Genomic DNA, 144,179 nt, shown 5'->3' with positions numbered 1-144,179 from the left:
TGCAAGATTAATTATACATAAATATCACTGTGATAGGTATGGGTTTGTTTAGATTCGTTTCATACGGGAATTAAGAAGGTATATGTACATTTAGATATCAAAGATAATAATCAAACAACATTATAATATAATGCTTTGGATAAATACATAAAATAAATAAACATGGCCACAAAATATCCCAGTGGAATGATACCATCTGTCGGGTGCTCTGAAACAAACAGTTAAAACGCAAACGTAAACCCACAGTAATTATCAGTTTTATCAACTCCCCATTTGTGATAAGAATGTTTTGATACCTATGACGATCAGTGCAAGGCGCCGTGCAGTGAAAGTCCTTCTAATGTTTTGACTTGCATTTAATTATGTTTACTAGCTGATTTGATAGATTTTGTTATATAAAAAGAAATATTCATACTGTTTTAATTCGTACTTTTTCAGAAAACTTACAAAAAAAAAACCTGCTTGGTCAAGTGATTCACGAATTTAGCGCTTAGTAACATATTTAGCTGTGTGGCTACGGCAGAATAGAATATAGCTACCCTCTCTCTTCCCGTGGGTGTCTTAAGAGGGGATTAAGGAATAGACGGCCCCGGGGTGTTGACGGATGACTTGTCCTAAAATCCTTGGCGAGATTCTTTAACGCTATTATTCACCGAGGTTCCACGCCGGAGGCGGAATCCAGGAGTTGGTGTTGTTTTTTTTTAAGAGAGGTGCTAATTTTCACTTGAAGAATTACAGACCGATTTGTTTTTTGGGCCGCATCTATAAGTTGTTTCGAGGGTCGTTACAAATCGTCTCGCCATAAGACTCGACACACTCCAACCAGGAACAGGCTGAGTTTCGAACTGGCTACAGCAGTGTAGAACACATTCATACTGTTCCGCAGATTGTACAAAAGTCTGAAAAATATATCTAGTAATCAGTCAGTGTGTGTGGCTTGTATGGACTACGAGAAAACCTTCGACTCTGTAGACCTGGGTTGTCCTGGATTCATTGCAGAGATGTCATATCCACTGGCGATATATTGAGGCGCTGAGGTGTATGTACAATGCAGCGACAATGACTGTCTATATCCAAGATCACCACCCAAGACCCATTTTCTTTTGTCACGGGGTAAGACAGGGGGATGTAATATCACTGAAACTGTTAACCAAGTCTGTCGTCCGCATTGAACGGTCCCAAGTTCGGGAGGGTGCACCTCGTTCGAGTGCGCCTTCTGAGGTGCTTTGCACCATGGTGGGCCCGCAAGGGCAAGCGCCGATGGGGTTTGCGGCAGCATGCTATAGCGTCCCTGCGACCCCGCCACATAGGCGCATCGGCGGAACACAAGCGGCGGTTTTCATTCAAGATGAGTCTGAATCCTCTCTGTTCCGCGCCAGAGGGTGTCAATGAGGATTTTCCCCACACTAAAAAAAGGCCAAAAAAATTACGAGAAGAAAAATATATATAATTTATTATACTGACTATGGCTAAATACCCCAATGACAGGTACTAATATAATAAATAAGGCAGTGTTATTATAAGTTTAGAGGAAATAGTTTAAAAAAACAATACTATACGTTTTACTTAATCGTTTTTTGATGGAATGTTCTCAGAATTACACAAACTCTATATATGTTCGTTATCAAGTTTCCCGTGGTGTGTTTGTCAACTTTATTGTCAAAGTGATACTATGGCGAATTCTCTGACAAGAAGCTAAAATGGTGACTAAACTTTTCCAGAGCTGCTTTGGAGATCAATTTGTCAACAGTTTCTTATTCCAGTTGATTTGATCTCTTCACTGCCAGACTATATCCATTTCATGGTTTCACATACATGACCGCAATGAATGAACGAATGTAATAATAAATATTTTCATCTGATATTGCAATAAATACATTTTTAAAGATTAAATAGGTCTGGCTACCGTTTTAATACAGATGTTACAGTGTATATGTATACAGGTACCGGTATATAAAGGTAGGTATTACAGATACCTGTTGGATACAGATAACAGCTGTGTTTCGAGGCTTAAGTAACAATATGTTTAAACTAAAATGCATCGCTTACACACATACAAACGTGTTTGTATACTTAGCGCGTATAAATATACACAATGCATACTCTAATATCTGAACGAAATTACTGTGTCGATTTTAGCAAAAATTCTAGTAGGTACTCAATTAACTGAACTAACTAGAACTAAAAGATTGTACCTTTTCACAATTATTATTTTTAGTTGAAATGAAAGTCGTTATGTAACCAAGTAATTAATTTACTTCAACACACTTAAAATTCCGACCACCTTCATCACACCTTGAACAGAAATGTACCTCTCTCAATAAATTATTCAGATGCTATTACAAGTTATAATTTAGTTTGGAACGTACAAATCTTTAACGACGAAGTAGTTACAGTGAATTTTAGTTGTAAGATGAGGGTAGTTATATCTGATATGTCGTGCCCAGAAGGGTTTCGTCACGACGCGACGCTCAGTCACGTTTGACACGAAACTCACAAAAATTATATGGGAATATAATGATATTTACGAACGTTTCGTATTCTTTTTATGTCAAAATTCTATTCGTAAATGTGAATAATAACAATCAAACCATATTGTTTCGTTGTCAAAAGATATGTATAAACATTTTTGAATATCATATTAAAAATTGACGGACTATAGACGGCGCCACGGTTCGCTTAAACCGAATATAAAAATCATCAAATCAAAAATCTAGCGGTTACATTGTTCCAAAGCTTAATTGGCTAGAGCGCCGACACGGTCAATCGGAGACGCGGGTTCGAACCCCGCTGGAGCGGTCAATTTTTGATATGATATTCAAAAATGTTTAGAATTCCTAATGTGTGGGTAACACAAAAATAAAATCGTAGATATTAAAAGATATGTCTTTTATATAAACGTACACATATGTTTTCCTTATTTTTCCTTTAAAAATCTATTTTACAAAAATTACTCTAAATGAAAATAAAAGCTGTTAAAATATTTCGAAATAAATAAATTTGTAGGGCGTACCCAAAATAATGCTAACAGTGGGAAATCCCGATTCTTGTTTTAGATATATATTTTATTACAGTCACATTCGCGAGGCTTTTACTAAATCTAAGTCAAACGATCTCTAAGCGACGAGTTTATTGGAGGACAATATAAGCTCCTTTTCTCTACCAGAATTTCAAAGACGGCGAAATATCTGTTTTTTTCCCGATTTCTTAAATCATATTTTACAAAGGCATCTTGCGAGAAATTATACATTAAACTTGAGACGAGTACGGACAATGGGCAAATTGGAAACATTGTGATGGCGGATTAATTAACTTATTACTTTATAATATTAAAAAATCCGAAATTTGTGATTGTTGTCATTGATTTCAAGCAACTTCAAATAAAAAGGTTTTAAATTCGTGTAAATACAATTTAATGTGATTTACCCGACTACTTAATGTGGTTAACTTCAAAATAAGAGGAGGTTACTTAATTCGACCGTATATATATATTATGTATGTTATGTAAATCGAGGGAAACCCTCGAAAATCCGCATAAATTTTTACTGGGTGTACCGATTTTGATGATTTTTAATTTAATTTTGGTCACATTTAAATTTCATCGAGACCTGATTACAACTTTTGGAGTACTTGACTATTTTTTTGTCTACCTACGTTGTATTGCTTGTCGATGTAATTGAAGTCGGTTTTTTTCGTTTGCCAGTCAACACAATTATAGCAAGTATCTTTTAATTCGACATTATTTGTTGGAGACACAGTATCTTGATCAAAATGTGCTTAGTAACGTAACCTAAGTTTATGAGGATTCTTTGTTTTCACAGCGGGGGTAGTGTTGACAATGTGCTTGTGATGCTACCGATGTTGCAGGCGTCCGCGTACATAGGCTATGGTAACTGGTAGCTATTAGGCGATTAGTTTACCATCCTAGTGGTAGAGAAAAAAATCTTTAGTTAATACTCTTTATTGTATAACATTCAAATACGTAAAAAAAGTTAGTATAAATACGTACAAAGGCGCTCTTGTCGCTAAGAGTGATTTTTCCAGACAACCTTTGGGTATAGAACAGTGCGCAAAAAAAAAGCGGTAGAGTCTAGAATATATCGGTAGGTCTTCAAAAATGCTATTGAGGTTTCTAATACCATTTTTTTCTAAACTGAATAGTTTGCGCGAGAGACATTTCCAAAGTGGTAAAATGTGTGTGGCCTCTATAACTTCTAAAATAAGAAAATGATAAAACTAAAAAAAAAAAATTGATGTATATGATATATGATACCATGCAAACTTGCACACTATTATTAAATTAAACATCGATCAAAGTTACAACGAACTACAAGAACTTTTATATTGTTACTTGCTGCTATGGAATGCTCCATGGGTAAATCCAATTCGCACTTGGCCGCTTTTTATACCATTAAACGGTCGTCGGTCAGCAGCTGTTTCGGATTTCCCTGAAATGGAGACTACGCTGATCCGTATCTGTTCTCAATACGAACACTATCTCTTCACTTCGATTATTCTGATTAAATATTGCCCTAAGCCCTTTACCGATAAACTGTAGATGTATGCTGATAGACTGAAAGTTATGACGAAAGTTACTCGTCACCAGTTTGTCTGTTATCGTGTTCGGGAACATTTTACCGAACGTTTCGAAAAACAGTTTTTGCCGTCAGTGATGGTTGTTATCACTTATCTTTGTGCCTAATTTACTATATAAAATAACAAGAAAATGGGCATAACTTTGTTTATAGAATTTTTTAACTAACTTTTAAGAAAAGGAGGATCTTCTCAATTCGATTGTAATTTTTTATGTATGTTACTTTAGAACTTTTGACTAGGTGAACTGATTTAGTGATTTTTGTTTTAATCAAAAGGTCGTGCGTGTCAATGGTTCCATTTAAATTTAATTGAGATTGAACAATTACTTTTCGAGTTACATGTGATAATGCGTATTTGCTTGACTATTTTTATTTTATTTTATTTAGATCGAGATACAATGAGTACTTTTTTGTAATCTTTGATGACGCTAACTTAACGTAATGCTATTAATCTAAAATCGATTAAAAGTTACAAATATCGTAGAAGACCGATTACAAATAAATTTAATCATAATACATTTATAATCTATATCTGTGTAATAAAACTGAATCACTAAATGTGTTGTTAAGCACAAACCTCGAACACGGCTGGATCGATTCAGGTACTTTTTATTAAAATTTTCCAACGCTTTGTATAAGGTTAAAATTAGAAAGTTTCAGTAAACTTATAAATGATTTAAACTTCACGTTATAACAGTTCACAAGACAAAACAAAGTCTGGCGGCTCAGCTAGTTTATAACACAACTGTAACTAATTTCATTTTCTACGAAGAGCAGAAGCCATTAGGAAAAAACGAATGTGCTTTAGACCATACGACTCAAGTAAATTTTTTTTAGCAATAGGCGTACACAATAGGCCTTCATTGTGTCTTAGGATATACGAAATGTAACTGGCTATGAGAGAGAGAGAGAGAAAGAAAATATGTGCTCACACCCCTCTCTCTTGCTCCGTTCGCCTCGCCCGATCACAGTTTTCGCAACGCTCTCGTCACGTGTTTACCAGCTTACTCCCCAAGGTAAGCGTTCGTAGAGAAGTTTTACTTCAAAAACTTTCGTAGAACACTCTATATTTTAATGAAATGAAAATTAAAAGGCACCAAAATGTATACACAGTTATAATAATTCATTACAGTGTCGTCCCATTTAATTTATTCGGTTTTGTTCATAATGAGTTATGTTAAAGATGATGACTTCAAATTTTCAAGGTTTGCGGTTTCTTAGTTCGAAATTACAGACATCATAGCTCTCCAAGTCTGAATATCTCGAAATTTAGAATGCACAGAAAATTTTAACATATGACTTATAATGGAACACCCTTTTCGAATGTTATCGCGCTTTCGCGGATGACCTGCCCCTCCCCCCCGTAACCATGGTTGCTGTAAAGTAGCCGAATCGTCGGGCATTTAATCTATACATATAATAAAATGTAGGAAAGTCAAAACTGTACATTAAATTTTTTTTTAAAAGAATAACTTGGGGTGTGATCTACAATCGATACCGAAGCCAAAAATATGGCTTTTAGAATTTTTGTCTGTTTGTCTGTTTGTCTGTATGTATGTCCGGGATAAACTCAAAAAGTACTACATGGATTTACTTCAAATTTGGCATGAATATTATTAAGAAGTCGGGTCAACATATAGGCTACATATTATCACGCTATCACCTACGGGGAACGAGCAGTGAACCTTTATTTCTTCAACGCATTCTGTAACAACGCGTAATCTAACGACGTATATTTGAATGTTGTTGTCATTATGTTTATAATAACCATACTTCACACTATAAATATCACGCAATATAAGTAACTTAGGCCGATAAACATAACTAAATAAATATAAGTATTATCAAGACAATTTTAAAGCATCGCCATGTATTATTTTTTTTAGCCATATATATTCATTATTTTCTCCATCTGCTTCAGTCACAACTTCTAACTTAATTCAGCAGAATCACCATAAAGTCATTTATTCAAAGCAGGCTGAAACAGTACTTTTTGAAGATCAATTTTACAAAAGATAGTCTCCCTCTGTTACTGGACTTTCTGTAGATATAAAATGTAAAGAAGAAACAGGTAAATGAATGTTATTTTAAAAGGTATAGTCGTAGGTATTTTTGGTTCTGTATAGCGTTCACGCAGACGACGTCGCGGGCAGCAGCTAGTAAACTTAATAAACCACGATAAAATCCGCGTAAAACAACAACAAATGCCTCATCTTAAGATAGCGTTCGGATTTCACCTTAGAGTTTTAATGAACAGAAAACTTTCCGTATATGGTTGGTTCGCAAACCATATGGTAATTGCTAAGGCAGTCGTGAATACAGCTAATATTAAATATAGATAGTAAATATTGGTAATAGTATTTTGTCGCAAACGAAAAACAATTGACTTCAATTACATCGACAAGTAATACAATAGAGGTAGTCGGTAAAACAGTCATTCAAAAACGAATTATTAGGGATAACTCAAAAAGTAATGTTCAGACCTCGATCGAATTTCAATGAGACTACATGGCAAGCATCAGCTTTCGAATAAAAAAGAATAATCAAAAATAGTATAAAATACAGCCAGTTAAAAAGTATGAGGTAACGCATTAAAAAATACTGTCGGATGGAGAATCTCATCCATTTTTTAAGCTGGTACAAAAAGTCCAAAAAAAAAACAAATTAAAAAACAATGTCATTACACCTTTGTGCGACCTCGCGACGTAACTATCAAGAATATTATCGATGAGAACAACATTACAAACAATAACAGATTTTATATATATTGGAGAAACAGTTGTCTTCAAGGCCCTCGGAAAAGTAGATACTCGACAATCAGGGAAGATTGTTTCGAATGGAACTGTAACTTCGACTGTCGAAGTTATTATCTAAACAAGCACTTGGTCTTGTAGGAAGGCCTCTGTCATAAGTTATGATTTTAATGTGAAGGCCTAAATGCAGTAGCTATACAAAAAAAATTATGACTACAGTCGAGCGCATTGCCTAAGTACCACTACTTGAACTTGAAGCTTAAGGTGTCCAACTTTTCTCTTGGTACGTTTTTAAATTTATATATTTTACAATTAGCGCTGATTAAGAATACATGTTAAATGTCAACATGTTACTAAACATGTTATCGTTAATGTAAAAAAAAACAACGGTAAACTCTTTATTGTAAAATGAAAAATTTATACACATACCTCATTGATTTGAATTTACATACTATGGATGTTTTGTGATATTACGAAATACTTTATTGAAGGAGAGCGTGTGAAAAGTTTAGTGGCAGGGTTTGATCGTAGTATGAAGCGTCACTGTAACTGTATTTAGAGTGATCGTCCAGATATAGATTAAAAAAATATTATAAAAAATATTCGTAGTATTTATTTTTTTATTATTACATTATTATACCCACATATTAGGGAATTCTAATTTTTTTTTTTTTAATATCATATCAAAAATCAACCGTCAGTCAGTCGGAGATGCAGGTTCGAGCCACGCTGGCACGGTCGGTTTTTTAATATGATATAAAAAAATGTTTTTTTAATAAATATGTAATGTAATTTAATTAGTTATCTTTGGACAAGAGCATTAGAATAAAGTGTATACAATACATACTCGTCAAATAAATATTGAGCAACATTTTTCGTACTCTTGTATAGGATAAAGAAAAAAAAAAAACTTGTATAAAATAAAAGGAAATTAATATTATCTAATATTATCTATGATATTTAATATTATCTATGATATTTAATATTATCTATGATATGAATGTATGGCGTAATTCTAAGGAATATTTTATTCACGAAAATATTTAAGTTCGAAAAAAGAATATAGATCACGAATGTTTGTTTATATCCCGAATAAGCTTTTTGCTTGCCTTTTTTTAACGAATATTGTCACCGTCTTTCTATGTACGGGTATATGCGTTAGAGCGTCACGTCAAAGACAAATTGGGATGCAATTGACAAAACGACATGTATCGAGCGTGCGAAGCGACATAGCAGTTTACGATATTACATGCATACGGAATTCCCAATTTATAGTGTTGAAAATAACACAATTTTAATCAAAATCAAAATCAAATATTTTCAGATAGGCCCCATGAGCACTTTCGGATCGTCAAATCTAATGTGTTTATTTTATTTAAAATAATATTAAGTTATAGTTTACTGGATTTTATAACCAATATATAACCATAGTATTTGATTAGTTTATACGAATATGTATTTCAATATAAATACTACTTCTATGAAGTTAGTTACTACTCACGTCGTATTTAAATCTATACATTACACGTGGCTAAAATAAAAGTTTGTTCGTTTGCACGAAACTGAGACTATGGCTAACACTATTTATTTTTTTCTTACTGGACGTAACTAAAGGAGACACTTTTTTCTTTTAGAAGAATTGTGGTTTAAAATGGACTCAAAATAATGAAATATCTGGGCTGGATGGGACTGCTGCCAAACCGCGTGATCTCCGTCATACGTACCTACGCGGTCTCATTCTTTTGTCATCATTTTTTTGGGTTTTCTAAAAATATCTTTACAATTGTATTTCATTTTCTGGACATCATATATTACGACATTTTATTTATTATAATTTTATAGAAATTTAAGTACAGTAAATTTAAATTGAGTTCGTATTTCTCCTCAAACAAATATATTTATAACTAGCAGACCCGGCAGACGTTGTCTTGCCCGGAAAACAACTACCAAATTTGATAGCTTACATACCGGTAGCAGCGCCACCTAACGGGTCCAATTGAGATAAAAACTAACATATCTTCCAAGTTATATAAAATTACAGATGCTTACAAAATTTGATAAAAATTGATTCAGTAGTTTCAGAGCTACATACAGATAGCAGCGCCACCTACCGAGTACAATTGAGATAAAAACGACCATAACTTCCAAGTCCTAAATTATAGATGCGTACAAAATTTGATAAAAATTGGTTTAGTAGTTTCGGAGTTACATACCAATAGCAGCGTCACCTATCGGGTCCAATTAATATAAAAACTACCCTATCTCCTAAGTTGGACCAAATTACAAATGATTATAAAATTTGATAAAAATTGGTTCAGTAGTTTCGGAGTTACACACATTTAAAATTTTCATTGTTAACGCCCACCCCCGTAATCCTTATTGGGCATGAGTTATCCTATAATCCGCTCATCGATCATTTCTACATCACATATAGGAGATTCGTACCAAATTTGGAGTCGATAGTTTAAAAACGGGAATTTTCCATTGTTGACGCCCCCGCAACAATATAATAGTTAATGTGAAATAGCTAATTAATACCATTTTTACTGTATGTAAATTGAATTAAAATGCCGTCTACAAATAAGATCAATTTAATCATTAATAACTTACGTAAAATGCGCCCTTAATATATTATTTAACATGAACTTTGTTGAATAGCAGTAAAGTTCAAATTGACTCTACAATTTAGTTAGAAAACGTTTGTATGGGAAAAAGAAAAGGGCTGGTTTTAGGGTTTTCACGTTAATCATTCAAATTTTATCGCCGTAAAAACCATCCTTGGACTTCACACTTTAAAAAAAGAATTGGTAAAATCGGTCCAGGCGTTGTTGAGTTATACGCTTACGAACACATTTTACGATTCATTTTTATATGTAAGAATATAAATATTTCGGTTTTTTTTATAAAGTTTTGACTGCTATAAAACATATATTCTTATTTACTAGCAGTGCTTGTGGAGTCGACTACATATAAATTATTAAGAACCATCAGCGTCATCTGCTACGATGGTATCGCTCTTCAAACTTTTGTACTTTTCGCTACAATAAATCGCAAACTGATATTTTGACTCTATTAGTCTATATTGTTTTTACTTAATCATCGGTTCAGCTTAATACCGTCCACCGCTGGACATAGGCCTCTACAAGTTCGCACAACCGTGGAGCATTCTTATAGCTTTAATTGTTATATCGCTTCAGCCTGTAATATCCCACTACCGGGCATAGGCCTCTTTCTTTCCCCATGTAGGAGAAGGATCAGAGCTTAATCCACCACGCTGCTCCAATGCGGGTTGGAGTGTGTTTGTTGTTCACTCATGTGTTTTGCCCATAGTCACCATGCTGGGCAGGCAGATTGGTGACCGCAGGGCTAGCTTTGTCGCACCAAAGACGCTGCTGCCCGTCTTCGGCCAGTGTATTTCAAAGCCAGCAGTTGGATGGTTATCCCGCCATCAGTCGGCTTTTCCAGTTACAAGGTGGTAGTGGAACTGTGTTATCCCTTAGTCGCCTCTTAAGACACCTACGGGAAGAGAAGGGGTGGCTAAATTCTTAATGTCATAACCGACGACCACACACGACGATATTAAATGTTATTTTATACGACGTTGTTACATGTTTTTAAATGTTACTTGAAATTATTATCAACATCGTAATGGAAAATATAAAAATTTAAATCATAATGATACTTTTAATAGACTGAAGCGATTTTGACGAGTAAAGACTAGATAGTAATTTTCCTCAGTCCTTGAGTATGCTTTATAATTTGAATGCTCATTTGTCCACCAATATCAAAATATTTTGGAAAATTATAGAAATGTAATATGGATTCGATTTTCGTCTAAAAGTTATGAAAAAAAAACACGAGCATAAAATTTAGTAGCAGTTTTATTATATTTATAAGTAGATAAATAGAAAGACATTATATCCACAGCCACGAGTGTATTTTTAATTCATTTTTCATTTAATATTTCACTTAAATACGAAAGCATACTCGTACAAATTCATAGAAAGAATAAAAAAAACTTTAATTTTAACTAATGGAAATAAGATAAGATTTTGAACATCTAATAGTGCACGCCTCCTAGTTGTAATAAAGTATAAAGTTTTCCACCCTTAAAAATAAATTTATAGCTTGGGTTTCGTATAGTTTTAGTTACTAGCTCAAAGATAATTTTAAAAAAATATGGTCATAAATTTAAGAATTTTTCAGTCTCAACAAACTAAAAACACAAATTTAAAAAGCAGCTTATTTCATCAAGGGGTTATTGTGTTATTATGCAATCATTTGTATATCCAAAAAATTGACGTCCAACATAATATTTATTTAATCGATTCTTTTTAGTATGATGATATTCCAAAAAGATTTCGAACGATAATTAATTTATAGTTGGATGTATATTCTGGATTAAATTGTGTAGCATATTTTTATTCGCGTCAAGATTATATTAATTACAAATATATGTGAGTTTAATGGCGATGTATTTCATGTAAGATATGATTAAATTTATGATAAAACTTAGTTTTATAAATGAGTAACTGCGTAGTTTCTTCTCTACAAAATCTACGTTCCGAATCGGTAGTACCTTCGCTTTAAATAAATAATTCAATAATATATTATATATCATCACTTGAGCCCATAGCGGTCCACTGCTGGACATGGCCGCCACAAGTTTACGCCAAAAATGGCGTGTAATCATATGTGTTACCCATAGTCACCATGCAGGGTTGGTGACTGCAGGGCTGGCTTTGTCGCACCGATGATGCTGCTGCATTATATACATAATTTGTAAAATGACGATTCAAAAGTTTTTTGACGCCTCCTTCAATAAAGTAATTTTGATTTAGATTACAAATAAATATGACATACTTGCTTAAATGAGAATATAATTGTGGTTATAAAAATGTAAAATTCAAAGCACCGATGCTTAAGGTGTTAGAATTCTGAGCTCAATGCTTGCAAAGGAATAAGCCCGAAAGTACGCGTGAACAAATACAAGAGGCGATAACGAGGCTTACGCCTGCCTCTTCCACCTGCCTCCGGAGAGGATCTGACTACTTTAGCGAGAAAAGCCACGGAATCTGTGCTTTGTTTTTCGAATAACTTTGAAAAAAGGCCGTAGTATGTCGTGTTAGGCTTAATACCGGCTCTAATAATAATTTTAAATAATGAAGAATATTATTGCGAACATTACTATCATAAACATTGTTATTATTTAAAAACTTATTATTATAAGCTTGTTTCTATTATTCTATCACTCAACGGATATTCAAATTTATTCTAAGTTTATGAATATAATGAAATTTACTAACAGTAATGTAATCATAGATACCGGATAATCAATCTCCTCACTCAAGGTAGGGAAATCAAATCCGTCTGCAGGCAGCATAGTAGCAGGGTGGATTAAGCTATAATCTTTTTTCTATATGGACAGCACGACTCTGTCCAAAAGTAGATCTTTTAGAAGCTACTTCAATTTAGTTCAGAGAATGTAATATACCTTTAATTTTTTTTTGTATACTTTCTTTAACGTTTTAAATTTTCAAAACTTTCATCATTATCAGTGTCAGTAACAAGGTTTCATTTGCAATACTTACTCCGTATGCTCCGCTCCGCTTATACGCTTCTGCCTGTAATATCCCACTGCTGGGAATAGGCCTCTTCCCCATGCTTAATTCACCACGCTGCTCCAATAAGGGTTGGCGATATATTCCCTACTATGAGTAACGATCGCTATCAGGTTTACAGGATAACAACCGGAAAGGACGACTTAACGCGCTCTCCGAAGCACGGTAGGGAGACGCACAAGGACTGTACAAGCACCCAGACCACGGCAAACATCTGTATGGTCAATACAAATGTTTGTCATGTGCGGGGATCGAACCCGCAACCGCTAGCGCAACAGCCACAAACTAGTACTGTGGCCGTTGCGCCAACGCCGTATGCAATGCATAGTGTTTTTTAATTAAATATGCTATAAGTTTTATTATGAAATTCTGTACATTGAAATCATGTTAAACACTCAATACTACATGCGGAGAGACAGTATTTCCTTAAGGGATGTGAACCGCGCTCGGGGCACGTCCTCAACTTCCGTCGGCGACCTCTAAAACGGAGTACGTTTTGGCCTAACTAAATAGATTAGGCAAACTAGGCGAACTTACTTCGAAACGGGAAGCGGTGAACCGCAGATCTGAATGTACTTATTTCTAAACGCTTAAAACGTTACATAAGTTTTAAGAGATATGTTACTTTTATCATATACAACAGTTATTATATTATATCCAATTATAAGAAGATATAAGATAAAACAAAAATTTACGTTTACGTAATCAAAAGCTTTATAAATTAATTTCTATGTATACTTTTTGAATAAACGGAACAAATATCCTTATTTTTTTTTTTCATTATTTTAGATACGAGCATATTGGGTAATAAAGACGTTAAACTGAATTTACAAGTCTTGGTAAAGTTGTATCTCGACTACGGTGGATAATTTGTATTTGAATCTCAGAAAATATCTCACTGCTGAAAACCTAAGCCTGCAATAATTTGATTATAACATATAATTATATCCTTCAAATTATTAACCTTTATATATATGTATATTTATATAATTATATTATACAGTTAAAATATCTGTAGTTTATGAAAGTATCAATAGAATATAATACAAGGTGAACGCAAAACACTTTACACTAAATTGTTATGCTTGTTTTTCCTTTGCTTGCTTGTCGGGTTTTTTGTTTATTTAATAATTAATTTTTATTGCTATTATTTTTATCTTTGCAATGTTTTACGTTTATCGCAAGTCTGAAGGTATAATATTATTATTCAATTAGTAAGTCTCGAACTAAGAAACATTTAAGTAATTACTAAGTAAATTGAAATCTCATTTTATGTTTCCGTAGTTTTGGTAATAGACACATTAGCACCATTTTACACGTGTAATGCCAATAGTTTATTAATTTTCGAATGAAAACAGTACAAAAAAGAGATACATATTGTCTTATCTTAATATCTATGCACACAAGTCCATGAATAATAGACAGTCAATCTGGTCTCGGAAAAAGGTTCGGGAGTTATTATTGTGCCATGTAAGTTTCTTCCTTTTTTATCCACCTTCAAATATAGGTGGTTCTCAATTCGATTGTATTTTTATATGTGTTAACTCATAAATTTTTACTCGATAGACCAATTCCAATTTTATTCATTTTTTTTAAATCGGGAGCTGGTGCTTGTCATGTCATTTAAATTTAATCAAGATAATTATACATTACTAGCTGTGCCTGCGACTTCGTCCGCGTGGAATTCAACAAAAAAGTTATTGTTAGAAAAGTCTAGTTTTGCGCGAAATTTGTCATTTCGTTTATACTCAGCCTTGCACTATCTAGGCCAGTTGCTGATAATGCTTTATCGGTATCGATATCTAAAAGCCAGGCAATCATGTTTACAAGAAAACGTGCAACACCCATTTTTGGTTTGATGTATGAGGGGTCAGTGCATTAACCTTGTAGATAAAGCCATTTTTTTTAATCATTCTCGATAGCAAACTGAACGGATTGTCTCATATAGAGTATATCACAAAAAATGTGAAAAATCCCTCAATGCCCTAAGAGCTGTGTCCGGTATTTAGTGGGGTGCGCACCCCAATACCTTAAAATTTATTTATAATGCCATATTCCGAAGTGAGAAGTGTATTGATCTTCCTTTACGAATTAAAAGAATATTTCTATGTGACTGCTTTGTCATCAAGTAAAGTCACAATGATTACGGTCTTTTTGGGTTAGATCCCCTATGCAAATCCATTGCTAAAAAACTAAATAAAACCCAATAATATTCTTTACGCATACCACGTTGACTTTTTGCTTTTTTTTCAATTCGTTCTATTTTAATTAGTTTGCCAAACAAGTTTCACTTCTGACATGTGTACTTTGTACGCACGCAATTTTTTTTATTGGAAATTCCCTCCTTTTTCAGAATCCTTTTTTGAAATTTCTTAAATATTAATAGTTTATGAAATATTGGCAAAGGCGAAATAACAATTTTTTTCATCTTAAATTATTTATAACTTTTGCAATTTTTTATGCGCTCATCACGCTTTTGGCAGCTTTTTCTAGGCAACATTCCGGATCTAATGAGCTCACTCATTCAACAACAAGTCTAATTGGATCACTCATGTGACATTGGCGAAATCGACAGTACTTCTCTGACACAGCTAAAAGCCATTAAACTTAAGCTTTAATTAATTAATAATTTGTCGATTAGTCAATCTGTCGTATGGTATATGTGCCAAATCCAATTTATGCGTTTCATTATGTAACTATCTAGATATTGTGACTTACTCGTATCTACAACCGATTACTCTCTTTGATGAAGTGTATATAAATTTTTTTCGTAATTTATGACGAATTTCGATAAAATATGCATCAGAGTTGAATGCTCCGAATTCAGAATGGGATTAAAACTGGGAATTTTTTTATTTCAGTCTTTTCAATCTGAATGCATTTCAATATAACGATAAAAAATAAACCAAAATAGCGCTCTCTTTTAATCGTTTAAAATATTATTACGCTAAAATTACTTCATCGATATGAATTATTATATGGATTAATATAATACCATGAAAAAGTTTTAATGTAATGCCTGCAGATCCGAGACTCTCCAATTAAAGCGGCTGAAGGCTCCCGCAGTGGTTTATGTCGGTATTGCACCCCTAAGTGCTGAAGCCGACATACGGTCTAGGACTGCCTTCCCGGGTATCCTGGATATCACCCATAAATGGGTTCCCCTGCGATACCAAAAAAAATCTAAGCCTTTTTTGCACAAAGAAGGTACGTCCAGATTTTTGATTAGGTTAAAACTAAACGTGGGTGTTCAAAAAACTGATATTGATTGATTTATTTATTCAGCTGTAGCGTCCCAGTGCTTGGCATTGCACTCTTTTTACGGTTGTACATTTCGGATTGGAGGAAATATTCCTTTCATTTGAGGAACAATCGCCAGCAGATGTTTATGATATTAACCGGAACCGGCAGCTTTACGTGCTCTTTGAGACACGGTGGGGAGGCCCACATGGACTCCCAGAATAGTAATACTTTACAAATACAAATATAGTGAGCCCCTCCTTTCCCATTTTATTAGTGGGAATACCGCGGTGCGGTAAACACAAGCATTCGTGGGTCTCACATGCATTATAACACCAGAGCGGTTGTTAATATAATTATTAATAAATATTATAAATTTTTGCTGTTGTATTAATGAATTTATAGTGTTAATGAGGAAAACTTTTTATTAATTCCTGTGTTTTAGGTAAAAACCGGCTGGCATATATAAATTTTTTAAATAAATGTACGTATGAATAACACATCAAGAAGGAATCAAGCTCCTAGCCTCTGGAACAGAAATAGGTTACTGTGAACTACAATATTGGGCTACTCATATTTTGTTCCTAAAATAAATTATCAAGACTTCTTAAAAATAAAGGTCGAAAGAAGAATGGAAAATCGTGTTTTGGTACTTTTATTTACTAGTTACAAAGGTAATTAATCCCAAGAAACACATTTAATTTATTACTATTTACTGGTATTAATTACATGATAAGTCATGAAATACAAGTAAATTAGTAAACAAGTCACTCCTAAAACTATCTTTAACACACACACACACACACACACACACACACACACACACACACACACACACACACACACTCACTCACGCACGCGCACACACACACACACACACCCATACACACACACACACTCTCGAATTGAGCCCACAACTCGTACAGCAGAAAGCAGAGCCACTGCAAACTGCACCACTGGGCTAGTGAAAAGTGTGACTATGCGTGTGTGTGTGTGTGCCTAAATATGGCGGAAAATAAAAAGTTCTATGGACAATTAGGGTAAAAGAGACGCCCTACAGATTAATTCTAATTAAAATTTGAAAGTTTGCAATGAATACATCTTAAACAGTCATAAAACATTATCTACGTATTGTATATATTTTATACTTGTTTTCCAAATGAAATAATACTGGTGAACCGATTTCTTCAGTATATTAAGTAAAGTGAACCTAGTTTTATTATCGTGATGTGTGGTAAGTAGTCTTCTTCTTAATAAAACTCAATGCATCAAAAGATGCTTATCTAAAAATGAATTAATAAAAATTTGCATTATAATATTAATAGTAGAAACATGAAATTTCATGAAGACACACACACGCGTGCGCATACGCGCGCACACACACACACACACACACACACATATCACAAAGTTTTATCTGTTCTCAATCAATTAGACCAACTTGACATTATAAACATATTCTGACTACCTGTCCTCGTACTAATACTGAGCTATAGACCTGTGACCGGACGAACATAACGTAAACAAAAAAAAAAATCGAATTTGGCGGAAAATTTCGGCAATTATGCGCGTACAAGTATTTCGATGATTCATTTTTATTTATATAAATTACCATTATTTCGTTCAGTAGTCACATTCATCTTTGAGATTGTTATTGTTTGGATTTGCTTCATGTTATTTTATTTCATTTTTTTTTTTTTACCTTTTGTCATTTTATTTTACAATATGAAATGAACAAAAAATTAAAATATTTATTAATACTGTTACCTATCGAATAAGAAAAAACAAAATAATATAAAATAACATAAATGCATATTATCAATATATATCCTATCACATTTGTTAAAAATCTTTCTCAGTCTCAATATGGAGTACACAACTTGTGTAATTTTATATACCATTATCGAACAGTTCTTAATCCATACATATCTATAGTTTTTATCTTGAGCTTATCCTTTGTTTTGCGAAGAAGCATTTTAGTGGATCTAGTTAGGTAGTTATTAAAGTTTATACGATTGCTGTTACCCACAAAACCTATATCACTACATATACTAACATATTATGTTTTTTTTCTCTTAAATTTGCAAAAAAGTCATCTTTTTACATCGACATAAAAAGCGAATAACGGTTGGTCTAGGTTTTTTCGAATCGTTATTCTTAGGACTAATTCTGGTGACAAAATCAATGTCCATTTTGGCATAAGTGTTAATATTTGCGGCCTTGGAAATGTTGCTAATAATATTCAGTAAGTTTTCATTCCTTGCTTCTGGAACTCCAATAATCTCGATGTTCGAACGACGTGACCATTGTTTACTAAATGAATTGTTCAATAAATGATTACCATAACCTAAAAAGGAGACGTTTACTTTGCGCAGTCGCAAACTTGGATTTACACTTCTGATTGTAGACACAATCATTGTGGTCTTACAAAAACCTATAACTAAAATACCAACGAAGTCTAATTTTGCAATTATATAAATGATAACGCTAGTCTGATGATGAAGATATGTGACCGAAGGAATTTTAAACATATCGGGCATTAAAATAACGTGAACCCTTTTAAACCGACTTTTAAAAATGAGGAAGTTACTCAATTCGACCTTATTTTTTTTATGTCACTAGGTTGGCAAACAAGCGTACGGCTCACCTGATGGTAAGCGATTACCGTAGCTTATAGACCTGCAACACCAGAAGCATCGCAAGCGCGTTGCCGACCCAATCCCCAATCCCCCCAGGAGCTCTGGTCACCTTACTCACCAACAGGAACACAATACTGCTTGAAAACAGTCTACTTACTTTGTATTACTTGTCGATGTAATTTTTTTTCGTTCAAAAACAATTATTTTATTTTTAGTTACGTTAGATGTTGTATCGCTAGTGATTATGCAAATAATATATGACATAAACATTTCTTTTAATTTCGAATTAGTAAAAATACTTAAAGTTGAACCTTATTTCAGGGTTATTACTTAATATTACATTTTCTAGCTTCGCTTTTTATTCCGTGCACTACACTCATACATTTATTTAGTCTGAGGTACTCGCACTAAGTGTATTGTACAAAATAAAATCTTTAAAATTTGTAACATTCAAGCTAACAACAACTAGCTGTATTAATTCTAGCTTTTATCTCGGCTTTAAGCGTAACACTTTAGACTATAAGCCCTTCCATTAACAAGGAGTTCCGCCTTAGTTTTTTTATGAATGTTTTTAATTTTATTAAACATTTGCAAACTAAAGTATTATATTAATAATTTTTGAAGCTATAACTGAGGTTATGATTTTTTTTCAATTAAAAGTAAATATAATCACTTTTTAGAATATTGCAAAATAGTATTTTTAATGCCCTACAAATAACGACTTTCACTAGAATGAAATACTATTTAAAAATACATCACTGACAGTAATTAATCAGACCGAAAGTAAAGATCGTACCAGCGGTCGTTAGCGCAACTCCTAGTAACCTACAGTTGAACACAACACTTTTACACGTATATAAAATATATTCTATGACGACCGATCTGGTGTAGTGGTATCTGTGTCGTGTATGCGCCTGGACGGAATACAACATAGTATTTGGTCAAATATTTGGCCAGCAATAGGTTGTTACAGGATGAATCAATCAACCAATCAGGCATATAAGATATCTAATAAATAACATCCACTATATATCGAAGTGCTGAGATGCATGTACGACGTAGAAATAATGACCAAGAACAGAGAACAAGGCCCATTTTTCTTCGGTGTGGGGTAAGACAGGAAGATGTAATATCTCCGAAGCTGTTTACCACTGCGTTAGAGGATGTCTTTAAGACCTTGGACCCGGGGAGATGAGGCATTAACGTCGAAGGCGAATACATTTCTCACCTTCATTTCACTGACGATATCGTCATCTTTGCGGACACGTCGGAGAAGCTGGTCAAATGCTGCGCGGCCTAAACGAGTCCTCCAGATGAGTTTTTCTTGGTATGAATTTGGACAAAAGAAAAGTTATATTTAGCTACCAAGTCATACCGAGCCCGGTATTGGTCGATGGTACCCTTCTCGAAGTTGTTCAGGATTATATCTACTTAGCCCCACCATTCAACTGGGCAAACAACTTCCAGAAGGAATCTAATAAGAAGATTCTGTTGTGCTGGGTGGTGCTTAGCACGATTCGTCGACATTAATGAGGGGATTAGTCAACAAGTTTAAAGTCGCTCAACGTGAAATGGATGGGCTATGATTGAGGTCTCTCTCAAAGATATGATTAGAAATGAGACTATCTGCGAGAGAATGAAAGTATTCGACAAAAACCCACAGAATTAGCAAGTTAAAGTGGTCCTGGAGTGGAGACCACATCGTGGCAAACGCAATGTAGGACGCCCTTCGGCCCGCTGGATGATCAAATATTACGATTGCCGGTGGTGGCTGTATGAATATTGCGGAAAATCGGGGTGTTTGGCGCAAACTTGGAAAGGGTTATGTCCATCAGTGGACAGCGATAGGCTAAAGTGATGAAATACTACTTAATTTTTTTACAATAAAATCGAAAAATAATCAGTAAATATAAGAGGAAAAATATATAAACGGAGAGGATAAATTAATTAACTTCGAATTGAGTATTTCAATAGTCATTTTTTTAAATAATCTAATCCGTCGCATATTATTGCACGATACAAATCTTAAAGGTTGCTTCAAAGACAAGGAAAGTCAAATTAAATAATGCTATTATCAATCACTAAATTTAAAATTAATTTGTTATTACATTCGTTTTATATTATGAAAAATGCAAATTTTGGATAGTTGTTTGTAATTCGATCACGCCGAAATGGCTGACAGGACCATATACATATTTACGAGTACACAAATATGCATAATATGGCATAAACATAGATTATTTGTATCTAAAAATAGTGTGGCGTTCACGTACGACAGGTCTCCACGCGAACAAAATCGCGGGCAATAGCTAGTGATTTATATAAATATTGCCCGTGATGTACGATGCACATATGTATTAAATGATCCTTTCATTATCAGGTTGTCTGGAAGAGATTGCTTTTTAGCAATAAGATCGCCTGGTTGTACAATTTGTTATTATAATTGCTTGTAAGTTTAATTTTGTTCTTTATTTAAATGTGAAATAATGTATATTATTATTATTAAATGTACGATTACGATTATGTAATTTTAAATGAACAAATTAAATCAAGTTGTACTCTTTGCTAAGGCGAATCGATAAAAGTATATTAAAGTACCTTGACAATAATTTAATAAATGCTCGACCAAACAAATGATCGATTATTTTTTTATTTAAATGAATATTTAATTTAACAGTTCCGGTAAGTAACTCAAACTGCAAAAATGAATATGCAAAACGCTATCTTTATTTGTCGCCTTGATGCCCTGTTTAGTTCATTAATTAAATGGTGTAAAAATATTGCTACCGTAGTGATAAAATGACACGACCCGTCCATCCTAAAAGTTGAACCGGAAAAATATGGTTTTCATGGTAGAAGATTAATTACATCTTATTATGATTTGCTTTGTTGAGAAATAAGATATGGGATGTTTATTAATATCCAATATTTACGTTTAAGTTTAAAACAATACATGTATAATAAGTATACGAGTCGAGTTACACGTCGATTTACACGCACAATTAAATTTTTCATAGCTTATTTTTATATGAATTATTATTTTTTATAGCTTTAGTTTGTAAAAATTAATTTCGTCTTTACAATATCTATATTTAATACTACAGTTATTGCAGTTTGGGATTTTAAATTGATTGGCTACAATACGATAAAATTTTCAAGTGTATTTCGAAGAAAAAAACATGTATAAAAACTTGCTCTTGTATATCTAGGAAATATGCTGTATATACAAGTTTTGTGAAATGTGTGAAATGAAGATACATAATATTATTTTAAAATTCGATGAAATAGATAAGAATTTTACTGGATAAGTCGTGTAAAACGAAATTTATATAAGTAAACAAATTATAATCATAACCTCATAATCTATATATATTTTTGAATATCATATTAAAAATTGACGGACTATAGACGGCGCCACGGTTCGCTTAAACCGAATATAAAAATCATCATATCAAAAATTTCGATCTAGCGGGTACATCGTTCCATAGCTTAATTGGCTAGAGCGCCGACACGGTCAATCGGAGACGCGGGTTCGAACCTCGCTGGAGCGGTCAATTTTTGATATGATATTCAATAATGTTTAGAATTCCTAATGTGTGGGTAACACAAAAATAAAATCGTAGATATTAAAAGATATGTCTTTTATATAAACGTACACATATGTTTTCCTTATTAAATTTATTATATTTCCTTTAATAATCTATTTTATAAAATTACTCTAAATGAAAATAAAAGCTGTTGAAAATATTTCGATGTTCGAAATAAATAAATTTGTAGGTCGAACCCACAATAATGCTAACGGTGGGAAATCCCGATTCTTGTTTTAGATATATATTTTATTACAGTCACATTCGCGAGGCTTTTACTAAATCTACGTCAAACGATCTCTAAGCGACGAGTTTATTGGAGGACAATATAAATTTGCTCCTTTTCTCTACCAGAATTTCAAAGACGGCGAAATATCTGTCTTTTACCGATTTCTTAAATCATATTTTACAAGGGCACGTTGCGAAAAATTATACATCAAACTTGAGACGAGTACGGACAATGGGCAAATTGGAAACATTGTGGTGGCGGATTAATTAACTTATTACTTTATAATATTGAAAAATCCGAAATTTGTAATTGTTGTCATTGATTTCAAGCAACTTCAAATAAAAAGGTTTTAAATTCGTGTAAATACAATTTAATGTGATTTACCCGACCACTTAATGTGGTTAACCGACTTCAAAATAAGATATATATATATATATATATATATGTATGTTATGTAAATCGAGGGAAACCCTCGAAAATCCGCATAAATTTTTACTGGGTGTACCGATTTTGATGATTTTTAATTTAATCTTGGTCACATTTAAATTTCATCCAGACCTGATTACAACTTTTGGAGTACTTGACTATTTTTTCGTCTACCTACGTTGTATTAACTTGTCGATGTAATTGAAGTCGGTTTTTACTCGTTTGCCAGTAAACACAATTATAGCAAGTATCTTTTAATTCGACATTATTTGTTGGAGAAATTAGTAACGTAACCTACGAGTAAGTTTATGAGGATTCTTTGTTTTCACAGCGGGGGTAGTGTTGACAATGTGCTTGTGATGCTACTGATGTTGCAGGCGTCCGCGTACATAGGCTACGGTAACTGCTAGCTATTAGGTGATTAGTTTGTAGTTAGGTGTTGTTAGTATAGAAAAAAATCTTTAGGTAATACTCTTTATTGTATAACATTCAAATACGTAAAAAAAGTTAGTATAAATACGTACAAAGGCGCTCTTGTCACTAAGAGCGATTTTCTCCAGATAACTTTTGGGTATAGAACAGTGCGCAAAAAAAGCGGTAGAGTCTAGAATATATCGGTAGGTCTTCAAAAATGATATTGAGGTTTCTAATACCATTTTTTTCTAAACTGAATAGTTTGCGCGAGAGACATTTCCAAAGTGCTAAAATGTGTGTCCTATAACTTCTAAAATAAGAAAATGATAAAACTAAAAAAAAATATTTGATGTATATGATACCATGCAAACTTTCAAACTATTATTAAAACATCGATCAAAGTTACAACGAACTACAAGAACTTATATATTATGTTACTTGCTGCTATGGAATGCTTCATGGGTAAGTCCAATTCGCACTTGGCCGTTTTTTATCATTTAGGACTGGCGTACGTGTTTTATAAGCAGCACCGCACCGCAAAGCACCGCACCGCGCCCCACTGCACCGCACCTCACCGCACCGCACCACACATCACCGCACCGCACCGCACCGCACCGCACCGCACCGAAACGCAACACCCCGCACCGCACCGCTCTGCACCACACTGCACCGCACCGCACCGCACCGAATTGTAGTGCACCGGACAACACCGGACCGCACCTTTTTTTTTGTTATCGCAGGGGAACCCATTTATGGGTGATATCCAGGACGCCCGGGTAGGCAGTCCTAGACCGTATGTCGGCTTCAACACTTGGGGGTGCACTTCCGACCAAACCCCTGCGGGAGCCTTCAGCCGCTTTAATTGGAGGGTCCCGGATCTGCAGGCAACAGGATCCTTCCAGCGAAAAGGCCAGACTTCTCCTCCATGGGGACTGTCCGGCTCACCTCTGAACAATCCCGACGATGCCATGTCTAGCAGGACCGGGTTCCCATCCCGGCCCGACACGAGCACAGGGGCGTTACTGTAGGTGCATTAAGTAGCGCCTCCTACGCACCCTCGTTCGTCGCCTGCGGACGGAGGCCTCGTCGGTGGCCTCCTCTCTCATCCGCTCGTCGTTCACCTTTTGGAACATTACTGTCTCGCAGAAGGAGACCATCGCCGTCCAGGACTCGTCATCGCCGAGCATCGCGGTGATGATGCTCGGCAGTGACAAGTCTCCTCCGAGGAAAATATCTGTTGCTTTTGTTAACAAATTTTGGTTTAAAATTTATGATATAAGCCCTAAAATGCATATTACAGTTACAATAGCTTAAACGTTAATGTATTAAATAATTGTGTTTGTTCGCAAACGAAAAAAAAAACCGACTTCATCGACGAGTAATAACAACGTAGATCGACGAAAAAATAGTTAAGTAACTACGCTTTATCAAAGATTACTCAAAAAGTAGTTATCAGATCTCGATAAAATTTATATGTGACCACATGATAAACATCAGCTTTCGATTAAATTAAAAATTATCAAAATCGGTACATCCAATAGAAAGTTATGCAGAATAATACAACGTAGGTCGACGAAAAAAGCGTCAAGTAAAAACGCATTATTAGATATAACTCGAAAAGTGATGTTAAATCTCAAATAAATTTAAATGGGACCAATTGAAACACACAACCTTTCGATTAAAAAAAAGTCGAAATCGGTCCACCCGGTCAAAAGTTCTGATGTAACATACATAAAAAAATACAGTCGAATTGAGAACCTCCTCCTTTTTTGGAAGTCGGTTAAAAATATTTCTTTTCTCCACCAACCAGCAATGTAGCACAATGGTGATTTAAGCTCTGAATTTTGGCCGAAACGGAGTATATGCTCGGAAGTGGAAATTTTTTATACAACTAGGTTGGCAAATAATTGTGTTTGCTCGCAAACGAAAAAAAAACCGACTTCAATTACATCGACGAGTAATACAAAGTAGATCGACGCAAAAATAGTCAAGTAACTACGCGTTATCAAAGATTACTCAAAAAGTAGTTATCAGATCTCGATAAAATTTATATGTGACCACATGATAAACATCAGCTTTCGATTAAATTAAAAATTATCAAAATCGATACACCCAGTAAAAAGTAATTGCGGATTTTCGCGAGTTTCCCTCGATTTCTCTGGGATTTCATCATCAGATCCTGGTTTCCTTATCATGGTACCAAACTAGGGATATCCCCTTTCCAACAAAAAAAGAATTATCAAAATCGGTACATTCAGTAGAAAGTTATGCAGTATAATACAACGTAGGTCGACGAAAAAAGCGTCAAGTAAAAACGCATTATTAGATATAACTCGAAAAGTAGTTGTTAGATCTCAAATAAATTTAAATGGGACCAATTGGCACACACCACCTTTCGATTAAAACAAAATTTGTCGAAATCGGTCTACCCGGACAAAAGTTCTGATGTAACATACATAAAAAAAAAATACAGTCGAATTGAGAACCTCCTCCTTTTTTGGAAGTCGGTTAACAAGCGCACGGCTCACCTGATGGCAAGGAATTACCGTGGCCTATAGACGCTAAGCATCGTAAGCGAGTTGCTGACTTTATCCCAATCCTCTGCTGTTATGTTACAGGCAGTGTACAGTTCTGTTACAGGCAATCAATCAAAAATGTGTTTTCTTATTTTAATATTATTAATTAATAATAATTTATTATGTTATTTGAAGTACTAAATGTCTATGTATAAAAAAAAAATAACAAAATGAAATTAACAATCGTAAATGAGGTAGAAGCTTAAATCAAATAAGTATTTTACATTTCTATTATTAAAAACAGTTGGATGTATGTCAATAAAAACCGACCGAACCCACGGGTATTAGGACGAAGCACCATTAAACGGTCGTCGGTCAGCAGCTGTTTCGGATTTCCCTGAAATGGAGACTACGCTGATCCGTATCTGTTCTCAATACGAATACTATCTCTTCACTTCGATTATTCTGATTAAATATTGCCCTAAGCCCTTTACCGATAAACTGTAGATGTATGCTGATAGACTGAAAGTTATGACGAAAGTTACTCGTCACCAGTTTGTCTGTTATCGTGTTCGGGAACATTTTACCGAACATTTCGAAAAACATTTCTTGCCGTCAGTGATGGTTGTTATCACTTATCACAAACGCCTGATAATGATCGGTGATCTTTGTGCCTAATTTACTACATAAAATGACAAGAAAATGGGCACAACTTTGTTTATAGATTTTTTTAAGCGACTCTCAAAAAAGGAGGAGGTTCTCAATTCGATTGTAATTTTTTATGTATGTTACTTTAGAACTTTTGACTAGGTGAACTGATTTAGTGATTTTTGTTTTAATCAAAAGGTCGTGCGTGTCAATGGTTCCATTTAAATGTAATTGAGATTGAACAATTACTTTTCGAGTTACATGTGATAATGCGTATTTGCTTGACTATTTTTATTTTATTTTATTTTACAATGAGTACTTTTTTGTAATCTTTGATGACGCTAACTTAACGTAATGCTATTAATCTAAAATCGATTAAAAGTTACAAATATCGCAGAAGACCGATTACAAATAAATTTAATCATAATACATTTATAATCTATATCTGTGTAATAAAACTGAATCACTAAATGTGTTGTTAAGCACAAACCTCGAACACGGCTGGATCGATTCAGGTACTTTTTATTAAAATTTTCCAACGCTTTGTATAAGGTTAAAATTAGAAAGTTTCAGTAAACTTATAAATGATTTAAACTTCACGTTATAACAGTTCACAAGACAAAACAAAGTCTGGCGGCTCAGCTAGTTTATAACACAACTGTAACTAATTTCATTTTCTACGAAGAGCAGAAGCCATTAGGAAAAAACGAATGTGCTTTAGACCATACGACTCAAGTAAATTTTTTTTAGCAATAGGCGTACACAATAGGCCTTCATTGTGTCTTAGGATATACGAAATGTAACTGGCTATGAGAGAGAGAGAGAGAAAGAAAATATGTGCTCACACCCCTCTCTCTTGCTCCGTTCGCCTCGCCCGATCACAGTTTTCGCAACGCTCTCGTCACGTGTTTACCAGCTTACTCCCCAAGGTAAGCGTTCGTAGAGAAGTTTTACTTCAAAAACTTTCGTAGAACACTCTATATTTTAATGAAATGAAAATTAAAAGGCACCAAAATGTATACACAGTTATAATAATTCATTACAGTGTCGTCCCATTTAATTTATTCGGTTTTGTTCATAATGAGTTATGTTAAAGATGATGACTTCAAATTTTCAAGGTTTGCGGTTTCTTAGTTCGAAATTACAGACATCATAGCTCTCCAAGTCTGAATATCTCGAAATTTAGAATGCACAGAAAATTTTAACATATGACTTATAATGGAACACCCTTTTCGAATGTTATCGCGCTTTCGCGGATGACCTGCCCCTCCCCCCCGTAACCATGGTTGCTGTAAAGTAGCCGAATCGTCGGGCATTTAATCTATACATATAATAAAATGTAGGAAAGTCAAAACTGTACATTAAATTTTTTTTTAAAAGAATAACTTGGGGTGTGATCTACAATCGATACCGAAGCCAAAAATATGGCTTTTAGAATTTTTGTCTGTTTGTCTGTTTGTCTGTATGTATGTCCGGGATAAACTCAAAAAGTACTACATGGATTTACTTCAAATTTGGCATGAATATTATTAAGAAGTCGGGTCAACATATAGGCTACATATTATCACGCTATCACCTACGGGGAACGAGCAGTGAACCTTTATTTCTTCAACGCATTCTGTAACAACGCGTAATCTAACGACGTATATTTGAATGTTGTTGTCATTATGTTTATAATAACCATACTTCACACTATAAATATCACGCAATATAAGTAACTTAGGCCGATAAACATAACTAAATAAATATAAGTATTATCAAGACAATTTTAAAGCATCGCCATGTATTATTTTTTTTAGCCATATATATTCATTATTTTCTCCATCTGCTTCAGTCACAACTTCTAACTTAATTCAGCAGAATCACCATAAAGTCATTTATTCAAAGCAGGCTGAAACAGTACTTTTTGAAGATCAATTTTACAAAAGATAGTCTCCCTCTGTTACTGGACTTTCTGTAGATATAAAATGTAAAGAAGAAACAGGTAAATGAATGTTATTTTAAAAGGTATAGTCGTAGGTATTTTTGGTTCTGTATAGCGTTCACGCAGACGACGTCGCGGGCAGCAGCTAGTAAACTTAATAAACCACGATAAAATCCGCGTAAAACAACAACAAATGCCTCATCTTAAGATAGCGTTCGGATTTCACCTTAGAGTTTTAATGAACAGAAAACTTTCCGTATATGGTTGGTTCGCAAACCATATGGTAATTGCTAAGGCAGTCGTGAATACAGCTAATATTAAATATAGATAGTAAATATTGGTAATAGTATTTTGTCGCAAACGAAAAACAATTGACTTCAATTACATCGACAAGTAATACAATAGAGGTAGTCGGTAAAACAGTCATTCAAAAACGAATTATTAGGGATAACTCAAAAAGTAATGTTCAGACCTCGATCGAATTTCAATGAGACTACATGGCAAGCATCAGCTTTCGAATAAAAAAGAATAATCAAAAATAGTATAAAATACAGCCAGTTAAAAAGTATGAGGTAACGCATTAAAAAATACTGTCGGATGGAGAATCTCATCCATTTTTTAAGCTGGTACAAAAAGTCCAAAAAAAAAACAAATTAAAAAACAATGTCATTACACCTTTGTGCGACCTCGCGACGTAACTATCAAGAATATTATCGATGAGAACAACATTACAAACAATAACAGATTTTATATATATTGGAGAAACAGTTGTCTTCAAGGCCCTCGGAAAAGTAGATACTCGACAATCAGGGAAGATTGTTTCGAATGGAACTGTAACTTCGACTGTCGAAGTTATTATCTAAACAAGCACTTGGTCTTGTAGGAAGGCCTCTGTCATAAGTTATGATTTTAATGTGAAGGCCTAAATGCAGTAGCTATACAAAAAAAATTATGACTACAGTCGAGCGCATTGCCTAAGTACCACTACTTGAACTTGAAGCTTAAGGTGTCCAACTTTTCTCTTGGTACGTTTTTAAATTTATATATTTTACAATTAGCGCTGATTAAGAATACATGTTAAATGTCAACATGTTACTAAACATGTTATCGTTAATGTAAAAAAAAACAACGGTAAACTCTTTATTGTAAAATGAAAAATTTATACACATACCTCATTGATTTGAATTTACATACTATGGATGTTTTGTGATATTACGAAATACTTTATTGAAGGAGAGCGTGTGAAAAGTTTAGTGGCAGGGTTTGATCGTAGTATGAAGCGTCACTGTAACTGTATTTAGAGTGATCGTCCAGATATAGATTAAAAAAATATTATAAAAAATATTCGTAGTATTTATTTTTTTATTATTACATTATTATACCCACATATTAGGGAATTCTAATTTTTTTTTTTTTAATATCATATCAAAAATCAACCGTCAGTCAGTCGGAGATGCAGGTTCGAGCCACGCTGGCACGGTCGGTTTTTTAATATGATATAAAAAAATGTTTTTTTAATAAATATGTAATGTAATTTAATTAGTTATCTTTGGACAAGAGCATTAGAATAAAGTGTATACAATACATACTCGTCAAATAAATATTGAGCAACATTTTTCGTACTCTTGTATAGGATAAAGAAAAAAAAAAAACTTGTATAAAATAAAAGGAAATTAATATTATCTAATATTATCTATGATATTTAATATTATCTATGATATTTAATATTATCTATGATATGAATGTATGGCGTAATTCTAAGGAATATTTTATTCACGAAAATATTTAAGTTCGAAAAAAGAATATAGATCACGAATGTTTGTTTATATCCCGAATAAGCTTTTTGCTTGCCTTTTTTTAACGAATATTGTCACCGTCTTTCTATGTACGGGTATATGCGTTAGAGCGTCACGTCAAAGACAAATTGGGATGCAATTGACAAAACGACATGTATCGAGCGTGCGAAGCGACATAGCAGTTTACGATATTACATGCATACGGAATTCCCAATTTATAGTGTTGAAAATAACACAATTTTAATCAAAATCAAAATCAAATATTTTCAGATAGGCCCCATGAGCACTTTCGGATCGTCAAATCTAATGTGTTTATTTTATTTAAAATAATATTAAGTTATAGTTTACTGGATTTTATAACCAATATATAACCATAGTATTTGATTAGTTTATACGAATATGTATTTCAATATAAATACTACTTCTATGAAGTTAGTTACTACTCACGTCGTATTTAAATCTATACATTACACGTGGCTAAAATAAAAGTTTGTTCGTTTGCACGAAACTGAGACTATGGCTAACACTATTTATTTTTTTCTTACTGGACGTAACTAAAGGAGACACTTTTTTCTTTTAGAAGAATTGTGGTTTAAAATGGACTCAAAATAATGAAATATCTGGGCTGGATGGGACTGCTGCCAAACCGCGTGATCTCCGTCATACGTACCTACGCGGTCTCATTCTTTTGTCATCATTTTTTTGGGTTTTCTAAAAATATCTTTACAATTGTATTTCATTTTCTGGACATCATATATTACGACATTTTATTTATTATAATTTTATAGAAATTTAAGTACAGTAAATTTAAATTGAGTTCGTATTTCTCCTCAAACAAATATATTTATAACTAGCAGACCCGGCAGACGTTGTCTTGCCCGGAAAACAACTACCAAATTTGATAGCTTACATACCGGTAGCAGCGCCACCTAACGGGTCCAATTGAGATAAAAACTAACATATCTTCCAAGTTATATAAAATTACAGATGCTTACAAAATTTGATAAAAATTGATTCAGTAGTTTCAGAGCTACATACAGATAGCAGCGCCACCTACCGAGTACAATTGAGATAAAAACGACCATAACTTCCAAGTCCTAAATTATAGATGCGTACAAAATTTGATAAAAATTGGTTTAGTAGTTTCGGAGTTACATACCAATAGCAGCGTCACCTATCGGGTCCAATTAATATAAAAACTACCCTATCTCCTAAGTTGGACCAAATTACAAATGATTATAAAATTTGATAAAAATTGGTTCAGTAGTTTCGGAGTTACACACATTTAAAATTTTCATTGTTAACGCCCACCCCCGTAATCCTTATTGGGCATGAGTTATCCTATAATCCGCTCATCGATCATTTCTACATCACATATAGGAGATTCGTACCAAATTTGGAGTCGATAGTTTAAAAACGGGAATTTTCCATTGTTGACGCCCCCGCAACAATATAATAGTTAATGTGAAATAGCTAATTAATACCATTTTTACTGTATGTAAATTGAATTAAAATGCCGTCTACAAATAAGATCAATTTAATCATTAATAACTTACGTAAAATGCGCCCTTAATATATTATTTAACATGAACTTTGTTGAATAGCAGTAAAGTTCAAATTGACTCTACAATTTAGTTAGAAAACGTTTGTATGGGAAAAAGAAAAGGGCTGGTTTTAGGGTTTTCACGTTAATCATTCAAATTTTATCGCCGTAAAAACCATCCTTGGACTTCACACTTTAAAAAAAGAATTGGTAAAATCGGTCCAGGCGTTGTTGAGTTATACGCTTACGAACACATTTTACGATTCATTTTTATATGTAAGAATATAAATATTTCGGTTTTTTTTATAAAGTTTTGACTGCTATAAAACATATATTCTTATTTACTAGCAGTGCTTGTGGAGTCGACTACATATAAATTATTAAGAACCATCAGCGTCATCTGCTACGATGGTATCGCTCTTCAAACTTTTGTACTTTTCGCTACAATAAATCGCAAACTGATATTTTGACTCTATTAGTCTATATTGTTTTTACTTAATCATCGGTTCAGCTTAATACCGTCCACCGCTGGACATAGGCCTCTACAAGTTCGCACAACCGTGGAGCATTCTTATAGCTTTAATTGTTATATCGCTTCAGCCTGTAATATCCCACTACCGGGCATAGGCCTCTTTCTTTCCCCATGTAGGAGAAGGATCAGAGCTTAATCCACCACGCTGCTCCAATGCGGGTTGGAGTGTGTTTGTTGTTCACTCATGTGTTTTGCCCATAGTCACCATGCTGGGCAGGCAGATTGGTGACCGCAGGGCTAGCTTTGTCGCACCAAAGACGCTGCTGCCCGTCTTCGGCCAGTGTATTTCAAAGCCAGCAGTTGGATGGTTATCCCGCCATCAGTCGGCTTTTCCAGTTACAAGGTGGTAGTGGAACTGTGTTATCCCTTAGTCGCCTCTTAAGACACCTACGGGAAGAGAAGGGGTGGCTAAATTCTTAATGTCATAACCGACGACCACACACGACGATATTAAATGTTATTTTATACGACGTTGTTACATGTTTTTAAATGTTACTTGAAATTATTATCAACATCGTAATGGAAAATATAAAAATTTAAATCATAATGATACTTTTAATAGACTGAAGCGATTTTGACGAGTAAAGACTAGATAGTAATTTTCCTCAGTCCTTGAGTATGCTTTATAATTTGAATGCTCATTTGTCCACCAATATCAAAATATTTTGGAAAATTATAGAAATGTAATATGGATTCGATTTTCGTCTAAAAGTTATGAAAAAAAAACACGAGCATAAAATTTAGTAGCAGTTTTATTATATTTATAAGTAGATAAATAGAAAGACATTATATCCACAGCCACGAGTGTATTTTTAATTCATTTTTCATTTAATATTTCACTTAAATACGAAAGCATACTCGTACAAATTCATAGAAAGAATAAAAAAAACTTTAATTTTAACTAATGGAAATAAGATAAGATTTTGAACATCTAATAGTGCACGCCTCCTAGTTGTAATAAAGTATAAAGTTTTCCACCCTTAAAAATAAATTTATAGCTTGGGTTTCGTATAGTTTTAGTTACTAGCTCAAAGATAATTTTAAAAAAATATGGTCATAAATTTAAGAATTTTTCAGTCTCAACAAACTAAAAACACAAATTTAAAAAGCAGCTTATTTCATCAAGGGGTTATTGTGTTATTATGCAATCATTTGTATATCCAAAAAATTGACGTCCAACATAATATTTATTTAATCGATTCTTTTTAGTATGATGATATTCCAAAAAGATTTCGAACGATAATTAATTTATAGTTGGATGTATATTCTGGATTAAATTGTGTAGCATATTTTTATTCGCGTCAAGATTATATTAATTACAAATATATGTGAGTTTAATGGCGATGTATTTCATGTAAGATATGATTAAATTTATGATAAAACTTAGTTTTATAAATGAGTAACTGCGTAGTTTCTTCTCTACAAAATCTACGTTCCGAATCGGTAGTACCTTCGCTTTAAATAAATAATTCAATAATATATTATATATCATCACTTGAGCCCATAGCGGTCCACTGCTGGACATGGCCGCCACAAGTTTACGCCAAAAATGGCGTGTAATCATATGTGTTACCCATAGTCACCATGCAGGGTTGGTGACTGCAGGGCTGGCTTTGTCGCACCGATGATGCTGCTGCATTATATACATAATTTGTAAAATGACGATTCAAAAGTTTTTTGACGCCTCCTTCAATAAAGTAATTTTGATTTAGATTACAAATAAATATGACATACTTGCTTAAATGAGAATATAATTGTGGTTATAAAAATGTAAAATTCAAAGCACCGATGCTTAAGGTGTTAGAATTCTGAGCTCAATGCTTGCAAAGGAATAAGCCCGAAAGTACGCGTGAACAAATACAAGAGGCGATAACGAGGCTTACGCCTGCCTCTTCCACCTGCCTCCGGAGAGGATCTGACTACTTTAGCGAGAAAAGCCACGGAATCTGTGCTTTGTTTTTCGAATAACTTTGAAAAAAGGCCGTAGTATGTCGTGTTAGGCTTAATACCGGCTCTAATAATAATTTTAAATAATGAAGAATATTATTGCGAACATTACTATCATAAACATTGTTATTATTTAAAAACTTATTATTATAAGCTTGTTTCTATTATTCTATCACTCAACGGATATTCAAATTTATTCTAAGTTTATGAATATAATGAAATTTACTAACAGTAATGTAATCATAGATACCGGATAATCAATCTCCTCACTCAAGGTAGGGAAATCAAATCCGTCTGCAGGCAGCATAGTAGCAGGGTGGATTAAGCTATAATCTTTTTTCTATATGGACAGCACGACTCTGTCCAAAAGTAGATCTTTTAGAAGCTACTTCAATTTAGTTCAGAGAATGTAATATACCTTTAATTTTTTTTTGTATACTTTCTTTAACGTTTTAAATTTTCAAAACTTTCATCATTATCAGTGTCAGTAACAAGGTTTCATTTGCAATACTTACTCCGTATGCTCCGCTCCGCTTATACGCTTCTGCCTGTAATATCCCACTGCTGGGAATAGGCCTCTTCCCCATGCTTAATTCACCACGCTGCTCCAATAAGGGTTGGCGATATATTCCCTACTATGAGTAACGATCGCTATCAGGTTTACAGGATAACAACCGGAAAGGACGACTTAACGCGCTCTCCGAAGCACGGTAGGGAGACGCACAAGGACTGTACAAGCACCCAGACCACGGCAAACATCTGTATGGTCAATACAAATGTTTGTCATGTGCGGGGATCGAACCCGCAACCGCTAGCGCAACAGCCACAAACTAGTACTGTGGCCGTTGCGCCAACGCCGTATGCAATGCATAGTGTTTTTTAATTAAATATGCTATAAGTTTTATTATGAAATTCTGTACATTGAAATCATGTTAAACACTCAATACTACATGCGGAGAGACAGTATTTCCTTAAGGGATGTGAACCGCGCTCGGGGCACGTCCTCAACTTCCGTCGGCGACCTCTAAAACGGAGTACGTTTTGGCCTAACTAAATAGATTAGGCAAACTAGGCGAACTTACTTCGAAACGGGAAGCGGTGAACCGCAGATCTGAATGTACTTATTTCTAAACGCTTAAAACGTTACATAAGTTTTAAGAGATATGTTACTTTTATCATATACAACAGTTATTATATTATATCCAATTATAAGAAGATATAAGATAAAACAAAAATTTACGTTTACGTAATCAAAAGCTTTATAAATTAATTTCTATGTATACTTTTTGAATAAACGGAACAAATATCCTTATTTTTTTTTTTCATTATTTTAGATACGAGCATATTGGGTAATAAAGACGTTAAACTGAATTTACAAGTCTTGGTAAAGTTGTATCTCGACTACGGTGGATAATTTGTATTTGAATCTCAGAAAATATCTCACTGCTGAAAACCTAAGCCTGCAATAATTTGATTATAACATATAATTATATCCTTCAAATTATTAACCTTTATATATATGTATATTTATATAATTATATTATACAGTTAAAATATCTGTAGTTTATGAAAGTATCAATAGAATATAATACAAGGTGAACGCAAAACACTTTACACTAAATTGTTATGCTTGTTTTTCCTTTGCTTGCTTGTCGGGTTTTTTGTTTATTTAATAATTAATTTTTATTGCTATTATTTTTATCTTTGCAATGTTTTACGTTTATCGCAAGTCTGAAGGTATAATATTATTATTCAATTAGTAAGTCTCGAACTAAGAAACATTTAAGTAATTACTAAGTAAATTGAAATCTCATTTTATGTTTCCGTAGTTTTGGTAATAGACACATTAGCACCATTTTACACGTGTAATGCCAATAGTTTATTAATTTTCGAATGAAAACAGTACAAAAAAGAGATACATATTGTCTTATCTTAATATCTATGCACACAAGTCCATGAATAATAGACAGTCAATCTGGTCTCGGAAAAAGGTTCGGGAGTTATTATTGTGCCATGTAAGTTTCTTCCTTTTTTATCCACCTTCAAATATAGGTGGTTCTCAATTCGATTGTATTTTTATATGTGTTAACTCATAAATTTTTACTCGATAGACCAATTCCAATTTTATTCATTTTTTTTAAATCGGGAGCTGGTGCTTGTCATGTCATTTAAATTTAATCAAGATAATTATACATTACTAGCTGTGCCTGCGACTTCGTCCGCGTGGAATTCAACAAAAAAGTTATTGTTAGAAAAGTCTAGTTTTGCGCGAAATTTGTCATTTCGTTTATACTCAGCCTTGCACTATCTAGGCCAGTTGCTGATAATGCTTTATCGGTATCGATATCTAAAAGCCAGGCAATCATGTTTACAAGAAAACGTGCAACACCCATTTTTGGTTTGATGTATGAGGGGTCAGTGCATTAACCTTGTAGATAAAGCCATTTTTTTTAATCATTCTCGATAGCAAACTGAACGGATTGTCTCATATAGAGTATATCACAAAAAATGTGAAAAATCCCTCAATGCCCTAAGAGCTGTGTCCGGTATTTAGTGGGGTGCGCACCCCAATACCTTAAAATTTATTTATAATGCCATATTCCGAAGTGAGAAGTGTATTGATCTTCCTTTACGAATTAAAAGAATATTTCTATGTGACTGCTTTGTCATCAAGTAAAGTCACAATGATTACGGTCTTTTTGGGTTAGATCCCCTATGCAAATCCATTGCTAAAAAACTAAATAAAACCCAATAATATTCTTTACGCATACCACGTTGACTTTTTGCTTTTTTTTCAATTCGTTCTATTTTAATTAGTTTGCCAAACAAGTTTCACTTCTGACATGTGTACTTTGTACGCACGCAATTTTTTTTATTGGAAATTCCCTCCTTTTTCAGAATCCTTTTTTGAAATTTCTTAAATATTAATAGTTTATGAAATATTGGCAAAGGCGAAATAACAATTTTTTTCATCTTAAATTATTTATAACTTTTGCAATTTTTTATGCGCTCATCACGCTTTTGGCAGCTTTTTCTAGGCAACATTCCGGATCTAATGAGCTCACTCATTCAACAACAAGTCTAATTGGATCACTCATGTGACATTGGCGAAATCGACAGTACTTCTCTGACACAGCTAAAAGCCATTAAACTTAAGCTTTAATTAATTAATAATTTGTCGATTAGTCAATCTGTCGTATGGTATATGTGCCAAATCCAATTTATGCGTTTCATTATGTAACTATCTAGATATTGTGACTTACTCGTATCTACAACCGATTACTCTCTTTGATGAAGTGTATATAAATTTTTTTCGTAATTTATGACGAATTTCGATAAAATATGCATCAGAGTTGAATGCTCCGAATTCAGAATGGGATTAAAACTGGGAATTTTTTTATTTCAGTCTTTTCAATCTGAATGCATTTCAATATAACGATAAAAAATAAACCAAAATAGCGCTCTCTTTTAATCGTTTAAAATATTATTACGCTAAAATTACTTCATCGATATGAATTATTATATGGATTAATATAATACCATGAAAAAGTTTTAATGTAATGCCTGCAGATCCGAGACTCTCCAATTAAAGCGGCTGAAGGCTCCCGCAGTGGTTTATGTCGGTATTGCACCCCTAAGTGCTGAAGCCGACATACGGTCTAGGACTGCCTTCCCGGGTATCCTGGATATCACCCATAAATGGGTTCCCCTGCGATACCAAAAAAAATCTAAGCCTTTTTTGCACAAAGAAGGTACGTCCAGATTTTTGATTAGGTTAAAACTAAACGTGGGTGTTCAAAAAACTGATATTGATTGATTTATTTATTCAGCTGTAGCGTCCCAGTGCTTGGCATTGCACTCTTTTTACGGTTGTACATTTCGGATTGGAGGAAATATTCCTTTCATTTGAGGAACAATCGCCAGCAGATGTTTATGATATTAACCGGAACCGGCAGCTTTACGTGCTCTTTGAGACACGGTGGGGAGGCCCACATGGACTCCCAGAATAGTAATACTTTACAAATACAAATATAGTGAGCCCCTCCTTTCCCATTTTATTAGTGGGAATACCGCGGTGCGGTAAACACAAGCATTCGTGGGTCTCACATGCATTATAACACCAGAGCGGTTGTTAATATAATTATTAATAAATATTATAAATTTTTGCTGTTGTATTAATGAATTTATAGTGTTAATGAGGAAAACTTTTTATTAATTCCTGTGTTTTAGGTAAAAACCGGCTGGCATATATAAATTTTTTAAATAAATGTACGTATGAATAACACATCAAGAAGGAATCAAGCTCCTAGCCTCTGGAACAGAAATAGGTTACTGTGAACTACAATATTGGGCTACTCATATTTTGTTCCTAAAATAAATTATCAAGACTTCTTAAAAATAAAGGTCGAAAGAAGAATGGAAAATCGTGTTTTGGTACTTTTATTTACTAGTTACAAAGGTAATTAATCCCAAGAAACACATTTAATTTATTACTATTTACTGGTATTAATTACATGATAAGTCATGAAATACAAGTAAATTAGTAAACAAGTCACTCCTAAAACTATCTTTAACACACACACACACACACACACACACACACACACACACACACACACACACACACTCACACTCACTCACGCACGCGCACACACACACACACACACCCATACACACACACACACTCTCGAATTGAGCCCACAACTCGTACAGCAGAAAGCAGAGCCACTGCAAACTGCACCACTGGGCTAGTGAAAAGTGTGACTATGCGTGTGTGTGTGTGTGCCTAAATATGGCGGAAAATAAAAAGTTCTATGGACAATTAGGGTAAAAGAGACGCCCTACAGATTAATTCTAATTAAAATTTGAAAGTTTGCAATGAATACATCTTAAACAGTCATAAAACATTATCTACGTATTGTATATATTTTATACTTGTTTTCCAAATGAAATAATACTGGTGAACCGATTTCTTCAGTATATTAAGTAAAGTGAACCTAGTTTTATTATCGTGATGTGTGGTAAGTAGTCTTCTTCTTAATAAAACTCAATGCATCAAAAGATGCTTATCTAAAAATGAATTAATAAAAATTTGCATTATAATATTAATAGTAGAAACATGAAATTTCATGAAGACACACACACGCGTGCGCATACGCGCGCACACACACACACACACACACACACATATCACAAAGTTTTATCTGTTCTCAATCAATTAGACCAACTTGACATTATAAACATATTCTGACTACCTGTCCTCGTACTAATACTGAGCTATAGACCTGTGACCGGACGAACATAACGTAAACAAAAAAAAAAATCGAATTTGGCGGAAAATTTCGGCAATTATGCGCGTACAAGTATTTCGATGATTCATTTTTATTTATATAAATTACCATTATTTCGTTCAGTAGTCACATTCATCTTTGAGATTGTTATTGTTTGGATTTGCTTCATGTTATTTTATTTCATTTTTTTTTTTTTACCTTTTGTCATTTTATTTTACAATATGAAATGAACAAAAAATTAAAATATTTATTAATACTGTTACCTATCGAATAAGAAAAAACAAAATAATATAAAATAACATAAATGCATATTATCAATATATATCCTATCACATTTGTTAAAAATCTTTCTCAGTCTCAATATGGAGTACACAACTTGTGTAATTTTATATACCATTATCGAACAGTTCTTAATCCATACATATCTATAGTTTTTATCTTGAGCTTATCCTTTGTTTTGCGAAGAAGCATTTTAGTGGATCTAGTTAGGTAGTTATTAAAGTTTATACGATTGCTGTTACCCACAAAACCTATATCACTACATATACTAACATATTATGTTTTTTTTCTCTTAAATTTGCAAAAAAGTCATCTTTTTACATCGACATAAAAAGCGAATAACGGTTGGTCTAGGTTTTTTCGAATCGTTATTCTTAGGACTAATTCTGGTGACAAAATCAATGTCCATTTTGGCATAAGTGTTAATATTTGCGGCCTTGGAAATGTTGCTAATAATATTCAGTAAGTTTTCATTCCTTGCTTCTGGAACTCCAATAATCTCGATGTTCGAACGACGTGACCATTGTTTACTAAATGAATTGTTCAATAAATGATTACCATAACCTAAAAAGGAGACGTTTACTTTGCGCAGTCGCAAACTTGGATTTACACTTCTGATTGTAGACACAATCATTGTGGTCTTACAAAAACCTATAACTAAAATACCAACGAAGTCTAATTTTGCAATTATATAAATGATAACGCTAGTCTGATGATGAAGATATGTGACCGAAGGAATTTTAAACATATCGGGCATTAAAATAACGTGAACCCTTTTAAACCGACTTTTAAAAATGAGGAAGTTACTCAATTCGACCTTATTTTTTTTATGTCACTAGGTTGGCAAACAAGCGTACGGCTCACCTGATGGTAAGCGATTACCGTAGCTTATAGACCTGCAACACCAGAAGCATCGCAAGCGCGTTGCCGACCCAATCCCCAATCCCCCCAGGAGCTCTGGTCACCTTACTCACCAACAGGAACACAATACTGCTTGAAAACAGTCTACTTACTTTGTATTACTTGTCGATGTAATTTTTTTTCGTTCAAAAACAATTATTTTATTTTTAGTTACGTTAGATGTTGTATCGCTAGTGATTATGCAAATAATATATGACATAAACATTTCTTTTAATTTCGAATTAGTAAAAATACTTAAAGTTGAACCTTATTTCAGGGTTATTACTTAATATTACATTTTCTAGCTTCGCTTTTTATTCCGTGCACTACACTCATACATTTATTTAGTCTGAGGTACTCGCACTAAGTGTATTGTACAAAATAAAATCTTTAAAATTTGTAACATTCAAGCTAACAACAACTAGCTGTATTAATTCTAGCTTTTATCTCGGCTTTAAGCGTAACACTTTAGACTATAAGCCCTTCCATTAACAAGGAGTTCCGCCTTAGTTTTTTTATGAATGTTTTTAATTTTATTAAACATTTGCAAACTAAAGTATTATATTAATAATTTTTGAAGCTATAACTGAGGTTATGATTTTTTTTCAATTAAAAGTAAATATAATCACTTTTTAGAATATTGCAAAATAGTATTTTTAATGCCCTACAAATAACGACTTTCACTAGAATGAAATACTATTTAAAAATACATCACTGACAGTAATTAATCAGACCGAAAGTAAAGATCGTACCAGCGGTCGTTAGCGCAACTCCTAGTAACCTACAGTTGAACACAACACTTTTACACGTATATAAAATATATTCTATGACGACCGATCTGGTGTAGTGGTATCTGTGTCGTGTATGCGCCTGGACGGAATACAACATAGTATTTGGTCAAATATTTGGCCAGCAATAGGTTGTTACAGGATGAATCAATCAACCAATCAGGCATATAAGATATCTAATAAATAACATCCACTATATATCGAAGTGCTGAGATGCATGTACGACGTAGAAATAATGACCAAGAACAGAGAACAAGGCCCATTTTTCTTCGGTGTGGGGTAAGACAGGAAGATGTAATATCTCCGAAGCTGTTTACCACTGCGTTAGAGGATGTCTTTAAGACCTTGGACCCGGGGAGATGAGGCATTAACGTCGAAGGCGAATACATTTCTCACCTTCATTTCACTGACGATATCGTCATCTTTGCGGACACGTCGGAGAAGCTGGTCAAATGCTGCGCGGCCTAAACGAGTCCTCCAGATGAGTTTTTCTTGGTATGAATTTGGACAAAAGAAAAGTTATATTTAGCTACCAAGTCATACCGAGCCCGGTATTGGTCGATGGTACCCTTCTCGAAGTTGTTCAGGATTATATCTACTTAGCCCCACCATTCAACTGGGCAAACAACTTCCAGAAGGAATCTAATAAGAAGATTCTGTTGTGCTGGGTGGTGCTTAGCACGATTCGTCGACATTAATGAGGGGATTAGTCAACAAGTTTAAAGTCGCTCAACGTGAAATGGATGGGCTATGATTGAGGTCTCTCTCAAAGATATGATTAGAAATGAGACTATCTGCGAGAGAATGAAAGTATTCGACAAAAACCCACAGAATTAGCAAGTTAAAGTGGTCCTGGAGTGGAGACCACATCGTGGCAAACGCAATGTAGGACGCCCTTCGGCCCGCTGGATGATCAAATATTACGATTGCCGGTGGTGGCTGTATGAATATTGCGGAAAATCGGGGTGTTTGGCGCAAACTTGGAAAGGGTTATGTCCATCAGTGGACAGCGATAGGCTAAAGTGATGAAATACTACTTAATTTTTTTACAATAAAATCGAAAAATAATCAGTAAATATAAGAGGAAAAATATATAAACGGAGAGGATAAATTAATTAACTTCGAATTGAGTATTTCAATAGTCATTTTTTTAAATAATCTAATCCGTCGCATATTATTGCACGATACAAATCTTAAAGGTTGCTTCAAAGACAAGGAAAGTCAAATTAAATAATGCTATTATCAATCACTAAATTTAAAATTAATTTGTTATTACATTCGTTTTATATTATGAAAAATGCAAATTTTGGATAGTTGTTTGTAATTCGATCACGCCGAAATGGCTGACAGGACCATATACATATTTACGAGTACACAAATATGCATAATATGGCATAAACATAGATTATTTGTATCTAAAAATAGTGTGGCGTTCACGTACGACAGGTCTCCACGCGAACAAAATCGCGGGCAATAGCTAGTGATTTATATAAATATTGCCCGTGATGTACGATGCACATATGTATTAAATGATCCTTTCATTATCAGGTTGTCTGGAAGAGATTGCTTTTTAGCAATAAGATCGCCTGGTTGTACAATTTGTTATTATAATTGCTTGTAAGTTTAATTTTGTTCTTTATTTAAATGTGAAATAATGTATATTATTATTATTAAATGTACGATTACGATTATGTAATTTTAAATGAACAAATTAAATCAAGTTGTACTCTTTGCTAAGGCGAATCGATAAAAGTATATTAAAGTACCTTGACAATAATTTAATAAATGCTCGACCAAACAAATGATCGATTATTTTTTTATTTAAATGAATATTTAATTTAACAGTTCCGGTAAGTAACTCAAACTGCAAAAATGAATATGCAAAACGCTATCTTTATTTGTCGCCTTGATGCCCTGTTTAGTTCATTAATTAAATGGTGTAAAAATATTGCTACCGTAGTGATAAAATGACACGACCCGTCCATCCTAAAAGTTGAACCGGAAAAATATGGTTTTCATGGTAGAAGATTAATTACATCTTATTATGATTTGCTTTGTTGAGAAATAAGATATGGGATGTTTATTAATATCCAATATTTACGTTTAAGTTTAAAACAATACATGTATAATAAGTATACGAGTCGAGTTACACGTCGATTTACACGCACAATTAAATTTTTCATAGCTTATTTTTATATGAATTATTATTTTTTATAGCTTTAGTTTGTAAAAATTAATTTCGTCTTTACAATATCTATATTTAATACTACAGTTATTGCAGTTTGGGATTTTAAATTGATTGGCTACAATACGATAAAATTTTCAAGTGTATTTCGAAGAAAAAAACATGTATAAAAACTTGCTCTTGTATATCTAGGAAATATGCTGTATATACAAGTTTTGTGAAATGTGTGAAATGAAGATACATAATATTATTTTAAAATTCGATGAAATAGATAAGAATTTTACTGGATAAGTCGTGTAAAACGAAATTTATATAAGTAAACAAATTATAATCATAACCTCATAATCTATACTAATATTATACCTATAAGAGAAAGATGATAGGCTCCAAAACTTCCGAACCGATTCGAAAAATTCTTTCACTGTTGGGAAGGTACATTTTACGCTTGTGGCATAAGCTTGTAGCGACATCTATCTTGCAACATACGAACTGACGGATCCTACATCGCGATATATTTACAAGAACCCGACAATAACCGTCTTGGTTAGTCCACCAGATTCAGCACCCGTCTGGTCGGAGGATCCTTCCTTTTCAATGGCTCGTTAGGTAATTTACCAAACTTTCTGTATGTTGTATTTGTAATGAATTAAATAATATAATATTGGTAATATTGTACTTAGTTATAGGATAATAAACGTCAGACCGATTTGCGGTTTAATACATTTCTAACACAAATTGTGGATGTCGGTCTGTTTGTGCCTGCGGTTTTGTTAACTTGAAAATTCTATTTAGATAACAATTTATTTGTAAATTTTGATATATCTACATCGAGTATTTAAGATATATTTTGAAACATTATCAACAAAATTATATGCTATTTTAAGTACAATTTAAGGACCACGAACATCCTTATATATATATATATATATACATATATATATATATATATATATATATATGTATATATTTTATATATTTTTATTATTTTATATATTTTTTATATTATTATATTTTACTATCAAACTTGCTTATAAAAATGAATGGTTTCTCCGCAGGGATTTAGTATCGAGACAATAACAAATCGGCATTTTTATTTGAGGAGGTGCATAGCAGGAAATATTCTGCTCTAAGTTTACGTAAGTAAATTTAAGTATAATATTTAATTTTTTAAGTAAAAGTACCTCAAGCTTACAGAAAATGACTGCCAAATAATACTGCTATCAAGAAGTGTTGTGTCTCTGTTGTAAGTAAGGTAGCCAGATCTGAAGAGTGCCTAGGAGATAGAGTCGGCGACAACTTTTGGTGTTCCAGGCGTCCATAGACTACGGTAACCACTTACCGTCATATGGGCCTTATGTTTGCTTACCACTCTTAAAGTACAAAACAAAATGTGTTTAACCTGATGTGTTTTATTCTTACCGTTATTCAATATTGTTTTCAAAACGTCGTCGTACCCAATTTATTAATAGATTAGTTAGCTTTTAAGTAATAATTTTACTAATTAGCTTTCCGCATGCAACTTCGCCCATTAAAATATAACCTATGTCATTTAGTGATAAAATTGTGTTTGCAGGTAAACTAAAAAAAAACCGACTTCAATTATATCGTCAAGTAATACAACGTAGGTAGACGATAAAAATAGTCTAGTAAATACGCATTATCAAAGATTACGCCAAAAGTTGTAATCATATCTCGATGAAATTTAAATGTGACCACATGATAAACATCGGCTTTCGATTAAATTAAAAATTAACAAAAAAAATCGGTATACCTAGTAAAAAGTTATGCGGATTTTCGAGTTTCCTTCGATTTCTCTGGGATCCCATCATCAGATTCTGGTTTCCTTATCATGGTACTACACCAGGGGTATCACTTTTCCAACAAAAAAGAATTATCATATATCGGTCCATAAACGACGAAGTTATCCCCGAACATACATAAAAATATATATACGGTCGAATTGAGTAACCTCCTCCTTTTTTGAAGTCGGTTAAAAATAGGATTCTTTTTTGTGAAATAATTCTTAAAATCACTAAATGAATGTATACACAGTATATGTACCAACATAACATTTTTAACAATTTTTGTCTGTCTGTCTGTCTGTTTGTTCCGGCTAATCTCCGAAACGGCAGGACCGATTTTGACGGGACTTTCACTGGCAGATAGTTGATGTAATAAGGAGTAACTTAAACTACTTTTATTTTAGTTTTTTTTTTGTATTGTATAACTCTGCGAACTGAACAATAACTATTCATTTAAATTCCACGCGGACGAATTCGCGGACACAGCTAGTTTTAGAAATAAAATCTCATAGGACTCATTTCGGTCTAGATTATTCATAGTCATGTTTTTCATTAATATCCTGAAAATTGAAACGCAGCATTCGATAATGTCACCGGAAACAAATTCAAACAGACAAGAGGTGATAAATTGCTACTATTTAGAATAGATCTTCAATTCATTACGAGCCACGATCAGCCGGAAGTGTTTCCATCACTGGCACCGAGATAAATTGATTCACTGAAAACTTTTATTTTCTTTGACAAAGGATCGTCTGAACGACTTCCATTTATTTATAAAACTTGTCGTTCGTTTTAGTTTTGATTTAGCATAATTTATCTTTCTATTCTAGTACGTTGTACAAATAAAGATATGAAAATGCCTTATTGAATGACATGAACCCCAATAATTTTGTGTGAAATATTTACTCAACCCCTGAAATTTTACAGACCATAATAATCAAATATGTATACAGAATTATCACATTTATCCACAGTTCAAAATTCGTGTCATCGAATTTAACACGAGGCTTACGTTTCGGTCGAACATTGGTGCTTGTAATACGAAATGGATATATTATATTACACGAGCACAGTCCATGATTATATTTCACGCCCAAAAATCACATAAAATGGGTCCATTTACTTATGTATAATGATTATTTGTAATTTAGCTCATTATTTAGAAAAAAATTCTCCTAGTACGTGACACAGAGTAAAATTTATTATTATATGGGTTCAACCATAGTACATTCAATTTAAATTTCTTCCTTAGTCAAACAAGGGTCGTTAAAAATTGGCGATTGTATCTCCGTACAATTGTGTAAAATTTTTAACATATTTTCATTATCAAATTATTTTCTACATCAATATTTACCGATAAATTATTAACGTTTTAAAATATTACTTTTTAAACAAAACTGCATTCCTTTTTATTCAAATTTCGAAGATACTATTGTAAATTTTTAATAATTAATGAATCTGAATCTACATGAAGGTTATTTATATTTAACTGGCAGTCAATTATGTTATTTTAGTTAAAAATTTGCAGGATACATTTATACGAGAATGGAATAGAATACATGTATGAAATCATGGAAAAACACAGGTAAATGGATTAAGCATACATAACAATTATTTTATTCATTATTACATTTTAAAACAAATTCAAAACAAGACATTTTAGGTCAGTGAAGATTCGATAGTTTAATAAGATACCAAAACCTGTTTTTCCCCTAAGCGAAGTCTTTAATCGTCGAACTATATTCAAATTATAATAGCAAATTATTGACTCCATTTCACAGAGTACTTACTAAGTGACACTTGCTAGTGTGCATTACTGCTGTGCTGGTGGAATATTCATGAATCTGTGTTCATGTTTACATTAGAGCTGTATATTCTCCTTAAGAGTTTTTTTATACAATCATTTTATATTGTGTTACAAATAAATTATAGAAAAAGCTTACAAGACACTTAATTTTAAAGTAGGTAAGTAGGAACTAAATTTTATATAGCTTCCACTACCATCTTGGAACTTAAAAAGTCGATCGGTGGCGGGATTAACATCCAACTGCTGGCTTAGAAATACACAGGCCGAAGACGGGCAGCAGTGTCTTTGGTGAGACGAAGTCAGCCTTGCGTTTACCAACCCGCTTGCCCAGCTTGGTGACTATGCGCAAAACACATGATTTCACGCTATTTTTGGTGTGAACTTGTGGAGGCCTCTGTCCATTAGAGGACTACAATAGGCTAAAGTGATGAGTGAGTGAAGTTAAGGAACATGTTTTTTGTTGCAAACAATTTTCTGTAGCCTATTTTTAAAATGGTCTGATAAAATATGCTAATATTTTTAGTAAGCATATTTATTATTTACATTATACGATTTCTATTTTATCATTATATAAAAAGTAATTTTAAGAGATTAATACTTTGTGTACTGCTTCAATAATTTAATCGTTCAAATAAAACAAAATACATATTTACGTAAAGTCTTTATTCAGAAAACACTTACATACATCGTTTATCGTTAATTGATACATTCCAAATAACATTAATAATTCCATTTAACCGAATGCTTTTAACCAAATATTTGGCTACAAACTTGGTCGAAACATATTATATTGTCTTGGGTATCTCGTCCCGAGTAATTCTAAGGTTATTTTAATGTCAATAGAACTCCTATATAAGTATAATTGATTATAATATTTAATGACTATATTGAATGTATCCTTACTGTTGTGAGTTTACATCGTTACGATAATGTGATAAGCTTTGGTTTACTTAGGTTCTTTATAAATGACACATGTATCTTACACTAGAAGCTAAAATAAAATAACCCAATATATTACAGTTATTACGAACGACTGAAATGCGTAAAGCAATGCCGTCATACGATAGTGTATAAATTGTTTTAAAAAATCAGTCATATTGTAAAAGTTACGTGATTAACCATATAAAATGTTCTAATCGAAAAGTTTCTTGTCTAATCGTGAGAAGTATCGTATGGCAGCACCACCGTTTATAATAATACTGATTTATTGCGTTAAGTATTTCGATATGATAAGTTTCAGTCGCATCCAGGGATTTCATATCAAATCGTTTTATTTGGTAACTTAAAATAAATTATGAAAAATATTTACATTTAATAATGATTCGGGCGATTTTACACATGGCGTGTTTCACGAAATGAGAGCATTTAAAATCTTTTCAAATATTAATTTTATTACTTTATTGGTGTACGAGTTCATTCTTCATTTTTTGTTTCTCCAAACTTCTAAAGCTCTTTCAACAGCTGTTGATTGGACAACACATGTTAATAAACGAACATTAGTTTCTCACTTTATCGACCCCGTGTATACATCGCCCCATATAAATGCACCATAATTTATAAGCACTCCCATTCCTATATACAAATAAAACATTATTCTTAAATATTTCATATTTAAAATGCTAAACACTGCATATTTTATAATAACAGTTAAAATACAAATAATTTCTCAATAGCATAATCATGGCGATTAAAATCAAAACTTTGTTTTTGTATAAGTAATTTAGTAGACTTTTAAGAAATGTAACGCGCGTAGAACTTTTGTTACGACAATGTATAAATAGATTTGAAGTTAATTTAATTGGAATGTAAAATTATTCTATTAAGGGACAAGTTAAAAATTTTTTCACCAAAAAAGGCACTACTCAGGCTGACACAAAACCTGTTTTGAAATTTAGTTCAAATAATTGTCTAATTTTGAATTACACAATAAATTCTAAAGAAGTATTTGCTAAAAAATATTGGTATAGGAATAAATTGTAAATATTTTTTGTGATGGCCATTTCAAGCGTGAACAATTTTCGATTGTAATTTTTAATTTTGAGGTTTATTTTAACGAGAAAAACAAATATAACTTCTTTAACTAAATAGTATATCATCATCTATAGCCAGAAATCAGTTTAGTTTTGACTTTGAGTTTAATTTTAGTATTGACTAGACGAAGATGTAATAAATTCTTCAGCGATTAATCCTATTCACTAAACATTGCAAATCCTCATCTGATATAAACAATGATAACAAAGCTTTGCATAATCCAGAAATTTAAATCTGCACAGATTCTGGAGATTTTTTAAAATATATAGAAATGACACATAAAATATTTTTTGTACAAATCAATATACTTTTCACTGTCCATCCATTAATTATAGTCTCAAATAATTATATTATGTATTATTTTCACAAAACTTAAATAAACACACAATTTATACCACTTTCCTTTAAAAGAAAGATTTACATTTACGAATTTTTTGCATTTTTTTAATCCATACATTTGGTAACTATCTAAAATTTACTGTATTGTATATTCCCGTAACTACACATGAACAGCAATACTAATGCTACAGTTAGATATTTCGCTTATCAAATTTAATGGACACAACATTCCTTACACAATTCTTAAGAACTTCAAAGTGACACATTAATACATTTAGTAAATTCGATGAAAACTGGATGATTAATTATACGAAATAAAACAACGTTGAACTTAAAAATTTACTAGAACAAGTTCACATTTAAATAAAATTTTAGAGCTCTTGTTCCGAAATATTGTTATTGAATTGCTATTTGAAAATTTAAGGGTTGGAAATCATAAATGTGAAGATTCAGTTTTCTAAGAGCCTAGCGAAGGCGAAAGAGATGAAGAGAAGGATAAAAGCATAAGTTGAGCGAGTTTTGTCCCCACCGCCGGTGGCTCTGATGTCACTTTCGAGTACAAAAGGCTCGTCTATGACGTGGATAATTCCGTTAGTGCATTCGACGTCTGGTCTGAAAACGTGGATCCAACGTCCGTTCCATTCAATGTAGTAATCTATAGCGGGATACCAAAGACAATATTAAAGAAAACATTCAGATATAGAATTCAAATAATTATAACACAAAAATATATATTTATTTTTGATTACAACTCAAAAGAAATAATAATAATCTAAAGTTTCATCAACACTAAATGCACCAGATAAATACTGACGTGCTTAGGAAAAAAGGTAGTAGAGTATAAATATAGAAATCTAAAAAAAAATAGTTGAAACTTTAGATTTATTTGACTTCAATAAATGGTATTATAATATTAATATAGGTTTAATAAAATAGCATTAAATATATATTATACAATTTTAAACAAAAGAAATAAAATGGCCTCAAAATTTTACAATAGAGATGAGAAAAGGTTACTGCCTTTTGCCTAAGCACAGAAAAATAATAGAACAGAATTAAATGATAAAGCTCGAAATATAAAGTAAAAACTTACTCTTATCTGACTCCTTGACGCGCAGTCGAAGTGGGTCGCGAGAAGACGGCAGTACGAAGGGGTGTGTCTCGTTGGCCAGCAGCTTGAGGTCTGACACGGTGTACGCGCGGTCAGTGCGAATGACGTGTCGTTCTAGAATCTGTTTGGTCTGTAAGCACGAGATTACGTCAATGGATATTGTAACTCAAATTGTATTTCAATGGAAGGTGTCATGATTTTGTCTAATTCTGAGTGTATCTTTGTTCCTTAAACGCTTAAAGCCTTTAACGGATTTACTCTCATTCATTCAAACAAATGCACTAATTCCAATGCTTTTAGATTAATTAGTACGATTAAATTGAATTGCCTGTGCTAAATTTTAAATAAATTACTCACATAGTATCCGAAGTCTTCTTTAAACAGGGCATTGTAGGCGGATGGGTGCTTTATTTGGAATTTTAACCAGGCATGATCGCGGGGGACGAAGTACGTGTAGCGGTGCTCCATGTCGTTTAGTTGGTGGTTGAACATCTGCCGCTTACCGAGATTGTATGTGATGCTACAATTCAAATCACATTTGAAATGCAAATTGGAACAAATTCAACAGAAATTAATTGCCGGGATATATTGGAGGACATAGTGCTGAGGTATAATTTCGTTCACGTAGACTGTAGGTTTAGACAAGGAGAGGGTATTGATTATTATTAGATAGATTTTCCAGGTAGGAAACTCATGTCACAGGATGAAAGATATCTCAAATATTCATTAATGTTAAGATTCATGTTGTTTAATATTCATTCGAGTCCATTATGTGGAAGATTGTTATCTTAGTTATTATTATATAATTTTTGGGTTGTATTTTCTCTTGTAATCATTGGCACATACATTACACATAATAATAATCTAAATTAAAAGTAAACAACAACATACGTCAATTTTGCCTGAAATTTTAGTTAGTATTTATAAAAGTTTTTTTAAAGTACTTACTTAAGCATGGGATCGGTCTTCATTTTTTCGAAAACAGTTGTATACGGAACGCCTAGTACCCTATCGATGATGTGTACAAAGCCATTCGTAGCCGCGATGTTGGTTTGAGTAACTGTTGCGTTCACGCCACCGCCTTCCACCGTCAACGTTAAATTATTTTGACGACTTATTACGTTAAAATACAAATATTTTCTCGGTAGCGCTGTTGGTGCTTGATAGATCTAAAACACGAGCAAAGCAGAATATTAACCATTCTCAATTGATTTTATAGAATAACTTTTAACTTTTTACATGAAAGCACATTAGTTACGAGCTTTTTTGAAAGTTTAATTTTAACACTGATTAGCCATGCCGTTACGAGAATATCGAGCCTTTAGGTTAGGTAACACATAATTTAAAAAGAAATAATTTAGCATGCATAGATGATGCTTTCAAATACTTATCTACATGATAAGGAGTAAGGAGAAATGAATATAGCATGCTTTTTAATCATAGAACACAAGAGAAAATGATGAGATGATCGTTGGTAATGACTCGATTAACCAAATACGACACAACAAAGATGGAAATTATATGATTTCATTCGGGTTTTAAATTCACATACTGCGCCAGGAAGCTGTTCCGTGAGCAGCAGAAGTAAATTGGAAGCGATTTTAAATACAGTTATCTTTGTCATTTTTAATTTGCTATTAAATTACCGTTTTTGATTAATATTTGTACCTGATTAAATATAACATTGTAATTTATTTAAGTATTTTTGAAATTCTCTGCATATTTTAAGGAAATGTCTGGTAGAAAAATTCTAATGGGAGTTGCAAGGTACTCTTAACATTGTTTTGTATGAATATTGTAAGTTTACACGTTTCCTTTCTATCGAGAATTTTCTGATGCGTCGTTTTTTTCTATTAAACATATCGAATATAATTTGTTTTCAACCAAAAATATTTAACTAAAAAGTAAAAATAATGTGCTTGTCGTTAATTAATCTGCAGAAATTTGATTATTATAATTAAAATTGAAATGTCCTTAAAATAATTAATTGTTTTACTGACCTGGTTCATGTTGTTATGAATGATAGCGTCCAATGGTAATCTTTCTCGCACTAAATGCAAATTCAGTATTTCTTTCAGCTTCTGATGGTTCCTTTAAAAGTTGATTTTATTATTAATTATATTATGGCGTTAAACAATAATTAGGCTGTTTAATTTAGTAGTGTTAGTGTGTCGTTATCGTTATTACTAATTAAATATACAAAATGAATTAAAAATTTCAATTCGACGATCTCTTTTAATCATGATCTTTTTATAGTTAGTTTGTTGTTTGTCTTTTGTTGTATAAGTGATTATTATTTTTATGTTTTTATATTTATTTTTAAATAGTTAATTTAACTAGTGTGAAGTCTTTTAAATATTTAAATAAATATATGTACTATAATAAATCTCACGGCTAATTTTATTATACAAAATTGCCATACATGCATATGGTAATTTAATAAATATTTCTTTTTACACCCCCAACGGCCATTAGTGGGATTTCTCCCGTGTCCGGGGATCCGGAAACAAACACAGTGAACAAGAAAAACGCCCAGATAACGAAAAACATCTATGTGTATTCACGTACTAAGTCAGATATTTCATGAACCGATTAGAAAATGTCGTTTTAATCAAATTCGTAGAATATATTACATCTCACTACAACTAGTTGGGTCTCTGTCATTGCCTTGTTAAATAAAAATAATAAAGCAATTAATAAAAAATTGTTATTGTTTCTACAGTGAAACTTCTTTAAAATCGTTGTCATTTGAAACTTGATGAAAGAAAAATGCGTCATGATAAAGAAACAAACACATATATGTAAAGGGAGTTTTGTATGGCGCTTACGACTTTTTTCACGAGACCGTGACTATCATCGTTAGCACAAATTGCAATGGACTGACTTCCTACGACTTTTCAGAAGTTTCACTTCTGCCGTATGTAAACTGCACACACGCGCATTTTTTTCAATAGGCAGCCTGTTTCCTCTCAACTTAATTTTTTAATCTATGAAAGAAACTACGTTTAATAATTAATTAAGTCTTTAGTTAAGACAGAAATATTTATATTTTGTTTACTAGTAATTATTGAAGTTTTTACAATTATTTGATTAAAAGTTTAATAGTAAAAAATTAGAATTTACATACATATATACATATAATCACGTAGGGGTAGGCAGAGACCACTTTACATTCATCTTCATTCTCTTTCCTACAAAAGCTCCACTCATAGCAGTTACCATCTCCTGCAGTCTCCTCGGCCGAAGACGCAAGTAATACTTGGTCATCAGCATAGAGAAGACATTTGACGAGTAACTCATCCATTCTCAACCCACTTTCATTCTCTTTTAAATCTGTCAAACAATTGTCCATGAGCAGATTAAACAGCTACGGTGACGCTACACATCCCTGTCTAACACCTTTTTCGATATTAAACCATTCAGTGTATGCCCCGTTTATCCTCACACAAGCGCTAGAATCCCTATAAAGAGATTGCAATGCTCATATTAGGACACTGCTCAAACCATTCACGGACAATTTATACTGACCACAATTTGTTCCTCATCACTCTATCATAGGCCTTTTCTAAATCCACGAACGCGCAATAGACTTTTTTGTTTTTAGCCAAACACTTTTCGGCTATGCACCGCAAAAAAGACCTGATCCGTACATCCCATTTCCTTTCTAAATCCCGCTTGTGCATCCCATACTTTTTCATCTGTTTCATTTACAACTCTCTCCATAAACATTTTTGCATACAGTTTACCGACGACGCTGAGGAGGCTTATACCGCGGTAATTTATGCTGCCGTGACCCTTTTTCCTTGTACAATGGGACGATTACAGCTTTGCACCAGTCTCCCGGTACCCGCCCATTTCGCCAGCATAATTGAAAAGGCGGTACAGTTGGCTAGCCGCTATGCCATGTCCAGCCTTCAAAATTTCGACGGTAATCCTGTCATGCCCTGCAGCTTTATGTAATCTCATACTTTTCAACGCTTATACTATTTCAGCCATGCTTATCTCACTTTCACCATTTATACTCTCTTCCACAAAAGGTGCCGTATGTTGTGTTGTACCTGTACTTCCTTTCTTTTGAACAAACTTTCAAAATACTCTTTCCATCTCTTTAACACACATTCTTCTCCTTTTATAATGCTCCCATCTTGACTCCTGATTGTACTCAGTTCCGAGGTAAAGGTTTTTCCTCTGGCAGTTTTGATGGATTTCCAGAAAAACTTGATGTTTGACTGGAAATCTTCAGTGAGCCTTCTATCAAAATCATCCTTTCGTTCTTCTTTCTTTCTAGACACAACTTATTTCGCCACTAATTTCAATCTTTTATATTTCGTTCTTGCTTCCTTTATTTCGTCATCCATTGCCTTTTGAACTTTTTGGTTAGCTTTTGTCGCAAACCAATCCAACCACGCTTTCTTCTTTTCTTGCACAGCCTTTTGTACATTTTTATCCATCGACACATTATAGTTCTTTCTTCCTTTCCTTCTTTTAGTTCCCCCGCATACCTCAATAGCAACATTCACAACCCCTTTCTTAAATGTATCTAATATATATATCTTATAATGTATTTTCTATGCCTTTAAAACTTTCTTTCAGTTTCGTACATACTCGTCTTTCTTTTCCTTTTCTTGTAGGTTTTTCACTTTCACTCTGTCCAAAACACTCGTAGGCTCGACCCTTCGATGTCGCCACCGTTTAAAGAGGCCACGCATTCGGGCTACGACCAGGAAGTGGTCTGTGTCGAGGCCTACACCGCTGTATGCCCGAGTGTCTAGCACTTTCTTCCTCAGTATTTATCCACTATTATAAAACCAATCATACTTCTAGACTCACCCTCATGTTTTGTATACAAATGGATCTTTTTGTGGTCAAACATTGTGTTAGCTACGTAATAATTCAATTCCAAGCATACTCCAAGCAGGTTTCTCCTATTGTCATTCACTCTCTCGTCCCCAAACGTACCCAGAACTCTTTGATACCCATCACGCTTTACTCCAACCCACCCATTAAAGTCCCCTAACATCACGATCCGTTCATTTTCTCCGCACTTATTCAAGACATCTCTCATGCTATCCCAAAATTCCTCTCTCTCTTATTGGGCTTTTGATGACCCACCTCCGCGCAGCTCTGTCGGTGTATAGACTCCAAGGATAAACAAGCGAGTGAGTCCGACTTTTAGCATGATCCAGAGGAGTCTTGGGCTTACACATTCATGCTCCACCACATATTCAACCACTACACATTCTACACCAGAGCGGTTGTAAACTAAAAGTTAATTGAATAAATAATTGAAGTAAATATGTATCCTTCTCTTTAGCAAATACACTACATTATATCTGCCCAATTTAAAGGAACCAAATACGACCTAAAGTTAAATAATAATTTCAGACAAATTACATGAATTTTTGTCTTAGTAACAAAAAAAAAATTAATGCCGCATCGCTCACCTTATAATATTCTGCACACTAATTTCATTCCAAGCTTCGTTGGAGGGCGCGAAGAGGGTGATGTCTTTGGCTAAAGTAAGCTCGTTAAGGAACTGATTGTGCTCGCCTAAGTCCATTATCACCTCGTAGAATTTACACAGGGGACCATCTTCTTTTTCCTGATAAAAAGAATATAAACTTTAGTAGAAAACCAAAACAGAAATTAAATAAAATGTTCAAGAAATTTCTTCGTATGCTAATATTCATTATTATTTTCTTAATTATTATCATTTACGTAACGTAAATAGTTGTAAAATTGTGTACAATGTTATAATATGTATTTAATTATATCATATTGTAGATAAATTTTAATTTTTTGAAAATGTTTGTTTGGTTGTAATATTTACCATAATTGTCCATAACCGCATTATGTTTATGTGGAATATTCGTTTCGCGATATTAAAACTGTTAGCAATTAATTTAATATGTATAAATATTTATTTATACTTAATTTAATATGTATAAATACGTATTTGTACGATAAGCCGTGTGGCTACGGCATTAAAGAATACAGCCACCCCTCTCTTCCCGTAGGTGTCGTAAGAGACGAATAAGGGATAACACAGTTCCACTACCACCTTGGAACTTAAAAAGCCGACTGATAGCGCGATAACTATCAAACTGCTGGCTTTGAAATACACAGATCGAAGACGGGAAGCAGCGTCTTCGATGCGACAAAGCCAGTCCCGCGGTCACCAACCCTCCTGTTCAGCGTGGTATCCAGCAGTGGACTGCGATAGGCTGATGTGTGTGTGTGTATATGATAACTAGTATATAGCACATTTATTTTATTAATTTTGTAAACAATACGTCACATTTTAATTTTGGTCAACGTATATACATTACCTTATGACGTTTGCCAGTGCGCTTTTGAAAGTAATTAGGTAAAATGTATAAATCCGAAAGCACTCACATTGGACAGTAAAAATACAACGTTAGAAGGAAGTTATATTAATTCTCCAATTATAACTATGTAGTATCGATAGCTGGCTGGATTAAAAGCTGGATCTCATAATAGTATTTCTTAACGAAATTTAGTATTTTTTTTTCTTTAAGTTTCCAAATTTAAAATTAATAAGTCAGGAACTTTAAAAAGATACAATTCATTAGCGAATAAACATATTTATACATTAAAATGTTTATAATTAATAAAACTGTAACTACTTTTTTAACATTTTTTTTCTGTGTATTTATCAAATATATGTTAGTGTAATAATCTTATTGCATAAATATTAGGGTAAAAACCTGAAACTAAGTTTTACATAATAACATCATGCAATTGAATACTTACGATCCCCTAAAATTGTAAAATTCATGCAGGTTCCATGACAAGGAGGCATAAAAACATGAGAAAAATTTAGACGAATTTTAACAACGTATGAACATTGGTAACAATTTATATACACAAGTAAATAGATTATTCTCGTAATACATATTAAGATAGATATAGAAGCGTTTTAAAACAATGTAGCAAAGAAAATGAAGATACCAAAATAAAATGAGCTACTACGGGTGAAATATATATATATTTTTTGTACGAAAGGCTATTGTTCTTATACCTTTATAATTTAATTAGAACGTTTTCATGCAAGATGTAATAAAATTCGTAATACTAAGAAAAATATGTAAAACATTGCCTCCGCAAAAGTATATCGTTATCCTAATCTATCTATATCGCAGATTAAAACTATACATTCCGTCATATACGTCTACAGTTGACAATTACAGTGGGATATATATCTTAAAAATGTTAACAAACTTCTTCTTTTACCAAGGAATAAATACCGTGCATTCTTACCTTGTTGGATAAATAAGCAGAATTATATTATTAAAATAAATGCAATAATATCATTATAATGTCCATGAAATATGAGTATTATGTTCTTATGAAAAACGAATCAAGGATATAAAAATTTATATACGCACACCAGGAATATATTTAAACGTGCTCCAATTATTTATGAAATATAACTTGACGTGAGACACTCACAATAATGAATATGACGCAAATAATTCACGACTCTTTACCTTGCACGCCTGGTTCCCGAAATAATGGAGCAGAAATTAAGTATACGATACAAAATTCGTTATATGCACAAAAATACAACAAAATATAAGAAGATCAGACTTTCAACTTTTAGGACATTTTAAAGTGTTTAAACAAATATTTGATTTATATAATAATAATAATAATACAGGTTCATGTTATCTATCAGAGTTTTTTATCGTACTAAATCATTATAAAACTATAATGTTTACTTTAAGTTAGTGCTATAAAGGAAATAACACTTACCATCTGATAGAATAGTTAATTATACTTTTTGAATCAGAGTTGGATATATAATGCTCACCTTAAGAAAGTCGATGACGGTTGTATCAACTACCATCAGAGGTCTCTGTATGAGATGAACGACACCGTTTTTAACAGGTATATTCGCTCTGACAATGTCCGCTAGTACAACCCCTCTGCTGTGTTTCGCGTCTCCCGCCACCGTATTCGATTTCACGTATGCTGTTTAATGAATATGAAATATTTAATTTATATTTAAATTATTAATACTCAAAATTATAATAATTTAATTAAAATTCTGTATTACTTTGACAAACAATTACAGGATATGATTAAAAAGTTAATTAATGGAATCAACATAAATTTTACATGAAATGCTTTTTCGTGTCATAGTTTGACTTAAATATGTTCATAAGGATACGTTTTCAAGAACCCAATCAAAACCTTACTGAAAATTTACATTGTTGTATTTGAAGGATGTTTTATTTGCTGCAATTTTGTAGAGCTGTAAGTATTTTTAGAAGTTTGTAGCGACTTTGTACAGTGTGAATTGTTTTTGTATCGGCAATGTTAAAAAGTTGAAAGAAGCTTCAACGGTGTATGTTTTATAACATTTTGTATTTTATCTCAACAACACTTTGTTGCACTGAAACAAAATTTAACTTGAAACCCGTATAAAAAAGTAAACCAAATTTATAAAGTTATTTTTAATAATACAATATTCATAGGTATGTTACATTTTTGTCCTAAGGGAAGAAGAAAAGAAGAAGAACTGGAAAAGAAATAAACACACACACACGCACATACACGCACACGCAGACGCTCACGAACACGCAGACGAACACGAACATGCACAGGCTGACGCACACGAACACGCAGACGCAGACGAAACACGCACACACAACGCACATACAACACACACACACACACACTCACACACACAGAGACACATACACACACGTATCCACGCACACACGTACACACAAATCCGCCCACGTGTGTAGAGCCATGTTTTCTGGCACTTGTTAGGAGTATAAAATGACTATCGTAATTGTAATTAACTTGCACTAGTTAAAAATTTATGATTGGTTACAACGTATTGTATAATATCATTTTATAATGCGAGGCCTGGGCGTAATACACACTAGCGAATTTTCGACGCTTCAATATAGGACTAAGAAATGCGAGTTGTAACTCTCACCGCTGTGACTTCGACTGGACCATGTAGAGAGAGCTTAGTAGAAGAACATGGAGGTTAAGGTACAAGTTTAGTCAGTAAACTGTGTCTTAGAACTACTCTGGGTCAATTTTTGGCATATGTCGTCGTGATCAATGTTTTTCGTTTATCAATTATACCCGATTAGCTCTGTGGCACATAGACCGTTTGATTACGGTCAAGTATTTTAGTTACCAATGAATCCTATTTTTAGGGATGCCACGCCATAATATAAATGACTATTCTAATGTTCGCAAAAGAAATTTTTACAATGGATATGCACTATTATGTATAGCTTTATTCTGGTATTGATATGGCTTCCGTCAGTACAAATATATACCGCAAATCGCCATGTTGCACCTATTGGACTTCTGACATTCTAAATGTATAATTACATGTAGGAATAAATTAAAGGAATGCAAGCAATTTAAGACAGCCTTCATTAATTAAGGTAAATTTATGCATTGTATGTAAAAAGGACCTTTAAAAAATTTACGAGACCTTTTAAATTTTTTTATATTTTTTTCAATATGACTAAATCAATTAGTACATATATATATCAAAGATTGTTTACAATTATAAGTATTTGAAGGAATAAAAGGTTGGTTTTATTTTACTTCTTGAGGCCCAATTCGACTAATGAATGCTGATTTAAAAGAATCAGTATCATACGTGGGCGAGACAAATGATAAATAAACATCTATTTTTGTTGTTTTGAGTGTGACTTATTTACGTTATCAATACTTCATTAAATAGCACCAATATGCGTGTATGGAAACTGGAAACAACCACCAATACAACAAAGCTAACTTATTCCGAAAACTTAGGATCAATTATATGTGGAGTACTCTTGTGACGCACTGATATCAATGTTTGAATAGGTCTGCTTATCGAGTCAAGCAACAATTTCAATAAGGCCTAAAACAAACACGTAACGTATAAGTAACTGTATGTTATTAAGTATTCGAATATATAAAGTCGAGAGTACAATGTGTACAATAGATTGTTACGTTTTGAAGATTTGATCTAGAGCAGCGTTTCTCATTTGCCGGGTCGCAATCCGGTACCAGGCTTTAACATAAAATACTGGGTCGCAAAATTCCCGTCTTGTTGAAAAAAAATAATACCTGCTATTGATTTTAACTATTAATAAATGTGTATTATTTTACCTAATGGCACCGGCTTGGGTTTAAAAGTATTAAGTGGGTCACAAAGGGGCAGTGTGAAAATTATCGGGCCATGGCAGAACAATTTTCGGGACACACTGATCTAGAGTATTAAATAGTAAATTTTCAGACAAACTAAATTATCGAAGATATGCAAAACATCGATATAAAGTATTTATTAAAAAAAATAGATAAAGCTTATTATTCGGTGCATGATTACATAGATTATAAAGATGTGTGGACTTAGTGGCGCTGTATTTCATGCAAGATATTACTATTTTTTTACTAAAACACAGTTTATATATTATTTTTGGGAGAGTAACTGCGGAGTTTCTTGCCGGTTCTTCTTTGTAAAATCTACATTTCGATTCGGTGGTAGCTTTACTTTTAAAAATAATAATCAATTTTAAAGTTTTAATTTTTAAAATGACGATTCGAAAGAGGTTTTACAGCCTGTTCGAACAAACTTATTTTGATTTAATTTGATTCAAGATATTTTTGAATATCATATCAAAAATTGACCGCTCCAGCGGGGTTCGAACCCGCGTCTCCGACGTACCGTGTGAACCCCGCTGGAGCGGTCAATTTTTGATATGATATTCAAAAATGTTTAGAATTCCTAATGTGGGTAACACAAAAATAAAAATCTTGATTCAAGATATGTTTTGCCGAAAATATAACTACTTTTCACTTTTATAATCAACTATTTTAGAACAGTATAACAGGTTGGAGATATAACTCGTCCACTATGTATTAAAAAAAGACTTAGCTATGTGAGAAATAGTTTAAAAAAGGAAGTTTTTATACACTCGCGAACAAAAGTATGGAATCACTTACAAACAAAATTGTTTTATACACTTTGCGATATTAACATGGTATTATAGTTATAATAATAAAATCTTTCCTTGGTGTGTATACCACAAAACATCACACAATGACAAACAATGTAGAGCAGTAAACAGTTAAATTATAAAAACCAGCGCGGGTAAAATAGCTCGGATCATCTTGTTATATGAAAATAACTTTGTATTCTGTTGTTACTACTTCAGCTTCGAGACACAAATAAAAATGTTAGGTGAGAGTCAAGTCAACTTCTTTTATGTTCACTCATATATTTCTCTCTTGAAATACGTATATAAAAAATCTTTATCGACATCTACGTATATAACATTACATTTCTGAGAAGGCGAAGCGGCTTCTATGAGTTTTGTAAGAATATAATGAATTTTGTCTGAATATAATAAAAATAACCTAAATAGGGAATATAAAACTACTAATAAAGTAAGTATTGTATTGTAAGTATTGTAGTTGTTAGTTATTTTTATAAATCGAAAAATATCCTAATTTTAATTAGAAATAGCACCGAGGGCGGTACATCATAGCGTTAATACTCCAGATAAATAATTAATTACAAAGGCATGGCACGAGACCAGGATAACGAAGAGTAATGGGAGAACAAACAAGCAAAATTTTAATTATAGGAAAAATAGAAATCTTAATATTTTATTTAAATATCGGTTAACGGTCACAGGCAAAGCTATGTAGGTATACTTATTAAAACGTCAAATATATGTTTTTTTTAATGTAATTAAGTCGGTAAATAAGCGTACGGTTCACCTGATGGTAAGCAATTACCGTAGCTTATAGACGTCTGCATTAGCTGTGTGGTTACGGCAGTAAGAATATAGCCACCCGATCTCTTCTCTTGGGTGTCGTAAGAGGCGACTAAGGGATAACACAGTTCCACTATCACCTTGGAACTTAAAAAACCGACAAATGGCGGGATAGCCATTCAACTGCTGGCTTTGAAATACATAGGCAAAAGAGGGGTAGCAGCGTCTTCGGTGCGACAAAGCCAGCCTTGCGGTAACCAACCCGCCTGCCCAGCGTGGTGACTATGGGCAAAACTCATGAGTTCACGCCATTTTTGGCGTGAACTTGTAGAGCGCCCATGTCCAGCAGTGGACTGTATTAGGCTGAAATGATGATGATGATGATAATGATAGACGTTTGCAACACGAGAAGCATCGCAAACGCGTTGCAGACCATATACCCAATTCCCCCCAGGAGCTCTGGTCAAATTACTCACCAAAAAAAAACTCAACACTGCTTGGAAGTAGTATTATTTCGCTGTGATCTTCTGTAAGGTCGAGGTACTACCCCAGTCGGGCTGCTCCATATTTTGAGCAGTAAATTTCCTGCTGTGCCCTACCTCATAATATGAATAATATTTAAGTAAGCGAATAGATAAGTGACTAGGCAAAGTATTTCAAGTATAATATAAATACTTTTTTAATATTTTTCAGTCTTTTGTACTATCGAGAAAGCTAGTAGAAAAAGAAAAAATACACAGGCAAAAATATTGTTAATTTTGTGTACATATTATGTCCTGTATACTTGTTTTTGTACATTTATATCATACATTTGACTGAACCATCATTTCGTTCAAGCGGTTTAACACGTAAAGAAATGTACAAATATGTACTTACTCAGAAATGTCACTTTATTTTTTCCGAGCGGGACAAAACAAAACAAAAATAAATTGGGTTCCCAAATACTTACTAATTTCTTCTTTTCCGTTGGCAGACGTGGTAAAAGATATAATAACTTTGACATTGTCACTAAACGCCAAGCTTTTGTACTCTTCGGTTTCTGGTGTAGCTTGTGTAAAGAGCACGTAGTTGGGGATCACGTGACCGTCGATCACTTTAGCGTCGATCAAATCAGATCTTGTTGTCGGCTACAAAAATATTGTATATTTACATGTACCATCATGACATTGTCCAAATATCTACAAATGAAGCATACTTAAAGCATCCAAACAAAAACAAAATTTAAAGTAAAGTTGGACCTTGTCCTCCCAGGTAGCGAAGATTTTTTTGTTTTAGGTTTTATATAACTGTTTTTATACTGTTCCTATTTGGCTCTTTTTTATTGTAATTTTAATATTGTTAAATTATTTTAAACTTAATTGAAAGTAATTGTGTTTGCTCGCAAACGATAAAAAACCGACTTAAATTACATAGACAAGTAATACAACGTAAGTTAACGAAAAAAAGTAACAACCGCACTAGTAGTTACTATGATTTTCGAGGATATCCCTCGATTTCGCTGGGATTCCATCATCAGATCTTGATTTCCTTATCATGGTACCACCCTTGGGATATCTTTCTTCCAACAAAAAAAGATTTATCAAAATCGGTCATAAACGACGAAGTTATCCCCACCGAACATACTTAAAAAAATACATAAGGTCGAATTGAGTAGTCTCCTCCTTTTTTGAAGTTGGTTAAAAATAAACAAATATTAACAGAAATAAGAATTATGACAAATATATACTTGTACTTTCTGTGACCATAATATTTGTATAGGTATTATGAAATAAACATATTTTATTATTATTCTGTTACATTTAACAGGCGTATAAAACAGAAACCATTTTAAATAAATAAAATAAATTACACTTCTACTCATAGACAATTGACTTTTAGTGTTATACTAAAAAGTTTTTCGCAACTTCACAAACTTCTTTTATTGTTCTCGGGAGTTACCTTAAAGCCTTCGTCGACGGGAATAAAGAATGTGTGTCGTCCGTCGGCGTTGAACACATCTTTCTTCTGTAATTGATTTACTTTCTGACGGAACGACCTAAAAATAAGGGTTGTAAGTATATAAGACAGATATTATTTGTTAAGTATCTCCAGTAAAGGTGAAGTATCTCGTGTTCTCAACATCATTTTTTTAATAACTACATATATAACGAGTTCGACTCATAACAGCTTCAAAAGTTATTTTTTTTTAAACCGAAGATACTGTTCTGAATGAATGAATATTAAAAAAAAAATATATTGTTAGTTTTGACTAGCTATCCACACCAGATTTTATATTTAAATTGTGTTGTCATAATTGTAATAAAGAATGTATTCAAATCCAAGCGCTGTTATGATTTTGTTTTAGTACATTTTTTTATTGATAATTTCGTTAGTAAATGCAGATACTGCAAATTTACTACGACCTCAAAAGTCGCTAACAATAGGAACTAGACTCTAAGCTCTACGCTATATATATAATGCAAGCTGCAAATAAGACAAAAATACTAGAGCAAATAAAAATGGTAATGGTTGGTTTAAAATCATTAAGATAATAATCAATATATAATTTAAATAAAAATAATAATATATTTTAAAAAAATGTGTTTAAGGTACAGATGTAACTTTTAAAATTTTCTATTTGTCATAAACATTTTGCAAAGCAGACTTTTGTAATAAAAATTATTTCTTAATCTGTAAACTGGTGACTACTGGGATTTATTCGTATCGTTTATTGTCTAAATGTTTCCTATTTGATAAGTAGGTCATCTTTGTGTAGTAGTTATTGTCATAATATACACTTGTCATACATTTGTCAAGTTGTAAAAAAATATCTCGAAAAGCAAAGAGCAATGAAATATTCCTCATAACAGCCTTCAAACCTTTACTGTTTTAAAGGTTAACAGAATTTTCGCGGCGTCCTGATTTTTCATTGTTACAATAAAAATGTTCCTTATTCATATTTTAATGACCGCATTAGTGAGTGCTTTTTGATTTAATTTTTAGAAAGTGTTTCAAAAATTTAACTTTTATTTTTCATTAAGGAGGCTTAATGTAAATACGTTTTATTGTAAAATGAATTTTTGTTCAATGTTTTTTTGTTCAAGCATAACACGATGAAGAAATATTATCTCTTGTTTTTGGAATATCTTAAGTTTCCTTAATATTTGTTGCTGTGTTACTAAACTAGGTAATGAAATCAACTGTAAAGAGATTAAAGAATTAGTGGAATTTTCAGATATTATTACCTTATATAATTGGAATAATATCCACGATCAGATAGCAAAGGATTGGGTACTGTTGGTAGATTTATTGGTCTCAAACACAAATAAAAAACACTGAGAAAACTACGATAAATAGCTAATCCACAGGAGTACTTATAGGTAATTAGATGAATAACATGAATAGACTAAAATAATAATTAGGATTCACATTTTCTGGTAAATTTACAGTATTTACTTGCTCATAGAAAAAGGAACTGTAACTAGCAATTAACACATTACCATGATGTTATAGACGAGATACGTTAGCTTGATGTATCTACATTTAATTGCATCAAAAATACTTCCAACCGTCAAAAAATCCAAGTAAGCAATTAAATTTCGCGACGAAGAAATAATTAAAGTTTATAAGTAAAAAGTTCACTGAAATATTTTCCGTATAATGGCATATATTTATTTATTACTAAAATAGTGGTTCACTAATCACGTGGCGTCTTTTTCACAAGGGTCAAACGTTGAGTTTTAAGTACGCAGCGTACGTACGTACTAGGTATAAGGCATCACAGATACCATTGACGTCAGAGATAGTTTTCTTGAAAGTTGTAGTATTAGTATTAATATTAACGGTTATACTAATAAAATAATATAATCGACACTTATTCATTGACGCTTATTGATAGGAAAAGGGTCGGAGCTTAATCCTCCATGCTGTTTATCTACGGATTGGGGGATACTTTCCATCTCATAGGAACGATCGCTATCAACAGTTTTTATGGTAGTGAATTGCACTAAGTCAATCAAACCACTTCTAATTATTATCGTTCTTTTATTCTTGTGCATGTTGCAATTTTAAAATCTTTGAAATATACCCTTATTCTACAGCAAACTCAGTGACATATAAATCCAAAGTTCACTTATTTCTTTTCACATATGTAGGATTATATATAGGGTATATATATATATATATATATATTTAGGGTTACCGAAACGGAAAACGGTTTAAAGTGAATTTGTCCAGTAGACTTTAAATAAATAAGTTCTCACAGCTGATATTACAGGTATCTAAAGGTTGAAAAATGCATTTGTCCCATAGTGGCATTTTACAGAGCGAATCAATCAATCAGACAGACAGAGTGATGCTATAAAGGTGCTTTTTAAAAATGAATTACTTTATTTTTTTTTAATATTAAATGACATATTCATCAATTGTTAACTAATGAGAATAATTGGTGTTTTTATTCTTTTGTAAAATAAATATATTTCAATTCGTTTACTGATAAATTTAAGTATACAACATTATTTTTGTGTTTCAATAGAAATGACAAAAAAGACATGTTTTAACATTGTACCATATAACCAACTCATTATTTTTATCCTTGGAAATATGGCCTTAGATTAAGAAAAATACTGTCACTAAGTTACTTAACAAACGGTTAAGTACATTACTGAAGCCTTAAAAAAATCCTGTGTAGAGCAAAGCCGATAACGTTGATAAGTAAATACGGTTAAATGTATTCGATTTAACATAAATTCAGTAATTATGGGTGTCGATGAAAAAACATAAAAGTTAATTAGTTAGACGTTCACTTATTAATTATACGTAATCTCTACCGTCACAATAACCGTTTTCTGCTCGTAGCATAATTCTTTATTTAATAAATTTCATTATATTACAAAGTATTGGAACATTATGTAAGTAAACATTCAGCAATTGGACCAAGACTTGTTGACGTTTCAAGACGTTTTGAATGATGTAAGTACATGTTTCAAAATTTAATCCTACTATGCAATCTTCTCAATGGTGGTTTTTTACGTTTTCAGGCGATATTTTGATACGAATTTATGTATAATCTATGATTATTCAATATAACTCCTAATGATGCGGATTCAGGCAAGCCCAGATTTGAAATCAATTGATGCTATCAATTCATTTTTATTTCATTCATTTGAATAGTTAATTATTTTGTTAGCGTGACTATGATTGTGAGATGAGAGTGTGAATAAGCTATATACTAAAGATACTCGATAAAATTTAACATTAATCATGAAAATATAAAATGTATTCAATGAAATGTATGCAAACATGGTGACAATTTTTAAACGAAGCAAATAAAAACAAATTAATTTATTAATGGCTTCCTAGAAAATAACGTTTTAATATTTATGTATTAAATAAAATGCTATTGTTTTAAAAGTAAATATTTCTTTTGCTGCATGAAAGCGGGGAAGTGGAAAATCCGGCTCATAAAACTTTGCATCAGAGGCGCAACTTGGTGGCCTGGAATAACTAAACGGTAAAAATCAACTCTAACTAACGTCGACTAAATATTTAATACTTTTGTGCAAATGATGTAAAAAACGTAAAATAAAATCGTCGTAGGTAATTTAGTTTCGAAAGATTGCTTGCAAGAACAAAGTTGAAGAGTTGTTTTTATTGTTGAAATGCATTCTCTTTCCGTCTGTTTCATTTTAAATCGAAAAAGAATATTTTTCGTACTGGCCTTTAATATGAAAGTCAAAGAGAATAATAGTAGGTATTAGATAATTCGATACGTTTTGAGATTGAAATGTGCAATATGTTTCAATGCAATCGCTGAAATGCAAAACCGTTTGGGACGTTTTGCAATGGGTACACAAAACAAAAACGACAGATATGTCGGGTAGTGATGATATCGAATACGTTGTATTGTTTTCAAATTATAAAACGGTATAGCTTTGTAACCAATTGCGATGCGTAACTAACAGAATATTTGACGTCAAACGCATTTGCACGGTTTTGAGGTTCTAAGCTAATCATCACTCAATCTACTGTAATGTTCACATTCAAAGGTAGACTCAAATTTTAGATAATCAATAATTGTAAATATTGTATACGTTGACACGGTAACAACAAAAACTTAACTCAATATTGTAGACTTTAATATTATTTCTGCCATGTCTTGTTCTGTAATGTCTATTAGAAGCTGAAAGTTGTACAAACCGTCTTTAGTTGATGAATAAAATAATGAGTACAAGATTAGATCATTGTTAGAATTTTAAGTAGTTGACAACAGACGAGAGTAGCTTAGTGCAGGGTTTGGACAAGTTAACAGTTTGATGTAGATAGCTGGCTTGAAAATAAAAATGTTCATAATAATAGGGTGACGACATAGTGCTATATCCAAAAATCGAAATAATTTTATGTAGAAGCGTTCACCCATATAGACATTTTAAAATTGAACTGTATTGAAACTTTGATGATTGATGTGTCTTAATGCAACTAACAGTATGCTTTATTCCGTTTAGTACCTGAGGCGATGTTGATCAATATTGAACACATCCGAATGTTCCAGAAACTGGTACGCATTCGGATTGTATACGGGCGAGCCGACAGTGCTCTGAGCTAAGGGCAGCAAGGGTTGAAGCACCTGGTCTATCACATGAAGAACCTAGAACAAAATTAAACATTTATTATAACTTAAACAACTCGATAAGATGAAGCGTGGTCTATAAAACAAAATCACCAGATATTATATTTTATTATGATTACGTGTATAAATAACAGTAATCAGATAAATCAGCCAATTGAATCTGACTAATGCGTTCATTTTAAGATTAACGGAAAAATATTAATGGAACAGAATTTAGGTATACAAAATTAGAAGGAATATATTCTGCTTAGAGTATCTTCTCGTAAATAAACTTGAATTATCTCCCTAGAAGGTACCATAGTGTCGTTATAAATTCAAGGATACTTGCGGACAGCTGCAGTGGCTTTGGACGACGTAAGCGTGATGTGTGGGTAGTAAAATACTCGAAAATAAAATGATAAGCAAAAATAGACTTATATAAGTTGTTAAAAAAATAAACATGCCAATTACGAGTCAAACACCAAATGGAGTGTTCCACACAATTTCGTAACAATGTACTATTTCATAAAACGTAGGTTTTTTTTTAAAGATCAAAGTGATTTTTATTGTCATTCAAAGCAGTCGTAATACATATTGTGTGAAAATGCCAATTATCTGTCTATTCTTGTATTGTAATGTACAGAGTAATGCTCTGTAATAAGGTTATTTCAGCACTCTCTATGGAGCCTAGAGCCTTTAAAAGGAAAACTCGTTATATCGAGCCAAAGATTTTGAACAAGTATGTTAGGCGGCGATAGGAGGTATATCATGTTACCAAGAACATAGGTCGAGTTCAATCTCTGATTCGTATATCAATAAAATTAAGAATATTATAATAATAACAAAAGATAAAATATAAGTCATATTAACTTTACATAAAAAGTAATCAGATATCAGAGTTGCGAAGTCTGTCTGCACCAACGATATTAAATTTCCTGTACAAAATGTTAATGCTTTTGCAAAATTTATTTTACTGACTGCAATGGTTAATGGTTGTGCAACACTTTTCTTAAGGAAATTTATCATCATCATTTTGTAAGTTAATATTTTACGACTAAGTAACAACGGATTTTATAAGTAAATCTTCGTTAATTGTGAAATGTAACAAAATATACTTAAAATTTTTCTTAATTTATTGTAAAATCTAAACTGAAAAGTATAGCACCGTTCCACGTGCATTATGGTAGTTAAAAATAAGTTTTATATGCATAATGTGCTCGTAGCTAAACAATCTTCAAGAAGTATTAAGCTACTTTAATAATCTTTGCCTGTGGTATGTATGGTATGGTTAACACGGGCTGGTTTCCGCAACTCGACGACTTTGCTATTTGCGGCTATTTTGCGTGTGTAATCTTTGCCTAATAATACTTCCAAGAGCTGCGTGTAATATTTTGTTTATTAATTTTATTTTTGTATTGTCTTGTCTTTTCATCATGTTTTTGACATACGGGTGAGTACCCTAGATGCAAATGTCTTGCTGTTTTATCTCTAACTGAATTATACTATCTCTAAATTAAAGGTATGTCAGCAATCTATATATTAATACATGAAGCAAAAACTTTGTATCCCTTTTTACGAGAATTGCACGGAAGGAGTATGAAATTTCGTACACTTGTAGTTTATACAGAGAAGGAGTGCAGAATTCTAATATTTTTTTTAAAATTATGCATAAAAATATATTAAATCAATAAAAAAAAAAAAACATTACACACACTACCATGTATTTGACACCCACACGCATATTATACTGTTTTTGATTGTCAGCCTGTAGTCAAATTTAATTTTTTTTAAAGGTTCTTTATTTTCATTATTTTTTGTTTTTTTTATTTAAATGCTTAATTATGGTCGAATTTCGACCACTGGGCGACCAATAGTTTTAATAAATATATCAAGGAAATCAAATAATAAAATACTACATGATCATTGGAACATAAGACACATAATTATATCCATTAAATTGCGTCACCGATAAGTAAAAACATTGTTCAATAGAAATTTTGTTTTTTTAGGTAGCGTCCCTCATCTAAGTGGAGCTATATATGTATAGGCCTCTTTTACCTACCGGATAATCCGACCCTGGACATGATCCCGTAATGATATCGCGGTAATTTACATTGTATCACGAAAAAAATGCTGTGTGGTTACGGCAATGAAGAATATAGCCACCCCCTCCCTTTCCGTGGGTGTCGTAAGAGGCGACTAAGGGATAACACAGTTCCACTACCACCTTGAAACTTAAAAAGCCGACCGATGGCGGGATAACCATCCAACTACTGGCAATGAAATACACAGGCCGTAGACGGGCAGCAGCGTCTTTGGTGCGATAAAGCCAGCCCTGCGGTCACGAACCCGCCTGCCCAGCGTGGTGACTATGGGCAACACACATGAATTCACACCATTTTTGGCGTGAACTTGTGGAGGCCATGTCCAGTAGTGGACTGCGAAAGGCTGCTGTGATGCTGTGATGAACGAAAGAAATATATTTGGTAAGAATAATTTTAAGTTGACTATATTTTATGTGTCTTTTGTTACTTTTTTAATTTTTTAAATTCATTAATTATTTCTTTAAGCTTTTTTAATGAATAATTATTTCAGTTATGTCTATAAATTTAGTCAAAATTTTGTATTAAAATATATCTTTAATACATTACACAAAATGTTAACACTAGAGTTAATTCAATAGCTTATCTATCCATTACTTACAGGAAATTAAAGTATGAGATATTTTCCAACGAAAAATATCTACAGGAACGTTAACGTACCATGAAATTGCAATATCGAGCGGATTGAACTTTATTTCCACACACTTTAAACATATTAAAATGTTTCTTATGATTGATGGATTGTAACATAATTTGAAACTTTACAATACTTAAAACCTGAGCAAATATTTAACTCTTCTCTACTTTAGTATAATGAATGTAGGAGGGTGTTTTGTTTGAATGATCTGATCTCAGAAGCTAATTGGTAAATTAGTAAAAATATTTTCGAAAATTTAACACATTTGAAGCGGAAGGTTAAGATTGAAACTATCTTACGATTAGCAAATGCAGAGTGATTGAATTGATGATGAATGATTGATCGAATCAGCCAGTAAGCTTTCCACTGCTGGGCAAAGCTCATCTCTCCGCACGGAAGAGGGTTAGAGCTTTATGCACGCGCTACCCTACTATGGGTTGGCAGATAATTTCCCTATGATATGAAAAAAGTAGTGTAATTTTAAAACCACTGTTATTTTTCAAATTTCTGTGCACTACGGAAGCAGAAAATGTTTTGTTTGTGTAGTGTGTTCTGATTGTGACTGACTATTTATCCTTAAATCAACATTGATCAAAAAACAATTAGGTCGTAATGCAATCGTAATGAAATAAATTACCTGTAGTTTGCCATTTCGATTTACTGCCTGGTAAGACCTTGAGATGTCGACCTTTGCGTTGTTGACGTAAATATCGTCGTGCATAGCGTCGCGTCGTCTAGTTATCCAGAGCGGCGGGTTACCGTCCAATTCCGATGATATTGAAGTGTCCAAATTTGTTAGAGTCGTCGCCAAGTTTGCTAAAACACACGTCCTATTATAATATTTGTCACTATTTATATTTATTTTACATAAAATTTTTGTTAAGAAAATAGTGACTAATCGGCTGTCAACTTAACCATGCCTCTTGACTAATTCTGTGCCTTCTGTGTTAAGTAATATAACTCGAGTGGGTACCCTTTTTGTGATTTTATCACATGCTTATTAAAAAAAAAAAAACAATTTATTTGGTCCAATTCACGTTCTTCTATCTGCTATAGTTACAGATTGATATTTGTCAAGTTTTACCATTTTGTATTTATGTAAACTATTTTCGTGCGTTGTGATTTAAATACAATCGTATTGAATTTCAAATTTAATTTTAGAACATTTTTCGTAAAGTGGTAAATTTTTGGTAAATTATGTAAATAGATAATAAGAAAAAAAAAATAAGTTTAAAGGATTATACCTTTATCTTTTGCTTGAAGGACGTTACTCTAGGGTAATTTTTTTTAAAGTAATTTATACCTTTAACTTGTCTTTTTATAAACTCTAAACATAATTTTTATTTTAATACCTTCTTATATATTCAGTCTTAATTTTTAACGAATGCTTTATATATAATTCTTAGATTTTGACGATTACTGCCGACTTAACCTTGAACAAACGTCGTAGCTTCTAGTAGTCAAAAGTTATATTGAATAGATATCTCGATACGCAGTAAAATGACCTCAAAATGACGGCACTTTTCCCTTCACCACACGCAATGTGGACACACAAACTTTACATAGCGTAGTAAATTCTTTGATTATTTAGCTATTTAGTGGTGTAAGTGAATTATGGATGGAGATTATATATATATGTAGCTGCAACTTGAAACTGTATCCCCCGGTTTTGTTATTTTTTGTAGTGGCGTCCTATGAAAGCAATTTTAGGACGTATCCAGGTCAAAAAGAATCATCAAAATCGGTACATCCAGTAAAAAGTTATAAGTAACACACATAAAAAAACCTGTCGAATTGAGGACATCGTCATTTTTCTTGATGTCTATTAATAACATTATAGGGGTACATATTTACTACTACAAGTACGTACACAGTACACATACGTGCAAAGTGCTATCTGGAAGAAATCACTTCTTAGCTATAAGATCACCTTTATACATATTTGTTTTTATCTGTGTATTATATTTTGGTGTACAATAAAAAATATTATTATTGCAAATTCTATGTAAAACACTACATATACATAACGTTACAGGCGAAGATTTGTCTGTAAATTAAATAAAAAAAAAATGACTAAATGAAGATTAAAATATACAAAAGAAACACAGTAGAATTGTTAGCTTTAAAAGTTTTATTTAAATATTCCAGCGCTGATTCAGTAATATTATAAAAACACTGTTTTAAAAAGGTAAAGTTTGAGGGTTCTAGAGCTAAAGGCAAAAAACCTTACAAAGGGAAATAGTTATAAAAGCGGCTAAAGATTGTTTCTGACCGCAAAACTTCTCTCTAACGAGACGTCGGTGGCATAACCGCTTTATTACGACCTTAAATACCCACCTGCATTGAAAATAATCTTAAGCTACTTGATTAAATGCAGATTTATTACTACATTATTTTCTCCTATGTAAGCGACTTTCTAACTAATACTTCTTAATAAGTTTCAGAAAATGTTTTTGACTAGTCCGTTGGCGCAGTTTGTAATGGCCATGCTTTCTGCTCCCGCGGGTTGTGTGTTCGATTCCCGCCTGAGTCTAAGTGTGGTATATATATATTATATTTATTTATATGTATATTTATTGAACCGCGATATTTATCGAAAAAAGAAATAGCTGTATCAGTCGGCTGTTATCTATAACACAAGGCATTAAGTTGGTTTCCGTAAGAACAGATGACTGTGTGTGTATGTTTATGATATTTTTTTTTATTAAAAAAAAGTTGACGTTTATCATTACTTAACAAGTTTTTAGATTAACATATTACATTCTATATTACATTTAAATACGTTTTTTTCATACAAAACGAGAACGAAACGTAGACGATTCGTTGAAGTTGGTCAATCGTCACAGAAAAACACACTTAAAAAATCAACGAATGCAGCTTTAAATAAAAAGAAAATAATATAGGTGCATGCAGTTGTGAACAGTATGTTTTTTTTTGTAGTACTTACATATGTGGAAAAGTACAAGTGAGTCGTCCATTTCACCATTGTACCTCTGAAATGCTTGGTTGGTGGGAGCAAACAGCGTCATCTGCCGGTACTGCAGGCTCATGTTGGCTACCACGTTACGTTCTAGTAGGGCAAGGAACTGTGAAACAAAGAAATAGTATTATAAAAGGCTATTCTCATCAATATTCAAGTAATTAGGTCAAATACAAAATATTTAAATATAAACAAGTCAACAACAGATTGGAATTGGTAAAAAACTTCTAATTTCTCCAGAAAAAATTAATAGAATAATAAATATACATATACATTTTAGTCGCGCTTCAGCCTGTAATATCCCAATGTTTAGCATAAGCCTCTTTCCCAATGTCCAATGAAGGAGAAGGATCAGAGCTTAATCCACCATGTTGCTCCAATGCGAGTTGATGGTAATATTCCCTACTACGAGTAACGATCGATATTAGGTGTACATGATAACGACCGGGACAGACGGCTTAAAGTGCTCTCCGAGGCACGGTGGAGAGACCCACAAGTACTGAATAAACACCCAGACTAAGGCAAACATCTGTATGGCCAATACAAATGTTTGTCATGTGCGGGGATTCAACCCGCAACCGCAGCGCAACTGCCACAAAGCAGTGCTGTGACCGTTGCACCAACGCGGCTTTGAATTAGGTGATGAAGAGTAAACCTTACACAAAACATTTTAGTCAAATCGTAATAAAGAAACAATTACCTAATACACCTTTTACAAATTAATTAATTAAAAAGAAATGAATGAGTTTGTTTGTCCTTCATTTTAATTACTTTCATGTTGTTAGAATTTTATAGAGAAATAGTTTAAAACTTGAAGTTATTATATCCTACGTAGTGCAAAACAGTCTTATTTTAAATAGAATAATATTATATTATAAAGATAAATAGTCTTTAGAATTTTACTTCAACCTTTATTCTTTTTACTTTTGTATTTTTATATTAAAAAGGTACGGAGAATATGGTTGATCATTATTACACTGTCACACACACAAACACGACGAAAAGGACGACAATATAAAATACTAGACATGGTCGATGTTTAGTGCGTGAAACTTCAATTCTGTTCATTATAACTTTCAGTTTGTAACTCATCTCGAAAACTTGTTTAAAAGTGAACTTCATTGTATAATAAGCAAGTTTGGAATATATGAGTTACGGAATCGAAGGACATAGTTTATAGGTACATCAATGTCAATTACTTATTAATTTTAAACCTACTTAAAAAAAGAATAGAGGGTTCGCAATTCGACTGTATTGTATATGTGTCTGTACTGTATGTGTCTATATAACTTTTTACCGGTGTGACACGATTTTGATGACTCTTGTTTAATATAAAGCTGGTGGTCATTGATGATCTCATTTAATAAAACACTTTTTTCCGGATTTTATCGCGGTTTATTGTTAACTTTTGATTCCCGACGTTTCGGATACTTTACAGCAACCATGGTCACGGGAGGACTGACCATGGTTGCTGTAAAGTATCCGAAACGTCGGGAATCAAAAGTTAACAATAAACCGCGATAAAATCCGGAAAAAAGTGTTTTATTAAATGAGTAAAATTCGCTTAAACATTAGAAAACAATATGATCTCATTTAAATTTGATCAAGATCTGAGGGGTGTTTTTGAGTTATGCTTGTTTTAACGTCTACCTACCTACGTCATGTTACTTGTCGATGTAATTGAAGTCGCTTTTTTTCGTTTGGTAAGAAACACAATTATCGGTTCGGTCTGATAGTAAACGGGTACTGTACATTATAGACGCTTGTGACAAGAGGAGCATTACAATCGTATTGCCGAGCTTACTCTTAACCAGAAACCCAAGAAGTGTCACAGAATCAGAACACTACTTTAGTGTATTACTTCGCAGTGATTTTCTGTTAGGCTGAAGTACATCACTAGTCGATCTGCTGTAAATACTGATCAAGATATTTGCTTCTATGTTCTCAATAAACTAGATACATATTATTATCTATCGATAAATACACAAGCTGAAACTTTTTTCATGTGAGCTTTCACTTAGCATTTCAGATGTAGGTCTAGTTTTACACTCCGTTAAGTAATGAAGTAAATACACTGTACTACAGTTGGTATTCGGAGCCATTTCCATATATTAGTGTGATCTAGTTGATAACGCTTTTGACTGCAATAATTTTCTCAGTAATAGTAATTCATATTAGGAGTTTATTGTAACACTCGGATCTATAGCTTTAGGTTTTTCAAATGCAAGTCGAATAAACCTACGAGATCAAACAACTAGACGTCTAAACTAATATTTGTACAAATACAATTAATGTCCGCTTCGAGAGGAAAACCAACGACTACCGACGAGAACGGATTTTCCGTCGCAACTACTACATATATACATACTAGCTTTTAGCCGCGGCTTCGCTTGCATTAAATTATTTTTTAATAAAAAGTATTCTGTGTTACTTCTAATACCTCCAAGAACTGGTCACATTTTCATGATGAACGGTTAAGCAGTTTTTGTGTGAAAGCGTAACAAACAATCTTACATTCACTTTTATAATATTAGTAGGGATATAAGTTGGACTAGCCCTTTGGCGCAGTTTGTAGTTTCTTTTCTGTTGCGCTAATTCTCGGTGGTAGGTCTGGGTGTAATATTTGTATTTATATATATAAATATATAATGTGTATGTATTATTTCTGTGTTTATTTATTAAAACAAAAATATCTAGCTAAACCACTCGGCTGTTACCTATAACACAATCATTACATTGCTTACATTAGGAACAGACGACAGTGTGTAACATATTTATTTATTTATTTATTTACTTATAAGGGATGGTACACAGCACAGAAAAATTATAAAACAAACTAGAATGAAATATAATCAAAAAGGCCAATTACGACCATCCATCCATTTAAAATTTAAATTAACAAACGTGAAAAAATAAAATAAAAGGAAAAACACAAAAAAAAAACTTGTTTTCATATTAAACCTATAAATACCCCTGGGAAGTATAATTTAAAAACAATTAACTCTATATGGAAGGAAATATAACATATATAATAATGATAATAATAATAGTGAACATACATAAGATATTTGTTCAAATGGCATTTAAGTAAATAAATAAATAAAGAAACGCTTCACACTCAACAGCCCCCAGTAACACAAATACCCAATACATAAGCACAAACGGCCAGACCACGACAACCATATATATGGCCAATACAAATATCTGTCGTGAGCAGGGATCGAACCCGCGACCGCCAGCGCATCAGTCAGTACTGTGATCGCTGCGCCAACGCGTCTTCAAAAGTAATAGACAATTTAAATGGTAATACATGTTAACTGTATTGCTTTTACGTGTTTTTAAGCAAAAATTTTGTAACAGTTATTTTTATTTTTTTAGTACTCTTTTGTTTATTCTTTGCTTAATGACATACAATAATATTCATGTGCTTGTGCACATGAATATTAACGATAGCAAGTAGGTATATAACTAAAGAGTAAAGCTAAAGGTGCACATAATATAAAATACGTTATATACATTTTACATAGAATAGCTTAAAAACATTTTTGTAGCGAAATTTTCTACATATTTATTTTTTATATTGTAAACTAAGTATGCTTTCGTATTAAAGCAAAATGCAGCTAACATTAAGTAATGTGATGCAAAGAGAGGGTGGGTTAGTTGGGTTGAAGAGGACTTTTATGTAAAAAACGGTCAAATGCAAATTGTTTCACACCATTTATATTTAGTAGTACCTAAGGGACGTAAGTACATTAATACGTCAGCAAACCTAATGTATTATTAAACTACTACAACTACGCATCTTTAACAATAACTAACGTGGCTTTGGTGACGCTGTTTTCATGTAGAACGTGTGACGTAATTTATAACGATGAAATATTATGTTGACTTTTTTCAAGAACTTTTTTCTCAGCAAAATGTACATTCTGAATCGGGCTACAAATTCATTATGATTAACCATTAAAAATACAATATAGTACTATCTTGAATGACGATTCATAAGTGTTTTCGAAGTCTACTTGCAGAATGATATTTTTTATCTGTTTTTAGAAGCGAAATATTTTTATAAAAGCGTCTTTGTTTTTTGCTTATAAAATATAATTTAAGCCTTGCAGAATATTACAACCAATAGAAACTCAAATAATGAAACACCGTTTATATAAAGACGTGTTTACCTAATGTAATTCTTAAATTGTAAATATTTTAAAAGAAGCTTTTTTGCGATTGATTATATTTTTTTTACTTAAAACCTATAATCAGGCAACGTCAGATGTCCACATCCAAGGCATCACATATCCATTTTATATATATGATAGAAATGAATGTTTGTCTGTATGTCATTTACAGAATCGTAAACTATGCATTTGATCATGTCGTGACCTTCAGCAAAGTGGTGTGCATGAGCCCACAAAGGTTTCTGAGTTGGTATGACAAAAAAAAAGCGTAGCAACGCGCGCAGGATACAGCTAGATATTTATATAACTAAACAGGTCATCTATTATGAAAGTTAAAAATTTTTAAGCTATTAGTCCTAATTAAAATATTGTGTTTTTTTTTGTTAGAAATATCATTATCGGATATAATTAGACCCCATAAAATGTCAAGCCACGACCTGTAGCGGGATGGCAGTCGTTAACATCCACAAATTCTTACTTATATATAACTGAATGAGTATTTAGTACTCGTTGTTAGGAAATGCAGATATCTATGTGTGGAAAATAGGGTCATTGCACCTACAAAGCCAATTCCACCGATGTCCCCATACGTGGTGGTATCCTTTGTTGAATACTAATGTCACACCTTAGAATGGCGCCGACGGATAATCAGATAATAATGGCAGATGTCGATAAATAGAGTCAAAGCACTCATGATTTGACGGTCAGATTAACATCAAACGAATTTAGTTTGACTAAATAATCAACACGTGATTAGCTCCAGTGCAATAGGACTTGTGATTTAATGAACTTGGATAATGATAATGAAAAACTTTGAACGGGTTATGTCCATATCTACACACGCAGTCCAAGGGATGTTATGGTTCAGGTGACTTTCAAGTGTAATAAATGACACAAGGGATTTTTTTTAAGCTGCAGTAAACGTAAGCAAAATATTTAATATTTTTTCACCAAGTTAAAAAAATACAGCGACACATTCCGACATCATTCAAATTGTTGTCCTTTCGTGCACGACAGATGTTTGGCTACTACAATCAATATTTTTTTATTAAGAGCATTTACAACAATTGTTTCATATTAACTTTGCTATTTAAAAAAAAATCAATATAAAATGTTTTCTTATTGTATAATAGCGTGCTAGATGAGTTATTATTAAAACAAATTATTATGAATTATTTTTTAAAACGTGTCACTTACATTTTTATTGTAATTTAAAATTGAGATTAACATACTTACTTAAAGTAATTATATGTGATTATAAAGACCTCATATTTAATATTTAAGTAATATAAATGTAAACTTTGTTACTTCAGGAAAAATTGTTAAGAAAATTATTCCCTTAAAATTGAATATTTTCAGTCATAACGTACGCGTCGAATTCAGTGCTATAACGGTTTGAATTTGTTTGTTCAATCTGTCGCGAAGGTTAGGTCGGATGTTCAGAATGAAAGTTGGTTCCAAGCCAATTTTAGTCGAGGTTAACAAGCAGAAATTGGTCCATGGTGGCAATATTCAAGAAGAGATTCCTAAATTGGAAACCGAAAATTCCATCCCGAGAAATTTAACTGTTACAATTGTTTTTTACTGTTTTTGCCATTTTATAACATATAACAACTAATGGCGTAAAAAACAACAACATTATTAAAGTTTTATTAATAAAAAAATGTATAAAATTAACCTTAGAAACTTCTTTCTTCTTATTTTATTGCTTTGAATGTTTGGTTTGTATATGTATGGTTAACCGACGTATAGTGTGGTGAGGATCAAATTATCCTATATTTATATTTTATATATTTTTTATATTTATAAGTTAAACAGGCCCTGAGCGTCTCTGATAGCGTCTAACCTAATAATATAAAGTTAAAGAGTTCGTTTGTTTGTTTGCTTGAACGCGCTAATCTTCAGGAACTACTAGTCTGATTTGAAAAATTCCTCCTGTATTAGATAGCCCATTTTAGTATCACTTTCTCCTAAATTAACGTGCATGAAACCGCAGGGAACATCTAGTATGAGATAAAATAACTAAATTACGTTTTCATTATTACGTTTATGTACGGTGAAAAATTGTTTGTTACTTTACACGAAACAGTAACAAGCAGAGAACTGTTTCCTATGTTTCTCAGTCAAAAAGTTACGCGTTTTTAATGCTAGTTTCATAATTTTTATGTTTTAATAACTCACTATGATATGTTTAAAAGCAAACCCGGTTACCTAACAGTTTACATAAAACTGCTGCTGACAATGCTTCACTTCAATAAATCTGAAATAATATTTTGATTTGCACACCTGCTGCCTACACGCGACGGACGCTAGCTTTCAAACTGATATCGATATAGGATATTTCCTTTTATAAGCTTGGCATACATTTTTCTTTATTTTCGAAATTTGTAGTAAATACTTATTCTTATTTCACAAAAGTGTAAGTATTGGTTAAGAGCAAAAAAATCAATAAATAAAAATTATAAACAGAAACATCATTACAGCCTATACAGTCCACTGCTGGACATGGGCCTCCACAAGTTTACGCCAAAAGTAACGTGAACTCATGTGTTTTGCCCATAGTCACCACGCTGGGCAGGCGGGTTGGTGACCGCAGGGCTGGCTTTGTCGCACCGAAGACGCTGCTGCTAGTCTTCGGCCTGTGTATTTCAAAACTGACAGCTGGATGGTTATTCCGCCATCGGTCAGTTTTATAAGTTCCAAGGTGGTAGTGGAACTGTAAAGAAGGATTGGAGCTTAATCTACCACTCTGCTCGACTGAGGGTTGGTGGGTTAATTTAATTTAATACTCATATAATAATTCTTCATTATTGCAATATATTAGTGACACTGTCTACAAGTTCATTGTGCTATATTCAAAAGATCTAACTATAGATAAATGCGTATTATTATAAATAAGCTGGATTTACTGATAGGCAAAACTAATTAAACTTGACCCCTATTACCGATTCAAATTTATATGATATCCTTGAACAAATATAGAATCTAAATAGTTCCAGTTCACCATTTAGTAGTTGGTTTAAGGTTATTTCATTTCATATCTGCAGATTTTATAGTTGCTAACAATAGAAGTGATAATATTGTTATTGTTTTTCAGTTGTCGGCAGTTTTTATTAGTTTATATAATAATGTATTATACGTACATTACGTATTGTCTGTAAAAATACACAAAACACAATTAAATATACCAAGAGTGTGCTTAATAATAATTGTGTTTGCAGGCAAACGAAAAAAAAAACCGACTTCAATTATATCGACAAGTAATACAATGTAGTTAGATGAAAAATTAGTCAAGTAAACACGCATTATCAAAGATTACTCCAAAAGTTTTGATCAGATCTCGATGAAATTTAAATGTGACCACACGATGAACATCGGCTTTCGATTAAATCAAAAATCATCAAAATCGGTATACCCAGTAAAAAGTTATGCGGATTTTCGAGTTTCCCTCGGTTTCTAGGTAACATTAATTAGCTGTTTTTAAGTTTTTTTTTATTTCTTTATATTTTTTTCACACATAAATACAAAGTTTGAAAAATAAAAGAAACCGTCCTTGATTGCACTTTTTGCAGGATTATCGAAGTGTATTTATTGTATCTATAACATTTAATATTTTAATTTATTTTTAACTAAATTTATTTACGATCTTTGAGTCAAAAAAAAAGAAGCGCTTACCTTTAAAGTATTACCTTTAATAAGCGAGAGCTAATTTTTTATAAATATTATACGCACAAAGATGTAGCATGGCGTCAAAGAAAATTAAGAATGATGAAAATATGTAGTTTACAAACAGCGACATATTTTTAAAATGATCATCTAATGTACAAAACTTGGATAAATACAAGTTATTTACAATAAAACAACGTATACGTTATAAAATAAAATACATGTAAATAATTGTGTTTTCTAGCAAACGAAAAAAAAAACCGACTACAATTACATCGACAAGTAATACAACGTAAGTAGACGAAAAAAATTATGTGGTGTCATGGGACACCAGGTAGGAACGAAGTTCCTTCAGATCGTATAAAAGCAACACAATTTGAAAAAAAAATGTTGAATTTTATATATATATTCTAGTTCTTGTTTTTTTTTTTTTAATTTTATTAATTGGTTTTTAATTAAGTACATAAAAGTATTTAGGAAATTTAGTATTTTAGGAAAATAACAAATACCGTAAAATAAAATAAATCAAACAAAATAATAATAATTCAAACTATTAAGTGAAATGAAAATCGTATGTCTTTATTTGTTTTTTTCGACAGTATAAAATTACATAAATAATTTAAAAAAAGTTTTCTAGTAATATTTTAGTTTTACAAACGTCATATTATACAGTCGTGTGACTGATATTACGTCACTTCCGTTATATATTTTTCTTACGGTTTTAGTATCACATTTTTCTCAGTTCGGTCGCCCAGCCAAATGTCAAGCTTGCCGTAAGGAACTTCGTTCCAAAATAGTCAAGTAAATATGCATTATTGGAGATAACTCAGAAAGCACTCGTCAGATCACGAATAAAATTTTAATAAAACCACATGACAAGCAGCGGCTTCTGATTAAAAAAGAATTATCAAAATCGGTACACCCAGTAAAAAGAGGTAAAACACATAAAAATTACACCGTTCAAATTAGTAAAAATGCTAATAAAATAAAAACTACAGAGCCAAACTTAATCTATGTATTATTTATCTAAATATTGTGGAACTAAATGGCAGCTAGAAGCAGCAGAATTACGCAAATCGGATCAAATATATCGGCGTAATCGGTGTACCTAAAACATAAACTAGCAAATTGAGAGTTTTAAATGTTGGTTAAAGAATCTAAAAATTCAAGCAAAATTATCTTTTGTGTATGAACAATACCATTTAAATTGAAATAGTAGCTGTATTATTTGAGCCTTCAAATACATAGATAGTTACGGATCTTAACAAGAACTGACATTAAATATAATAAAAATATGTCTATGAAAAGTGAGTTTGAGAAATTCATCTCGTTATCGTGACCTTTCCTTTGAGTTTGGGAAAAATTTAAGTTCGGGAAAAGAAAACTTTCTAAAAATACAGTTCACCCTCTGAGTTTCACACGCAATGTAGATATTGGAGTAACGATTGTAATTTAAAATAACTTTTCCTTTCTGCTTGTTAAAAACAGATTCGTGTAAAATGTGTAATTCCAATATTGTTTACACTTTGTAATTTGTATTATCTATACAAATAAATAAAATTGAAGTGGCTGTTTATAATGTAAAATTGTCGCTTTTTACTAAATTAATATGGACATATACACGGTACATATACCAAAATAACATTTTTTACAATTTTTGTCTGTCTGTCTATCAGTTTGTTCCGGCTAATCTCTGAAACGGCGGACCGATTTTGACGGGACTTTAACTGGTAGACAGTTGTTGTAATGAGGAGTAACTTAGACTTAGTAACTTACTTTTATTTCAGAAATCAACCAGAAGATACATCGATAATGTTGTTCTCAAAATTCATTGTAAAAAGTAAACATAACAAATGGAATGCGTTATGTGTAGAGCATTGGTCATACAAACATAATACCGGTTGATTCATATTTTGTATCACTAGCTTCAGTACAAGTACTACAATATAAAAATGAAATATTTCTCTAAAACTTATGCATTATTACCTAGGCTCGAGCGAGAGTTGGTACATATCGCGGGATACTCAAATATGCAAACGCAATCACGACGCTCTGAGCGCGCGCCCGTCATGAACGTAATCACGACCTACATGTTAGCAAATTACTGACAACGGTGTTTCTTTTATTCAATTCATCACTTTCAATTTTTAATTTCACGTAGCTAAACAAATTACAGACATGTTTAAATAAATAGGATCAGTCATTTTTCATTAAACACACGAAGAAAAATTGTCTGTAATTTACATCGACATGAAATACAATGACGAGTTCATTGTATTTAAAAAAAATCTATTAAATACGCATTTATTAAGGATAACTCAAAAGCACTAGTCAGATGTCACTCAAATTTAAATAGGACCACACGATTACCTGCTTTCGATTAAAAAAGAATTATCACAAACGGTACACCCAGTAAAAAGTTATGAGATTACACACATAAAAATAGTCGAATTGAGAATCTCATCCTTTTTTGATTTCGGTTGAAAAATATCACGAACACGTAGGAGTCTATGCACGTTTTTCTATTAAATAAAATTATACTAATAATTATATTATGTACATTAACGTAACGTTATGTACGTTCGACTCACGACTTCGTTCATCATTACCAACCCTTTCAATTAGGCCAATAAAATAAAATACGACGCCATATTAGGATAAGCAATATGTTCAAAAAATTTTGAGATTTACGTACTAGACTTTATATTTCATGATTTTTGTGTTTCCAGTAGTATCTGAAGTAATAAACTAAATATTAACAAAATAAATGGTTCGATCCCCGCTGGAACGGTCGATGATATTAAAAAATGTTTAGAATTTCCTGATAGGTAATACAAAAATATAATCGTACAAATTAAAAATAGCAAGGTGTCGTCTCTTGTCAAAGATTTTCATTGTAATATGAAACTGTGAATTTTTACGGGTTTCTGTAAAGAACTCACTATAGACGGCGTCACAGTCACTTAGACCGAATATAAAATCATCATATCGTTCCATAGCTTAATTGGCTAGAGCACCGACACGGTCAGTCGGAGATGCAGGTTCGATCCCCGCTGGAACGGTCGATTTTTGATATGATATTCAATAGTGTTAAGAATTTCCTAATGTATGGATAACACAAAAATAAAATCGTACATATTAAAATATGAATGGAATAGTCTTTAAAATATTTCCTTCGTCAATATGTAAAGTCTCTTCCACTCATTAGTAGTGGCTGTATCTATTCTTAATGTATATGTAGTATATGTGTATTGAAAATAAATACATAAATCTTTGGGATTTAGAAAGGGAATGGGATGTACGGATCAGGTCTTTTCTTTGCGGTGCATAGCCAAAAAGTGTTTGGCAAAAAACAAAAAAAGTCTATTGCGCGTTCGTGGATTTAGAAAAGGCCTATGATAGAGTGATGAGGAATGAATTGTGGTCAACATTGTCTGTGAATGGTGTGAGCAGTGTCCTCATACGAGCATTGCAATCTCTTTATAGGGATTCTAGTGCTTGTGTGAGGATAAATGGAGCCTACACTGAATGGTTTAATATCGAAAAAGGTGTTAGACAGGGATGTGTAATCTATTCATGGACAATTGTTTGACATATTTAAAAGAAAATGAAAATGGGTTGAGAATAAATGAGCTACTCGTCAAATGTCTTCTCTATGCTAATGATCAAGTATTACTTGCGTCTTCACCCGAGAAGTTGCAGGAGATGGTAACTGATATGAGTGGAGCCTTTGTAAGAAAGGAAATGAAGATGAATGTAAAGAAGACGAAAGTGAAGGTGTTTAAAAGAGATGAGGCAGTGACAGACTGCAATATCGTGATTGGAGATGAACAAATCGAACAGGTGAATGAGTTTGTGTATCTGGGTTCAAAGTTTACAAGAGATGGAAAATGTGAGAGTGATATTGAAAGAAGAGTGAATGCAAGAAACAGGGTGAATGGAGCTTTGCACTCATTTATGAGAAATCGGAAAGTGTCTAACAAAGCTCGTTTTGCTGTGTATGAGGGGGTGTTGGTTCTAACACTCATGTACGGAAGTGAAAGTTGGGTATGGTAGAAGAAACATGAAAGCAGAATAAATGCAGTTGAGATGAGAGCGTTGAGAAGTATCATAGGAGTTAAACTGAGTGACAGGATAAGAAATAGTGAGATAAGGAAACGTTGTGGTCTGAAATAAGATGTAGTGACAAAAATTGAGAAAGGTATGCTCAGATGGTTTGGTCATGTCGAGAGAATGAGTGAAGAAAGATTGACGAAAAAAGTGTAATAGGCGAGTGTGGGTGGAAGGGTTGGAAGGGGTAGACCTAGTCGGACGTTCCGAGACCAAATAAGGGACGTCTTGAAAAAAGGCCAGGTCAAGAGTACCCTAAACCGAAGAGCATGTATGAAGGGAATAATGAAAGTGGACGAAGCGAAAGAAGTATGTAAGGATCGTAGCAAGTGGAAAGAAGTGGTCTCTGCCTACTCCTACGGGAAAGAGGCGTGATTATATGTATGTGTGTATCTTTGGAACATTTATCAACTAAATTAAAAAGGAACATGAAATTGATATAAAATTTAAGAAAATAATATTTTATTTATTAAAATAATAAAAAAAACCTGTTTTAATAACTAATTATACTCTCATAACGAATTAAACATTGTCTTTGCGTTTTGAACCTGCGATCAGTTATATAAACTACTAGCCGTGCTCGCGACTTCGTCCGCGTGGAAATTAAAAAAAATGTTGTTGTTAGAAAATAAAAATAAAATCTAAAATAAAAGTAGCCTCAGCTTTGCCTTCTTACATCAGCTATCTACCAGTGAAAGTCCCACCAAAATCAGTCGAGCCGTTTTAGAGATTAGCCGGAACAAACAGACAGACAGACAGACAGCCAGACAGACAGAAAAAAATGTTATTTTGGTATATATGTACTGTAAGCGGTTATTTTAATATTACAAACAGGCACTCCAATTTTATTTATTTGTATAGATATATGTTATTTATAACATTATATATATACATTAATAATAAAGAGGTTTAACTATTGATGTACTTTTTTTAAAAATTATATTGTTTAATTTCTCTTAGTATTTTGAATTCCTAAATAAATATTTAATTTTAGTTCCTAAATTTAAATTCAACCAACATAGTCAGGCAAATTTCGCCTAAAATTAAGTATGTAACCCAAAGGTTGTCTGGAAGAAATCGTTCTTTTTGTGATAAGACCGCCTTTGTACATCTTTCTCTAATTATACTACTTTTGTTTGTATCTTGTTGTGTAATGGTGTGCAATAAAGATTATTATTATTATTATTTATCGTTGTGTCCATTTGTTATAAGTATTCTTTGACGGTTAGCAGGAAAGTGGACATAAGGTGCCAACCAAACCACCAATTGCAAATTTATGCGACGTTTCGATCCTTTATTGGACCATCATCAGGCATCTACAAAATATAAACATTGAAGAAAGTTGTACAACCAATTAATCCACAACAACAACAAAACAAAAAGAACCACATCATCAGTACCTTTACATGTAGTAGTCAATAGACATCTCCTTGTCAAAGTTCTTTCATTATTTATTTTAAAAATAAAAAATAAAATAAAAATAATATATAATGTATTTGGATTTAGAATCTTACATAATGAAAGAACTTTGACAAGGAGATGTCTATTGACTACTACATGTAAAGGTACTGATGATGTGGTTCTTTTTGTTTTGTTGTTGTTGTGGATTAATTGGTTGTACAACTTTCTTCAATGTTTATATTTTGTAGATGCCTGATGATGGTCCAATAAAGGATCGAAACGTCGCATGAATTTGCAATTGGTGGTTTGATTGGCACCTTATGTCCAGTTTCCTGCTAACCGTCAAAAAATAATAATAATTATTATTATTATCTTATGCTACGGTCATGAATATTAGTTATGAAGATAACCAAAATAAAACTGGCGAGAACTCATGTGTTTTGCCCATAGTCACCACTGGGCAGGCGGGTTGGTGACCGCAGGGCTGGCTTTATCGCACCGAAGACGCTGCTGCCCGTCTTCGGCCTATGTCTTTCAAAGCCAGGAGTTAGATGATTATCGACGATGATTATCGCTTACGACACCCACGGGAAGAGAGGGGTGGCTATATTCTTTTCTGCCGTAGCCACTCAACAGACAATTTCTATGTGTATTAAGTTTCGTTCGTTAATGTTACCGCCAAGACCACGGCATCGTCTCTTAATTTTCTAATGTAAAAAATTATTTCGGAATATATTTATTTGAAACAATTTACACTGTCTCTAAGTACGTTTCTCGTAGTTAATTAAGATCCTTTTGGCAAGAGAAAGTAGGATAACGTGGGATAAAACTGTTTGTACTTAGTGGCGCCGACGTGGCGAGGGTCTAACTATTCGGAGTTTTGGCAACGATACCGAACCGTATTTCGTGTATCGTGCAACTGTAATGGCCATTTTAAGGACTGGTTCATTGTAACCATATTTTGTTGCGTAATTTGGCAACTGTATTTAACATTTTCATTACAGTAAATGAACTTTCAGTCAATTTTGGCACAAAAATTAAGTACCGTCTATATAAAAATGCTGAAAAAGTCCATAATCTCATCATAGTAGGTAGTCACGACAACCATATTTTGTTTTTCTATTACTTAATGCAGTTCTTTAACATAAAAGTAGTATCAAAAGGAATAAACGTATGTCCATAAACAATACCTACGAAAAGAAAACATTGTAATAATCATGAATACTGTATACGATCAATTACACTTATCATCCTTTGTTTGAAACGCAACCGCAAACATACTCGTATCAAATAATAAACAGGCACAAATTATTCATACAAGCTTTGGGTATGGTATACGTGACTCCTTAAGTGCCACAATTTCAAGGACTTTACAAAATCGAGGTTTCTAAGGTCTTCGTAATAAAGGCTATAACTTTGAAGCTATAACAAAGATGTACCATATTAGTCGCGGTAGGCCCTTTAATTGCAAGGCGAAAATAACTTTGTAATGTGCGAGCAAGCAGCTAAGTGAACAATAGCCGGCGTCTAACAAGGTACATACGTTAGTTACTACTATCTCGTAGGTACACTACGTGTATTGTTATGCCTAGTTTCCTTATAAGCTTTTATGGAAACTATATATTTAACTAATTTTGATTCTATCTTTATTTATTGTTGTTTATACAAAGAATAATTTATTTAATTTCATTATTTATGAGTGTGACTATAAATATATATACTACTAATTTTGACTGGTCCATTGGTGCAGTTTGTAGTGACCCTGCCTTCTGCTCCTAGGGTTGTGGGTTCGATTCCTACCCCGAGTCTGGGTGTAATATAAATATTTATTTATATATTTATATATGTATTATTTATAAGTATGTTTATCGAAAAAAAATATATGTAGCTATACCAGTCGGCTGTTACCTATAACACAAGCATTAAGTTGCTTGCTTAGGAACAGACGACCGTGTGTGTATTGTATAGATATTTATTTATTTAGTTATACTATATAAGTATTTTACTTAGTAAGTAGGTACTAGACATTAATAAACAATGTTGCTAAGCGCATGACTCGAAAATGGCTCGACCAATTCGGCAAATTTATTTTTTATATGTTCTTTATGGCCCACGGAAGGTTTTAATACTAAATTTTTTTTTAATTTATTTATTTTAATTTTTACTATTAACTTTTGACAGAACGAAGTCTGTCCAGGCAGCTAGTATATAAATAAAAACATATCAGATTAGTAAAGTAATAAAACTATTTAGACTTATCAACTACGAATAAATGGTTATTTTCTATGATATATGTTTATTTGAGAATTTATTAAATTTCTATCTTAAAAAACTTTTACGCTTTCAAGCTTTAGAAATAAAAATCTACGTAAGTCGGCGTCGTTATTGAGGCGAGAATCCTAGAGATAATCGTACATTTAACGTTATTTGGGTCATTTCTACGTAATAGCTATGAAACTATCAAGCGTGTTCGTATTACACAGCATTAGGGTCTTACTAAGCTACATTACATAGCACACCACATACGTGTTAGGGTGAGACCCTATTTATATAAATGAAAATAATTACTTGCAATCTGTAAACTAATATAATAATAATAAGTAAATATACTTGAAAACAACTTTTATTAACTATACCTTTTAGCAATAAATAATTTTATAAGTAACTTAAAGAACAAAGTAGGTTTTCCTTACATTTTATGGTGAATTGGAATGATTTACAAGAAAAGTTGTGTCGAAATGTACATTAAAAAAAAGTTGCTGCAAGCCCCGAATCTACTTTTTCTTTTTCAGCTACGTTTAAATATGTAGGAAGTTCACCAGAATTGCTAAACATTTGGATCGCCGAAAGCTACTCACCACGTAAACAATTCCAGACATCTGCGTGGGTATTACACGTCTCTTGTATTGCAGTTGCGAGTTATTTTAATATACAACTATAGATAATATTTGGCTGGTTTTTTTTCAGATTATTTATTTCCACGTGATACAATTCAATGCTTTAATATTTAATAGGATAGTTAATTTAAGATAAATTTGTAAAAAAATTATGTAAGAGAGTTTCAGACTTTTTGAACTGTGCCATTAACACAAAATCAAGTGATCGGTGTAGCATAAATTAGATTTAGTCCTTTTTCTAAGAATAAAGACATTAAAGAAAAATCGAGAGCTCGGAAAGCGTTAGGAATTTTATTTGTTAGGTAGCGGCACAACCCACGCCAATGATCGTCTTCCCGTAGCACTTACTCGTAGACGCACAACATGCTAATTAAGACAAAGCTTGTCTTCGTCCAATGATAGTGATGAAGTAATAACTTTTATTCGTATTCATATAAATAATAAATAAAAGTGATCTTTTTAAAGTTTTCTAAATTTTGATACAAAATTCAAATTCAGTATATATTTAACGTAACCTATCAGTGATGAATATATATATATATATATGATATTGCGGATTTTTGTTAGATCTACGAAGAAGATGAAGTTAGCGGATTTTTCTTAATTAAAGAAATAAACCATTACCCGCGACACTTAGGAATAACACAACCTGTAATGATGCCATTATTGCAAAGAATATTTTATCGGAGATACAATCGGTGTATTGACGAGGCTCACGCAACCGGTAAGCGAAAAGAAAAATAGAGGGCACTGTGCCACCAACATTTTTTTTAAACTAAATGGAGACAATCAATGACAACACGTATATACAAGCAACTACAACATACAATCTGACTTTCAAGTTTTAGAGATTATTCCCTACAAACCTGTTGTTTGACTGAAGCAAACTTACAAAATGTATGTATTTAATAATAATATTTTTAATAGATAATAATATTTTTATATTACAGTTATAGAATAATATTACATTACAATAATGTACTTAAACTAAATCATACACATAATATATATATTTACATTAAAAATTATATGTATTATCTTAAATAGACGATTTGATTTTTCTATTATCAGTTTAAATCATTTTATTTGCAATGTAAAATTAATCCCCGAATATCATTTTTAGACAAAGGAGTCATTTCTATTGTATTCAATAGATCCTTGAATTATGTACCTTAATTGCAGCCATAGTCTTAGAGCTTGATTTAATTGCCCGATGCATTAATCTTAGCTTTGAATTAATTTGCACAAAAGGTACAACTCACTCGGCGTGTCGAATGAAATAGGAGGTGTCGAATAGAGAATAAATAAAGCTTACGTGTATTTTTTTCATTTATATCTGTTGACACAATGATATTAAGGATTGAGTTCGTTTTAGAAGCAAAAATTGCTAAAAATTTATATTCATGACCAAACACCCGTTATCATATAAAACACTATGTATTACGTAACACTTAACACACAACGGTAGTGATAAAATCGACCCTATTCCCCGTTCTTTCAATTCGTATTTTGGATTCCTTTTGTTGTCACCGAAATACACACATTTAAAATTACATTGTTACTCCCCAATCTCGATAACAAGTATGTGACAAAGCGACCCATGCGAGCGCGTAAGTGTTAATCTGATTTAGCTCATTGTTAAAAATCAGCGGGAATAAGTACGACATTTTACAATATAATAGGACCGTTTTATTTATTTCAAAATTAATAATGCACCTTTGGATGTTTCATGCAGACACTTTTGAACAGTCATGTACAGACATGTAATTATTTAATCGCAATTTTTAGGAAAATTGGCTAAGTGCGAATCGGACATATATGAGCGATTTTTATTACATAAAATGTTTTGTGTGTGTGAAACGAACGTATGAGACGATTTCGTTACGTTTTTAATTCATTTATTATAGAGTAATTTCTTCGCTTCTAAATTATATCAAGACAGCCTATCAAATTAAAGTAAGACCACATTTGTGATACCTAATCGTATCTAATTTTTATAACTGATATTATGAGACGAGGGCAAAATATAAAGATAGGAAAAGAAATATTAATAATTGTGTTGGCTTCCCTTTTTTTACCGATATATATATATATATGTTCGGGGATAACTTCGTCGTTAATGCACCGATTTTGATAATTCTTTTTTTTTATTGGAAAGCAGATATCCCTGGTGCGGTACCATGGAAAGGAAACCAAGATCTGATGATGGGATCCCAGAGAAATCGAGGGAAACTCGAAAATCCGCATAACTTTTTGCTGGGTGTACCGATTTTAATAACTTTTTATTTAATCGAAAACCGATGTTTATCATGTGGTTACATTTAAATTTCATCGAGATCTGATTACAACTTTTGGAGTAATATTTGATAATGCTTATTTACTTGACTAATTTTTCGTCTACCTACGTTGTATTACTTGTCGATATAATTGAAGTCGGTTTTTTTCGTTTGCCTGCAAACACAATTATTCATTAAGAATACTTTAAGTATTGATTTTTTTTTATTTTATTATCGGGCTACAATCGTCTACATAAAAATTTCGTGTCACGATGTATGTTAGCAGTAACCTCCGAAACTACTGAAGCAATTTTTATCAAATTTTGTAAACATCGGTAATTTGATTCAACTTGGGAGATAGGGTAGTTATTATCTAAATTATTGATCTCTATATTGGTTATTACAAATTAAATGTTTGTTATACGACTTTTGTGTGTATTTATCGGCTATTTTTATAAAATCCTTATGGATTTGGCATCTACTCGTAAGTTGCACAGATATCCGGTAGATGGCGCTGTATTTCTTTTTCTAGATTATAGATGGCGCGTTTGAATATAGAATTAACATATATTTTAATAAATTATAATTACTGAGCTATAGCAACACGTGGCTGGGTCAGCTAGTGTATAAATGAGGCAATTAAATTTATTTAAAAACTTTGAGAACATTACTCTTGACTGAGGACATCGCTATCAATATTTTCATTTTAGGGACGCAAGTTTTCAAATTTTATTTAAACATTTTGTGAGCAAATTTTCAAGTTTTATTGACAAAATAACATTCCGTGGTTAGGTCACCGTGACCTTTTAGACCTTCAAGCCTTAACTTTTTCAAAATTAACAAATCCTAACCAAAAACAATAAAACAAGAAAATTAACATAAACCAAAACACGAAATATGAATGAGCGTACTTGTAAACGAGCGGATTAACTTCGTACAGACTGGGGCAGTTAAATTATTTATGAAAGGTTGTGTTTATAATTGACTAGAGATTCTATTTGACTAGGGACAACTGTTTTATTGTAACAATAGAAACAATGATTTTTAAGACTTTTAATTGTAAATTAGTACAAAATATATAGACGATTTTTAAGTAGCTCTACCACTATTTTTTATGATGTTTATATGCTGATGTTTATCATGTAGTCACATTTAAATTTTATCGAGATCTGATAACTACTTTTTGAGTAATCTTTGATAACGCCTAGTTACTTGACTATTTTTTCGTCGATCTACGTTGTATTACTCGTCGATGTAATTGAAGTCGGTTTTTTTTTGTTTGCGAGCAAACACAATTATATATAATTATATTTTAACTGAAAGTAGTACAGCAATAAAAATAACAGTTTTCGTGATACGACCTTCTTCTATTCTTTTTATTATTTCATAATTCTTTTTGCGCCTACATGTTTATCTGTCCTTCTTAGAACATCAGTTTTTTATTAATTATTTATATATATTTAATATAGAAATACAATAATATTATTCTATGTGTTATAAGTACACCTATGTCTGTCTGTGTTCACTGGTCATAATATTCTCCGCAACATGGTTGGCTTTTTAGCGATAAGGCCCCCTATTGTACGAAGCTAACACTAATCATCATATATTGTATTTTTCTTTGGTGTACAATAAAGAATATTTATTATTATTATTATCAGTATATCAATTCCTTATCTCTTAATAAAACCCATACATGGTTACATAAATAAAGAGATCGATATTATAAAACACAGATGATATATGAACTAATCAGCCGCCTCGATATCGTATGAAAAAAAAAAGTTTTCCATATACCAGTCTCTACTGAAAACACAAGCGATTATTTTTTAAGGTTACTTTAAATTTTATGTAGGAAAGTATAATCACGACTCACGACTTTCAGCCGTTTCATAACCGTATGTATTCTCTTATCTCACGAGAACACCCCTTTTTTACTAGACTTGTGACATTTCTGTCACCTTACTTTCCAAATTTTAAGCTCTCTCTCGAAGGCCAAAAGATTGCAGTCTGAACGTTAAAGAAAATACCTTTTATATTTATTATTAGATTATTTAAGCGTGCTTTTTTCATATTTGTGTTTTTATTTTTTATTTTTCACGACGATTTTTTTAATATATATTTTTTTGAATGATTGGTTTGATTAAATGTTGACTTGATTGTAGATTTTAAATTATTATTTATTATATAATTATTTATTATATAATATATATAAAGGTAAAGATCTATATGTTTAAGATAATATCAGTATATATTTATACTGTCAAGAAATTACTATCACGTTTTATGAATATGATTTAATATCAAAAGCAAAATGAAAATAAAATAATTGTATAGCTGCGTTGTCATGTTGAAATAGTGAAGAAATTTGAAGAGAGATAAAATAACTGCTGGTTGACTTATGTATAAGATATTTAAGAAATTAAATAAATAAATAAGTAATCGCTTCACACTCGACAGGATTTTATCCTGTGTCGGAGGTCCGGAAACACACACAATACACAAGCACTAGCGCCTAAATAACGAAAAACATCCACATGGCCAATACAAATGTCAATCGTGAGCGGGATCGAACCCGCAACCGCCAGCGCAACAGCCAGTGCTGTGAAAGTTGCGCGACACAAGTCTTTATAAGCAAAAATATAGGATTATAAATAAATAAGTATTTTCCACTGAAATAAATTCATATAAATATTTGTTATATTTATGTAAATACGCCTCAGGTATATGCTCGCGCTATTGACAAGCATTCTAAATAAATTAGGATATATTTTTGAGCGTCATTCACCTTAATTAAAAGAATACTTAACTAAAGAAACAAAATTCGTAATCAGAATTTCTTTTGCCAAATACGATAGGCATGCTTTGATGAAAACTCCTCTTGAATATTTCGAGCGCTGAAACATAACCAAAATAATTGTTGAAATTTGGCCTTATTTACCGTCTCGGTATTAATTTATGTTACGTTATATATTTTGCTCTGAAAATTGTTCACTAAGTAAGCCTTTTCATGTATTTATAAATGTATATAGTTATGCTCATTTTTTATTAGACAACTATAGTAAAATATGTAGTTGAATAAAAATTTAAATTATTTTTACTTTTTTGTAATACGATAAACACCATAAGTATATTACCACCATATATTTCTTCACTGATGAGTACAAGAAAAATCAGCGATGAAACCCAGATCGGTATTTCATACTTTATTGAATTCATGTAACAATTATAATGTAAATACAAGTTGATAATTCGGATCTTAATCAAAATTATTATCTGGTCTGGGTTTCTCACCTTGTCGGTTTCCTACCGAGCCTTGAAGAGCACGTAAACCTTTCAGTTCTGGTTGTTGTCATAGTCATATGCTGTGTGGTTAAGGCATCAAAGTATATAGCCACCCCCTCTCTGCCCGTGGGTATCGTAAGAGGTGACTAAGGGATAACACAGTTCCACTACTACCTTGGAATTTAAAAAGCCGATCGATGGCGGGATAACCATCCAACTGCTTGCTTTGAAATACACAGGCCGAAGACGGACAGCAGCATCTTCGGTGCGACAAAACCAGCCCTGCGGTCTCCAATCCGCCTGCCCAGCGTGGTGACTATGGACAAAACACATGAGTTCACGCCATTTTTGGCATGAACTTGTAGAGGCCTATGTCCAGTAGTGGACTGCGAAAGGCGGCTGTGATGATGTGATGTTGTCATAGACACCCGATAGTGAACGTTACTCACAATTCGGAATTTCCAACTCGCAGTGTAGCCGCGAGGTGGATTAAGCTCCGACCATTCTCTAACACGGAGAAAAAGACCTTTACTCAGCAGTGGAATGTGGCTAAATTATAAAAACATTTTTTTTTGTTGAAGAGAACCTTGGCGTAAATTACTTCAAACAACTTTATTATTTTTACTGTGATTACGTTGGTGTGTTTTGTATTGTCTCAGTAATTTTCTGTTTAAGAATACCACGAAATATACATATACTAAAACTATACCCAAGCGAATAATTCCTAAATAGTATAATAATTATCACTTTACAAAATTACAAAAAAGTATTTATAAGTAAGTTAAACCGTCAGATAGTAGCATTGCCATATTGTGTCTCAATGTATATATATATATATATATATATATATATATATATAATTTTAACAATTAGTTACCTTGACCGCTAGATTACTACTAGATTTTTTTATACTCGCTTAGACCGAATATAAAATCATCATATCAAAAATTTCGCTCTAGCGGTTACGTCGTTAAATCGTACGAACAAAAGCAATAATTTTTTTTTGTTGTTGATGCCGGTAGAGCAAGTATTGTCTATAAAATATAAATGTTTTTTTTTTCTAAAAAGGGAGGCAAACATTTTAACCTTAGCATATTAATATATAATATATATGATTATACAGAATATACAGAAACAAAAACAATAATAAATTTTTAGTTGTTGATGCCAGTAGAGCAAACAATTATTTATAAAATGATATATAATTTATGTGGAGTAATTGTGAGGTTTTTTCTAAAAAGAGAGGCAAATAGCGTATTAATATATAATATATATGATTATATAAAATAGAACTAAGACTTACGTAGCTAAGAGTTACGCGCTAAATCGAATCGACAAAAGTGGAATGTTACAAACTGAATTAATGATTTATAATATACGAAATCTTTATCTTTTATTGTATACCTAAAACATTTTAAGATCTTTTGAAAAATTCAATACGATAATTTAGTCTACTTTATGACTCGTTGACTATTTTTGTAATACATTTTTAAAAAACCGAAGCGAACACTGGTAATAGTCATTTGCGACCTCGTCCACACGTCAATAAACCGTAAATTTTATTCAATTCATTATTACGCCCTATTCGCTGATTTAAACAGCCCATATCTTGCTTTGAGTTTAAATCTACATACACACAAAATTTCGATATAATCTACCGACAATTAAACAAATACAGTTTCTAGTTTGTTATATTAAAAATAAATTTCATATGAACTATTACTCTAAACATTCTAACGTAAGTCTTATAACATATATTTTTGTGATAAAAATTTTATTACAATCTGATACCGTAAGGGATTAACTTATAAACTTACACACCATCTGTTTCATTCAAATATTTATTCACCCCTTGATAGTGGGAGATAAACCCTTAATTCTATAAAAAATACTTTGTAAACAACGCTTTACTTTGAAAGCTGTTATAATCTGATTATAATACGATCCATTCACTACAGAATAGTTAAAAAGATGTTGATAGTGAAAGTACTGACGGGGTTTAATAAACGAAAACGAGTACCTACTCGTATATCACAATGTTACCTTTGACGTTGTCCTACAATTCCCAGGAACATTATTCTGTCAGCCCCTTGGGTGGCAGCCTGATTTATGTTATCAAAATTGTTCAATATGTAGTACATAAAAGTATCTTAACTATGGATATTTATTGTTTATTTCATTTTTGGAATTCCTTTAAGTAATAAATTATTTATTTTATAAATGAATATTATGTAAGAGTTTATTGTTGATCCTTCTCTGCAGAATCTACATTCCGAATCGGTGATATCTTAATTTTACGAAAAAATAATCACTTTTAAAAGTATGATTTGTAAAATGACGATTCAAAAGTGCTTTTGGGGCCTATTTAAATAAAGCTGTTTTTGATTTTGATTTTGATCATTGTTGTTTTATTTTTCAATAGCAATAATAAATTAAGTTTTGCATTATAATGATTATTACATACTACTACCGCAAGTACTATTTAAAAGATTTATCTCATAAATCAAATGAGATACAATATACGAGTGTCTGATTATTTACTAATTATTTATTTATTTTTTTAATTTTGTATACTGTCAAAACATCGTTTTTTTCTTTTTCATTTCATTAATTAAATCGAAGTTAAACAAGGTAATGATAAAAAAAAACAAAAAAAAAACAAAGTCCCATTAGCGTTTCCTAATGACCAGTAAATTAAAGAAGAAGAAACTCAAAAAGATGGCTCAGTTTTTTAGACTCGTTATTTATTTACGCATAAATTGTGGCGGGATTCAGTACCTCGACATTTGTTAATTACATTTAATTAAAAACAATCATCAATGGCTAGTCTTCATTGTACTACCATTGTTAGAATAACTTGAAAATTTTATTTCACAAAAAATTATACTATTTATAGAAAGGTTATATACAACGTTCTCGTATTTGAATTTTAAAATTTTATATCATACTAGCTGACTCCGCAAACGTTTCTTTGCCATATATGTTATTAACCCGCTTAATCCCGCCCCCCCTCCCTTATAACTTAAGGGTATGAAAAATAGATGTTGGCCGATTCTCAGACCTACCCGATATGCCCACAAAATTTTATTAAAATCGGTCGAGCCGTTTCGGAGGGGTTCAATGTTTAACACCATAACACGAGAATTTTATATATTAGAATTACGTGTTTTAAGACTAATATCAATAAGATAAACATGTAACTTATCACAGTGTTATTAATACAAACGGTATGCGTTGATCCATAAATAAATTATCGTATAGTACTGCCCTTATCAAAATTGCGTCGTTAATAAATTTTATATATAAGAATATCGACCTAGGTGACCTATGTTCTGTTATTGATAGAAAATGTTTAGTGATTTCAATCAAGCGTAGTATACATTCAATATATAACATTAATGGTGCCATTTGTATCCAAACTGGACATAAAAAGTTGCACGTATAACCTCAATCAAAAAACCGTAGCTATAAATCACATCCCAATAAATATGGCGAATCGTTAAAATATCATTGAGGCATTCAGGAATACGTGCAATTCGCTTAACCTAACATTAATACCAAATTCATATAATAATATTTCAATTGCGCATTTACATTTTTATGCATGTTATTGGTTGAATAAAAACGTTTAGTTTACATGAATACTTTTTTTTCTATAAAATTGGTGCTGGTTTTGTTTTCATAATAATTTGTGTTAAGTTGACGTAACTTTTTTAGTTAAATTTGTATTTTCTAGAAAATGTTTAAATCATTAACTTGATGAATCTCTTAAAAATCAATTTTGATAACTTAACAAGACTAATATTAGTACAATTAGTAATGACCCAATGATATAAATTGATGAGAAAAACAAATAGGTACGTGTTATCAAAAAAGGTCAACAATTTTGAGTTATAAATTTTAATATAGAAATTCATTCAATCTGAAAAGTTACAAGCCCATCTTGCTCAAATGGAACATAGTTTACGACGAATACATTGTTTCACAGTTATATAATATTTGAAAAACTATGCATAACAGTTTTCGTCTGGTTTGGGCAGCATGTGCCAATTTACAGGGTTATTTGACTGGTCTCATAAACTTTGGTTGCGGCGCCGCGCTGTCGCGCCGCGTCTTCAGTCCCGTTGGCGCCGAAGTACAGGGGAGCTAAAATGAGGTCTCTGAACTCCAGTTTTCCTATAAGCTTTGGGAAAAATCTATAGGTAACAGAGAAATGTCAGATAAGGTTTACGTTTCTGATTCCGTTTTCGTATGATGTTGTTAAGCTAACTACTTAGGCTTTTGCTTGATCGGTATTATATTTAGTTTGCTAATGTTTTTGTAATATTAATTACAATATTCAATTATAATTATTATTATTTTGTTTCTAAAGTTGTATTTCTATGTTTTGCATAAATTTGTTTGAGAGTAGCTTAAAATTGTACACAGTAAAGTGTAAATTTTAGAACACGACTTAGCTTTGACACCATAAAGGATTTTTTTTAAAAATTTCAAAATTCATACTATGTTCAAAGTATAATATTAAGACTTTTATGTATGTAAAGGAGTTTTTGTTATTTATGTATATTATGCATATACTTGTTTTTAGTTCTTTATATGGAATTCCATCTCATGCATAATGAGTCTAGATTTTGAATATTAAATACGAAAGTTTTTTAAGCTTTACTTAATTTAAAGTCTGTACATAGAAAGCATATTTTAATGTAGACTTTACTATCTTTTAAATATAAGCCAAAAAACGTGTGGAAAAATACAATTTCGCTTAACAACAAAAGAAGCTCTTTTATTTTTTAAGAGATAAACACGTCTGTGTATCTAGCCTTGGGAGCAAAGAAAGGAACGAGAAAGACGTTGTTATCTTTATATTTTTAGTATAATATTTAGATTACACTGAAGCCTAATAATTGCATCAATCGAACTACTTATTGAGTTAATAATTGCATTCATCACAAAGTTTAGCTTTAGCATAACTTAGCGTGATAATTTTGAAACATTCTTATATTGGAATGCATATACAAAGGCATCGTATGTCATTAAATACTAAAACCCAAATGTTTTTCAAGCGATTTATTAAATTACTCTTATTTTTTTATAACGTTATATTATAACGAGAGTTTTTATCACAATTGTAGTTAGACGTTAGACAATTAACCGTAATGTCGCCAAAAACCCAAACGAATGAAATAATAATACCAGAACTGAATTGAAAAACTAAGAGACATTCTATGCTTTCCATTGTCCAATGTGCCTTAGTTTTACTTTCTTTTGTTGTATGGTTGAAGGTTTGCAAATCATGAATAATATTACTGCATACTGTAGAGCAGACTTTTCCATATACATATATTATTTTAGAATGACAGTAATTAAAGATGCTTTAATTAATATTTAGTTGTTCTATAATACGACTTTATGAATACTGAATCAATAGTTTAAAATCCTGTAGATGAAAAAAAAAAACGGCTAATAAGAGACGAATTGGATTTTTGCCTACCAAACTACTCAATGAAGATTACCGGATACATTGTTTATATAATTTTATGAGACGACGTTTTTTTTTTTTTACCAGATAGTTTCCTTCGACGCAGTATTAGAAATAAATTTCTAAACAAAAACATTCCACATTGAACGGTGCTAGTCAAATTTGAATACCTGACTTTCGGTTAAGATGTTTTAGTTTCTTCCACTACAGAATCTAATCTAAGGGCTGTTGCTTTCCTTTAATTTAATACATACTACTGCACGCAATATAGTATTATTTTATTTCATCGGATTTTTGATTCAAAATTCTATTCTCAAAAGACACTAATGTATAAATGTAGGTATATAAAAAAAATGTTATTCCATTTGGTCTGTCGGCTAATTTACACGTGGTTTACAAATATTAACATTTGGTAATTATGTATTTAATGAAAACAAATTATTAAATTGTGTGTGTTTTACAAGTTTGAAGCTATAATTACAATGTTAAATAAAATTTTATTATACTGTTTTATAAGGAATTAGAACATTGTACGTATTGTTGACTTACTATGTAATATAACTGTTTGCTCGCAAACGAAAAAAAAAACCGACTTCAATTACATCGACAAGTAATATCGGTACAGGTATAACGTAGGTACGCCAAAAATAGTCAAGTAAATACGCGTTATCAAAGATTACTCAAAAAGTGCTGATGAAATATCTCGATTTTGATAAAATTTAAATGAAACTGCGACAAGCACCAGTTATCGATTAAAAATAATGTATAACAAGAAAATATCTCCTGCATTTTTTTTTCATTTTCTTGGTTTAGAACCTTTCACACATCACCGAATTTCGGTAGTTTTCTAAGAATTGATGTTCGTGGAAGTCAGACAAAGTAAATTAAAACAAAAATAAATCACCACCACAAGCAATTTATAGAGTAACTTGTCATGTATTTAACCTTATTTTACACGTCATCGAATTCAATTGCATGGTAGAGTACTCATTGGGGGAAAACTATGAGCTGTGCTGACTAGCTCACTGGTAATGGGAAAATAGAGAATAGCCGGTATTGTTCATTAAGAAACATTTATAACGAAATACTCGATCTCAAGTCAAAATAATATAATTTCCATTATTTCTAGTCTCTACAACGTATATAATATTTTTAGACGTTAATGTAAAACACAAAGCAGAAACAAAAAGCAGAAACAAAAAGTAACGTTATTTTAGATAATAAGCACCGCACCCTACCTATAAAATCTTATTACATAATTGCATGACTAAACTTTGATAATCGTGTCTTATGTTTTCAATTAAATATTAACTTTTTTATCAACAAATATATATAATATTGTCGTAAAACAATTTTATGATGATTTTTACAAAAAAAAAATGTGTCATGCGCTATTTATTACACAATTAATATCTTAATAAATAATATGAAAGTTTTTGTTATGAATATTTTAATATAATGTTATTTTAATAATAATATATAAAGGGCCTGTTATACCTGTAAACAAATGACGCCTAATTGGATATAACATAAATGTAGCAATATTGATTTGATTCTGAAAGATTCTTTTACCTTGTATACAATTTCTAACATCCATTTATTGAGCAAACAAAAACATTAAAGACAAATTATATAATACAAAAAAATGAAGCGATGACAGGTCTATACCGTCTGGTATCCATTGTGTGAACCGATTATAATAAACTTTATAATGAACATTATATAAGTTTGTATAATATTTATACTTGTCATAAATGAGTACACTTAAGTACTTTTATTTATTTAGTACATTGAAATATTTTTTTTAGAAGTTTAACAGTTCAGGTTCGAAGTGAGATTTTTAAAATAAATAAGACGGAAAAAAAACATTTTATACAAGGGTGGAATAGCCCGTGTGACCTAGTTCACACCAATCCATGTCAAAATATGGAAATACTAGCGGTTGCCAGTGGCTTCACTCGCGTAGAATCTAATTATATTTACAAAGAGTTACCAGCATCTATTATTATATTACAATAATTTAGGGCCTATTTGTAGACCACGTTCATATATCTTTGTATAACACTTGCATAGGTCGTACTTTATTAGGCTTCATAGAACAATGGAGCAAAAAACAGTTTCCCTTTAGGTATTTCTAATTTTTAGATAATTTCAGTAATACAAAGTAATCACCTATTTTACAGTCCAGAATTTTCGTAAACCCTGGAACACTATTTTATATAATGTGGGATCAAAAGACTTAAAATAAAAGTTCACGTTTCTCAGCTCTGATATGACTGACAAACTTCTACGATATGAGGCTTAAAAACTCCATTAAGACTGGAATACTAATTTATTTTTAGTCAATACCTAATCTGACCAAACAATAATGTTATAATAATAATAATTACAATTTTGAAAGCAAACCAAATGTTGTATATGGCAACACACCTCTATTATTATTAGTGTTAATAAGGTTGATGGCACTGGCAACATTATAAGAGTTAGAATAAGAACAGGATGTAATCAAGATGTAATAAAGATGGCTTGTCCCAAGAAGTCTTTTATTTAAAATACAACAACATATAAAACACCAAAATTAAGGTTAATGCGAAAATAATACTCACTGGCATACAAAATGTCTATCGCTAATGGGGTTCACCCCCAATACGCTAACATGAATGTCGACATTTTAATAATGACGAAACATATATTTATGTATTCGTGATCATATGCCTAAGAGTAAAGTTGAATGTTTCTAACTCTAGAAATAACGAACTTCCACCCTCACCTTGACACCCCTTTGGGGGTCGAATTTCTACAAAGGCACACAAACACATGTTTTCTCATTTTTATCAGTAGCCCAAACAAAACAAGTTTCATACATCTAATATTGAAAAAAGAGCAGTGTATAAAAACTTTCAATCCCACCTTTCCACTTTCACTCACCTCCTTTAAGCTCAAAATTTCCAAAAACACTAAAACACACAAAGAAAGTTTCATACCTTAACATCAAAAATGACGATCTTTCATACAAATTTTCATCCCTATAAAGTTAGCATTTCTAAAAACGCTGAAAGAAATCTGTGCATATCTGTAAAATTAATTTTGGTCTATTTAGAAAGTAAAGTAAATTTTCACTTTTCTTACTTAAAAATTTCGAACGAATTTTCAATACAAACTATACCAAACTGGAAAGGATAGAATTTTCTTAAACTTATATGAAAATCGATGTTCAAGGAGTAAACTCCAACAAAAATATAGTATATTATAAAAATTTCGAGACCTCTTCGATGCGGCTCAGTCGCAAAATCCGTTCTTGGTTGACGTCTACTATCTATTAACTCTTTGTCAAATTTTAAGTTCGTAAAACAATAATTGGGTTTAGTCACAAACGAAAAAAAAACGACTTCACTTCTTTTACACAAGTATAGAATATCTAAAACGTTAAAAGTATTTACGAATGAAAAGTTGTGTAACCCAATAGATACAACGGACGAGTTAACCAGCGGCAGCGATGCAACGTGTTTTCAATTCAATTAAACTCTTTACTCAACGGAATTAGGTAAACGTTTTTATTCTTTTTTGCACTGGCCGGGGTAGATAGCGGTTCTCGAGTAAGAATGTATCTATATTTTTTTTTGTACACCATTATCTTATACAACTTATACATATTACATATCAACATCCTGTAAAACAGTACCTATAACAGAAGCATTAAGTTGCTTAGCTCAACTGGTCCACTTATTAAATGCAACTATCGAATGTTCGTACAAAATGGGAATCTAATAAGCAATATTTCATTACTTTTGTAAAGTAATAGTGTAATAGATCTGTATTAAAAACGAGAAAATTCGAAATTTAACATTTTTTAATCCCACGTAAAAATATAAAAAAATCGTATAATAAAATCGTATTAGGAAAATGTTTCAGGTTATTGATGATACGATTTTACTAACGTATGATTGATATCTTAATTTTTTTATTCCTGAACTTAATTAAGTTATAATAAAACTTGACCTCTGGTATAAACTACGAAGTACTGCACGAACGAATCCTTACAATATTATACTCGCAGCTCGGTATAATAACGGTTAAAGTTGTTGTTAGCGTTTACCGTCTTATAATCCAAAGTAAGGAAGCACTACAAAATTATATTATTTTATCATAATTGTTTATGTTTACTGTTAGTTCATATTAGATATATTTTGTGATAGACAGAAAGAAAGAAAAAAGTGCGAAACACATTTATTCAGGACATTAAAAAAAATCTACGTCATATTAAAAAAGTATTGCAGCTTTCGTGTTTGATTTAAAGCCTTATAAAAAAAAAGAGATTGAAGTGTCTGGTAATATAAAAATTTGAAAATTCTACATAATTTTTATATAAGTACATATAATCTCTCCCCGTGGATGTCGTAAGAGGTGACTAAGGGATAACACAGTTTCACTAGCGCCTTGGAACTTAAAAAGCCGACCGATGGTAGGATAACCATCCAGCTGCTGGCTTTGAAATTCACAGGCCGAAAGTGGGCAGAAGCGTCTTCGGTGCGGCAAAGCCAGCCCTGTGGTCACCAACCCGCCTGCCCAGCGTGGTGACTATGGGCAAAACACACGATTTCACGCCATTTTTGGCGTGAACTTGTGGAGGCCTATGTCTGGGAGTGAATGGCGATAGGCTGAAGTGACAGATGCATAGATACAGCCGATTCGAACCTCCTAAGACACCACTTTTTTTTGAAGTTGGCTAAAAATAAATCGCTTAATGTGTTGCTAAATGTATAAATCGTCAACAGCTGGTAGTTTTTTTTTTTTTTTTAATTCTAACGGAATGAAAAATTTACGCATTTGACAATTCACAAGCCAGAAAAACGTCTTTCGATTCAAATTGTTGATAATAATACTTTTATAAAGCTTTAAAATTAATTAATTAGTAGTCACGATTAACGCAAATGTAATCAATATTAAATTTTATTTATGTTGTATTAAATTATTAGAGAAAGATCAGAGTTTACTCCAACCCGCAGTGGAGCAGCGTGGTGGATTAAGCTCTGATCCTTCTCCTAGATGGAGTAAGAGGCCTATGCCCAACAGTGGGGTATTACAGCATAAGCGATAAATCATTTTGCATCATCTATTAATAATAATCCAAAGCGATGTAATTAAACAAATATTTTTACATAAAAAAGATAATACAATAACATCGACTAATATATATTAGTATATGTATTAGTATGTATATAAAAAAATTGCAACAACATTTTTTTTTGATTTCATTATGTATCCTATACTAGACCCAAATAGGGTGCATCACTAGTAATTGATTCTCCGTATGTTAGGTTATGTAAGTATGTAGCGAGGGAAACAATTATGATCCATGGCGCGTAGCTGTGATTTATTTGCACCACTAATACTCTATTGTAAATTAGCTAGCTCCTAATTAGAATTGTAGGGCTCCTTCCCATTGGCACGATATCGTGTATGTTTTTAATTGATAGGATAAAAAGATATTCAATGTTTAATAAAAAAATATATAAATAATAAATATGAATATAATAAGTACTTATTTGATATAATATATAATACATAATAAAACTTAACTTAAATGAAATAACAATACGAAGTTGTTAAAAAATAATATATATATGTATATATTACTGTAACTAATATTTTGCAACCCTGCGCGAACTATGATTAATTTTGCAAAAGTTACAAAACCAATCATCCAACGCCATTACGCGCCGGATTACTCCTTACAGTAACATCAGAATCAGACTATTTGGTGTTATTATGATTATAGTCTCTTGGGGGTGATTTCGTATTACATGTGATACGATTTTGCCATTGATATCTTATTCTATTTGATCTGGTAAAGTCTAAAAAAAGGAAATCTTAATAAAATTGTTGTAATTTGCCCTTACCGTAAAAAGTCTAAGTGAGTACATAAATGTCAATAATTAGTTTTATGTAGGTATATCAAAAATATTATTATTTACATATGTTGTCATACAATATTTTAAATCTGAACAATGTACACAGTGAATAAAAAACAATTTGCGATATGGATACAATTTTTAAGCGATAACGATGTTTGAATAATGAACCTTCCGATTGTTATCGTAATTTTTATATTTAACTTTCTAATTATGAAATCGAGTATCGTAAATTAATATTAATTAATGTTTTTGTAAATTTTATGGAAATATTGAACGAATTAACATTAAACACAAAATTTGAGAACATAAAATAAAAATTGTTCAAATACGTTGTTTGTAGAAATTTCTGCTGTTTTCATTGTACTATTTTATTTCACTGTACTTTATTATTTTTAATTGAATTTCTGGTAAAGCAATATTGTATTTTATTCTTTTAAATCTGAAAAAGCGGATATCAAAATATTTATTAATGAAATGTACACTTTTTGGCCTCTGAGAATAGTCATACAGTTTTTGTGTTTATCCCTAGAGATTTGTGAACCCTTTCATCTTCAGAAAAAAGAAGTACCCTCCCTACATGTAGAGATTGCTTCTTGTAATATTTAAATAATACGTTCAAAAGTACAACAAAATATTTCATAAATTTCTTTTGATATCAGTCTTTTTTTCTTTAAACATAGAAGACTTTAAACAGTGGAGTATTTTCTTGAGAGACTCATCAATTTATTCTAGTAATCGTTTGGTTGAAGGTTAGTTGTACCTTACTGTTTTACTTGAAACAAATTTCGGTGTTTAATATTTACGAGTTACTAGTCCATTCTCGACGTACGATCAGAAAACACTGTGTCTAGTCTATATATATACGGTTATTATTTTATTATTACTTAACTCTATACGGTTTTCGATAATTGGAATATATTTTATAGATTATTCATAAATTTATTTGTCTACGCTTTAATGCTAGCAAAACATTTTGTTTGTAAATTTTTTAGCTAAAATAAAAAACCCACCGTAATATGTTAAGACTCTAAAATAGGTCGTTAATATTCACAACTTGTATGACAATCATAATGTTAAATAATCTCAAAAACATTGAAATTTCAAGAGTAATGGCACGATTCATCTAGTCGTATAATAAAAGACCATCTGGAGTGTAATCAATTCACCTTTGATGAACGAGACGTTTCTAGATGTTGATTAATACTTAGAAGTATCGTTAAACATCAAGATAATTTATTTAAATAAACAAAAAGTAGTCGAAATCGCAGGAAGACGCTTACTTACTTTTATTTAAATAATCGATTGATTTAGTTTATTGATGGTTTGATAGTTAATTTATATTTATATTAAAAAACATTGACTGACTAGCCCGTTGGCGCATTCTGTAGAGGCCGTGCTTTCTGCTCCAGTGGCTATGGGTTGGATTCCCGTCTGAGTCTGGTTGTAACATTTGTATTTATTTATACTACTACACACTATTCTATGTATTATATCTATGTATATTTATCAAAGAAAATTTGCTATGACAGTCGGCTATGACCTATAACAACATTGCAACAAGCATTATGCTTAGTTAAAAAAGCTGTATACGTATATAAAATTATGTATCATAGATTTTTATTATTAACAGAATACACAGCAATTATAATATTTAGTTATGATATGTTTAGTAAATATATATATTAGATAAATTACAAAAAATCTTGTTCAGTGTATATTGAAATCAAATATGAATGAAAGAATAATATAATTATTTTTTTGTTTAGTTCCATGCTTATTCGCTACGGTTTGGCCAATGAAAAAATTTATAATTTAAAATTATTTCTAACCGGTACTGATGTAGTAGCAGACTAAACCTAGGGCAAAAATTCAACTGTTTATCAAATTTTAGGAAAATTAAAATAAACTTTAAAGCAAATATTAAAACCCAAACAATAAATGAAGTGTTATTGACAAATAAATAAATTAAAAATATAATATGATATTTCCTACCATATAAAAGTGTAACTGATGAAAATATACGAGAAAGATGATTACTATCCCAGGATTACATGACTCATTTTTCGTTCGCTATTTTCCTCTTCCGAACCTCACTCTCCGAGGCTCACGTCAATAGTTCGCATCATTTTCATCTACTCTAGTGACAAAATTAAACGTCAGTGAAAGATTTTTTTCACGTAATTATTATGAAAATAATTATCAACATATTGTGTAAGTCATACATGTTACACAAATCAAAGGTTTTCTGGTGAAGATTAACATAATATACATTTATTATTTAGTACAGAAATCAATTCATAATTTACATAATAATGTTACGAGACTTAAGCAAAATAATGCGAATAAATAGCCAGAATTCATTAACAGAAAAGATGTGGTCTTAAGCATCACGACAACGCCCGATCACAGACGTTTTTAGCCACTCAACAAAAATTGGAAGAGTTTTAATACTGGGAAACTTAATGGAAGTCTTACTAGAACTGTCTTAATGCATCGAATGTATAGACCCCATCTTAGCTTTCCATTTGTTTCGGTCTCTTCAGATTTTTTAGGTATGTAGTGTAAAGTTAACGCCAAGAGAGGGCTGTCAAAACTACTTGTCTCGGTTTTTAAATGAGAAGTAACGAAATTTCTACAACGCAATCCTGTCACTATCTATGCGATGGCGGTAACTTATCGAACATAATGGAACTTATGTATTATAATTAATTAATATTAATAAATTTCTATATAACCTTATCTTGACTTTCTATATGAAATACGAAGAAACTTTTTTCCCAACCTAATAAAAACGATACAATTTTAAAACCAAATGTACCAATCAACTTACGAGATATCGAGGTGAAAGTTTTATATTTTCATTTTAAAGAAACGATAGCAATGCTTTTATACATTCACCCTCTCTTAGCGTATAAAGCGTTAAGGGCGAACAAAACGGCATGGAATCTAGCCTCTCTAGAGTTTTAGTGAAGCTAACAAAAATGCCTACCAACATTTTCTACATCTAAAAATACCCAAGATATTTATCTTTAGTAAATTTTTTAATGTGGATGTAAAAATAAAAATTCTTACATTAATTATAAAGCGATTACCTATTTTTAACCGACTTCCAGAAAAGGAGGAAGTTCTCAATTCGATTGTATTTTTTTTATGTATGTATCAAAGAAGTTTTGACTGGGTGATGTGCGATTCTGCTGTCTCGCTTATTAGCTATATATGTATGCATATTTGTGACTATTTTTTCGTCGACCTACGTTTTATTATATTATATAACTTTTCATTGGGTGTACCGATTTTGATGATTTTGATTCTCTTCATTCTTTTGAATTGAAAATTGATGCTTGTCATGTGGTTTGGTTTAAATTTAATCGAGATCAGATCACTACATTTTGAGTAGTTTTTGGTAACGCGTGGTTGTTTAATTATTTTTTTGTCTGCTTACGTTACGTTACGTTGTCACTTAATCGTTACTTGTCAATGTAATTCAAAATTTTTTTTTTTCGTTTGCGAGCAGACACAATTATATTTTTTAAGCATATTGTTGGAGCTAAAAAACAATAAAAGATTTTGCACATCTAAAAATGTTACTCCAACACTGACGTGGGTAGAGTTAGAGGACTCACAAATTCTCAAAGCTTCCTCTCATTACGGCATAAGTGTGTAGCGCCACCCTACGGCACAGCTCTTGAAGAATTCCATTCATAGGGTATTTTATTTTCGGAACAGGCGTGTGAATTATTAAATCGTAATTTTTCTCTCTCTCTCGGTTTTTCTCATTCATGTCATTTTTCAGAAACGATTTGCGTCATTACATGAAAATCTGTGATGTGTGAATGTTGTGTGGCTACGGCATTAAAGAATATAGCCATCCCTTCTCTTCTCGTGGGTGTCGTAAGAGGCGGCTAAGGGATAACACAGTTCCACTACCACCTGGATCCTTAAAAAACCGACAAATGGCGGGATAGCCATTCAACTGCTGGTTTTAAAATACACAGGCCGAAGGCGGGCAGCAGCGTTTTAGGTGCAACAAAACCAGCCTTGCTGTAACCAACCCGCCTGCCCAGCGTGGCGACTATGGGCAAAACACATGAGCTCGCGCTACTTTTGGTGCGAACTTGTGGAGGCCTATGTCCAGCAGTGGACTGCAATAGGCTGAAATGATGATGATGATGACATGAAAATCACATATTAAATTATTTTTCTAGTTTCGATAAAAAAACCAATATATCGTAAAACTTTAACTAATAAATGTATTCAAATATGTCATTGGCATTATTCTTAAAAAAAGTTTTATTCTAATCAACGTTAATTAACTATATGTTGGAGATAATTTACTTGTGTTTAGATACTTTTTGCTTTATGTAAGCTACGAATTTTGAGTACACCTGAGAACAGCTCAAATTACGACCGAGTATCTGTAAGGTGACCGGAGTGCTGTCAACCGTGGTCAAATATTCCAACCCTTTGAGCAACTCAGTCAACAATTTGGTTTAGCTTTAAATAAAAAACATAATTTTAAGCTAACATTAACTGACTTTCAAAAAAAGTAGAAGGCTATCAGTTTGATTGTTTTTTTTTAATGTATGTTACTTCAAAACTTTTGACAGGGTGGACCGTTTTAGACGATTTTTTTCAATCGAAAAGTTGTGCTGTCATGTGGTCTCATTTAAATTAAATTGGCATTTGACAGGTACTTTTTTTTCAGTAATCGCTAGTAATGCGTATTTACTTAAATATTATATACTACTTGAATAATATATATATATATATATATATATATATATATATATTATTCAATAATCCATATATCCATACATATATATATATATATATATATATATATATATACATATATATATATATATATATATATATATATACATATACATAAAAAATACAGTCGAATTGAGAACCTCCTCCATTTTTTTAGTCAGTTAAATAGTAAAACAATAATAGCCAACCGCACAAATTGACAAACTGTTTTTTTTTTTGGATAACATTTAATTTAGATTTATTTATTTATTTGGTACAAAAACGATTGCTACAATGTTACTTACATCTACAGTATAATATTTAATTTATTTGCGCTAATTGCACAATCAGTTACAGGTATACACCACATGCTTTTTTATATTATGTATACATAAGAAAATTTCTTACAAACTAAATTACGTGCTAAACACCAAGACTAATAAAAAAGACTAATTACAATGAAACAACCCCTCCAGACCGCGACCCATCAGACGCCCGACACTTCGGATACTTTACAGCAACCATGATAATGTCGGGCATCCAAAAAACCCAACAGACCGCGACAAAATCCGAAAAAGCTGTCCGACTACAATAAGTGAAATTTGCGAAAACATTAGAAAAAAAATAACTACTAAGTCAGCCTATGGGTAATTACTGTTTTAAGCCCAGTAAGAGACATGCTGTGTACGTCAATCGAACTCCCACACAATATTCTTCTGGAATAAGCCAAAACACTGCTTGGATTTGCGGTGCGACAAAGCCAGCCCTGCGTTCAACAACCCGCCTGCCCAGCGTGGTGACTATGGAAAAACACATGAAGAACTCGAGGAGGCCTATGTCCAGCAGTGGACTGCGATAGGCTGAAGTGATGAGTGATGACCACTTGGATGTAAATCTGCACCTAACTATACAAAAACTTTTTGGTCATTAATTTAAAAAAAAATCAAAGATATTAAGACTTCCATTAATAATTAGATCACCTGACAAATAAAAAAAGCAAAGTGTCAGTTAAAGGATAAGCCAAAGACATTATGTAAAATTAATAAGGGACTTGGAAGTCGCTTTATTTATCATAGCTTACCCGGGGATAAGAAAGATACTTTAATATTTTAGATGAAAACACAATTTATTACGTTCTTCATACCATTCACCGTTTCTTCAAGCGATATTTTGAGACTGCAAATATACGACTTTAATTAAAAGATCTCCTATAACTACTCTGTTGGTACGTTTATAGGACATGTTAATATTACTGTCCTCGTTTTGAAACAATTGTGTATATCTTTAAAACTTTATGTAATATCAAAGAGAATGATTTTTTTATTAAATTAATATAACGTATTTAAGGGGTCAATGTCAGACCACCGAGTAAGAATTTCCTGCATAAAAGCTATCTTTTGATTCACCGACGGCTCCGTGGCGCGCTCGGTTGCATTCAATATAAGTTGAGATACAACACGCTCCTTGTGGAGCATTTTTGTAAGCATCATATCGTAGCCTTATCCATTTATTCAAAACCTACCGTATTACGCATATTATATTACGTACTTTTTTTAAAATATACCGACACTTTACGTTTTATCGGCAATGTAGCGGAATGGAACGATTAAATAATTCTGTATAATGCCGTATTTTAAAATTTTCACAGTGAAAAATATTTATTTGCTTTTAAAACTGTTTTATAAGTGTCTGTTGCTTACTGAAAAAATACTTTTAAACAAAATTTTATTCGTACCAGTTGTATTATTATAATAAGACTGATGGAGCTTGATAATGATAGTAAAAAGTATAATATTATTAAATTAAAGAAATGATATATATAATTCCTAGGAATTATTAGTAGCTTGAACCGTATTAAAATCAAAATCAAAAACAACCTTATTCAAATAGGCCCCAAGAGCATTTTCGAATCGTCATTTTACATTTCTTTGCAAGCATTTGGTTATGTGTTAATATAGCAACTAACTGAAAGAACTATAAGCCAAATTGATCGGATTTGTCAGTAAATGTAAGGGGTAAAATGGGTGGATAGTCTCGTCAAGTCAAAAGTCTACAAATCCTATTCATCACTTTTAACAAATCGTTGACAATTGACGACCAATAATAATCGAAGCTGATTTGTTGATTTAATTAACCGACAGCTAAAAGGGAAAATAAAATTTAATTCATCGTATAAGCGACATCCGTTACATTAATTCGATAAAGTGTCCAATAAATGGCAACAATTCGACATCTGCTATGTACGGCGCAATCAATTAATATTACACATGCAGTAAGCCTTACAAATTACTACTGTGAACATAATATTACTTTTGACACAGTAAAAAAGACGACGTTATATACCAATAATTTATTGTCAAAGTTAATTTATCTCAGTGTCAATCATTCTCAGTTTAATAAAGTTGAAAAACTTGCGGCAAGTTAATTTCCGTTCCTCAAGTAGTTTAACTGTCATTTGTTTTCACTTCTTTTTACCTGAGCATTAAAACTGCTGACCATAGTTTGTTGCCACGGCGGAAGCCATAGCAGTGGGCGGCTCCGTTCGAAACCGGAACACGTCCTTGAGGGGCTTCCAATAAATTGCCTACTTTTTTACCGACTTAAAAATTTGAAATCTTTGAGAGACAATGAATAAAATTAAAAACACAATAATTTGCCAATATATATATTTGACAACCTTATATTTTTAACCGACTTCCAAAAAAGGAGGAGGTTCTCAATTCGACTGTATTTTTTTTTTTTTTTTTTTTATGTATGTTACATCAGAACTTTTGAGCGGGTAGACCGATTTCGACAAATTTTGTTTTAATCGAAAGGTCGTGTGTGCCAATTGGTCCCATTTAAATTTATTTGAGATCTAACAACTACTTTTCGAGTTATATCTAATAATGCGTTTTTACTTGACGCTTTTTTCGTCGACCTACGTTGTATTATACCGCATAACTTTCTACTGGATGTATCGATTTTGATAATTCTTTTTTTGTTGGGAAGGAGATATCCCTAGTTTGATACCACGATAAGGAAACCAGGATCTGATGATGGGATCCCAGAGAAATCGAGGAAAACTCTCGAAAATCCGCAATAACTTTTTACTGGGTATACCGATTTTAATAATTTTTAATTTAATCAAAAGCTGATATTTATCATGTGGTCACATATAAATTTTATCGAGATCTGATAACTACTTTTTGAGTAATCTTTGATAACGCGTAGTTTCTTGACTATTTTCTCGTCGATCTACGTTGTATTACTTGTCGATGTAATTGAAGTCGGTTTTTTTTTTCGTTTGTGAGCAAACACAATTATTCCATATCAATTTTTTTTTTAAATTTTTTGTTTACATTTCAGATTATATTTCTTCTAATGTTAAACACAGTTGTCAAGTTAAGCGTGCGTAAAAGTTTTACTATACTACACTATACTTATATTATACATTGCCGATTTTAAAATGTCTCGAATTTCAACATGACAAAAAGCACCTACCTCAAATATTACCGCATTTACCTCAACCCCCAACGACGTTAAATTACTTTATTAGCGAACATAGAATAAGAAGTACCTATTGTACCTAAGTGTTATTACAAATTTTATCAAATTGACGACGCTTAACTACTGAGCGTTACCCTACTCAGCATAAAATTTAATTGAATAAAATTGAATATTATTATTCAGCTTACAACAAAGATTCGACCCGCATACTTCTGCTCCTGACTGTAGAGGGATGAACCTTTTATGCGATGTTAAGCTGGTATTCTTATATTAACAATGGTAAGTTGCGTAACATTTTTAATGTTCTTTCACCCCATATGATACTAAATCAGGGGATTACGGGTGTTTCATAAAAGTTTTTATCGAACATGATTAATAGCAAGTATATTTTTAGAAAATAACAGACAGAAGAGTCAAACATATTTTGAGATAATAATATAATGTTTAAATATATATTTATAAATATTATATAATATTAAATATTTATTGATAAATATTATATATTGTGTCGTCACAGAGTGTTTAACTGTTTATTGTACTCGACGTACAAGTTCGCGATATTTTGGTGTATATAAATTATAATATACATTTCCACTCAATATATCAATATCATAACTTTAAAGATTTCTTCGAACGTACAATGATTTGATTAATAGCTTCACGAGCGAGTGGTTTTAGTCCAATGAAGTTTATTTTAAGTAGTTCTTATTCCAAGATAATGTAACATCGATGTTAATTTACAGTAATGGTATTGAAGTTAGATTCTCAATCAATAAAAATTCTTTCAGGATACGAGCGCAATAGAATATAAAATTACTAAGGTTAAAATCTAATAAAATGCTAGATTAAAAAACAAGAATAATTTGACATATAATTTCCATAATTTTTTTTTTGTCATTATTTGTTTATTCACTGTCAAAATTTTCTCCAATGATTTAGATTTATTTAATTAATCTCACTACTCCACGGGTTGCGGGTTCTATTTCTGCCAGAGTGTGGGTATAGTATTGTATTTATATATTTTTGTATGTATATTTAAAAAAAAGTATTTAGATATATCAGCCAGTTGTCACTTATAACACAAGCATTAAATTGTTTACCATAGGAATAGACGACCGTTTGTATGTTATAAGATATAAAAAAAAAATGATGCTAATTACTTCAATAAATATTAATTGAACTATATAAACATGTAATTTCATTTTTTTTTATTGGAAACTGGAAGTTAATTTGGTTATAATGCATATTCATTCCGACTTATCAGCGCTTATTGGATGTTTTCTTTCGATAATATGCATAAATTTTGTTTACAATACAATAATTGGCTCAATTATGACACACACACTACACTATGACACTACCCATATTTTTTTAAATTCAGTATTTTTTATTTATTTATTTACTCTTTTAATTTGAATTAATAACTAAATATAATACAATATTTTACAAAGCGCATTTGTCATCTGCATTTATTTGCCTATTCACATAATATATGTTCGAGTTTAAGACTAACGGAAGGGTTAGTTGCAGTCCATTTACATTGCAAATGCTTTAATCGGTCCGGCTATTTACGTCAATGAATAGAAGTCCTGCAGTGGACTTACTCATTGCTATACATACTAATTACCCATAGATTTCTATCTGAATACGCTTCTTGTGAGAAATTTATTGGTATCATTAGGTAGAACCAGACAGGGAATATTTCATCAATTAGTCATCGTGACAACACATTTGAATTAACTCAATACAACTCCTACTCGAAAATTCGTTAGAGCGATTTTTGAACGTGGAAATAAAAGGTAAAGGTATTTTATATTCAGCTTGGTGAAAGCGTTTGAAGTACAACCACTTTTACTGAAGTAAAAAAAGTAATTATATTTATTCGAATGTGGTTTAAAAATGTTCAATGTTCACATGAAACCTATAATAACATTTATTATTTTAAATTAATTTTATGCATCGATCGATGATCGTCCATTTTTTAACCGACTTCCATAAAAGGAGGAGGTTCTCAATTCGACTGTATTTATTTGTTTTTTTTTTTTTATGTATGTTACATCAGAAGTTTTGACCGGGTGGACCGATTTCGACAAATTTTATTTTAATCGAAAGGTGGTGTGTGCCAATTGGTCCCATTTAAATTTATTTGAGATCTAACAACTACTTTTCGAGTTATATCTAATAATGCGTTTTTACTTGACGCCTTTTTCGTCGACCTACGTTGTATTATACCGCATAACTTTCTACTAGATGTACCGATTTTGATAATTCTTTTTTTGTTGGAAAGAGGATATCCCTAGTTTGGTACCATGATATGGAAACCAGGACCTGATGATGGAATCCCAGAGAAATTGAGGGAAACTCTCGAAAATCCGCAATAACTTTTTACTGGGTATACCGATTTTGATAATTTTTAATTTAATCGAAAGCTGATGTTTATCATGTGGTCACATATAAATTTTATCGAGATCTGATAACTACTTTTTGAGTAATCTTTGATAACGCGTAGTTACTTGACTATTTTTTCGTCGATCTACGTTGTATTACTCGTCGATGTAATTGAAGTCGGTTTTTTTTTTCGTTTGCGAGCAAACACAATTATTGTTGACATAAACATCAGCTTTCGCTTCAGCCTGTAATACCCCACTGCTGGGCATAGGCCACTTTCCACATGTACGAGAAGGATCAGAGCTTAATCTACCACGCTGCTCGAATGCGGATTGGCGGATATATTTCCTACTATGAGTAACGATCGATATCAAGTGTTTATGATAACAACCGGGACAGACAGCTTCACATGTTCTCCGAGGCACGGTGGCTGAAATAAATATTTGTATAGTCACAAATATCCACTCTGAGCGCCAATCGAACCCGTGAGACCCCCTATTTAGGCGCCTACACATCACACGCACCATTACACAAGACCGGTCGTGGATGTGAACCGTGTTTGTATTTAATTTTGTCACCTGTCAGATCGTTTGACATTTATGTTATTGCTTTATTCGTGTACGTCCTAGAGTGAGCTTTTATAGCTTTATATGAAAGACGTCATCAGGTACTTGATGGTTTCTAGTTCCCGAACCTAGGTACCGGTGTTATAAGTGTGTGACGTGAATTTTTTAAAGAATATCAGTAAATTTGTCATTTATTATTATATTGAAAAACAAATTTTCCGAAGCAAAAGAAGAACTGAAAAATATTAAGCTGCCATCTAATTTTTATGGCTCATTTCACCCTTTTAAAAGAGAGTTTTTTAAAACGCTGAAATTTATTTCTTATCAAAAAGTAATATAAGTATTCATTATCATTTCGTCATTTTATTGAATTTTAGGTAAAAAATTATTTAGCTATTGAGACTGATTCTGACATTTCTGACAGACTTTGATAGCGTCTGTCTCGAGAATTTTCTCGCTAGATTGACACAATTATCCGCAACATACAACAGTAATAACTTTGATTTTTTAGCGGTCTAAGCTCCATCATATTGATATGTAACCGTGCTTATGTACATTAAAATTAACGTCTTTTGATCGACCCTGTGTTCGTAAATTAAGTGACGCGCGCTCTTGTCAACAAACATTTCGGATCCAGCCACTATAATTGAATATAACGTAACGTAGTTCTACTGATCGCTTTTTCGTTTTAGCAAACGTCTAACTTGTTTTTTTTTAAGTTATAACTGAAATATGTAATATATGTACATAAATATAAAAATATACTTGTTTAGTTTTTATTCGTACAAATTTATAATTATCCAAGTTATTACAAACTAGAGATAGATTGATAATGCTATTTAGGCATACTATATTATAAACCATTGTATACTATCATAATAACTAAATAAATTTTACTTTTATAAGTCTAAAAAGGGAATCGATATTCGAACTGTTTAAAAGATGTAGTTAATTTTAAAAAGCAATTGCTATTAATATTTTATTACGAAGTATCCCGTCTTCGTTTACGGGGAATATTTAAAATGAAGTTTTCTTCATAATTCTTTCCTTTTTCAGAAAGAATTATGTTTTAGAGTTAAAGCGAATAAAAAAATACATTAATAATGGAACTTATCATTTTTTATCGTCATTGACAGCCTTAATATTGTTATTAACTTTTCACACTTCTTATACATATAATTATAGAAGAAATAATAAAGTTATATACAAACTTTTATCCCTCATGCTACATCTTTACGGATGCAGTTTTCCTCATATGTATTTTTAGCTGACGTTTCGCTTTTGCCGAAATATTTTTAGATATGTTAACAAAAACAACCGTTTCATAACTTTTGTTTAAAAAGCTACTTTACGAAAATGTCGTTCACTTTCTATTGTTTCTACAGGGTGTCCCAGGAAAGACTGTCAAGCGGAAGTCCAGAGCTAGAACATCTCTTGGGGATTCCAAATCACCCCTATGTATATGATCCGATTTTTTATAGTTTAGGAGATATGATTTTTTTTCTAATTTTTCAATGTTTTTCGACCTTAGCGCTATTTTTGATCATAACTTCGTAAATAATTGAGATAAATGCCTGATTTTTTTTTAATAATTTAGCTAAACCTTGGGTCCTAACTAATACATACACAAATAAACACTAAAAATAAAATCATGCGCTTAAACATAATAGAAGTTCTTAAAAAAAGAAAAGTGCAAAAAAAACATAACTTTGAAGATTAAAAAAAAAATAATAGCAACAAAATAATTTATTTAAAAGAATCTTAAAAACTTCCTTAGTTTATCTAGTTTCTACCATAAAAAAATCAGTAAGTTAACTTTATGGCATCATCCCCAAATTTTGGTTTAAATACGACAAGTCAGATATTTGAAAACTTAAGTTTAAAAAATTGTAATAAATTCGGTCGTGTTTACTGGGAGTATGGTTTGGAAAACAGATAAAAAACAATAGTTAAACGGTATGATAGCCGCGCCACTTGTTTGGAAAGTGACAAATAGATTCAATGAACTAATGTTAGAGTGAGATAGGGGCAATCCGTGACTAGTGGTGATGATAGGAACTGAGTACGTCACACTGCTCTGCTAGTCGTCTGCTTACCCTTGTGCTTACAGTACGATAGCGATTCCTCTTCTCTGATAATTACACATTAAAGCTATAATAATTGGCTTTCACACCGGACTTTGATTGCATTTCGATTTGGACTCGTATTATTGGAACTCTCGACGAATTGGCTTTCCCTAAGGACTTTGAGTGCAAACTTATCTATTGGTTGCAAGTGAAAACTGGTGTTTACTTCATCATGACAAGACGTTGTAATGCCCATTTTACAAGTGAGAACTATGAACAAATGCATTACTTTTACGGGTACGCAAGAGGGAATGCTGCGGAAGCTGCGAGGTTGTTTCAGGAACAAGTAGAACGAAGAGGTGATCGTGCATCTGAAAGATGGCCTAATCATCGGACTATCTTGCAAGTTCGCAATGCCTATCGAGAAGGCAGAGTACCAGGAACAATCACAGGGCATCTGCCACTAATAAGAGACTCAGAATTGGTAGAAGAAGTTATTGAAGAAATAGAAAGAGAGCCCAGTGTAAGCGTCAGAACCATTGAACTCCGCAGTCCATAACAAAATCTGTAATACACCGCATACTTCAGAGTGAGGGCTATCACCCATATCACATTCAAAGAGTCCAACAATTGAAATCGGAAGATTACCCCAGACGGGTTAGATTTTGCCAAGAAATGTTGCGGCGTCAAGCAGTCAATGAAAACTTTTTTAAAACAATTTTATGGACTGACGAATCACATTTTAAGCGAACTGGGATTTTCAACATTCACAATTACCATTCCTGGGCTGTCGATAATCCTCATAATATGTACGATTTTATTTTTGTGTTACCCACACATTAGGAATTCTAAACATTTTTGAATATCATATCAAAAATTGACCGCTCCAGCGGGGTTCGAACCCGCGTCTCCGACTGACCGTGTCGACGCTCTAGCCAATTAAGCTATGGAACGATGTACCCGCTAGAGCGAAATATGCGACACATAGAAACAGACAAAGTTTTATTACGATGTCATGAGATATAACAAGTTACAATAAGCAATAACATTCAACATTCTGCGAACGAATTATTACTTCGCGTCGAAAAACATCAGGAAGTTATTACAAACAGTCATACCCTTGCTGCTTAATAATTTGCGAAACGGAGGTAGCTTCAATAGTAAATGTACACAGATCACGCTTCATCTACTTTCGTTGACATGGGTACAAGGGACGGTAATAAATTAACTATCATGACATATTCAATTGCCCGCGAACAAATTTTAAATTTGCAGAAGAGATATGAATGATCACTCATCGCGATATCGGGATACTATTAGTATGATGTACTCGAGATACAATAAACATTTTAATGATAAAAATTTGAAATATTACTTAAAAAATCGTGTTTTGATAATTTAACATTTGATACTTATTAGAAGCTTCTTTAAATTAATATAGTTAAAAGGAATCGTAATTGAAGATTGATTCTTAAGATTAAAAAATACCTAAATGGTTCTGCAAATCCTCAAAGATGTACAAGACACGCTATAATATGTTGTATGTACCGGGCATGAATTGCCTTAAAAGCGAGGGATATGGCACTGGGAAAGGGTCGTGCACACTTACAATTCACTAGGATCCGAAACTGAATTGGAAAGGGCGGTGATTATGCTAGATGCATATAAAACACTACAATCGCACGACAGTATTGTTAAGGTGCTGTATTTACATTAAATATAACATTTTTAAAAATTGCTGTTAAACAAGAAAAATCACCACTGTAATCAGAGATTGTAATTAAAGATTTAATACTACTACTACTATTTGTAAAATATTATTGACGACAGAAAATTGTAATCGTTATGTATAATAAGTGTTTATATTTTACATGAGTAATATATATGTATACATACGAATTATAAAAATAGTGAAGACAGTTTCGTAGAATTCTAAATCAATTATAATTAATGGGAAGTATTCTAATTATCATTATAAATTAAAAAGTTTAGCTTATACTACTTATACAGGTCTTGGACATCAAACACAGTCTAAAAATATCATCTAAAATATTTAATAATAAACAACAATGTTATAATTTTATTATTAATCTTTAAAATTGCTCCTAAACGAAATAAATTACGATGCATTTCGATAAAATTCAAATTATTTCTTTAACAATGCAACTAATGTTATCGAAATGCAAATAATACATATACATTTAAAAATTCAGCATAGTAACCGCAGTAGCACGTACTCGAAAGTACTTTTCGCGAGCGATGCAGCCGTATAAGGACCACAAGGCGGGGTGACGGTCACGATAAACCAACGGACGTAATAGAACAATAGTACGCAAGATCCATGAGTCACGTTCGGCAGACAAGCTGTACTCCATCGAATTAATACATACTCCACATAACAAGATTTCGCGCGTCGACGTTTATGTGGTTCCTATAATGTCACGTAACTTATTTATGCATGTAAGAAAAAAAAGCTATTTCCCGGATTTTGTATTTTAGGGCTTCGAGTAGAAAGTATTGTTAAAGACCATTGATAATATATATTATTGTTTTTAGATATGTCAATATGTCTGTCATTCTCGTTACCACAACAATTGAACTGTCAACAATATTTAGAATACAATAAAAGATCAAATTATCTTTAGTAGTGGTCACCCATAATAAATTTTACCAGTATTCGTCCAGAGGTCGAAATTCGACCATAATTAAAACATTGAATTAAAGAAAACCCAAAAATTATGAAAATGAAGAACTTTATTTAAAAATTTTCAATTTGACTACAGACTTTGACAATCAACGAAAGTATTATAGAGTACGAGAGTATAATATGCATGTGTGTGTCAAATACATGGTAGTGTAATAAAATTGGAGTGTCTGTCTGTAATATTAAAATAACCGCTTAGTACTAAATGCATACGGATGTATGTATACACGGTACATATATCAAAATAACATTTTTTACAATTTTTGTCTGTCTGTCTGTTTGTTCCGGATAATCTCTGAAACGGCTGGACCAACTTTGACAGGACTTTCACTGGCAGATAGCTGATAAAATAAGGATAACTTAGGCTGCTTTTATTTTAGAAATTTATTTATTTTATAACTCTGAATCTGAACAATAACTTTTTTGTTAAATTCCTAGCTAGCTATTGCTAGTTAATTTAATATATTTATATGCATAAAAAAATAGCATTCTGCACTATTGATTATATTATTTTTATTTATAAACTATAAGTGCACGAAATTTCATACTCCTCCGTCCGCGCAATTTTCGTAAAAAGGAGTACAAAGTTTTTGTTTGTTTCACGTATTAAGGCTCTGTTGTCAAAGACTACATTTCTATAATCACAGATCTCGCCAAGGCTACACTGTTAATTTGCCTATTTTTTTTTCAAACAAATTATATGAAAGTTAAATAAAAAAATTGATTAAAATAAAAAATACCTTTTTAATCTATAATCTATTCTCAATTTGACCACAGACTTTAACAATAAACAAAAGAGTATATATTATTATGCGTTTGTGTGTAATTTTTTTTTTATTGATTTATTGTATTTATTATGCATAATTTAAAAAAAATATTAGCATTCTGCACCCCTTCTCTATATAAAATATAAGTGTGTGAAATTTCATACTTCTCCGTCCACGCAATTTTCGTAAAAAGGGTTCAAAGTTTTTGCTTCACGTATTAATAAATAGAAGATTTAGTATTTAACAATCCAGCAAAATGTATTATAGTTAAAATTACGGCTTGATTTAAAAATTAACTTTAATTTTCAAATACAATAAACGAAAAAAAGAGAATAGAACTCGTATTTAAGAATTATTTTCACGAACACAAAAATTATTTTTTAACGATAAAAAAGATGTAACTATAGATGACAAATTCTACTTGATGGAAGACAAACTCTCACAAAAGATGGCGTTGTGTTACGATATGACGACTGATGCATAAGAGTGTATGCTACCTCAAATTGCTTATTTTCCACTCGGCAGGATGTCCATACCTTCCAAACTACTGAATATTTAAGTTTCGGAATCATATGTTTCGAAAACACGATTCCATAAAATTTTCTCGATACAAAAAAATCGCAAAGCTACCTCTATTTTTGTATTAAAACCTTAATATCTCAGTAAATATAGAAGTTATGGACTTGAGATTAAGCATGGTAAATGAAATAAGTATGAAGAACATTTTATATGTTGCAATTTTTAAAAAATAACTATTGGTAATGTTTGTGGGGAGAAAATACATATAATTCGCGCGATGAACAACCAAGCGCTCTCAATTCTCATGTCTATTTAGTACGGGTGAAATCTAAATTCGAGCTGAGGTAGTGTAGCCCCTTAAGTAACGTCAATAGGTGGTACCAAATATAGGATAACATTCAAGTTTCGCTGTTAGGTACTAAATGATAATGGTGTCATGTATGTGAAGACAACGAATTTGTTCAGGTGTACTAAATTATCGAATGCATTTTGATATTATATAACAGGGTTGTTAATAACACTTAAACTAAACTGAACAGACCATAAATATATTTTTATTGCATATCACTACGGAGAAAACGATTATTTATAGTACCAATTAGGATTGACGTCAGAACGACTACTTACACAATCTCTTAGTTTAACTTCAACACTTTATTATTTTCGTTATAATTTTGAATTATGTATTTGCTTAGAAATGTTTTTAGTAAACAGTTTTTATTTTGGTTGAGCACAGCTGTAAAGGAGGTATGGTAACGGATTGGCAGTATTGGCACATTGGTCACAGGTACTGGCTGTTGCATTAGCAGTCATGATTCGATCAAACAATCTATACGAATTAATAAAATTGGAGTGTCTGTTTGTAATATTAAAATAACCGCTATTTACTAAATGCATATGGGTGTATACACGATACATATATCAAAATAACTTTTTTACAATTTTTGTCTGTCTGTCTGTTTGTTCTGGCTAATGGCTTTTTTTTAATATATAGACTAGCGCTTGACTGCGATCTCACCTGATGGTAAGTGAAGATTCAGCCTAAGATAGTGCGCACTTGCCTAGAAGATTCGCTCTTGATTTGAAGATACCCAAGTTATAATTAGTTGGAAAAACGGATGCCAGAAGGGCATTCCAAATTTTTTGCGGTGCGTATTAAGAACGAGGAAGCAAAGATCGTGGGATTTCAACCACGTAGCGGTGCAGACTCATGCAATGCCTTGCGGTTCGCTCTAAAATAATCTGAATCTCTGAAACGGTAGGACCGATTTTGAGGGTACTTTCACGGGCAGATAGCTAATATAGTAAGGAGTAACGTAGGCTTCTTTTAATTTAGAAATTTATTCGTTTTATAGCTCTGCGAACTGAACAATAACTTTTTATAAAATTCAACGCAAACGAAGTCGCGGGCACAGTTGGTATTTGTATAAACTTACAGTGATTGACGTAATCCAGGCGTTTCTGTTGGTGCTGTTCATTTCAGGTTCAATATTCCATGTTATACTGATAATCATTTTAGTAAGATTTTTATTATGAAATGTGTAGGTCTTACAAATCCCTATTACAATACCCTACCCCTATCCCAATTACAATTGTGTAATTTTTGGACTTGTGTTGACTATTATGGAGTTAACTGTCAAAGAAAACTACAAAATATTGTTTGCTTTGTCTCTCAGGTTTTTAATGAGATTAAATATGGCTATTTTAAACCAATAAGATTAATACGATAGTAAACAAAATTAAATCTAGCAACGTCGGTTTGACACAAAATACACAAAGTAACCTTCAAAATTTTGGACAGTAATGGTATTGACATTTTCTTCTTTCACTAAGCCCCGATAACGTCTATGGGTGTTTGTTTTATTTTAATATCAAAAGTTTTTCTTGTCAATGTTTATCACAAATTTATTTTCTCTTTATTGTCCTGTTTGAATCTCAAGGTCTATATTTACATTAAATATTTTTGTATTTTTAATAATATAAAATTTAAATATTTTTATATTTTTGTGTAATTTTTCAATTAATTGTACGAAGAGAAATTTTATTCAAAGCATATTAATGCTAATATTTTTTTGCTTATAACTACATTTACATTTTTCTATTATTTTACTACAATTATTTCATTTTAAGACGACTTATTTATTTAATTTATGTAATATCTAAAATTTAAATGTTATTAAAGATCACGTATATGACAAAGTAAAATTAAAAAAAAGGGCTAGGATTTTTTCACGCGAAACGTGATCTAGACACTTACAGAACTCTTCATATGAAAGAACGCAGTTAGGAGTCGAATACCCTATATAATCATTATAATGAAATAACTGTCGTATATTACTGTTAAAGATAAACAAGTTTGCGTAGCCGCCTTAATAATTACTTATTTCAAACGTTATCCCATTACCGTTTCGCACAACCTTTACAAAGAAACCATACTTTCGAGAAAATTACTTCTAAGAAAATAATTGACTTTTAGCACTCGCCTTTCTTAAATCGCCTGCAATAAAGCTTATGCTTTCTCATTTACTGGGGAAATCAATTTGCATAATCAGAATACGAGAACAATATCTTAAATATTTTCCCATTTTAGGCGTTTACTTTCAATTATGAGAACTGGTGTAAAACAAGTACAAACGTTACCACAATGTATTATTACAAATTATAGTCTAACCTTATCTAACAGATAATAAATGGATGTAACGTACATTTATACAGAACATAACAAAAGTTGTGTTATGAATGAAAATAACAATGCTATAAATTATTCATTAATTAATCCCATTGTATATTATTTTAACTATTTGAAATTTTAGAAATATTACACTGCGAACACAGTTAAGCTAAAGAGTGAAACTGAAATTAATTCATTGTATCATAGTTATTACAGAAGCATTGGTTTGTATATTCGCATTTAGTTCTCATTTTAGACGCGTTAGCGCAACGGCACAGTACTGGCTTATGTCTGTTACGCTTGCGGGTGCGGGTTCGATCCCCGCACAGGGCATTTCTAATGACCTACTATCGTCTCGGTGTTTGTGTTTTTGTGTATTGTGCATGTTACAGGACCCTCGAAACGGAATGTTCACTATTAACTTTAACGCCAATATGCCAAACATATACCAGTTTCATAGTTCATTATCACGAATTTCGAACAGGATTCAACCATATGCCGACCACTAGTATTGTCTAATTTTGTCATGAAAAAAAAATGACATTGCACAAAGCGACATATATTAAAAAGTATAGGCTACAAGTACGAATATACACTGTACTCTAGGCATTTTCTCCCTGTGTAGGTAAATACATGCATGAGCAGACAACGCACCGTGCTATGACTAGCACACTCGACTTACATAGATTCCGCCCCTAAACGTCAGTGTTTTGTTTAAAATTCTTCATGCGCCACAGACGTACATTCTTACGTTTCTTTTTTATTTTCAAACATTTTTTAGTTTTAAGATCGCCTAAAGCAATTTAAAAATATTTATGTACGTGTAAACATGAATAAAGATGAATATAATATATAACTTAGATGATAATATATATCGATAAAGGTAGTTTAACAGTTTCAGTTGTTTTAATTAGTTAGGTATTACGTTCAACATCTGATATCGAAATTAATGTATGTTTATGTTTTCCGGTTTGCATGAATTATTAATAAGATAGCTTTAATAATACCAAAATCATATTAAAATCTTATCGTGAAACAAAGAAAATCAACATATGATTTATAAATTAATGTAACAAATTTTACTGGATATGAACCGAAGAACAAAACTTTTCTGTAAAATTTCTCTTATTTTTCGTCCTTAACCAACGTCTTCGGTTAAAGCAAGATATTTATTATTCAACAAGCAACATACAAACACACATAAGTATACATAAAACTACAAGACTGGACTTTATGCACAATATCTTAGCGGCTTAGGGCGTTGTTCTTATGTAACTTCCTTAGAGTTTTCGTAATAGTTGTCATTTGCTACATTAAAATTTATCACGTTAAGAGCTACCGCGTTTATTGAAAGAAAAAGTCGTAATCAGGCTGATGGCAGATGATGGCTGCTGAAACTAGACACTCGTCTGCTCCATGCCTAATATTAAATCACGTCATATTTTATTTTAAATTGATGTAAAAGATTAGCTTGTTGAAGTCGATAATAGCAGTCGCTTTTGTGTGATAAAGTAAAAAGTAAGTAAACGGGTAAACACCGGTAAAACCAGACAGATACATAAATTATTTTTCGGTAATTATTATTGTTTCACCTTAATGAGGAATGTTTAAATTTAAAATATCACATGAAAACTATTACGCCTTCGAAATAGCTCTGATGTTAAAATCGTTAATATCAAATAATAAACTTCTTCAAGATAATTTTACAATTGCATGAGCAAGGCATTGAAACAGACTGTAATTATTATTTGTGTACTTTTGTGTTTCTTTTCAAATTATAGCTTAATTTTTATCGAATTTGAAAAATTTTATCGTTACTTTACACGTGACCGTAATTTTACGTTTGTAATGTTTAGTTGTTTTACGAATTAGTCGAACAACTGCGTTTATGTAAGTATATCTACTCCCATAATAAAACTGTAACTAGACATAGGAGATATTTGAGAAAAAAATGTATAAAATGTCTTCCCTGGGCCGATTGAAGCCAAAATATTAGGTTTTGAATTTTTGTCTGCGTATATGTATCGACGCCCCCGGGGAATAAAGTGGTAATAGAGGAAAGTAAATTTTACAGAATGAGCAATAAACAGTTTTTCAATATTGTATTATACATAATTATTTTCAGCGTTTTTTACGTAATATGCAGCTATCAAAATAAATTAAACATCACGTGTACTTTTAAAGCCATTGCCAAAAATGTGTAATACTGATTTTTATATTAAATGTATACTAAGTAACGGCATATAACCATTTTATTCCCGTGAAGTTGTAATGTAATGAAAACTATTTGTATGCATTACAACACCAAAAAAAAATAGTATTACACGAATACATTACTTAAAATTCGTATGAAATTTGTAAATCATGTTTATGTTAAATCGTATCAAAAATTAAGCTAATAATAAAGCCGTAATGTACGTTTACCGACTAACACTTACCGAACACTGCGGTTACGTGTGTTACGGAAATTAGCTATCCACTTTTTTTCCTTGTTAAGACAGGTGTTCATTCCACATTATATGGCTACGGTATTATTATGGGTTATAGTTGTGATATGATTTCCGGAGGATAAAAATATAAATTGTTATAACTTCATGGATTTTTAGAACAAAAATATAAAAAGAAATCAGAAGTATTACGACTTATAGATGCCAAAAATACAAAAACATTAAAACATTATTCCCCGGGGGCGTTGGTATGTTTATCTATCGCATTACGCTACACTACTTAATAAAATTTGATACGGTTTTCACACTTTTATTGCTCTCGGTCCAACTTAAACAAAAAAATAGGTCGACAAACAAACGTACGGCTCACCTGATGCTAAGCGATTACCGTGGCTTATATACGTCTGCAACACCTCAAGCATCGCAAGGGTGTTACCGACCCTATATCCAATTCCCCTCAGGAGCTCACCTTACTCACCAACAGGAACACAACACTGCTTGAAAACAGTGTTATTTAGCTATGATCTGCTAAGTAATAAGACATAAACGAAAGGCACGAGACGTTTAATATTTTATTATACATTAAAGTTTAATATTTGTTTTTATAAGTTTAATGTTTTATTTTATATCATACGTTTCATAAGCACCTCTGTTTTTTTATTTAGGTATATTAAATCATGTGAGTTCGTGCTTATTATTATTAAATCAGACTATTAAAAAAAAATCGGTCCGTCAACCTTTTAAAGGGAATGTGGATCGACTTTTATAAAACCTCCGAAAAGCTTAATGAACGTAACCGTTGAGTTATAAAAACCCGTTATTTTTGGCAATTGAATCGTAAATAAGTACGACGTTATACGAAATACTAAATATGTATTTAAAAAAAACGTTTAAATAATATTGTCAGTGATTTCATTAAAACAAAGAATGTAACACAAATAAATTAAATTGTTAAAATCCCAAAGGATTACGGTAAAAAATATAAATTCGGCCAAAAACTCAGCAAACAAAAGTTGAACAAAGCGAGAATTAGTTGTTTCACAATTCAAACTTAATTTTAACTCGCTTTAGATGTAACTATATGAAACTGAAGGGCTCTATTTAATTATTTCGGTGAATACTCGGTCATACCCTTAGATTAGCTTTTAGCGGAAACTGGCATGTAATCGCGGAAAGCATGCAAACCTATTAAGTAATGAATTTCTAGTGCAGTTAAAGTAAATGATTATATCAATAAATATTTAATATACGGAGATTTTACGAATACATAGAAAGTATGTGTATACGTGAATAGTACCAATTAATGAACCTACATTTTTGATAATTATAAAGACTCTTTTTAAATAGTTTTGATGAAATTCTCTAATACATACTTCCTGCAATAAAAGTTCAAGTTCATCTTATATATAAAATTCTCGAGTCACAATGTAAGTTACGGCTGGACCGATTTTTATGAAATTTGATGTACATATCGGGTAGTCTAAGAATCGGCCAACATTTATTTTTCATACCCCTAAGTTAAAAGGTGGTTGGGATTAAGGGGGCTAATAATATATATATCAAAACAACGACAACGGGGTCAGCTAGTTGTTTTATAAAAAAATATAAATCAATGATCAAGTTTTAAAAAATCACCCAGTTCTATCAAACTAATGTAAAAGTTTACCCAAGCCCACAGAGAAACGTAACTTTTACACATTTTACGTGTTATCATTCTAATTTATTATATCAAAATAAGACAAAGTAAGCGTAACACAAGGATTTTGCAACATAAATTATAAACAATATTGAAGTTTAAGTTGATCAGGTGCGTATAGTTGTCTATTATTATGATTAATAGCTAGTAACACGTTTTGGAAAAATAACCAGTATTAATCGAGGAATTATGTAGCGAAATTGAACTACACAGTATAAGCTTTAGACCAGTTTAATGTCGTACCAAATCCTAACTTGTAACCCGGCTAAAGCCATCCTACGTGGTAATCCAAGGTTTAATCTACTCATGTACCCCAATTTCTCACAAATCCATTCAGATCTACGTCACAATATTGATTTGTCGTTGTTCGTTATTTATTTTTTATCATAACATATCTTATTTACTTTCATTTCATATTCATTAAGGAGAACTTTGTTTACTTCCTATTTATATTAAAAAAAAATCTGTGTAGCTACGACTTCCTAGAATAATATACAGAATTTTTTCGCATAGTTTCATAATTATTAGTAGACTATAGATTAATTGTATTATGCTTAACGGATGAGGATTGCGGAAAACCGGGCTGTCTGGCGCGAACTTGGGGAGGCCTATGTCCAGCAGTGGACTGCCATAGGCTGACTAAGTGATGATGATGAAGTGGTGCTTAACGCAATTATCATTAACGACAATCGGGATACTTCATTATAAATATATCATTTAAACAGAACAGGAATAATTTAAAAAAAATCTACATGTTATTGTATTAACCTTTACTATAAATGCCGCATTTATAAATAAAAAAAAAACTTAAAAGTAAAAATTTTAGCATACAGTGAATTTATCTATTTATTTATTAAGGGATAACCGACAAAAGATACATTCATAATAGTTTCTTACAGATGGGCTTACAATAGGATGTCAATGTTCTTTTAATTACAGCTTATCATAACATGCATTATCAAGTAATTGATGAATGTAATATTCTAATTTTAAATTCCATACAACATTAAATTTTTCCGATAAATGTAAGTGGAAATATTTACTTAGTTGTTAAGAATCAATAAAGTGTATACTTAGTATTGACTTAATAAATGAATGATAACAATAAAACTCAATTTTCAAGCTTTTCTATTGAGCAATATGAAACAAACGATTTTGTTGTTATTGATTATACTGTAATAACTCCTGACACAGTAATAAAGCTTAAGTCAAATGTAATGACGTATTATCATTTTATTTTACAATATACTTGTACTACATTGTATAAGATTTTACTACAGCTCATAACGACGTAACGAACTAACCGTAGTCATAAATAATGAGACACGAGTTAAACTGTGAAAGACGTGTTCATAAATATAAAATCAAACACAGATACAAAGAATAATGACGTAAAAATAACTACGAGTATATCATATCATCGCTTCAGCTTGTAATATCCCACTACTGGGCATAGGCTTCTTTCCCCATGTAGGAGAAGGATCAGAGCTTAATCCACCACGCTGCTCCAATGGGGGTTGGCGGATATATTCCCTATATGAGTAACGATCGCTATTAAGTGTAGGTACATGATAACAACCGGGACCGACGGCTTAACGTGCTCTCCGAGGCACGGTGGGGAGACCCTCAAGGACTGCACAAACACCCAAACCACGGCACACACCTGTATGGCCAATACAACTGTTTGTCATGTGCGGGGATCGAACCCGCAACCGCCAGCGCAACAGGTACAATCCATGGCTGTAGCCGTTGCGCCAACGCGGCGTCATATCATATCATAAATACATATAAATTGTATAATATTTCGGTTGTCAACAATGAATTTATTTAAAGCTCTATAAAAAATTATTTTCGGTATACAATATATGTATATTATTAAAGAACGTGGCAAGCGACAATCTTACGGGCACAGAATATAAAGTAACTGAGATGTGTCGCTTCGCTCGCATCTTAAAACCTATATTGAATTCCACATCAATTGTCAGTTGCTACCTCTAGGAATACAGGAAATGAAGACAGGATATATAACGTCACACCTATTTATAATATTTAATATGCGATACTTGTATTACCTTTATACTTTGGTAGCGGCTGTTTTAGGTTAGGCTGGCAGCTCATGGTAAAAAATATGTACTATTTTGTGATCTTGATAAAAACCTGTATTTTCTTCTTCATTTTACATCTCTTTCGACGTCTCTATTTATTTTGTTACCTTGAAGAAACTTAATGACGTGATTACGTTACTGAGAGAAAATAATAATCCATTTTTATTTTATCTATTGTTCAATATACGTATGTAAAAACTTTTTTATGTAAAGAAAACATACGTGAAACAAAACAAAGAACTCAAAGCTTATTTTGTAATTACAAATTAAGAATGATCTACAATAATAAACTCGATTTTGATTAAAATCATTCACAGAGCTAATTAATATTTTTAACGAAAATTATGGGATTATTTTCACATAATTTGTGGAAATATTCAGAAAAGATTAAAGCCTCGTTTTTAATAAGGAAATAAAAATATGACTCAAACGAATGCGGCGCAAATCATAAAATATATAAATGTTATTTGTAGTCGAAATAAAAGTTAAATATTAAAGAGAAACATGTTAAAATTTCCCAAAAATACCAAAATATATTATCGTTCATCACTGTAGTATGCATGTACTCGTAAATAGCTCTATTTATTGTATAATTATGGTAGTTGAAGCCAGAAAGCTAAATGCGGATTTACTTGGGCGTCGTGGGATCCCATTGGATTTCGAAGATTAGGTGCTAAAAAGAAAAACGGTTATATGATGTGTGCCTTTTCAGCGGCGGGGAGAGCGTGTAGTCACAAGGAAATAGGCACTCAAGCGGGTCAGATATTAATTGTATATGTGTGTATATGTATGTATTGTATTTGATCATAGTTTAGTGAGAAGGTAGAAAAACAGCTAATGAACATGAAACAATAAAATTGTTTAGATAAAAACACGATGAGATCACTATGGTAACATAATATTAAGCACAACATAAATCTCAACGTCCACAAAGGAAGTTCAAATAAAATTTATCTGACCATTAATTGACAAGAGGCCTGTTGTCCGACGTAATTACTATTAAAAGGAAATAGGTAACACGAGATACAATACGTTGGTGTATTTAATTTGAGTTCCAAATTATAATGGACGACATATTAGAATTAAATTTAATTACGAATTAGAATTTTAGTAGATATACATACACAAGTGATTATTTCCTTTCTACATTATTACTACTTTGACAGTCGGATAAAAATATCTTAAATTATTGGGAAATACATTTAGAAAACCGAGATAGATACCCCACTTTTTGAAGTAGGCTTCTAATTTTAAATATATTAATTTTATATGAATAATTTATATGAATGTAGCTAGCTTAATCCTTTATGTTGAATTATTTTTACTATTATTCATCACTAATCCTCACTCACTTCATCATTATCAATTACAGATTTCGGCGAATTTACCATTTGTGGACCTATTTTTTGAGAATAGATGACTACCCGTATGGATCGTGGCCCCACCATGAAGTAAAATTATGGACCCTTACTGTTTGCACTACACACCAGTTTGCAAACTCTATTACCTGTACGTGCTGCTAGGAGCACCATCATATTATCATAATTATTTTGTATTTAAATTTATAGCCGTATTACAAACCGTACACATATGTTTATAACTTGGCTTAGTTTTTGAAAACCCCTTTTTTATTTTGTCTTAATATTGAATTAAAAAGTCAATAAATTAGGTACCAAGAATATCACATGTTCTACGATTACATAACTGTCCTAAATGCAGATAATTTCACTGTATAATAATGGTTTTGGGTATACTTGGTATTCTACTAATTGTAATTAGTCATGGATATTTAAGACATTCTGTTTAAACGTCAGTTAAATTTCTTCTTTGAAGTGAAAACTTCTCTAACACGTGAAATATATACGTAGCGTAATACAAGAACAAACAACGCATGAAGAGGGCATGAAAGCTATGAATAGTAAGACCACTGTTAAGTATGTGCAAGTATATTATTATGTAGGTTTATTACATAAAAGACTTAGCTGACTAGACTGATATAGAGTTGACCTTCACTGTCGAACACTGGTTGCTCCAGAAAATTCACAATTGCTATGAAATGTAATGAATGAAAGTAACTATAATAGTAAACTGGTATTATGTAAGAGTCAAAACTACGATTATATCAGCTAATGACAAGCTGAAATCAAAATTTGTTGCATTCAATGTTGTTAAAGGTTATAAAAACTCTAATTATGTTAACGTTCTTACCGCACAACTTCAATTATAGTATTTTCTGCCTTCCCACCAACAATTTAAAATCAACGGCTTAAAACTGCAAAGTTTTATGCTATCTGCAATATTTGTGCTGATGTTTTGCTAGAAAAGTTCTTGGTCATTGATTTCTTACTCAGTCATTTATAATTGGCGTTTCTGTCAATCAACATCTAGCAACTAGTTTCAAACTAAAATACATTTTCAATATACATGATTCTCGAGTTGCTCCTCTGAATTTAACTCAACTTCAGCTTCACGGCTTTAAATGCTCACATTTATAAAAATTGCTCCAAAAGTCTGCTATGAGATTTTTTAAACCTAATGCGTCAACTAAATAAGTCAAGCACATTTAGGATTTAAATAATAATAATCGCCCCACACTCAACGGAGTACTAGGATTTACTCCTTTGTCAGGAGTCCGAAAACATACATAATACACAAGCACAAAAGCCCAGACCCCGACAAATGTCTGTATGACTGTTTCAAAAGTTTGCCATTGCGGATTAAATAATTTCAGAGACTGTTTCATTACAATATTGGTAACATTTAACTTCTTATGTATTCCCAAAAAAAGTTAAGATATCGTACTTTTTGTGACGTTAATGATGATAGAGACAACGTAATGTTGCCCAAACGGATGTAGCCGTTTGAGACGTCTGCCCAATTAAGCAGCCGAGAGTGTATCAAAGCGTAATCGATGTGTGTTATATTGAACCGTAAAGTTAAGATTGCTCTGATGAAGTTTTTTTGTTCTTGTTATCTAAAAATAAATTAAGTTACCATTAAGTATTATGCTAGATGTCACTACACCCGTTTAATATATAAACGAGTATGATAGATACTTATTAATATTTATTGCCCTTTGTTACTATTACTTTTACTGTTATAGTTAAACTGATTTATTTTGTCTAGGTGTTGAATAATGTTTTTAGCACCCTTTTCATTTATAATTTAATTTAAAAAATTGAAAGATTGAACTGAAAATCAAACTTATCATTAAATCATGACAAATAAATCTCAATTAAATCATAGTAACCCTAGAAACTCAGTATTTTCTGAGAAGTAAAATCTGAAGAAAATTACACAAAAGCCCCTTTCCATGATATTTATGCATTTACAATTTCTTAGACGTAAACGTAATGAACGGTTCATTCGTTTAATGGGTTTGGCCTTTAAATCTTAGAGAATTCGTTTTTAATTTTTGTTTCTTCTTCTTTCAATTTTTGTGTTATGTAAGCATGGTGAAAAAGGAAAAGCTTAGTGTTACTTGTAACTCATTTGTGAAAACTACTTTAGAATTTATAAAGATTCTGTATTATTTTACACACGCTGAGATGCACGCACATAGTAGCTAGTTCATTTGAACTTTCTTAAGTTTCATTGACCTCATGTAACTAATTAGCAGAAAAGGCGTGCAGATGGTCATCTTCCGGAGGCAGGAAAGAACTTTAGACTTTCTTCATTGTAAGCTTTCGTACACTACTGACAATAATTTTTAAATTAGGTGTACTTAATCTATAATTTTATTATTACAAGGTTAATCGAATATTTGAAAAATATCAATTTGTTGAAAAAAATACATAAGATTTTGAATACGATATAAAGAAAAGATGGCCTGGCCTCAATTTTAATAACACACAACGAATTCGAACAAACGTTTAATGAAGATATCGTGATTAAACAACAAAAACAAAGGGTTAATGTTAAGCCAGCGCCAGATAATTAACTCGAACTTTAAATCAAATATAATTAATTATGAAGCCTATGGAAGAGAATTTGATTTTAATTAATAACTTTCGTCCAAGTAGTTATCATGTCAAGTTTATACTAAATAAACATAGTATAAACGGTTTCTTATAATAATTTCATTACATCAAATTCCATAACCAATTTTATTATATTTTGCGATTAAGTAATTGCTTGTAGGAATATGTAGGAAAACTTTTTCTACGAAATACTTTTTCTTAATAAATATTACCATGAATACTATGATAGAACTATTTTATTACGTGAGGAAAATCCTCATGGATCCAGCGCGGGGCACCGGAGAGGTTATATCAGACTTTACTGACCAAAACAACCACGTGTAAGCAGTCATCCGCCAGGGTGGGGCGAGATATATATATATATATATATATATATATATATATATATATATATATATATATATATATATATATATATATATATATATAATACTCTATATATAGCTTGTATTTTCGTTATTTCTTTTTTTTTTTAGTTAGAGGCACAAAATGGTTCTTAATTGCTTGCGCCCTTTATAACATCATGCAAATTACCTTATCGGCGTGCGTTTTATAATGTTATGGGTCAGCAGTCCTAAAACTGTGGAACTGACTTCAAATTATTTCATAGATTAAGCTTTATATTTTAAAATATTCTTCTGCTGTAATACAAATTATGAAGAAGTTGTCAAAAGCATTCGACACGACGCGATGCAAAGCAATTAACGCTAAAGCGTACGATGGCTTAAGTACCTATATTGATTATAATTACGATTATACATTCATGTCACAGCGTAAAGTACTTCCGCATTTCTCCCTAACGCAGGGGTGATGGACGTGAAGAGAGATAGGGAGGCTAACAATGAGTATGAGGTTACCGTTTGCAACCATAAAAAATAGTAACATCCTTTTGTTAATAATAATTAATTAGTATCATCATCCATTGTTTATGAAAATAAAAAATCGAATTTTTATTTTTATTAAATAATTGGGTTTATTCGTAAAAAAAACCGACTTTTATCGACAAAATATCGACAAGTAAGAAGACGAAATAATAGTCAACTAAATATTCGTTATTAAAGATTACTCAGAAAGTAGCGAATTAGATCTCGGTCAAATTTAAATGGGACTACAGGACAAATATCGGCTTTCGATTAAAATAAGAACAATGAAATTCGGTACACGCAGTGTAAAGTTATGTGGTACATATAATACAACGTAGGTCGAAGAAAAAATAGTCAACAAAATATAACATTAATAATAAGATAAAATCTGCTTAGATAAAATAATTCGGCATTATTAGATATAACTGAAAAAGTACTTGTTAGATCTATCAATTAAATTAATTGGGACCATATGAAACGCACCATCTTTTCATAAAAAAAAATCATCAAAAACTGTTCACCCAGTCAAAAGTTCTGATCCTACCTATAAAAAAAAATACAAACGAAATGAGAACCTCCTCCTTTTTGGATGTCGATTAAATAGTAAAGAATCATACGCCTTGGCAGGAAAGTCAAATACAAATTTTAGTAAAATAGGTCATGTTTCTTGTCTATAATTCAGTTAGAATTTTAGTTAAAAAAAATAAATACATTAAACTGCAAATAATAATGCTATAATTTTAATAATAAGCCTACTCAGCACTAAGGAATCCTCGATCAACTTAAAGCGTGTGAGTCATACGTAGCCGTGGGTCATACGTACAATATAATTGTTGCGATATATTATTGAATCTTATTAGAAGCGCTTAGATATTGACAGATATACAAATTTATAACTCTCATTAACAAAATTTCAGAATAAAATTGAGACTATTCGGTATCGACATTTATTATATAAGATTATCCTGGAAGAAAAGTTATGCTGCCTAAATCGACGTTAAATATATTTCATGTGCATATTCTAGTCGTAAGGCGATGTGTAATAATAATTAATGTATGAGGTAGACATTTTTAGAATATTATTTTATTTATACATTTTTTCGTATGAGAAGTATTAAGTAAATAATATAAGTTCCTATTTGTGAAATATTTTTTAATAATTGTATTTGTTCGTAAACGAAAAAAAAATGACTTCAATTGTATCGACAATTAATACAACGTAGGTAGACGAAAAAATAGTCGAATAAATACACGTTATCAAAAATTATTCAAAAAGTTGTTATCAGATCTCGATGAAAGTGACTGATTGATGAAATTGAAAATGTGACCACATGATAAACATCAGCTTTCGAATAAATTAAAAATTATCAAAATCGGTACACCCAGTAAAAAGTTATGCGGTTTAATACAACGTAATAGTAAAAACGCGGGTAAAGCTTTAGATTAGGTAAAACCGAATTTCGGGACCGTGGGGGGATGGGGGGGGAGAGGGTGGGGAACGCTACCCCTGGTACCACTGTCACACCTCGGAACCCCATGGTTATGGAGATATCCATGGTTAAAGTTTTGAGGTTAGAAGAAGAATTTCGAAAGTTAGAGGAACGCTTGGCTCCGGCGCTACGGGAAGTGCAGCCCTTCCGCCCTTGCGTGCGAAAGCACGCTCACTCATGCTCCGTTCCGCAGCGGAGGCTGGTCGCCTTCGGCGACCAGCCTCAGCCGCTCCTCTACGCATTCGTTCGCGCGCTTTCGCACGGCGGGCGAGGGCTGCCCTCCCTCCGCGCCTCCGCGGCACAAAAAAAACTCTCTAGGGGTAGGACAGACCAAGACCACGTGGACAGTGGGGTGCTCCGATTCGGTTTTGGGTATTTTTCGAATTTCTAAACCTATATTCTAGCACGCAATGTTACTAATTTTATTAGAATATTATGTCTGACGCGTTATTTTGTTTAAAAGTGTCGATTTGTCACACAATGCAAACAGTACGAGCTCAAAGGTATTATAATAGCTTTAAATTCTTCTTCTAACCTCAAAACTTTAACCATGGATATCTCCATAACCATGGGGTTTTGAGGTATGACAATCTTACCTTGTATAGATTCCCCTACACCCTCCACCCTCCACATCCAAAAACCCCATAATTCGTTTTTTTTTGTACGGAGCATGAGTGAGCGTGCTTTCGCACGCAAGGGCGGAAGGGCTGCACTTCCCGTAGCGCCGGAGCCAAGCGTTCCTCTAACTTTCGAAATTCTTCTTCTAACCTCAAAACTTTAACCATGGATATCTCCATAACCATGGGGTTCCGAGGTGTGACAGTGGTACCAGGGGTAGCGTTCCCCACCCTCTCCCCCCCCATCCCCCCACAGTCCCGAAATTCGGTTTTACCTAATCTAGATCTTAGCCAAAACGCGTAAGTAAAAACGCGTTATTAGTTATAACTCGAAAAGTAGTTGTTACACCACATTTCGATCAAAAAAATGTTCTGAAGTAACATACATAAAAAAATACAGTCGAATTGAGAACCTCCTCCTTTTTTGGACGGCGGTTAAAAAGTATCTCAAAAAGTCTTGCAAATACATAACAATCATGTATGTCTTATGTTTGTCTATAAAAGCCTAGCTTTAAATGTTAATTATCACTAGCTGTACAAATTACCTATTTTTTTATTTATTTAACAACGCCAATCTGTTATATAATTATGTGAATATCAAACAGTTAAAGTGTAGAATATATTAAGTTTAAGTTTTTTATCTAATATTATTAGTTAGATTGTAGGAAAATTAATTAATACAAGAACTTTATAAAACGTATATATATACAATGGAATAATCAGTAGGTATTTTTTTTTTAATTTTTGAGTCATTAATCTAGCTATGAAAATGTCACTAACTTATAATTAAGTTATAAGTAAGCAAAATTCGTTAGGTTTAACACGAACCCATATAACAAGTTCTTTACTTCACGTCTCTACTATTTCTCGTTTCTAAGTGGTCTAGAAAGGCGTTCGCTTCTGCCTCTACATATCTAGTGTACTCAAAATAAACAAACTAGACTAACTTAACTAACAAACGTTTTTCTTTATGAATACCTAAACTATTTGAAATAACGTCATACCATAGACAAAAGTTGTAACATACTTAAGTCAGCTTAAAGTTTGTTGGTTGTGTTTTAATTAAAGTTTTAAGCACAACAAAAATACCTGCGATAAATCTGTATCCTCGGCGAGTTTTTCAGCAATTGTAGGCTTCCTATCGGCAGCAGCAAAGCTTGCGAACATCACTAAATACAGCACTTTAAGTCCTCCCATTGTTTTATCTAACTTCACTTATCACTGTTCAAAACACGCGGAAAGCATCGGTATTAAGGCGCGCGTTAAGATTCAACGCGCAGCGGTAAATGCCGGAGTATACGCGGGAGGAACGACGCGTTAACGCAGATATTTCTTTCCCGCTCACGCACGTATTGAAATGGTCAAACTTTTGCTGCTGTCCATCAGCTAATTCGCGGTTCATTCAAAATGTAACGGCGTTGACTGGTAACGGTATTAAAAGTTAATCTTACGTAACTTAAATTACAATTGTGCTACCGACAAATTATGAAACATTATTATTTATTATTATAATTTAACCTTGATACTTAAATTGTCCCGTACAAATCATCAAGCGTTTATAATCCAGCTTCATCTAGATTATTATAATATATCTAGCGACGCTGGCTGGCGCTGGCTGTTGCGGGTTCGATCCTCGCATATGACAAACATTTGTATTGGCCATACAGATGTTTACCGTGGTCTGGGTATTAATGCAGTCTTTGTGGGTGTCCCCACTGTGACTCGGAGAGCACGTAAAGCCGTCGGTCCCGGTTTTTATCATGTACACCTGATAACGATCGATAATCGTGGTAGGGAATAAATCCGTCAATCTGCAGTGGAGAAGCGTGGTGGATTAAGCTCTGATCCTTCTCCGACGAGGAAAAAGAAGCCTATGCACAGAAGTAGGATGTTATAGGCTGAATTGTATGGTCAATCAAGATTACGTATGAAAAATTTAAGCTTTCGCTGACAGCTCAAAATGCTCTCCGAGGAGCAGTGGGGACTCCTACAAGGACAGAAAACCAGACCGAAAACAATATTTATAAGTATATACGTCAAGCGAGAATCGAACCCGAGACCGCCGGTGTTTAAGATACTACATACACACGCACCATTACACCAGAGTGGTCGTCATTTGACGAGCCAGAAGACATTTTAAATTATATTAAATTTCCTGGATCTTCATTTCTTACAGCTCCAATATGACCAACTAATAGTAGTTATCAACACAGGTTGGCAGATATAAAATTTTTGTTACAGAAAAAATTGCGGGATCAAACAATTTACCTTTACGTCTCACGAATAATATTGTACTCAGGATTAATTCACAAAATAAAACCATTTGATGTAGAGGCGTTTGTTTCAACAGGATATACCTACCTGTTTAAAATGCGCGACTCACACCCGCGTCAAGGAATTATACCTTGTTTTTTCAAAGGGCTCCCAAATTGTACCTGCCGATCGCATTGTGTGAGTGTCACAGTTGATATACGGGATGAGAACTGATTGTTATGTGCTGTTACGTGGAAGAGAATTTACTCTCAGTGATAACGTTGTGGAATATGCCGTTAATTTATTATAAATTATATGACGGGAAGTATTTTTTTTTTGTTACATATATTTTATACATTATTACTTATAAACTAGCTTATTTTTATTTTTAATTTTTATTTTTTAATTAATTGTTAGTTAATCTTTAATCATTAGAATTTAAAACTATTATTACGGATGTTTTTTTACTTATATGGTGTCTGTATTCCAACTATACCTATCCAAGTTTTCCACTCATAAGTCATTTATACCACTTTGTTAGCCGATTTCACCAATAGAACTTATAACTATTGCTACAATATTTCAT

At 32.2% G+C, this 144,179-nt stretch overlaps 1 protein-coding gene and 1 long non-coding RNA gene across 2 annotated transcripts in view; both read right to left on the bottom strand.

Moving 5' to 3' along the window:
• LOC123654996 overlaps positions 1-17,688 on the bottom strand; it is a 22,242-nt gene extending 4,554 nt beyond the window's left edge. Inside the window, exons 1-2 of the long non-coding RNA XR_006743299.1 lie at positions 17,678-17,688; positions 3,427-3,430 (exon numbers count right to left, since the gene is read on the bottom strand). This is a non-coding gene — a long non-coding RNA (uncharacterized LOC123654996). The remainder of the gene's footprint in view (positions 1-3,426; positions 3,431-17,677) is intronic.
• Positions 17,689-48,108: 30,420 nt separating this feature from the next.
• LOC123655372 (fasciclin-1) lies at positions 48,109-142,623 on the bottom strand. Its single transcript, XM_045591183.1, has 15 exons — positions 142,430-142,623; positions 74,984-75,122; positions 72,674-72,852; positions 69,197-69,336; positions 64,650-64,746; positions 63,661-63,838; positions 58,778-58,938; positions 58,455-58,463; positions 56,388-56,545; positions 52,944-53,034; positions 52,496-52,507; positions 51,892-52,112; positions 51,301-51,463; positions 50,926-51,073; positions 48,109-50,487 (listed from the first exon to the last, which is right to left on the bottom strand). The coding sequence occupies exons 1-15, from the start codon at positions 142,535-142,537 to the stop codon at positions 50,282-50,284; spliced, it is 2,010 nt and encodes a 669-aa protein (XP_045447139.1). The 5' UTR covers positions 142,538-142,623; the 3' UTR covers positions 48,109-50,281.
• Between the last annotated feature and the right edge of the window lie 1,556 nt (positions 142,624-144,179).

Source organism: Melitaea cinxia, chromosome 7, assembly GCF_905220565.1.
Source record: "Melitaea cinxia chromosome 7, ilMelCinx1.1, whole genome shotgun sequence".
Classification (NCBI taxonomy): Eukaryota; Metazoa; Arthropoda; class Insecta; order Lepidoptera; family Nymphalidae; genus Melitaea; species Melitaea cinxia.
Note: the sequence above shows the minus strand (reverse complement) of the source record. Positions and strands in the feature narration are given on the sequence as shown.

Bases quoted from the DNA above. Each gene is read 5' to 3' on its own strand.
- LOC123655372 (XM_045591183.1), bottom strand. From the start codon at position 142,537: ATGGGAGGACTTAAAGTGCTGTATTTAGTGATGTTCGCAAGCTTTGCT. The intron at 75,123-142,429 runs GTATTTTTGTTG...TTTGTTTCACAG, and splicing joins AGGATACAGATTTATCGCAG to TTCCTTGCCCTACTAGAACG. The intron at 50,488-50,925 runs GTAAGTTTTTAC...ATCCCGCTATAG, and splicing joins CGTCAAGGAGTCAGATAAGA to ATTACTACATTGAATGGAAC.